The 144,179-nt window shown below is 41.9% G+C and overlaps 1 protein-coding gene and 1 non-coding gene across 2 annotated transcripts; both read right to left on the reverse strand.

Annotated features, from left to right (window-relative positions):
* Window positions 1–23,578: 23,578 nt before the first annotated feature.
* On the reverse strand, window positions 23,579–112,888 carry EP300 (E1A binding protein p300). Its single transcript, XM_066257129.1, has 31 exons — window positions 112,598–112,888; window positions 85,892–86,508; window positions 73,879–74,055; window positions 72,736–72,997; window positions 72,031–72,144; window positions 70,280–70,525; window positions 69,786–69,879; window positions 68,859–68,996; window positions 67,280–67,397; window positions 65,888–66,062; window positions 59,131–59,208; window positions 58,055–58,164; window positions 54,209–54,346; window positions 53,227–53,664; window positions 51,794–51,973; window positions 51,230–51,374; window positions 48,581–48,699; window positions 45,896–46,135; window positions 45,384–45,472; window positions 43,403–43,483; window positions 40,999–41,055; window positions 40,388–40,465; window positions 36,868–36,935; window positions 35,428–35,578; window positions 35,161–35,307; window positions 34,388–34,501; window positions 33,040–33,205; window positions 31,800–31,964; window positions 30,165–30,326; window positions 27,032–27,313; window positions 23,579–26,800 (listed from the first exon to the last, which is right to left on the reverse strand). Exons 1-31 carry the CDS (start codon window positions 112,689–112,691, stop codon window positions 24,614–24,616), a joined length of 7,230 nt encoding a protein of 2,409 aa, XP_066113226.1. The 5' UTR covers window positions 112,692–112,888; the 3' UTR covers window positions 23,579–24,613.
* LOC136321711 (U6 spliceosomal RNA) lies at window positions 35,745–35,847 on the reverse strand. The gene has a single exon (XR_010728837.1). It is a non-coding gene; the product is annotated as a U6 spliceosomal RNA (small nuclear RNA).
* Window positions 112,889–144,179: the final 31,291 nt, after the last annotated feature.

The following is a 144,179-nucleotide window of genomic DNA, read 5'->3' on the forward strand; positions in this document are numbered from 1 at the left end:
ATGAGATATAAATTATACCTCAATAAAATAGTTTAAAAAGTTAAAGAAAACCCCTTTTGGCCTGACCAGGCGGTGGCGCAGTGGATAGAGCATTGGACTGGGATGTGGAGGACCCAGGGTCGAGACCCCAAGGTCGCCAGCTTGAGCGCGAGCTCATCTGGTTTGAGCAAAAGCTCACCAGCTTGGACCCAAGGTCGCTGGCTCGAGCAAGGGGTCACTCGGTCTGCTGTAGCCCCACGATCAAGGCACATATGAGAAAGCAATCAATGAACAACTAAGGTGTCGCAATGAAAAACTGATGACTGATGCTTCTCATCTCTCTTTGTTCCTGTCTGTCTGTCCCTATCTATCCCTCTCTCTGTCTCTGTTAAAAAAAAAAAAAAAAAAAGGAAACCTCTTTTGGTTCTCCATCTCTTACCAAGTTAAGGCCCTGCGTGCTCAGCTCTCCACCCTCCAGCCTCTCCCACATGCCCAGCATATTCCCTGCATGAGAGCCATTCAAATCTGGTTACAACTCTTTGGATTACGGTGGGGTCATCTCAGTGCCTTTGCTGTCCTAGGCTTTTCCCCCAGCTTGTCTGCCTGGGGAGCACTTAGTTTCTTCCTTAAAGATTCAGCTTAAATCTGAGCAAATCTGGGAAAGGAGCGAACTTCTTTCTCTAGGGGCAGCTCTCCAACAACCATGGTGGTCCGTGTGAAATGATTTAGTTTTATTTTTCTAGAGCAAGGCATTCATGTAAATATGGTAAAAAAAAAAAAAACCCTGTAATTTTTGTTATTTAAATATTTGCTAACAACAACACAAAAAGTTTTCCTTGACTTTTGCAAGCAAAATCAGGTGACATTGCTGTTATTTTTAATTTAAACATCAGGTAGCCTCACCAAACCACGAGCCCTCTCACCGTGATCTGTTCATGTCTAGACCCCAAGATCTGATACATAGAATGATTATTGAATTAAGGCCTGTGTTGTTAAGATCACTCTTCAGAGCCACAGCAGGGACACATATGGATGGAGAGTGATTCATCTGTGGGTTCAAAAATGATTAAGATGAGATGCTAGTCCTCAAGGAGCTTGCTGTGTAGTGCAGGAGGCAAGTAGTGGTAGGTCCTAGTCCTGCTCTGTCTACCTCTTGTGATCTCTGGCAGGTTAACCTTATGTAAACTAGGGATGAGAGTAGTACCTATGTCGGTTATATTGAAAAAATCAGATGGGTTTTTATAGGCAAATTGCTTCAAGTAGGGCCAGGCACAGAGTGTGTGCTCAGGAAGTACTTGTTAGTATTAGAGTACCTAGTGAGAGTTAGGATACAGGATCCCGAGAAAGATTGCCAGGGAAGGTCTTACCTGAGCTAGGTTGTGAAGAATGAGAAGTTACTTATTTTTGTTTTACCCTGAAGCATGTTGAGTACAGTTTCAGATACATTGCAAAAAAGACTATTCACATTACTGTTGATGCAGAAAGATAAGAGGACAGACATGGTTAAATCATTTGTACTCACACAGGTGAAGGTGAAAGGGTCTTACCATGCTACAGATTTCATTTTTACAGTTTGCTCCAGCCTCAAATTCCTAAGAAATTCTGTTGAAAAATGTGGTACAAAATGGAAGCTTCTGAGCCGATTCAGCCTGCATTAAATGTTTTATTTGGCCTGTATTGGATTATAGACATTTTTAAAATTGATTTTAATTTATTGTGTTTATATAGGTTCTAGTGTCCTCCCGAATGCATCCCCCTTCCTTGTGTTCCCCTCAACATCTCCTTTGCCCCCCACCCCGCAACACCCTCCCACCTTCCCTCCAGGATTATCCCATCCTCTCATCCCCTTACCCTCTGTCCGCTTTCCCTCTGGTTCCTTTGATCCCGCCTCTGTCTCTGTTCTGTTCTGTTCCTCAGTTCATATTGTTCATTGGATTCCTCAAATGAGTGAGATCATATGATATTTTTCTTTTTCTGCCTGGCTTATTTCACTTAGCATGATAGTATCCTGGTCCATCCATGTTATCACAAAAGGTAAGATTTTCGCCTGACCAGGTGGTGGTGCAGTGGATGGAGCGTTGGACTGGGATGCAGAGGACCCAGGTTTGAGACCCCGAGGTTGCCAGCTTGAGCGTAGGCTCATCTGGTTTGAGCAAAAATCTCACTAGCTTGGATCCAAGGTTGCTGGTTCGAGCAAGGGGTTAGTCTGCTGAAGGCCCGCAGTCAAGGCACATATGAGAAAGCAATCAATGAACAACTAAGGTGTTGCAACGAAAAACTGATGATTGATGCTTCTCATCTCTCTCCATTCCTGTCTGTCCCTGTCTATTCCTCTCTCTGACTCTCTCTCTGTCTCAAAACAAAACAAAACAAAAAACAAACAAAAAAAAGGTAAGATTTCCTTCTTTTTCATGGCCCCATAGTATTCCATTGTGTATATGTACCATGACTTTTTTTTTTTCCTGTGGGAGAGACAGAGTCAGAGAGAGGGACAGATAGGGACAGACAGACAGGAAGGGAAAGAGATGAGAAACATCAATTCTTCGTTGCGGCTCCTTAGATGTTCATTGATTGAGTTCTCATATGTGCCTTGACCAGGGGGCTACAGCAGACCAAGTGACCCCTTGCTTGAGCCAGTGACCTTGGGCTCAAGCTGGTGAGCCTTGCTCAAACCAGATGAGCCTGCACTCAAGCTGGCGACCTCGGGGTCTCGAACCTGGGTCCTCCAGATCCCAGTTCGACGCTCTATCCACTGTGCCACTGCCTGGTCAGGCTGTACCATAGCTACCATAGCTTTTTTTTTTTTTTTTTTTTTTTTTGTATTTTTCTGAAGCTGGAAACGGGGAGGCAGTCAGACAGACTCCCGCATGCGCCCAACCAGGATCCACCCGGCACGCCCACCAGGGGGCGATGCTCTGCCCATCCCGGGCGTCGCTCTGTCGCGACCAGAGCCACTCTAGCGCCTGGGGCAGAGGCCAAGGAGCCATCCCCAGCACCCGGGCCATCTTTTGCTCCAGTGGAGCCTTGGCTGCGGGAGGGGAAGAGAGAGACAGAGAGGAAGGAGAGGGGGAGGGGTGGAGAAGCAGATGGGTGCCTCTCCTGTGTGCCCTGGCCGGGAATCGATCCCAGGACTTCTGTACCATAGCTTTTAATTCGCTTGTCTGCTGACGGACACTTGGGATGTTTCCAGATCTTGGCTACTGTAAACAATGCTACCAGAAACATGGGAGTACATTTCTTCTTTTGAATCAGTGATGTGGTGTTCTTGGGGTATATTCCTAAAAGTTGGATGGCTGGGTCAAAAGGCAGTTTGATTTTTAATTTTTTGAGGAATCTATACTTTTTTCCACAGTGGCTGCATTCCCACCAACAGTGCAGGAGGGTTCCCTTTTCTCCACATCCTCGCCAGCAATTATTCTGTGTTGTTTTGTTAATGAGCAACATTCTGACTGGTGTGAGGTGATATCTCATTGTGGTTTTAATTTACATTCCCCGAATGATTAGTGATGTTGAACATTTTTTCCTCTGCTTATTGGTCATCTATATGTCCTCTCTGGAGAAGTGTCTATTCATTTCTTTTGCCCATTTTTTGATTGGATTGTTTATATTCCTGGTGTTGAGTTTTACAAGTTCTTTATAAATTTTGGTTATTAACCCCTATCAGATGTATTGTCAAATATGTTCTCCGATTGTGTGGGTTGTATTTTGATTTTGTTCATATTGTCTTTAGCTGTGCAAAAGCTTTTTAGTTTGATATAGTCCCATTTGTTCATCCTGTCCTTTATTTCACTTGCCCGTGAAATTAAATCAGCAAATACATTGCTGCAAGAGATGTCGGAGAGCTTACTGCCTATGTTTTCTTCTAAGATGCTTATGGTTTCATGACTTACATTTAAGCCTTTTATCCATTTTGAGTTTATTTTTGTGAATGGTGTAAGTTGGTGGTCTAGTTTCATTTTTTTGCAAGTAGATGTCCAATTTTCCCAACACCATTTGTTAAAGAGACTGTCTTTATTCCATTGTATGCTCTTACCTCCTTTGTCAAATATCAATTGTCCATAAAGGTGTAGGTTTATTTCTGGGTGCTCTGTTCTGTTCCATTGATCTATGTGCCTGTTCTTATGCCAGTACCAAGCTGTTTTGAGTACAATGGCCTTGTATATAACTTGATATCAGGAAGTGTAACACCATCCACTTTATACTTCTTTTTCAAGATTGCTGAGGCTGTGTTCTTTTTTGGTTCCATATGAATTTTTGGAATATTTGTTCTATATCTTTGAAGTATGTCATTGGTATTTTAATAGGAATTGCATTGAATTTATAAATTGCTTTGGGTAATATAGCATTTTAATGATGTTTATTCTTCCTATCCATGAACACGGTATATGCTTCCACTTGTTTGTATCTTCCTTGATTTCTTTTATCAATGTTTTATAATTTTCCGAGTACAAGTCTTTAACCTCCTTGGTTAAATTTACTCCTAGGTACTTTATTTATTTTTGTTGCAATAATGAAGGGAATTGTTTTCTTAAGTTCTCTTTCAGACAGTTCATTATTGGTGTATAAAAATGCCTCTGATTTTTTGAGTATTAATTTTATATCCTGCCACCTTGCTGAATTCATTTATCAGTTCCAATAATTTTTTGACTGAAACTTTAGGGATTTCTATGTACAGTATCATATCATCAGCAAATAATGATAGTTTTACTTCTTCTTTTCCAATTTGGATGCCTGTTTCTTCTTCTTATCTGACTGTGTGGCTAGGACTTTCAGAACTATGTTGAATAAGAGTGATGAAAGGGGCACCCCTCCCTTGTTCCTGATCTTAAGGGGATTGCTTTTAATTTTTGCCCATTGAGTATGATGTTGGCTGTGGCTTTGTCATAGATGGCCTTTATCATGTTGAGGTATGTTTCCTGTATTTCCACTTTGCTGAGAGTTTTGATCATGAATGGGTGCTGGATTTTATCAAATGCTTTTTCTGCATCTATTGGAATTATCATGTGGTTTTTCTCCTTCCTTTTGTTTATGTCATGAATTACATTGATTTGCGAATATTGTACTAGACTTAACCTCCCCAGAATAATTCCCACTTGATCATAATGTATGATTTTTTTTCATGTATTGCTGGATCTGGTTTGCTAATATTTTGTTGAGAATTTTAGCATCTAAATTCATCAGGGATATTGGCCTATAGTTTTCTTTCTTTGTGTTGTCTTTGCCTGGTTTTGGAATAAAAATTATGCTCGCCTCATAAAAGGAGCTTGGAAGTCTTTTCTCCTGTTGAATTTTTTGAAATAGCTTGAGAAGGATAGGAGTTAGTTCTTCTTTGAATATTTGGTAGAATTTGCCTGTGAGGCCATCTGGCCCAGGGCTTTTGTTTGTTGGGAGTTTTTTGATAACTGTTTTGATCTCATTTGTTGTAATCAGTCTGTTTAGGTTTTCTGATTCTTCCAGATTGATTTTTGAAAGATTATATGTTTGAAGGAATTTGTCCATTTCACCTAGGTTGTCTAATTTTTTGGCATACAGTTCTTCATAGTATTTTCTTACAATCCTTTGTATTTCTGCTGTGTCTGCTGTTACTTCTCCATTCTAATTTCTAATTTTATTTATTTGAGTCTTCTCTCTTTTTTTCTTGATGAGTCTGATTAAAGGTTCATATTGATCTTGTTTACCTTTTCAAAGAACCAGCTCTTGGTTTCATTGATCCTCTGTATTTTTTTTTAGCCTCTATGTTATTTATTTCTGCTCTGATCTTTATTATTTCCTTACTTCTACTACATCTGGGCTTTACTTGCTGTTCTTTTTCTAGTTCTTTTAGATGCAGGGTTAAGTTGTTTATTTGAGCTTTTTCTAGCTTCTTAAGGTATGCCTGTAATGCTATCGACTTCTCTCTCAGGACGGCTTTTGCTGTGTCTCATAAATTTTGAGTTGTTGTATGCTCATTTTCATTTGTTTCAAGGAAATTATTTATTTTTTTTCTTGATCTCATTGTTAACCCATTTGTTATTTAACAACATGCTATTTAGTTTCCAAGTGTTTGAGTGTTTTTCAGTTTTTCTATTGTAGTTGATTTCTAGTTTCATGCCATTGTGATCACAGAAGATGCTTGATATGATTTCAATCTTCTTAAATTTGTTGAGACTCATTTTGTGCCCTAACATGTGGTCTATCCTAGAGAATGGACCATGAGCACTTGAAAAGAATGTATATTCTGCTGCTTTAGGGTGAAATGATCTGAAGCTATTTATTAAATCCAGTTGATCTAGTGTGTCCTTTAAATCTGCTGTTTCTTTGTTAGTTTTCTTTCTTGAAGATCTATCCAGTGATGCTAATTGGGTATTGAAATCTCCTACTATTATAGTATTGCTCTTGATCTTTCCCTTTATGTCCATCAAAGTCTGCTCTATATATTTAGGTGCTCCTATATTAGGTGCATAGATATTTATAATGGTTATCTCTTCCTGTTGAATTGCTCCTTTAATCATTATTATTGTTGTAAGTCGGGGTGCAGTGAGAGAGATCAGCAGATGAAATCATCGTGGACTAGCAAAGGACTACTACTCACTCAGGCAAATGGCCCCGAGTTTGCACTGTGTCCTATTTTTATTCAGAAGATTTCAAAAAGCTTGTTTACTGAGAAATTGGCACAACATCAAGCATAACTTTTACTGAAAGATACATGGAGGCCCTGCCGGTTGGCTCAGTGGTAGAGCGTCGGCCTGGTGTGCAGAAGTCCCGGGTTTGATTCCCGGCCAGGGCACACAGAAGAAGTGCCCATCTGCTTCTCCACCCCTCCCCCTCTCCTTCCTCTCTGTCTCTCTCTTCCCCTCCCATAGCCGAGGCTTCATTGGAGCAAAGATGGCCCGGGCGCTGGGGATGGCTCTGTGGCCTCTGCCCCAGGTGCTAGAGTGGCTCTGGTCGCAACAGAGCGACACCCTGGAGGGGCAGAGCATCACCCCTCGTGGGTGTGCCGGGTGGATCCCGGTTAGGCGCATGCGGGAGTCTGTCTGACTGTTTCTCCTGGTTTCCAGCTTTGGAAAAATACAAAAAAAAAAAAAAAAGATACATGGAGTACACCTGCATGATAGCTTAATAACAATAAAATATCAAAAGGCATTAATTGCTATTGCTTCTATGGTTCCCACAACATTCCTCTCTTTATCTCAAGGGATAACCTTGAAAGGAACAGAAATCTTATGAGACTGTTTTACTGAGAAAAAGCCCAGCAACTGCCTTCAGTCACATAGACCTGTTTCACTGACCCTCCTTCAAGTCAGAAAATAATTCTCTTGGCAAAACATTCTTTTCTTGTTGGCTGTGTTCCCATCCAAGGCCATGCAATGGGTTATTCCACTACACATTATATAGTGACCTTTTTTATCCCTTACTATAGCCTTTGTTTTAAAGTCTATTTTGTCAGATATAAGTACTGCTACCCCAGCTTTTTTTCATTTCCATTTGCATGAAATATTTTTTTCCATCCCTTTACTTTCATTCTATGCATATCTTTTGTTTTGAGGTAGGTCTCTTGTAGACAGCATATGTATAGGTCCTGTTGTCTTATCCATGCAGCTACCCTATGTCTTTTGATTGGAGCATTTAATCCATTTACATTTAAGGTTATTATTGATATGTAGTTGTTTATTGCCATTTTATTCTTTAAATTTACATTCCTCTTTTACTAGGTTTCCCCCCCCCTTGTTCTGTTTAAAACAGGCCCCTTGCCTGACCTGTGGTGGCGCAGTGGATAAAGCGTCGACCTGGAACACTGAGGTCACCAGTTCCAAACCCTGGCTTGCCTGGTCAAGGCACATATGGGAGTTGATGCTTCCTGCTCCTCCCCCCTTCTCTCTCTCTCTTCTCTAAAATGAATAAATAAAAATAAATAAATAAAACAGGCCCCTTAACATTTCTTGCAGCATTGGTTTGGTTGTAATGAATTCCTTGAGGGTTTTTTTTGTCTGGGAAGCTTTTTAGTTCTCCTTCAATTTTAAATGATAGCCTTGTTGGATAAAGAGGTCTTGGTTGTAAGCTCTTATTCTGCATACTTTGAATATTTCTTGCCATTCCCTTCTGGCCTCAAGTATTTCTGTTGAGAAGTCGGATGTCATCGTTATGGTGGTTCCTTTGTAGGTGATTGACTGCTTTTCTCTTGCAGCTTTTAGTATTCTTTCTTTCTTTTTTTTTTTTTTTTTTTTTTTTAATGAAGCTGGAAACGGGGAGAGACAGTCAGACAGACTCCCGCATGTGCCCGACCAGGATCCACCCGGCACGCCCACCAGGGGCGATGCTCTGCCCACCAGGGGGCGATGCTCTGCCCATCCTGGGCGTCGCCATGTTGCGACCAGAGCCACTCTAGCGCCTGGGGCAGAGGCCACAGAGCCATCCCCAGTGCCCGGGCCATCTTTGCTCCAATGGAGCCTTGGCTGCAGGAGGGGAAGAGAGAGACAGAGAGGAAAGCGCAGCGGAGGGGTGGAGAATCAAATGGGCGCTTCTCCTATGTGCCCTGGCCGGGAATCGAACCTGGGTCCTCCGCACGCTAGGCCGACGCTCTACCGCTGAGCCAACCCGGCCAGGGCTTAGTATTCTTTCTTTATCTCTTAGTTTTGGTATTTTAATTATGATGTGGCTTGGTGTAGGTATCTTTGGGTTCCTCTTTAGTGGGGTTCTCTGTGATTCTTGAACTTGTGTGACTTTTCCCTGCATCAATTTAGGGAAATTTTCGGCTATAATTTTTTCAAACAGGTTCTCTATTCTTTGTTCTTCTCTTCTTCAGGAACCCTTATTATGTGAATATTGTTTCTCTTCATGTTGTCACAGAGCTCTCTTAGAGTTTCCTCAGACTTTTTGATACTCTTTTCTTTTTGCTGTTCTGCTTCTGTGCTTTCGCTTATCTTGTCCTCTAAGTCACTGATTCGATCCTCTGCTTCATCCAGCCTGCTTTTAATTCCTTCTAGTGTAGTCTTCATTTCTGATATTGTGTTTGTCATTTCTGTCTGGTTCTTCTTTATGATTTCCATGTCCTTTTTGATGCTTACAATTTCTTTATTGAGGTATTCATTAAGTCCATCCATTGTAGCTTTGAGATCCTTAAGCATCCTAACAATCATTATTTTATACTCTGTATCCGGTAATTTGATTTCCTCCATTTCATCCAGGTCTTTTTCTGAGGATTTGTCTTGTTGAAGCATATGACTTATGTTTCTCTGTCTTTCCATTGTTTCTGTGTGTGGCTTGCAGGCTTGTTTCAATTGTGGTCTCCTTACCTAGTAGAGCCGCTTTGAAGTCTTGATTTATTTGTTTTCAGTTTACTTATCTCAGTGGTAGGCTTGTTTACTGATCTCAGCAGGGGGCTTATTTGAAACTGTATCCAGGAATGCAGTGGGTGTGACCTCTGAGAATCTGAAGGCAGGTTCTGCCAGCTCCTCAATGCCCTGTGGTGGTGCAGTGGATAAAGTGTTGACCTAGAATGCAGAGGTTGCAGTTCAAACCCCCAGGCCTGCCTGGTCAAGGGACATACAAGAAGCAATTACTTTTTGTTCTCCCCCACTGCCCCTTTCTCTTTCTCTCTCTCCTCTATGTTCCTCTCCACTTGCCACTCACACCACATCAACCTTCACAACCAGACCATGCACAGAGGAACCACAAGAAGAGCAATCTTTTCCTCAAGGTAAGTCTTGACAGGTGGGTAATTGTTTAACAGGTACACAAAGGGAATGGATACTTCAGCACAGGAAACAGCATAGCTAAAAGCATGGTAAATTGGAACAGTATATTTTTTAGGGAACAGAACATGTAGCACGGCTGTAGGGTAGGACGTGGGAAGGGGTTGGATATGCAGCAGGCAGGGTCCCAAGTATGAAGGGCCTGGGATATTATTCTAAGACATTTGGATTTTAATCTGTAGGCAGTGGGAGCCTTTTCAGTGTTTATGAGAAGGAAGTAAAGTGATTGATTTATGTTTTAGGTAAAGCTGAGGACAGATTGGAGCAGGTAGAATGGGGGTCAGGGAGGCCAGGAAAAGAACTCTTGAAGTTAATTCAATGGAATGAATGTGGAAGTATCTAGTAACTGATAAAAATGGTCACAGCTGCCTGACTAGGCAGTGGCGCAGTGGATAGAGCATTGGACTGGGATGCGGAGGACTCAGGTTCGAGACCCCCGAGGTTGCCAGCTTGAGCGTGGGCTCATCTGGCTTGAGCAAGGCTCACCAGCTTGGACCCAAGGTCGCTGGCTTAAGCAAGGGGTTACTCGGTCTGCTGAAGGCCCACGGTCAAGGCACATATGAGAAAGCAATCAATGAACAACTAAGGTGTCGCAACAAAAAACTGATGATTGATGCTTCTCATCTTTCTCCGTTCCTATCTGTCTGTCCCCATCTGTCCCTCTCTCTGACTCTCTCTCTGTCTCTGTAAAAAAAAACCACAAAAAAAACCAAAAAACAAACAAACAAAAAAAATGGTCACAGCTAACATTCATTGAGCTCTTTCTTTGTGGCCAGATTCTGTGTGAAGTGCTTTGCATTCATTATCTTATTTAACTTTCATAACTACCCTGTGACCTTAGTATTGTTATCCCCACTTTTACAGGGGAGGAGCTGTGACAAAGACTTGTATAAGATCACACAGTGATGGGGCCAGAATTCAAATCCACGTCTGTCTGAATCTAAAGCCCTTGGGCTACAAATCGCAATCTGAGTTGCAAACTTAAACATCTGTGACCGGTATTAAGCAGAATATCTAGATCTTTGTCCAGCAGAACTTGCATGTAAAATACAAGTCTAGTTGATGCTCTAAGTAAGACACATCCCAGAGCTGTCCTCTCACCTCCCCCTGCCACCCAGATGAAGTCACCATCGTTCTCACTTGGAGTCCTAACCAGTTTCCCTGCATCCTCTTTTTTTTTTCCTGACAGAGACAGAGAGAGACACATAGGGACAGACAGACAGGAAGAGAGAGCAAGGAGAAGCATCCATCTTTCAATGCAGCACCTTAGTTGTTCACTGATTGCTTTCTCATATGTGCTTTGACCAGGGGGCTACAGCAGACTGAGTGACCCCTTGCTCAAGCCAGTGACCTAGGGCTCAAACTGGTGAGCCTTGCTCAACCAGATGAGGCCATGCTCAAACTGGTGACCTTGGGGTTTTGAACCTGGGTCCTCCGCATCCCAGTTCAATGCTCTATCCACTGCGCCACTGCCTGGTCAGGCCTTGTGTTCTCTCTCGCCACCTTAACACCTGTTCATACAGTAGCCTGACTGATCTCTTCAAGTGTAAGTCAAATCATGCCATCCTCCTCCTTAATACTCTCCCTTACCTCCTAGCTCATTGTTCTTAAACTAAAATCTGATTCCCTACCCTGCTCTGTCAACCGCTAGCCTTGCTGACTTCCTTTGGCATCATAATCTCTGTCGCTCATTGAATCCCAGCCCTGCTGCCTTTTGTTGCTGGAATATGCCAGGATTGTTCTTGCCTGAGGAACTGTATATCTGTTTCCTTCTAGAATGTTATTTTTCCTAGATGTACTCAAGTCTGGCTCCTTGCAATTTAAGTCTTAGTTTACATGTCATCTTAGAAAGGCCTCTTTGAGTATCAAATATAAAGTAGTTCATGAAGTTTTCTATTACCCTTTTTAATTTTCTTCACTGAACTTATCAAGATATAATATTGCACAGTGTATAGAGTGTCAGCCTGGGACACTGAAGACCCAGGTTTGAAACCCTGAGGTCACTGGCTTGAGTGCCGGGGTTGCTGGCTTGAGTGCAGGATTGCTGGCTTGAGCAAGGGTCACTGGCTTAGCTGAAGCCCCCCACCCCAGTCAAGGCACATGTGAGAAAGCGATAATTGAACAACTAAGGTGCGACGAGTTGATGCTTTTCATTTCTCTCCATTCCTGTTTGTCTTTGTCTGTCTCTCTCCCACCCTCTTTCTAAAATATATATATATGTATATATATATTTAGAGCGTGTGTGTGTGTGTGTGTGTGTGTGTGTGTGTGTGTAGTATACATATCTTTGCTGGAGCTGAGGTTTTGACGGTATTGTGTGTAAATCAGTGTGGAACAGGAAATGATAGTGGTGATATCCAGTGTGATTCCAGGTTTGAGAAGGTGTGTGGTGCCCAAAGAACATTAAGTTGTTGGATATAAATACTGTTTTTTGGAGTTTATCTACCTAATGAACAGAACTGTTAGGTATTTCTACAGGCCTAGGGGCACCATGAAATCATTATTAAAACAGTAAGGCCATTATAAATAGAGAAAATTTGGAAAATTACGTATACTCCAAATAAGTCAGTGGATCCCAGAGATCAGAAACATCAGGGGAATTTTTTTTTTTTTTTCTGAAGCTGGAAACGGGGAGAGACAGTCAGACAGACTCCCGCATGCGCCCGACCAGGATCCACCCGGCACGCCCACCAGGGGCTACGCTCTGCCCACCAGGGGGCGATGCTCTGCCCCTCCGGGGCGTCGCTCTGCCGCGACCAGAGCCACTCTAGCGCCTGGGGCAGAGGCCAAGGAGCCATCCCCAGCGCCCGGGCCATCTTTGCTCCAATGGAGCCTTGGCTGCGGGAGGGGAAGAGAGAGACAGAGATGAAGGAGGGGGTGGGGGTGGAGAAGCAAATGGGCGCTTCTCCTATGTGCCCTGGCCGGGAATCGAACCCGGGTCCCCCGCACGCCAGGCCGACGCTCTACCGCTGAGCCAACTGGCCAGGGCCCAGGGGAATTTTTTAATATTTTATTTTTCCATTGATTTGAGGAGGGATTGAGAGAGAGAAGCATCAACTCATTGTTCTATTTAGTTGTGCATTCATTGGTTGCTTCTTGTATGTGCCCTGATTGGGATCCAATCTGCAACCTCAGCACCCTGGGACAATGCTCTAGCCACTGAACCACCCAGCAAGGGCCAGAAGTTTTATTTTGGGTGTTTTTTGAGAGAAGGCAGAGAGAGAGAGAGAGAGAGAGAGAGAAGAGAGGAGGGGAAGAGAGAGAGAGAGAGAGAGAGAGAGAGAGAGAGAGGAGAGAGAGAGAGGAGAGAGAGAGAGAGAGAGGAACATTGAGCTGTTCCTGTATGTGCCCTGACCGGGATCAAACAGAAGTTTTTAATTACACATGTTTTTCCAGGACTGACCCCAGACCTATGGAAGAAGTATTTGAGAGTAGAGCCCAGGAACATGGGTCAGTTTTCATATCCATTGGTCTAGTCTGACTCCTTCACTGAGAACTAAAAAGGGATATCTCTTGCCAGAGGTCATACAGCAAGTTGGGAGCTGAGACAAGAATTCAGATTAGAAGGGAATCCATCAAATTTTCCTCCTTTTCATCAGCATGTCTGAACCCACACCTGCAAATGTTGTCATGGCCATATGCTACTTAAGCATACATGGCCCTGACCTCAAGGAACAATAGTGATTACATGGACAAACCCCATATTGCATATATCAATTGCATTTTAAAAAGCTTATATCACTGTCTGACCAGGCGGTGGCACAGTGGATAGAGTGTCAGACTGGGATGCAGAGAACCCAGGTTCGAGACCCCAAGGTCGCCAGCTTGAGCACGGGCTTATCTGGTTTGAACAAAAGCTCACCAGCTTAGACCCACGGTCACTGGCTCCAGCAAGGGGTTACTCGGTCTGCTGAAGGCCCACGGTCAAGGCACATATGAGAAAGCAATCAATGAACAACTAAGGTGTTGCAACGCGCAATGAAAAACTAATGATTGATGCTTCTCATCTCTCTCCATTCCTGTCTGTCTATCTCACTCTCTGTCTCTGTAAAAAATAAAAATAAAAAATTAAAAAAACTTATACAAGATCTATATGAGGGAAACTACAAAACTTTGATGAAAGATATCAAAGCAGAATTCATTAAATAGAGAGATATTCCATGTTTATGAACAGAAGACTCAATATTGTCAAGGTATCTGTTCTTCCCAAATTGATCTGTAGATTTCAATTCGGTCCTTATCAGATTTTCACAATAAAACATCCATGTTAAATCTATAGTTCCTCTCTATTTCTCTCTCCCCACTCTAAAAATGAATACATTTTAAAAAATCTTTAAAATAGCCTGCCCTGGCTGGATAGGTCGGTTGGTTAGAGTGTTGGCCCGAAGCACAGAGGTTGCCGTTTCGATCCCTGGTCAGGGCACATACAGATCTCTGTTCCTGTCTCTCTGTCTCTCTCTCTCCATCCCTCGTCCCCTCTCCCTTCCTCTCTGGCTAAAATCAATAAATTAAAAAAGAAAGAAAGAAAGAAAGGCCTGACCTGTGGTGGAGCAGTAGATAAAGCATTGACCTGGAACACTGAGATCACTGGTTCGAAACCCTGGGCTTGCCTCATCAAGGCACATATGGAAGTTGATGTTTCCTGCTCCTCTCCCTCCTTCTCTATCTCCCTCTGCCAACTCTCTAAAAGTGAATAAATAAAAGATTTTAAACTCTACAATTTAATGGGTTTTGACAGATGTATACAGTTGTGTAACTACCACCAGAATCACTCCCATCAACCCCAAAATCTCCTTTGTGCACTAATCTCCTTCCTGTCACTATATAATAGTTTTCTAGACAATTTCCTATAGTATTTCATCTTTTGCATCTTGCTTCTTTCACTTAGCATAATGCTTTTGAGATTCATCCATGTCATGTTTATCAATAGTGTGTTCCTTTCGATGGCTGAGTAATAATGGACTGTATGGATATCCCAGAATGGTTATACCTTCACCAGTCCTGGCATCCATAGACCTCTGATGCCAGGGGAGTGATGCTCCTGGGGTGAGGACCCCTCCCTACACAGAGGGACATGTCTGCAGGCTGCCAGCAGCTCTGTGGCTTCTAGATAGCCTTGTCACTTTGTATCTAGTACAAAGGAGAAGCTAACAGGCATGGTGTGAGAGACATTGTCTCCTCTATTCCTTAGGATGCTCTGAGAGATGACCCTCCTGTCCCAGGTGAGGGCGTGGTAGCACAGGGGGATTTGTTTTGTTCTACCACTAATTCCCTATGGGGCCTTGGGCAAATTCTTTACTCTCCCACATCTTATCCTGTTTATTTTTTTTAAATTTATTCATTTTAGAGAGGAGAGAGAGAGAGGAGAGAGAGAGAAGAGGGGAAGGAGCTGGAAGCATCAATTCCCATATGTGCCTTGACCAGGCAAGCCCAGGGTTTCGAACCGGCAACCTCAGCATTTCCAGGTCGACGCTTTATCCACTGTGCCACCACAGGTCAGGCCTACTCTCCCACATCTTAATTTTCTCATGTGTAAAGCTGGAGTGATAATAGCACTTCCCTTGCTAGGACTTTGTGAACATTAAATATACGCCATGTAAAGGCGACGTATGTAAAGACCTTAGCATGCCTGGCAGGTAGCTAATTCTCAAGATCTTATGGTTGTAACTGTTATTATATGATTATTGACCAATAATCTATTGGGGTGGTGAAACCAGGATTTAAGCCAGTCAACAGGATTGAAACAAATAAGAAACAAGAAAAATACCAGTTAGTGACAAGGAGAGCATTACCACAGGGCTGTGTGCTAGAGAGAGACTGTGTGGCTATTTCAACCTGGATTGGAGAACCTCTTTGAGGAGGTGAGACGCTAGCCAAGAGCTGCGTGCCCAGAAGTAGCTCATCACGCAGTGGTCAGGGCTGACGCGGGGCCAGCTAGTGTGCACATGCCTTAAGGTAGAGTAGGCATTGTAGGCACAGGCCCAGAGGCAGGCCAGCATGGCACAGGGGCATGCTGGGTGAGCAGGAATGTGGTAGCGCATGCAGTGGGGACAGTGTATGACCAGGACCCATATGTGATTGTGAGAGCAAGAGCTGTGTAAGTTGAAGGGAAAGGAATCTTTGTGGGCTAGTGATCAGGACAGCTTTCTGGAAGAAGAGGCCCTTGAGCCACCACTGAGTGCTTCCTGCATGTCCTTGGCCTTGTCCTAAGCACCATAGATAGTTGCAATTTGAACTGGAAAAGAGACTTGTGAAGAAGCTGGGGAGTTACCTGGGAAAGGCCAGCTGGCCCCAGACAGATTTGCGCCAGGGAACACTCAGCACCTTAGCAAGTCAGCTCTAGTTTTTGGCATGGACCTGTCTGCAGACTCAGAAACCCAGCTCAGCACAATGGGGCCACTTCCTGTCTTTGGGGCCCCACAAATGACAAGGCAGGGTGCATGCAGCAGCTGATGGGACAAATACTAATTTATGAATTTACATGGAGAAATAACCCAGTCAGCACACTCTTTGGGAGGCAGATCAAGTGGGGTGCCAGATTATCATTAGGCCTTGTTGGGAGATCCGGTAGTTGTGCAGTGGGAGTTAGTTGGCAGTGAGTGTCATTTAGCTCTGAGGGTCTGAAGACTCATGGCATGTCTGGGCCAACCCTTTGCCAGGGCTAGGATGTGTGTTTGAGCTGGTACTGTCTTTTCTTGATGTAACAAAGTGGGTGTATCTGGCCACCATCTTTTTCTTTTCCTTTGTTGACCAGACCTTCTTCTGATTTGGTAGGAATATCAGTTGAGGGCCTGACTGGTGGTGGTGCAGTGGGTACAGCGTCATCCTGGGATGCTGAAGTCCCTGGGCAAAACTCCAAGGTCACTGGCTTGAGTGTGGGTTCAACTGCTTGAGCACGGGGTCACCAGCTTGAGCATGGGGTCATCAACATGATCCCATGGTCACTGGCTTGAGCCCAAAGGTCGCTGGTGGCACTGCTGTGCAACCCAAACTGAACTCTATCCACATTAAACAATAGCCCCCAGTCTCCTCATCACCAACTCCAGAAAACCAGCATTGTACTTTCTGTCTCTCTGAATTCGATTACTCTAGGTACCTCACATAAGTGGAATCACACACTGTTGATTCTTATGTGTCTGGTTTATTTCACTTAGCATAATGTTTTAAAGGTTCGTCTATGTCATAACATTTGTCAGAATTTCCTTCCTTTTCAAGGAATAATATTCATATGTATGTACCACATTTTGTTTTTCCATTCATCTGCTGATGGACATTTGGATATTTCTACCTTTTGACTATTATGAATAATGCTGCTATTAACATTGACATACAAATATCTGTTCAAGTCCCTGTTTTCAATTTTTAGTGTATATGCCTAGCAGTGGAATTGCTGAGTAATATGGTAATTCTGTGTTTAAATGTTGAGGACCCACTGTACTGTTCTCATCATGGCTGCCTCATTTTACATTTTCACTAGCAAAATGCGAGGGTTCTAATGTTTGCACATCCTCTCCAATACTCCAATTTATCTTTTTTATTCATTTTTAGAGAGAGAAAGAGAAAGAGGTGGGGAGGAGCAGGAAGTATCAACTCCCATATATACCTTGACCAGGCAAGCCCAGGGTTTCGAACTGGCGACCTCAGTGTTTCCAGGTCAATGCTTGATCCGCTGCACCACCACAGGCAGGTCAGGTCTCCAATTCTCATTTATCTTTACAGCCACTTAGGTAGGACAATATTAACTCCATTTCACAGGTGAGACAACTAAAAGTAGTCTCTTAGCACCTTTAAAGTTTATAGTATTGTTGACTATAATCACTATTCTGTGTGCTAGATCCCCAGGACTTATTTATCCAGTTTTCTTTTTTTAAATTTTTTTTTGACAGAGACAGAGTCAGAGAGAGGGGCTGATAGTGACAGACAGGAAGGGAGAGAGATGAGAAGCATCAATTTTTCCTTGCAGCACTTTAGTTTCTCATTGATTGCTTTCTCATATGTGCCTTGATTGGGGAGGGGGGTCACAGCAGACTGAGTGACCCCTTGCTCAAGTCAGCAACCATGGGGTCATATCTGTGATCCCACGCTCAAGCCAGAAATCCTGCGTTCAAGCTGGTGAGCCTGTGCTCAAGCCAGATGAGCCCGCGCTCAAGCTGGTGATCTCGGGGTCTCGAACCTGGGTCCTCCATGTCCCAGTCTGATGCCCTATCCACTGTGCCACCACCTGGTCAGGCAATATACCACAATTTTTATTCATTCATCTGTTGCTGAACACTTAGTTTGTTTCCCAAACCTCTTGATTTTATAGTTTACTCTGACTGTATGTAGTTTATCTCTTTGTCTTTCTTAGTTCTCCCTCTGTCTCCAAAGCTTATCATACACAGTGAGCCTTAGATGCTTCACCCATGGAAAATGACTGATGTCATGGTTAGGGTTATGAGTTGGGAGATGTTTATCTGCTACTTATTCTCACTTTTAGGTTAATTTCTGTATAGCAAGTATGAGGATGATAAACTTTCCCCTCAAAAATGTAAGGCTAGGTAAGATCATTGTATTGTTATTGAGCATTCATCTAGAAAGTGTACTGTCCAGTTTTTTCTCTAGATATCTTTATCAAAAGATTGAAGGTGAGCCTGGCCTGTGGCACAGTGGATAAAGCGTCGACCTGGAATGCTGAGGTTGCTGGTTTGAAACCCTGGGCTTGCCTGGTCAAGGCACATATGGGAGTTGATGCTTCCTACTCCTTTCCCCCTTTTCTCTCTTTCTATCACTCTCTCTATCTCTCTTCTCTAAATTGAATAAATAAATAAAAATAATTTTAAAAAAAGATTGAAGGTGATCTTAGAGGTCTCTTAGTAGAAACTCGCTATATTTTAGGACAAACCTGTCCCTCCTTGGGACAAAGTTTGCTCAAGCCTAGAACTATGAAAGTCTTCCTCTTCTTCTTTTTTTTTTTTAGATTTTATTTATTCATTTTATAGGAAAGAAAGAGGAAGGGGGAGGACCAGGCAGCATCAACTCTCATATTGCCTTGACCAGGGCAAGCCCAGGGTTTTGAGCTGGCAACCTCAGTGTTCCATTCCAGGTCGACGCTCTATCCACTGCGCCACCACAGGTCAGGTGAGTATTTCCTCTTAGTGGTCCTTCAGACCAACATTTTTGACTTCCCAGGCTTCCCATCTGTAGGCTGAACATTCCAGGACTTCAGCGGGGCTTTTGGGAGGCGGTCCCCAAACACAGCACTGTCCTGACTGGCCCTCTAGCTGTTGCCTCCTTTTAATTTAATTGTGATATAATTCACATACCATAAATTTTGCCCTTTTATTTCTTACAGCTCAGGATTTTTTAGTATATTCACAGAGTTGTGTAATCATCACCACTGTCTCATTCCAGAACATTCTCATCACTGAAAAAGAAACCTTATTGCCATTAACAGTTACTCCTCACTATCCCCTTCAGCCAGCCCCTGGCAACCACTAATCTTTCTGTCGCTGGATTTGTTCATTCTGAATGTTGTATATAAATAGAATAATACCATATGTAGCCTTTTGTGTCCGGCTTCTTTCACTGAGCATAATATTTTTTTTCAGAATTCACCCATGTTGTTGCGTAAGTATTTCATTCCTTTCAAGGGTTGAAGTGGCTGGCTATCCATTCATCATCTGTTGATGGACATTTCAGTTGTTTATTATTTCAACATTATGAAAAATGCTGAACATTTATGTACAAGTTTTTGAGTGAACATGATATCAGTTCTCTTGGGAATATATAACAAGGAATGAAATTGCTAGGTCATATAGTAACTCTATATATAATGTTTTTTTTAATGTGGACAAATATTTATTAGGATAAATTTTCTGCAGTGTGCAGATCATCCTTACAATTACAAATATTTAACTTTATAGAGGAACTGCTACAGTTTTCCAAAGTGGCTGCACCATTTTCTGTTCCCACCAGAAGTGGATGAGGGTTCCTGTTTACCACATCCTGACCTTTATAATTATAGCCATCCTAGTGGGTGTGAAGTGGTATTCCATTGTACTTTTGATTATTTGCACTTTTCTAATAACTACTGATTTTGATCATCTTTCCATATGCTTATTGTCCATTTGTATATCATCTTTGGAGAAGTATCCATTTAAACAAATCCTTTGTGGGCATTGGCTGAATAGCTCAGTTTATTAGAGTGTTATCCCGATTTCTAAGGCTGTGGGGTTTGATCCCTGGTGAGGGCACATAAACAATCAATCAATGAATGCATAAATAAATGAAACAATTAATTGATGTTTCTTTTTCTCTCTCAAATAAAAAAAATCTTTTGCCTATTTTTCATTGGGTTATCTTTTTATTGTTGAGTGTCAGTTTTTATATAGTCTGGACACACAGCCCCTTACCAGATACGATTTGCAAATATCCTATTCTGTGGGTTTCGAACCAGCAACCTCAGCATTCCAGGTCAATGCTTTATCCACTGCACCACCACAGGTCAGGCCTATTCCACTTTTTTTTTTTTTTTTTTTTTTTTAAAGGTTGGGGACCACTGCTTTAGTGAGGACCTAGCACAGAACTTGGTTTTCTTTTTTTTTTTTAATTTTATTTATTCATTTTTTAGAGATGAGAGAGAGAGACAGAGAGAGAGAGAGAGAGAGAGAGAGAAGGGGGGAGGAGCTGGAAGCATCAACTCCCATATGTGCCTTGACCAAGCAAGCCCAGGGTTTCGAACCGGCGACCTCAGCATTTCCAGGTCGACGCTTTATCCACTGCGCCACCACAGGTCAGGCCACTTTTTTTTTTTTTTTAAGTGAGAAGCAGGGAGGCAGAGAGACAGACTCCCACATGCGCCTGCCGCAAGCCCGGATCCACCTGGCAAGCCTACTAAGAGGGCAATGCTCTGCCCATCTGGGGCTGTTGCTCCGTTGCAACCACAGCCATTTTAGCACGTGAGGGGAGGCCATGGAGCCATCCTCAGCGCCAGGGCCAACTTGCTTCAGTGGAGCCTTGGCTGTGGGAGGGGAAGAGAGAGATAGAGAGAAGGGAGAGGTGGAAGGGTAGAGAAGCAGATGGGCACTTCTCCTGTGTGGCCTGGCTGAGAATTGAACCTGGGACTTCCACATGCCAGGCCAATGCTCTACCAGTGAGCCAACCAGCCAGGGCCTTGTTGGTTGATTTTTTTTTTTTTTTCATTTTTCTGAAGCTGGAAACAGGGAGAGACAGTCAGACAGACTCCCGCATGCGCCCGGCCGGGATCCACCCGGCACGCCCACCATGGGGCGACGCTCTGCTCACCAGGGGGCGATGCTCTGCCCATCCTGGGCGTCGCCATGTTGCGACCAGAGCCACTCTAGCGCCTGAGGCAGAGGCCACAGAGCCATCCCCAGCGCCCGGGCCATCTTTGCTCCAATGGAGCCTTGGCTGCGGGAGGGGAAGAGAGAGACAGAGAGGAAAGCACGGCGGAGGGGTGGAGAAGCAAATGGGCGCTTCTCCTGTGTGCCCTGGCCGGGAATCGAACCCGGGTCCTCCGCATGCTAGGCCGACGCTTCCTCCGCACGCTAGGCCGATGCTTGATTTTTTAAAAACTGATTTTAGAGAGAGAAAGGGAGGGAGAGATGGTGGGGAACAAGAGAGAAACATCGATTTGTTTTACTTATTTATATATTCATTGATTGACTCCTATATGTGCCCTGACTGGGGATCAAACCCACAACCTGTTGGGACAACACTCTAACCAACTCTGAGCAATTTCGCCAGGGTGGGGAGTAGTACTTTTTTTTTTTTTTTTTGTATTTTTCTTAAGTTGGAAACAGGGAGACAATCAGACTCCCGCATGCGCCCGACCGGGATCCACCCAGCATGCCCACCAGGGGGCGATGCTCTGCCCATCTGGGGTGTCGCTCTGCCACAATCAGAGTCACTTTAGTGCCTGAGGCAGAGGCCACAGAGCCATCCTCAGCGCCCGGGCAAACTGCTCCAATGGAGCCTTGTTGCAGGAGGGGAAAGGGGGAGAGAGAGAGAGAGAGAGAGAGAGAGAGAGAGAGAGAGGTGGAGATGCAGATGGGCACTTCTCCTGTGTGCCCTGACTAGGAATCGAACACAGTATATCCACACGTCAGGCCAATGCTCTACAACTGAGCCAACCAACCAGAGCCAATACTGGTTTTTTTTTTTTTTTGTATTTTTCTGAAGTGAGAAGCCGGGAAGCAGACAGACTCCCGCATGCACCCAACAGGGATCCTCCCGGTATGCCCACTAGGGGGTGATGCTGTGCCCATTTTGAGGCATTGCTGTTGCAACTGGAGCCATTCTAGTGCCTGAGGCGGAGGCCATAGAGCCATCCTCAGTACCTGGGCCAACTCTGTTCCAATGGAGACTTGGCTGCGGGAGGGGAAGAGAGATAAAAAGGAGAGGGAAGAAGGGTGGAGAAGCAAATGGGCACTTCTGTGTGCCCTGGCCAGTAATCAAACCCAGGACTTCCACATGCCAGGCTGATGATGCTCTACCACTGAGCCATCCAGCCAGGGCCAATACTGGTTATTTTTTTTTATTTATTTATTCATTTTTAGAGAGTAGAGAGACAGAGACAGAGAGGTGAGAAAGACAGAGAGAAGGAGCTGGAAGCATCAACTTCCATATATGCCTTGACCAGGCAAGCCCAGGGTTTCAAACCGGCGACCTCAGCATTTCCAGGTCGACGCTTTATCCACTGCTCCACCACAGGTCAGGCAATACTGGTTATTTTTGATGATACAATGTAAAGTAATAAAGGAGTCTGAATAAAGCTACTTAAAGAGGATTTTCTTTCTCAAGCCCTCAACAGACTATCCTATATTGTAAACCTCTATGACAAAAACAAGACCTGCCAAATGATGTCTAAGCAGCTTACTAACAGTATTTTTTCAAACTTGTTCTTAGCCAATATAATTAATATAAAGTTGGAGGAAGGACCATTATAGTAACCTCTCAACACCTGGTAGCGTACTTGACTGTTGTGAATTTTTTGTGACGGAGACAGAGGGACAAATAGGGACAGACAGGAAGAGAGAGATAAGCATGAATTCTTTGTTCTCATATGTGCATTGATGGGGGGGGGCAGGGCTGAAGCAGAGTGAATGACCCCTGGTTCAAGTCAGCAACCCTGGGCTTCAATCCGCCCATGGGGGGTCATGGGGTCATGTCTATGATCCCATGCTCAAGTGGGATGAGCCTGCACTAAGCTGGTGACCTTGGGGTTTTGAACTTGGGTTCGTGTCCCAGTCCGACACTCTATCCACTGCGCCACCGCCTGGTTAGGCTAGACTCTGTTTTGATTCATCTCTCTTAGCCTTCCAGGTCTTATTTCCACACATTTTCCTTTCCTACTACCTCCCCTTACCAACGTTGACTTCTTGGTTGGCAGTTAGCAAAAACAAAGCGTGACAGAATAAGGATGTATTGTGGTGTTAACTTTGTACTGCTTTCTCAAGATACCACTTAACATAGGAGATCATTTTCATCCTGTAAGATAAGGTTGACCATGGAAGGAGGACCATGGAAGATAAGGGGACCATGGAAGAAGGCCCTATATCAAGATATTACAGGTTAATTAGTAGCAATTCAAATTGATAAAATTGACTTTTGGCTGGTACTTGCAGTGTTTTTCCTTGAACACTGTACAAATTTACCAAGTCCACTTTAATATATAGGGAAGCTGTAAGGGAATGCTTTTGCTTTTTTCCTCTGAACCCTATACATCAGGCCTGCTGATAGGCCTGCAGATTTAAACTGACGCTAAGACAAGCTAAGACAAGGATGTGACGGCAAGAAGTGAAACAAAGTTATCTGTCTCACACAGTTTATTTAACAATAGGTAATAAGAAATCAAATTTAACAGTCTATACAGTGATCCAAAGTTCATATTTATAAGTAATCAATTTTAATTGCATGATTTACAACAGTTGAGGGTTTTTGCTTTCTATTTTCAAGTTTTACAGAAAGTGTGTGTGTGTGTTGGGGGGCAGGGTAAGGAGGAAGAAAGCAAGCAAAGAAGAAACCCCAGGGACATTTTGCATGTTAAAATCATCCCGCTGGAATCGTTTCTTACCCTCTTTTTAATTTTTTCTGTTAGATGTAAAAATAACGAAAAAAATTCTTCCAAGAAACAGAACCACAGTATATAATACATCAATTTGGCAGCTGCCCCTGTATATTTTGAAAAAAGTCATTTTTCTTTCTACATGTACAAATTATTTTAATACTTGAAGTTTTTACGCTCAGACTTATGGAATAGAAAATTTTCTGGAGCACAAAAGTTGACTTGAAGGGCAGGAGGAGAAAAGGGAAAATTTTTTTTTTTACATTTTTAAAAGAATGAACATTTTTGCACCCAGAGAAAAAAATTGGTATTTTAATATATATATATATATATATATATATATATATATAGTAATTTTAAAGTAACATTAACCCCTTTTGTCCTCTGGTTTTAGAAATGTTCTTTTTTAAGTCTTCCCTAAAGTGAGGAAAATAGGGAAAAATGTCAACCATCTGCACCAGTAAATAATAACTATTAATATTACATATTTTCATTAATTTAAAAAAAATAATAAAACCTATTGGAGGTGCAAGGCAGGAGCATGTGGTGGCTTCACAGACCTCAGCCCCCTCCCAGTGCACACGTGAACCACACACACAAGGGGAAAACAGGCCGGTGGTAACCAGCCATAACAAAAATATATTCTTTGTATTCTATCATCCCTCAGGTTCATCTTGCATGTTTGCTTTAAACCACAAACAGCTACTGCACAGTTCTTACATGTTCCAAGGAAAATTGTCTTTTAGGCTAAGAAAGATTCAAAAAAATTGTTTTCAGTACAAAACAGTCTTGTTAAGAGAAAATAATTTTTTTGCTCCCAAAATACTACAAGGTGTCTCTAGTGTATGTCTAGTGTACTCTGTGAGAGGTTTGCATTCAAGTCTGAGTTATCGGTGCTGAGTCCCAGGTCCGTGGCGCTTGCACCATGGAGGTTTGCCATGCCTGGATTGCTTGTGAGCTGAGAAAGCATCGAATTCTGGTCCGGGCTGGCAAAATGCCCTTGCTCCATGGGGTTGGCCTGGGCAGCTACCAGTCCTGGATGTGGAGAACTGGTCTGTGGGGAAACGTGGTGAGGAGAAGGCTGAGGTTGCATCCTTGGGGAAGGGCTGGAGTGGGGGGGCTGAGACTGTGGCCGTGGAGAAGGGACAGGCTGGGGAGAACGCACTTGATTGGAGAGAGAAGAAGGGATCTGCTGGCCTTGTAGGTGTGGAGACTGAGCCTGATTTGGGAGCATATGCTGTTGGGGGCTCATGGGGTTGGGCTGAGCAGGGGACCCCATCTGTTGCTGAAGGAGTCGTTGCTGATAGGCCTGCAGACTGGCTCCTGCTTCTGCTCCCAAGGCCTGGGGTACCTGGCCTATCTGTCCCATGTTCCCTTGTTGCATCTGTTGCATATGATGCTGCATCCGTTGCTGCTGCTGCTGCTGCGGGGGGTAGCCAACGCCTTGGGGTTGCTGAAACTGGTTGTGGTTGGCCATCCCTGGGCCAATTCCTGGCCCTGCTCCCTGTTGCTGCATCATCTGCTGTCGTCTCAAGATGTCTCGGTACTGTGAAGGCATGGTGTTGTGATTCATGTTCATCTGCTGAGCCTGGGGGCTCATCCCTCCCATGGGTGGTTGCAGTTGCTGCTGTGGCTGCTGCTGTGGCAGGCCAGCCCTCTGGACGCCCGCCTGCATGGGATTCATGTTCTGCATGGCTGGATTGGAGTGGACACCCTGCTGACCAGGCATGGCAGAGGGCTGCAGCCCTGGCTGGCCCTGGGGCATGCCAGGCTGCCCAGGGAGGGATTGTGGATTAGAGTTGGCATATTTGGCAGCCCGCTGCTTGATGAATGCAGCCAACAGCTGGGGGTTGGCATGAAGGATACTAAGCACCTGTTGCTGCTGTAGGGGAGAGCTGGGAGACCTGAGAGTCCGCAAAAGGTTTTGTAAGGCTTGTTGAGACACAGTGCCTGGCTTGAGAGGGCTCACACCGACCTGGCCCAATCCTGGTTGGGGAGCCATGTTCAAGGGCTGACCATGTTGGGCCACTGACATCATGGCTGGCCTTGGCATCCCGGACTGTAGTTGCTGGGGCTGAGGCAATCCTCCTTGGGCCCATGGTGGCTGTTGCTGCATCCCTGTGGGCCCCATCCCTGGCTCCAAATGCCCACTGGGACCTCTGGCCATGGGAGTTGGGTTCATTCCCATGGGAGCCATTGGGGTCATTTGGGGCATCTGGTGCTGGATTGGCCTTTGAAAAATTTGCACGTGGGCCATCTGGCGCTGCGTCTCAGCTGCCCTCTGAATCTGCATTGCCATTTCCACTGCTGCAGGTGGGGGTCCTGGAAGGGGGGGTGGCTGAGCAGTCTGAGGGGGCGTTGGAGGAGTCACCTGACCTGGTGCTTTACCCTGGGACACAGGGCCAGCTTGAGTCCTGGGCAAGTAGGGTGGCATGCTGTTGGGAGGCGTGGGCTGGGGCTGAGAAGGGGGCTGGGGCTGGGGTGTCTGTGGGGTGGTGGGCTGTTGGCTGGTCGGTGTGGTTGGAGTGGCAGGAGTTGGGGAGGGCAGGCCCTGTTGCTGCCCCACCACACCAGTTCGCTGCATGCTGGCCATCCTCCTGCGGAGCATCTGGGCCTGCTGTAGCCGGTGCTGCAGCTGCTGCTGCCGAAGCTTTTGCTTGATGTTTAGGCAGAACGGCACAGGGCATTTGTTCTCCTGGCAGTGCTTGGCATGGTAGCAGCAGAGGGCGATGAGCTGCTTGCAGATGGGGCAGCCTCCATTAGTTTTCCGTTTACAACCCTTCGTGTGCTGCACAACCCGTTTCATCTTCTGGCAGGAGGGCAGGGAACAATTGGCATTTCGGCACTGGCAGGCATGGACCAGAGACTGGATGCAGCGCTGGATGCTCAGGCGACGGGAGTCTCCTGGGCTCTGGGTGGCCGCAGCCTGCTGGTTGTTGCTCTCGTCATCTAAGCCGAGACCTAGTTTCTCCATTTTGTGGTCATGGTTTTTAGTGTTATAGCAGGTGATACACAAATCATAATCCTGGGGGGATAGAACACAGGTGCAGGTCAACTCTCCAAGACTGAGGTTATTCAAAAGCATTTTTACATATTCTGCTTAAAGCTCAAAAGCCCCTTTAGTTCTACCACTCAAATATGAGGCTAGGCCCTGTCTCTTCCTCCTAGTATATACCACCAGCACTCAAACCCAGAAAGCTTCTCAGGTGCTCCAAACTCTAGGCCTGGCCTGCCCTGCCCCCACCCCGGGGCCTACCTCACAGACGGTGCAGTGCCAACGAGTCTCCACATGGTGCTTGCACTCGTTGCAGGTGTAGACAAAGCGGTCTTGGCTCTGGGTGTGCAGCTCAACCAGCATGCACATGGTGGACCACTGGGCTCTTCGGAGGGATGAGAACTCCAGGTGTTTGTCCCTTGCAAGGGTGAGAAATGCATCCCGCCCGTCCATCAGATCACAGGGGATGAGGGGGTCAGGATCAACGATGGGAGGCAGGGAATTGGCGGCAGGGCCAGCGATGAGACGGATGACAAAGAAGACCTGCAAAACAGACAATCTCATTCTGACTCTGGATCTGGAGCACCACCTGGTGCTGGATCAGTAACAGCACTCAGTGAGTCACACTGGCCATCTGTGACGTTGATGAACACTGAGTTAGTGATAGCCCTTGCTCCTGTTTCATGTCTCTCGTCCCTTCTCTGAGACCATCTACAACAGGAGTCTCAAACTCACGGCCGTGCGGCCCGCCCACCAATTTTGAGCGGCCCGCAGACTAATCAAACTTTGTGGATTAATCTGCGGGCCGCACAAAATTGGTGGGCGGGCTGCATGTGGCCCGTGGGCCGCGAGTTTGAGACCCCTGAATTCTACAACGAACCTAAAATCCACATTTGTTCCTGTCTACCTCATTTAATAATTCCTTCAAAATAAGAATAGAACAGGTCAGGTATAGCAAATGTATAGTAGACTCTGCTTCAGAGATATCTAGTTTACGATGCAATCCATGGTTTAATCTGAAGCTAATCACAAGGGGAAAATAAGCAGATATTTCCAAATTGAGGGAAAATTCTACAAAACATACTGTGCTCTTCAATGAAATGTCCATGTCATGAAAGAAAATAAGACTGGGAACTAAGGCATGCACAGCAATTTCACACGACACACACTCCTTGACTGGAGCATATAAGGACAAGACATTTGATGGGAACACAGGGGTAAGTTTCCTGAGATGAGAAGCATCAATTATCAGTTTTTCGTTGTGATACCTTAGTTGTTTATTGATTGCTTTCTCGTATGTGCCTTGACTGTGGGCTTTCAGCAGACCGAGTGACCCCTTGCTCGAGCCAGTGACCTTGGGTCCAAGCTGGTGAGCTTTGCTCAATCCAGATGAGCCTGCGCTCAAGCTGGTAACCTTGAGGGGTCTCGAACCTGGGTCCTCCGCATCCCAGTGAGACGCTTTATCCACTGCGCCACCGCCTGGTCAGGCTCCTGGAAACTTACTTAATTTGGTTATAATTCCATGCTTAAACTCAAGCTTTCAGTTCTTTCTCCACATGATAGCCACTTCCTATAAGAACTTGCTTATGATGTCTGAACAAAATCAAACTGAAATTTAAAAATCTGACACGAGCCTGACCAGGTAGGTAGTGGCGCAGTGTATAGTGTTACCCTGGGATACAGAGGACCCAGATTTGAAACCCCAAGGTTGCTGGCTTCAGCGCAGGCTCATCCAGCTTGAGTGTGGGATCATACACATAATGCCATGGTCTCTATCTTGGGCCCAAAGGTCACTGGCTTGGCCAGAGCCCCCCAATCAAAGCACTTATGAGAAAGTAATCAATGAACTAAAGTGCCACAATGAAGAACTGATGCTTCTAAACTCTCTCCTTTCCTGCCTGTATGTCCCTCTATCTCGCTAAAAACAAAAACACCTGACAGGCCTGACCTGTGGTGGTGCAGTGGATAAAGCATCGACCTGGAAATGCTGAGGTCGCCGGGTCAAGGGCTTGCCTGGTCAAGGCACATATGAGAGTTGATGCTCCAGCTCCCCCCGCCCCCCCTAAAATGAAAACAAAAACAAAAACAAAAAAAATACACCTGACATAAATTGTCCTTTAAGACTTCTCATCTCAACAATGACACTGAAAAGAAAAAGAGCCCTACCACACCCTACAACAAGTTCATCCATCGCTTTCTCATATATGCCTTGATTGGGGGGGGGGGGGTTTGCTGCCACAGCAGAGTGAGTGACTCCTTGCTTAAACCAGTGACCTCAAGCTCAAGCTAGTGACCTTGGGGTTTCAAACCTGGGTCCTCTGGTCCTCTGCTCTATCCACTGCATCACAGCCTGGTCAGGCAGTAAGTAATTTAAATAATAAAATAATTCAAAGTTTTAACTTCTCTGAGAAGAGGTTACAAGTATATTTCAATTTTCTCCACTTCCCAATTCACTTTCAGAAAGGCCAATCAATAGTTAACACTTTTGTTGTTTTGTTTTGCCAAAGTTCCATTACAAACAAACGAATGGGTAATAGTTCTAAGAAACTTGGTTTAAAAAATTTTTTTAATATGTATTTTTTATTGATTGATTATTTGAGAAGAAGAGAAAGGGAGAGAGAGACAGATACAGATATTTCTGTATGTCCCTAACTGGGGATTGAACGTACAATCCAGACAATGCTCTAACCAACTGAGCTATCCTCCTGGGGCTAAGGAACTTGGTTTAAAACAAAACCACAATAATATCCAATAAGCCAATCTCCTGAACACTTAGTGGACAGAGGTCCACCCCACCCACAAAGTAAGCTATGCTTATACTTCCAAATTCCATAGTCAAGTGCTTCATGATTGGGATATGTTCTAAGAAATGCACCACTGGGCAATTTCATTGTGGGAAAGTCATGGTGTACTTACACAACCCCAGATGGACTATAACCTACTACTGTTACTGTTATGTGCTATACTTTATACTACTGGCAGCCCTGTAGGTTTGTTTACACCAGCATCACCACAAACACGAGCAATGTACTGAGCTAAGACACTGTAATGACTGTGACATTGCTAAGTGACAGGAATTTTTCAGCTTCATTATAATCTTATGGGACCACTATTGTAAATGCAGCCCATCACTGGCCAAAACATCACTAGGTGGCACACGAAAGTGTAAGACACAATCCAACCATCTAGATTTATAAAGCTGCAAATCAAACCTTTGTCATTTCCTTCCTGTTCTTACCACCCCTCTATCCATCTCTCTTGTTTTTTCTTATTCAAGTGATTTCTTCCTTCTGAATTTCCAATCCAGCACTCATGCTATGAATGCCAACCATGGTGAACAGTGTTTAAGAAGTCCTGTCCAGCCTTCCTCCCATCAGTGATGGCCCCATCTCACCTCCTTATGTTTCTCCATGGTGGCATACAGTTTCTGTGAGAGGTCATTAGATACATTGGGCATGCCTGGCTTTTTCTTGTTGCCCCTACTCAGGCTGCTCTTGTTTTTGCTGGTTTTCTTATTATTCTTCTTTTTAGCATTTTTGCTGTCTCCTTTTGTCACCTGTAGGACAGCACAAAGGAAACAAGAAAATGTTAACACTTTGTTAGGATGTGATATGAGTAATAAGAATGGTAAAAAGCCCTGGCCGGTTGGCTCAGCGGTAGAGCGTCGGCCTAGCGTGTGGAGGATCCGGGTTCGATTCCCGGCCAGGGCACACAGGAGAAGCACCCATTTGCTTCTCCACCCCTCCGCCGCGGCTTCCTCTCTGTCTCTCTCTTCCCCTCCCGCAGCCAAGGCTCCATTGGAGCAAAGATGGCCCGGGCGCTGGGGATGGCTCTGTGGCCTCTGCCTCAGGCGCTAGAGTGGCTCTGGTTGCAACATGGCAAAGCCCAGGATGGGCAGAGCGTCACCCCTGGTGGGCGTGCCGGGTGGATCCCAGTAGGGTGCATGCGGGACTCTGTCTGACTATCTCTCCCTGTTTCCAGCTTCAGAAAAATGCAAAAAAAAAAAAAAGAATGGTAAAAAATGCCTTTGAATCTAGAGCTCACATTATACCTCCCACCAGCTGCTCTTTACTCACCCTCTTTGTTTTTAAGCTATTATTTACTATAAACATTAGTTTTTCTCTCAATGAAGAATCCGCACTAAAATCCTTTATAAGACAATGGCAGCCTTAGCTTTTTGACCAGAAGAGCTGCACAGTTTAGAGGGCCCTCAGATCGAGCAGCCCTATTCCAGAATTGAGGACAGGGAATGAGGAGTGGCTGGCAATGCAGGGCACTGCAAAGCAGTGTGGGGTACTCGAAATGTTGAACCAAGGACTTGGATTCATTTTCTTCCACTCACATTCTATATTGCTCACAAAACTTAGGGGAAATTTCAAAATGAATATGAAGTAGTAAAATATCCCCTAATTTTTGTGAGCAGTGTAGAATTTTATGGGTCTACTCCAAAAACACTCTAGAAAAACATTCAATTGATTTTAAACAACAAAGCTGTAGAGTTCTTGAACAGACTAAGGGTGATTTTAGATGGTCAGATTAAATGAGGAAACTGTAGACATGCTATGGGAATAGAGACCAGGAAGTTCCTTACATGATCCTCCTAAAAGAACAGGCTCTGTACACAGGGGACTGGCCTGTTATTGTTTTGGTATGGCTTAAAAATGTTTTGTTAAAAAAAGATTGTGCCAGATGGTATGTGGCTTTAAGGCCCAAAATATCTGAAATCTGGATCTTTATAGAAACTAAAGTTTGCCTGCTCTAGGTAATTTTCTATCAGCTATTCAGATTTTTTGTTTCCACAATCAGTTTCCATATTGGAAATCCAAGACTCCATTTACAAAGGGGGTGTGATACTGAAAAGGTTTAAAACCACACCAATAGGACCTCAAGAACTCAGCCAGGATTTCCTGCCCATCTTAAAGAGCTCTTTCACACCTGAGAGCTTTCAGGCCAAGTTGAAAGTTTAAGCTCACTCCTAGATTACAGATGGGAACCGAGGTAGAAGCTGGAAAGGAAAAGAAGGGCTTACATCTGTGCTTTCATTGCTGGTGTTTTCCTCTCGCTTCCTCTCCTCTTCCTCCTGCTCCAGTTCCTTAATGCTCTCTTCCAGAACATTGGGCCAGAAATCACCTTCAAAGTAGGGCAATTCCTTTGCACTTGTTAATCGATCTTCAGTAGCTTGTTTAAAAATATCCTGTATTGAAAATATCCAGGTACAAATAGAAATTTCTATTTAAATAAATTTGTATTATATAGAAGTCACAGCTAATGAACATATGAAACAAACACCAAGGATTGAAAAGGTGGCAAAGATTTTGTATCTAAGAACCAAGGCAGGGAAGACATTTAGTGTCATAAACAGTAAAAATGCCATCTTAAGTCTGTATTTCTGGTTTTCTCTTTCCTCTACCCATGAAGGCAGGGAGACTACCTTATCTGCCTTTATACAACCAGGTGGTAAATTATCCTACCAGGACCAATGGCAGAAGCAGAGGCATCAGCATTCACACGTGTCCTTTATTCACTCTTGATGACAAAGGCAGCGTATGGTGTAATAGGAGGCAAGCCTGCCTTGCACCCATCCTGGGAGCTCAGCAACTCTCACTGAGAAGTATGTTCAGCACAATTCATACTATAAGGACTGGAAACTATGGCTACAGAGCAATCTGCTGTGCTGCTGGGCAAACACATAGCTGATGATTTCCTCCCCAAGTGGCAGAAAACAGGTAAGAAACTCAGTAGTTCAAGTTCTTATTATGAGAGACTCTATAATCAGGAACAGCTATTCAGAATATATTTTTTGCCCTGGCCAGTTAGTTCAGTCAGAGCATCAGTCTGAAACACCAAGATTGTGGGTCTGATCCCCAGTCAGAACACAGACAGGAAGTGACCAGTGAATGCACAACAAGTGAACAACAAATGAATGTTTCCCACCCAATCTGTTTCTCTAAAATGAATTTAAAAAATTTAAAAATACATTTTAATTAGTCACACCTTTAAAACAAATTTGTTGATCTAAGACTCTTTGAAAACATATTTTTGACAAAAATCTCACTATATAAAAGAGAATGTTAAACACTAAATTTAGCAAGTTTTAAACACTGTACCAGATACACTTCATCCTAATAATTTAGGCAAAATAAAAACACTTTATGAAATTAGAGTAATTTTATAAATGACATGGAAGAACAGAAGCTTTTCAGTGGCAGAATAAAGACCAGCAGGATTAGTAAATTTCCACTTCTCTCAGTCCCCCCAGTTCTCCTGACCTTGTAGTCATGGACAATTCGCTCGGACACAGACTTGTCAAGCATCTTTTTGTACCACTCCTGCAGTCGCTTGGGCTTGGGGATCTTCTGGTCAGGAGGATGGCAATGGAAGATATAGTCGTCTCCCTCACTTGGAGGACATGCCCAAATATGCCCTGTTGTATAACTATCAACACAAAGAGAAGTACCATTCAAGAGAAATGACAATCCATTCTGGGAAGACAGCCACTTTAGATTACAAGGAAGTCAGTAGAGAAAGCAATGATCTCGTCCTAAGATAACATGAAGTGTACAATCCAGCATTAGATCAAAATTATTAGGCTATGTATGGCCTGACCTGTGGTGGTACAGTCGATAAGGTGTCAACCTGGAATTGGAATGCTGAGGTCGCCGGTTCAAAACCCTAGCCTACCTAGTCAAGGCACATGTGGGAATTGATGCTTCCTGCTCCCCCTGCCATCTCCTCTTTAAAAATGAATAAAATTGGAAAAAAAAATTGTTAGGCCAGAACTAGGCATAACCCACAGCACAAACAATGGATCTCACATTGCCCAGTTCTTCTTAGAGGATTCCTGGAGACTAATCATTCTTGGAAGATCCAAAAAATCTCAAACTTGCATTCAATGACCAAATAAAAGCTACTGTGCAAAGGAAAATAGACTCCATTCCAACAAGAAAGTTGTTATAAACTATTAAGAAGAGTACCCTGCAATGTGAGGTGGTAAGTAGTCTCAAGCACTTATGTACCTCGGAGAAGGTAAGGAACCAGTCCGACAAATTTTTATTATCTCCACACCTTTGTTTTTGGTTTTGATACCAAGATGTACAAAGTTCAAATGCAAATGTTGATCAAGGTTCTGGCCCTAAATGAGTAAAAACCCTGAAATCAAACTGTATATAACGCCTGACCTGTGGTGGTGCAGTGGATAAAGTGTCGACCTGGAAATGCTGAGGTCGCCGGTTCGAAACCCTGGGCTTGCCTGGTTAAGGCACATATGGGAGTTGATGCTTCCAGCTCCTCCCCGCTTCTCTCTCTCTCTCTGTCTCTCTCTCCTCTCTGTCTCTCTCTCTCTCCCTCTCTCTCTCCTCTCTAAAAATGAATAAATAAAAAAACAAAAACAACAACAACAAAAAACTGTATATAACAGCTTAACTGAACAAAATAAAACGAATCTTAGATGGGTGTAACATCAAAGGATTTCCAACAAAATTGAGGTTCTAGTTCTTCTAGATGAGAAAAAAGGCAGATCATATATTTGCAAGTTTTAATGTATGTCTTCTCACAATGCCATAGTGAAATTAGTTTAAGCCAATGGTTTTTTAAAGTACTTGTTATCAATATGCTTACCCTAACTTCTTGACATATTCTAAATATCCAATTAGGATTTCATAATACACTGCAGTCCTCAAGCATTTCGGGCGGAAGAAATGAACACTGTCGAGGTATGAGATGTAGACTCTCCTGTACCAACCAGGGAGAAAGAAACCAAGTCAAGTCGTGAGTTCTCTTCAATGTAGCTAGAAATAAATTCTCTCTCTTTTATGCTTTTTGCTTACCTTGTCATTTATAATATTTATTACACAGTATTCTAGTTAGTTAAATGACTAGATTGTGAACCTTTATAATACTTATCACACAGTATTCTAGTTAGTTAAATGACTAGATTGGGAAGTTTAGTGAGCCTATGGCTCTATTATTGTCTCAGCACCCAGAACTGCCTGAAACATAGTGTATCAGTTAATATTTATGGATCCAAATGTATTCTGGTGGCAGCATTTATATTCTGGTCTTTACACTATTTTGGAAAAAAATTCTAAACCATATTCTACCTTGTATAACATTTATTCATATACATCTCAGCAAGGTACTTAACACAATCTAGATTTAAGCCTATTTTCCGAAAAGCAATGAGTTTGTTTCCCTTAAAGGTTATTATTCATAACCCTTATTTTATTATTATGACCACAGAAAAACAGTATTAAACAGTACTTTGTTTTTGGTTTTACTTCAATATTATACTTGAGAATTTGCATTTCCAAACCAAATTTGGTTATTTTGCTCTTTCATCTAACTGCAAACTCCTCCCATGCACATCAGAAGGCAGCCCTGGTAAACCCTACCTCTGGTTGGGTGGAGGGCAGTCTGAGCCATACTCCTGAACATGCATGCCAAAGAAGCACAAGTCAACACCATCAATCTCTTCAAAGGCAAAGAGGGCTTTGGTTCGATAGGGAAAGGATTCTGCCATCTCTCCACTATCCACAAACCTACACAATTCAGATGGGAGGGAAAAACCACAACATCTCATTCAGATTGGAATCATCAACATTAGTAATTGTGTATGAACAACTGTGCATCCACAAGATAACAGGAAAACTCTTACGTACCTCGCTTTCATGCCTGGTTTGACTTCCACAGTTTTGTCAGAAGCATGAACGACACGAACAGTGACTTCTCCTGACTCAGGGTGATTCTGTCGCCTCAGAAAGTCGTTCACACGATTCTCCAGAAAGGTGCCAAGCCTGGTAGATGGCAACCCTAGGAATGTAGAAGTTAAAGGTCAGTAGTAATCAAGGTGTAAATTTATTACTGTCAGTCTTAAGGTTCAACATCAAATCTCATTTCTGCTTTTTAAATACAAATAGGATAACTTGCTGGATTTTGCTAAAAGCAAGCAATGTAATCAGCACTTAAACAGCTCCCTCACCCCAAGGAAGACTTCATGCATTTGTGTATCATCGTTGAACAGGAGCCATGCTGGTCTTCTCTGTGTCATTCCAATTTTAGTATATGTACAGTTAAAGCAAGCATGGCAGTCAATACATTTTAAATGTTATTTTCTCCAACTTTTTTTAAAACAAATTTTAAAAAATCTTATTTATTGATTTTAGAGAGAGGCAGGAGGAGAGAGAGAGACAGGAGCACTAGTCTATTCCTATATGTGCCCTGACCGCGAATCTAACTAACAACCTCTGTGCTTTGGAGTGATGCTCTTACCAGCCGAGCTACCGGCCAGGGCTCTCCAACTTTTTTATTTTGAAAATTTTCTAATTTCAGAAGTTAAAAAAATAGGACATGCACTTTGCCTTGACTACAAAATAATATTTTAAAAGTTTGGGTATCACGAGAAACCTTGCAGGAATAAACACAACATGTAAGTCAGCAAAGAACTGCAAATGCACTTATGCCAAATACTCTAAGATAAATTAATACTAACTGTATAATATTAATAAAATTTTTGACTTGCCACTCCTCTCCCAACCGTCAATTGAAAAGATAACACATGCCCTGACTGGATAGCTTGCTTGGTTAGAGCATTGTCCCAAAACAGAAGGTGCTGGTTTGATCCTTAGGACACATACAAGAATAGATCAGTGTTCCTGTCTTTCTTCCCTCTTCCTCTCTTAATCAATAAAATAAACATTAAAGACAAAGAGAAATAACATACGTCTAAAAGCAGCTCCCACTAATAGTACAAACAAAATCGAGGTAATCACTCATGAGATAGCAATTCTGGACAAGTACAAATATTTCCACTCTTGGTTTCTATTAAGAAATGCCCCCAAATATGGAGAAATGCAGAAACAAGAAAAACAGATTCTGCGTTTTACAAATCCTGATCTTTAAAAATGTTTTTCTTAGAAAGTCTAACAAAATGTCAAACTAAAAAGTACATTGTAATTTGATTCCAAGTATATTACAGAATAGTGTAGTTTTGTTATATATTTTAAATAAGGTTGAAACAAAGCAATTCATTTTAGAGAGCTTATTCTTAGCAATGCTTTAGTGAAATTTTACAAAGATGTGCCTGTAATAATGAGACTTACTTTTAGCAGAAAACTTATTTTCTTTCCTAGTTCGTGCAGTTTTCTTTAAACAGCCATCACAGATAAACCTAAAATGTAAACCAAGACTTCGCTTACAAAACTTAGATATACATTTAAAGTAATAAATACTACACAATCTATCTTATGTATGTATAAAGTTCAAATTCAAAAGATGGCCTGAGAGAAATATTTCTAAATATATAACAAAGAGTTAATACAGCCTGACCAGGCGGTGGCACTGTGGACAGTGTAGACATGGCATGATGAGGATCCAGGTTTGAAACTCTGAGGTCACTGGCTTGAGCTTGGGCTCACTGGCCTGATCGTGGGATCTCAGACATGACCCCATGTCGCTGGCTTGAGCAAGAAGTCACTAGCTCAGCTGAAGCCCCCCAGTCAAGTCACATATGAGAAAGCAATCAATGAACAACTCAAGTAACACAATGTGTTGATGTTTCTCATCTCTCTCCTTTCCTATCTGTCCCCCTTTACTAAAAAAAATAGTTAATACAAACAACATAAGAGCTTATTGAGCCTGACCAGGAGGTGGCGCAGTGGATAGAGCATCGAACTGGGAAGCGGAGGATTCAGGATCGAAACCCCGAGGTCACTGGCTTGAGTGCGGGCTCATCTGGTTTGAGCAAGGCTCACCAGCTTGAGCCCAAGGTTGCTGGCTCGACTAAGGGGTCACTAGCTCTGCTGGAGCCCTCCGGTCAAGGCACATATAAGAAAGCAATCAATGAGCAACTAAGGTGCTGCAATGAAGAATTGATGCTTCTCATCTCTCTCCCTTCCTGTCTGTCTGTCTCTCTGTCTGTCACACACACACACAAAAAGGGCAGCTTATTGGTAGCATTTCCAAATGAATGAACGAACAAACGAATGTAATATAAAGGGGAAAAAGACTAATTCAAATACAGGCAAAAGATGCCTGACCAGGCGGTGGCTCAATGGATAGAGTGTCGGATTGGGATGCAGAGGACCCAGGTTCAAGACCCAGAGGTCGCCAGCTTGAGTGCGGGCTCATCTGGTTTGAGCAAAGTTCACCAGCTTGGACCCAAGGTCGCTGGCTCGAGCAAGGGGTTACTTGGTCTGCTGTGGCCCCCCAGTCAAGGCACATATGAGGGCAATCAATGAATAATTAAGGTGTTGCACAAAAAACTAATGATTGATGTTTCTCATCTCTTTCTGTTCCTGTCTGTCCCTATCTATCCCTCTCTCTCTGTCTCTGAAAAAAAAACAACAACCCCCAAACAAACAGGCAAAAGACATGAAGAAATGTGAAGGGCATAGAAATTGGCTTACATATGAAAAGAGGGCAAAGGAGTACAGATTAAGACAAGAATTTTGGTTTTTGGCCAGTCATACTGGCAAAAATCTATGTGCTACTGATAGGTTTGTAAATACACTCTGAAGGAGGACCAATAGATTTAATGTGTACATTCTTTTTGTTCCTGCAATTACATAAGAATGTGTGCATAAGTTGAATTTCCTACAAAAATGTGAGAAGTCATTAGCTAGCTGACTGGTCTGAGTAAAGTTGCAATAATCACTCCTAGTCTCTTAATTATTCTTAGGCACTCTGTAATTAAGAAGAGCACTAAAAATTCGTATCTAAAGACAGGCCATAGAAGCATCAACTACTACAATTTTCCTATGTTATTTTCTGGAAATTGGTGAGCTGCCTCTATCCTGTGACATTCAAACCAGCATCAATAATAATCTAAGAAAAGGGAAGAAGAAGCCCTGGCCGGTTGGCTCAGCGGTAGAGCGTCGGCCTGGCGTGCGGGGGACCCGGGTTCGATTCCCGGCCAGGGCACATAGGAGAAGCGCCCATTTGCTTCTCCACCCCTCCCTCCTTCCTCTCTGTCTCTCTCTTCCCCTCCCGCAGCCAAGGCTCCATTGGAGCAGGGATGGCCCAGGTGCTGGGGATGGCTCCTTGGCCTCTGCCCCAGGCGCTGGAGTGGCTCTGGTCGCAACAGAGCGACGGCCCGGAGGGGCAGAGCATCGCCCCCTGGTGGGCAGAGCGTCGCCCCTGGTGGGCGTGCCGGGTGGATCCCGGTCGGGCGCATGTGGGAGTCTGTCTGACTGTCTCTCCCCATTTCCAGCTTCAGAAAAATAGAAAAATAAATAAATAAATAAATAAAATAAATAAAAAAAAAAAGGGAAGAAGACAGTGTAAATAGAGATCCCATCCTAACGAGTCACTTGATGCATAGACAACCTCCGCCCCTGCCTTGGAACAGAGCAGCAATCAACCCCATTCTTGGAGGGTGAGAGGTAGTCCATAGCAATAGCAGGTAAGCGTCCCATTCTCTGCTATCAAAGTCACTGATGATGTGCAACATGGGCATATATGTGGAGAATATTCAGAAACAGAACATGGGGTTCAAGGTTCAAGAGCTAGTTAACTGAACTCTGTATCCAGTCACTTTATGTAATTCTGCCTTTCACTGGACAAGCTATGTAACTTATTACTACAGCCATTAAACTTATTGCCAAATCCCCCAAAAGGTGGTTAAATTAAATCCTAATCAGGGCTACCATTTGATAATATTATTCACAATACGATGTTTTCTCAAAGGGAGAAATCTGTATCTTCTAATTTCTCTACTGCAGTATAAGCAAATATTTAAAACGCAGCAAATTTAATTGCACCTTAACACCTCTCTAGTTTCCAGGTGCTAGAGACATCTTGTTAACTCTATTGACAAATCCTTCAAAACAATTTACTTTTTTTTTAAATTTTTTATTTATTTTATTTTATTTATTCATTTTTAGAGAGCAGAGAGACAGAGAGAGAGAAGGGGGGAGGAGCTGGAAGCATCAACTTCCATATGTGCCTTGACCAGGCAAGCCCAGGGTTTCGAACCGGCGACCTCAGCATTTCCAGGTCGATGCTTTATCCACTGCACCATCACAGGTCACTTTTTTTTTTTTTTTTTAACAGAGACAGAGAGAGTCAGAGAGAGGGATAGATAGGGACAGACAGACAGGAACAGAGAGAGATGAGAAGCATCAATCATTAGTTTTTCATTGTGACACCTTGTTTTTTCATATGTGCCTTGACCGGGGGCCTTCAGCAGACCGAGTAACCCTTTGCTCGAGCCAGCGACCTTGGGTCCAAGCTGGTGAGTTTTTGCTCAAACCAGATGAGCCTGCGCTCAAGCTGGAGATCTTGGGGTCTAGAACCTGGGTCCTTCTGCATCCCAGTCTGATGCTCTATCCACTGCATCAACACCTGGTCAGGCAAAACAATTTACTTTTGATGTAAAAACAAAACAAAGCAAAAAAACAAACAAACCACAAAATAATTTAAAATACAAAACAGTGGAATATTTGCATATGGATTAAAACAATGCATGCAAGTAAGAGAATGATCTTGATAAATCTGGATTTTATTTACCTTTCCCCAGTCCAAAAATCAATTTTTAGAGACATTAACTTTTAAGATATGATATAATCATTGCAAAGACAAGAACTCGCTGAAACTCATGATGAAAAAATACTGATGCCTCACCCAGGTGGCCAGATGATCTCATGATGAAGGACACAGATCTGATGCATCTTTCTCCCACACTCTGAACATTCAACAAACCTGGGAATAAAAAGCCAAAAAATCTAAAGACTTGAGATAATAGTTTTAAAATGTTTTTAATTTTTAAAAAGCTCTTTATAGGTAGAGCAAATTTCAAAAGAGATTAAGTTCAGTTATTAAATGTGACAATTTAAAATGTGACTGTAGAAAGGCAGTAAAAAGTGAAAGATCATTCCGGCTTAAACCTCCAAGTAAGTCTGACATCATCCTAGCCATTCTAGTAATGCCTAAAATAATGGTACATCTCAGCGCTCTGAAAGGCCTCACCACAAGCAAGGGACTATGAACTTGTCTGAAAATGCACTGGAAAACAGGGATAGAATACATGACCCTGAGAAGAGGTAGATGGGTGCTTCACTTGGGCTGATTTAGTGAAGTGTAAACAAATGCTGTGATGTAGATTTCCACATTTCTATCATTTATGTTGTATAGATGTCAGCCCACAAAAACAGAATCATCTCCTTGGCCACTCAAACCAAGAAAATGAAAGGAAGAAGGAAAATCAAAGTGTCTATTCAAGGAAAACTACTTACAGTTCAGGATCCAGTGTGTCATTTTTTCTCTTGGAAAACTGTTCTTTATTTATCGTACTAAGGAGAGAAGGGGGACACAATGAGAAAAGGCAATACAGAAAAATAAGCACTCTGACCTCTGTTCTAACACAAGGAACAAATCTCATACTGAAAGGGGATTATTTAAAATTTCTGAGAATATATCAAAGATACATCAAACAGGTACATTCTTGGCTCCTACAAAATGCACATTTACATAAAGAAATGCCAGTGTTTTGGAAAGGATTTTAGAGTACAATAAATCTATTTCTCTTGTTATAGGAAACGGAGAAACCAGTATGAACTAGAAATATTAGTTCATTTTATTTTTAATTCTTGCCTGCTACTCTTAATGTTAGCTAGTTATGCCCTTTAGTAGTTTAATGTTCCTAGATTGAACTATGAAAGATGGTGTGCATAGAGGCAGCTAAACCACTACTTAAAAATAATACTCATTTCTTCAGAAAAGTCAAATACTCATTAATAGAAAATTTCAGTATTAAGAATATATATACTGCTCACAAAAACTAGGGGATATTTCTTTTTTTTTTTTTTTTTAATTTTTTATTTATTTATTCACTTTAGAGGAGAGAGAGAAAAAGAGAGAGAGAGAGAGAAGGGGGGAGGAGCAGGAAGCATCAACTCCCATATGTGCCGTGACCAGGCAAGCCCAGGGTTTCGAACCGGCGACCTCAGCATTTCCAGGTCGACACTTTATCCACTGCACCACCACAGGTCAGGCAAAAAACTAGGGGATATTTCAAAATAGACTTTCAAGATCAGCGAATATACAGATACTCCAGTACTTTCAGTCTTTTGTATGGTGCATTTTCACCAATGAAATAAAAGTTGATTTTGCATCTTATTTGCATAACTGAATAACTTTCTTTGACTTGTTTGTTTTTATAATGTTCTTGTTTAATTAAGGAAAAATCAAATGTTTCCCTTTTTTTTAGTGACCTTATATTTATTTTATTATTTATATATATTTTAAGGCTTTATAAACCCCACATTCTTTTTTTTTAAAATAATTTTATTTTTTTAATGGGGCAAATGTTTCCTTTTTTATCGCTTCATATTTATTTTGAAATATCCTCTAACTTTTGTGAGCAGTGTATTTCAATTTTAAAGGAAAGAAGTCTGTACTTTATAGTATTCATTTAAAATTTTTCACATGGCCTGACCGGGAGGTGGCGCAGTGGGTAGAGCGTCGAACTGGAATGCCGAAGACCCAGGTTCGAGACCCCGAGCTCACCAGCTTGAGTGAGGGCTCATCTGGTTTGAGCAAAAGCTCACCAGCTTGAGCCCAAGGTTGCTGGCTTGAGCAAGGGGTTACTCGGTCTGCTGAAGGCCCGTGGTCAAGGCACGTATGAGAAGTCAATCAATGAACAATTAAGGCGTTGCAATGCACAATGTAAAACTAATGATTGATGCTTTCATCTCTCTGTTCCTGTCTGTCTGTCCCTGACTATCCCTCTCTCTGATTCTCTGTCTATATATATATATATATATATATATATATATAAAAAAAATTTCACATGGCCTCCAATCTGGACAAATTAACCTGTTTTTTTCAGAAGTTCTATTTTACTAGTAACATAAAAATTCCATACTTTTTAGCATGTTCTGAACTGCTTGTTTAGTATAAGCTAAATCAGAAAAGAAGAACCTCTTGAAGAATATTAGAAAGTTTTTTTTTAAAACAGTCCAAATTTGAAATTCAAAGTCTCAGTGTCTAAATAAATCTCAAGAGATTAGACACATGATGAGACAGTTCAGGATATATCTGAAAATTTTCCTTGGCATTTTACCATAAAAATAAAGGTTTGTAAGATTGCAAATGCCAATGAAGTCTGTAGGTCATTCTAAGAAACTCCTAAAGCTCTAGTGCTCAATGATATTCACAACTAAAGTGATTTCTATATTATTAACCTATATGAGAAGGCTGTAAGGTTTTGTTCAATTCCCCTCAAACTCAGAACAGTTAATAATGTAGTTTCTCTGCATTATAACCTTTCAAATTTAGGAGAGAAGCTGTTTCCTTATAAAAAAGCAAATCTGAAATGACCGTCCAGTGTTCATGTATTCCCTTTATCAGTGCTAACAGAACTGATAGAAATGTTCTTTGATGAAAATGTTCTCTACTTGTGCCAACCAACAGAGCAGCCATTAGCCACAAATGTCCACTGAGCACTTAATATGTGCCTAGTGCAAGTGAGAAAAATTTAAATTTCATTTACTTTTAGTTTGTATTTGAGTAGACATCTGTGGCTAATGGCTACTGTTATTAGACAGTAACCTAAGATCACTAAAAAGCCTGAGTATAACCACCTAACAACAAACTGAGAAATTAGATGGCATTTTCCAAAATAATGTAGCTACTTACGTTTGAGGCTGGGAAGGGTCATCCCCCAAAGAAACGCTCTCCCCTTGGATTTCATTGAAACACTTCTCACAGAAATGATACCTGTCGGCAAGAAGGCCATACTGGGGTGAACTGTTCCGTTCACACAACACAGCCCAAGCCAAGCAACGAAGCCACCAATCACAGCAGGCCAAGGAGGGGGACGGGAGCAGAGAGCAGGTCATCAACGGCGACAAGGACATTCAATGATGCAGATTTATGGGCCCCACAGTATGGGTTTTGTTTTTTTGTTTTTGTTTTTGATTTTTTTTGCAATCAAAGCCAAGTGCAGACAACGACAAGCATGAGGGAGAAAAAAAAACACAAAACAAACGAAGAAATGAGGGATTGCAGGACAACAAAAAACAGAAAAGCAGAGACAACACAAAGCAGAAAGCCAAGGCAAAGCACAGATTAGCATTAAATATCTCAAATGGGATCACAAGTAGCAAATGATTACAGCAAATAAAAGTTTCACTTACACAGACCTACACCCTTTCATTTTAGAATTATTGCTAATTGATGCAAATACTCAGAAGAAGAAACAAGATAAATATACTGGGAGAGAGGAATTGCCACCCTGTCCCCTAAACACAGCAATCATATACTTCTCCCCACTTCTAAAAAAGAAAAAAAAAAACCCCTGTGGATACAGGAGCAGGGAACAAATTATCCAAAAACATTTATGGACTGGAGAAAAAATTCTCTGATCCCAAGGAAGCCACTTAAAAAAATAACTTGTTTTTCAAGGAAAAGTCTGCATAAGCAGTTAGATACCAATTGTAACCATCAATTGACATAGTTATTAAAAAGGCAAAAGGATGTAATGAGTGCAGGTACCACATCACATGTTTCTTGCTACAAAGATTACAAACACTGTAGACGCTAAAAATCCAAAAGTGGTATGAATGTTAAGACTATAGCATAAGAAGTTTCATGCAAGTTGTTACTTGCTTTTTTGAACATAAGGTACTTAAAATAACTTGAGACCCACCTTTTTCCAGGTTTTACTATGTAAAACATTGGATTCTAATGACTACAAGGCACTGAGAGTGCACCTAACTTTTTGTAAATAAAACAAAAAGTTTAAGTGACTCTTTGAAAGCTAGAAATGCATCTGTAGCACACAAGTTCAGCAAAACCCACTACTATGGGCATGGTTTAATTAACGTAAAGAGTATTAACTGCCTAGCCTCACAATTACTATCTCAGAGCCCGAAGTAAATACTCCATTACTGAAAATAGACAAACCATGGCCATGACAGCTTATGTACTGAGACACTGTTTAGGCAAGGAGAACGGGCAGGAGTGCCGCATTTATTAAAATACCATCCCCTGTCATGCACGTCTTTGTCAGGAACAGTCTGGCCCAGAGCTGTTTTTAGAGGTGTTCTTTTTTATTTTCTTAATAGAGGCAAAGCAAACACTCTGGATTCCTCTGTTTCCATATACTTCAAGAACATCTACTTTGGGATAGGCCACACTCAAAAAGAAAACATTTCCAAAAAGATAAAGATGGCTAACAGACATATGGTTAAATTTTCTGGGTAGTTTTGGGAAGGGGGATAGTCAGCAGCTACTTCATGGACAAAAAGAAAGACTAAATAGTTTGAAAATCGTCTCAGGTTTGCTTGAGGCTGTGGTGAGCTATGACAGGACAGTGTATCGAGAAGTGGGCCTGGGATGTTAATCCCACTTATGCCACCAATTTACAAAGTTGCTTAACTTCCTAAGGCCTTGGGTTCTTGCCCTTTTTATTTTTATAAACCAGGGCCCAGACATATGATACAAGACTACTTTCTGCTACAAAATTGTATAATTCTACAAAGACCAGAACTTGTGCCGTACAGCTGTTTTCGAGCAAGTTATACACAAAACATGACAGAATGTGTGCTGGCCCATCTGCATGCACTCCCTAGACAAGCAGACACATGGACCATGTGCCACACATGGTCGAACTTACCTGTTCTGGTAACTGTAGTACGTGGCATCACGAGGGATTGTGCACAACTGTTTGCCATAGCAACAGAGTGTCTGTGGAGAGAATTCCAACTGCAAAAGAAACCATTCATTAAATAGTACACAAGCCTGAAGGACAAGCTAGAATATTTACACTGGCAAATCAAAAACAAATTGAAGTCTTAGTTCTCATTTGTGTTAACCATAATGTGCTTTCTGTTTCCAAGATAGTTTGCAGAACAAAAACCACTCTAGTTTACTAATAATTATTTCACCACTGCGAGTAGATTCAGACAGTCATATCCTCCCTTCCCACCACTTAACAAAGAACTCAACAGGGCAAGAGGAGTTTTATATGAATTGGTATGCACAGGTAAACCAGTACATAACAGGTAGTATGTAACCACAGCAGATTGTGATCATGTCCCCAGTCCAGATGAGCTTATAATATGAAGATTCAGGACTCTAATTAGTCAAGTTTTCAACACAATTTTTATCTGTGAAAAAATTCCTTACCTTTCTGCCACAACAATATCCAAGGCTTTGCATGACTGGGTCAATCTCTTGTTCAAAGACCTCAGACAGCTTAGAGCAGTATTTGTATACCCGTGATGTTTTCCGATTATATAACCAGGCATTGTTGAACATAAGCCAAATGTCATCCACATACTGCCAGGGCTCCTGATACTGTCCAGTGTCTAATTTCCTCTTGATGGTAGAAAGATCCATGGGACTCTTCACAATATCAAAGTAATCCTAGAACAAGTGACACCAAACTATATTACCAGAAAGTCTCAGTACATTTAAGGTAGATGGCATATCTTCCTGTTATCATCATTCATTTTCCAGGCAACATTAAGTCTTTCATCTGTCTATATTGCCAAAGAGTTAACACTTCTTTATTCTTTTATTTTTATTTTTTTTAAGAAAGGCAGACTGCCACATGTAGCACCTCATTTGGATGTGTCTGGAGTCTTAGAAGCTTGACTACCCTACGTTTTCCTACAAATGGAGCTTGAGACTTGGTTGGAGGTTCTAGCAGGGGAGCACAGCTACTCGTATACCCTTGACCGAAGAACGGTCCTCTCCCCTAGCGGGGAAGGTCGTCCTCTTCGACCGAGCGTGCAGCTTCGGGAGGGACGCACATGAAGCAGTGAGGGAGGAAGGGGACACCCGCCTAGCCAGCCAGATCAGCTGAATCAACCCTGGCGATCAATGGGGTGACAGATGTCGCAGCCAGACTGCCCTCACATCCGAGTTAACACTTCTTTAAATCATTAGTCTATACCCAGACCAAGGAGCTCAATTATTAGAGTGTTATCCTGATACATCAAGTTTGCACGGTTTGATCCCTAGTCAGGGCACATACAAGAATCAACCAATGAATGCATAAATAAGTGGAACAAAATTGATGTTTCTTTCTCTCTAAAACCAATAAATAAAAAAACCTTAAAATCATTAGTGTACAGAGATGAAGCAGCTTAGAGGGCAAAGAGGATAACAGAGTTATCACAGACTCTCCATATGTCAAGCTGATGGTCTACTGATGCAATGCCAGGTGCTTTACCACATAGTATAGTGATACAAGTTCAAAAAACTTAAACATTTTAGTACTAGAAGGAACCCAGAGATGAAGAAACCAAGTCCAGAGAACAGGGTGTTGGGCGGTTCCTAATAGGTTTCTGCCATTCAAAGCACTTAAAATCCTTAAATGAACCTGCTACCAGCCTGGTGTGTAAAAGCACCTTTAAAAGCAGATGAAACTAATTTGGGTCTTCCTTTTCTATCATGAACTACTGCTACTCCAGTGATAAAAAAAACCACACATGACCCAGGAATCCCACTCCTAGGTATATATATCCAAGAGAAAACCATATACCACACAAAAATTTGTATAAGAATATTCATAGGCTCTGGCCGGTTGGCTCAGCGGTAGAGCGTCAGCCTAGCGTGCGGAGGACCCAGGTTCGATTCCCGGCCAGGGCACACAGGAGAAGTGCCCATTTGCTTCTCCACCCCTCCGCCGCGCTTTCCTCTCTGTCTCTCTCTTCCCCTCCCGCAGCCAAGGCTCCATTGGAGCAAAGATGGCCCGGGCGCTGGGGATGGCTCTGTGGCCTCTGCCTCAGGCGCTGGAGTGGCTCTGGCCGCAACATGGCGACGCCCAGGATGGGCAGAGCATCGCCCCCTGGTGGGCAGAGCGTCGCCCCTGGTGGGCGTGCCGGGTGGATCCTGGTCGGGCGCATGCGGGAGTCTATCTGACTGTCTCTCCCTGTTTCCAGCTTCAGAAAAATGAAAAAAAAAAAAAAAAAAAAGAATATTCATAGTAGCATTAGTGTTAACAGCCAAAAATGTCAACAACCCAAATGTCTATCGACAAATGAAAGGGTCAAGAAAATGTGGTACAACCATACAAAGGAATATTGCTCGGACACAAAAAAGAATTGTAATGCTGATCCATGTTACACCCCCTCTCCCCTTTTAGTAAGACAGAGATGAGAAGGGAGAGAGATGAGAAACATCAACTCATAGCTGTGGCTAGCACCTTAGTTGTTCACTGACTGCTTCTCATATGTGCCTTGACCGGGGCTCCATCTGAGCCAGTGATCCCTTGCTCAAGCCAGCAACCTTTGGACTCAAACCAGTGACCATGGGATGATGTCTATGATTTTACACTCAAACTGGCAACCCATGCTCAAGTGGGTAAGCCTGTGCTCAAGCTAGCAACCTCAGAGTCTTGAACCTGGGTCAGTCCTCGGTGTCCCAGGTCAACACTCTATCCACTGTGACACCACCTGGGCAGGCCAAAATGGATGAACCTTTAAAACATTATACTTAGTGAAAGAAGCTAGACACATAGAACCATGTATTGTATGACTCCCTTTAATGAAATGCCCAGAATAGACAAATCCAGACACAAAAAGCAGACTAATGGTTGGTTAGGAAGTAGTGGAAGGGGGAGGGGTTTGTGAGGAAAAAGGGGAGTTAACTACTTATAGGTACGGGGTTTCTTTTGTGGGCTGATAAAAAATCAATCAAAAAACTGATTCTAGTGATGATTACACAATTCTGTGAATACACACACAAAAAACACTGAATTGTATGTACACTTTAAATAAATGACTTATACAATATGTGAATTGTATCTGAATAAAGCCATTAACACGTTAAAAAACAAAATCAGAAGTACCATCACATACTTACAGGGATTCCTAGAAGCTGAGGGTCCACAGGTTGACGAAAGGGAAGAGATTCTGGATCCTGTCGATAAAGTGCCTCCAATGTTGGCATCAGTGCCTGACGTAATTCTTCTGGTTTAAAAACTTAAGAGTACATTTGAAATTAGTTATCAAGCAAGCAAAAGAAAAAGTTACAGCTATGACAATATCTCAAGAATCACAAAATTCAAAATTGCCTACATTATCCCCATGGAAGCATAGCTTAGGGGTGAACTTCCTGTTTCTAATTCCTGGTCTGACCTGTTTCGCTTTAGGTAGCACCTTCAAAACACCATGTCTAGTCATCTTCATGGCTCAGCTAATTTTTCAGACAGTTAAGATCGTCTTGACCAAGTAGAAAAAGAATCACAAACCTTCCAAAAATTTATGAAGAGACTCGTCAAAATAATACTCCAGCCCTGGTCGGTTGGCTCAGCGGTAGAGCGTCGGCCTGGCGTGCGGGAGACCCGGGTTCGATTCCCGGCCAGGGCACACAGGAGAAGCGCCCATCTGCTTCTCTACCCCCCCCCCCCTCCTTCCTCTCTGTCTCTCTCTTCCCCTCCTGCAGCTGAGGCTCCATTGGAGCAAAAATGGCCTGGGCGCTGGAGATGGCTCCTTGGCCTCTGCCCCAGGCGCAAGAGTGGCTCTGGTCGCGGCAGAGAGACACCCCGGAGGGGCAGAGCATCGCCTCCTGGTGGGCAGAGCGTCGCCCCTGGTAGGCGTGCCGGGAGGATCCCGGTCGGGCGCATGCGGGAGTCTGACTGTCTCTCCCCGTTTCCAGCTTCAGAAAAATACAAAAAAAGAAAAAAGAAAAAAAAAATACTCCAAAAGATTTTTTTAAGAGGTTTTAAAGAGGGTGCTACTAAGCAAGAATAGATGGAACTCATTCGTGATACCAGTATTTAACATACCAGAAATTGGACCTGGCACTGTCTATCACTGAAGGTATCAGAAGCAATGAAAGAAGAGTCCCTCATTATGTTTTAGAGCTTAGGAGGAAGACATAGTTACAGTGTTAATGACAAATGTTAGGTTTAAGTCTAAGAAAACAGAACTCAATTGTTACTGCCAGAACAATGGACTCAGTTGGCCAAATTATGTTCAAATGTTTCCAGTCCCAAAGGAAAGCTTTGTGGGTGTGTCCCAAATGAAATCAACTTAAGGTATCATTCAAGAAGCTACTCATAAAGGGTCCAGTTTTGAGCTTTAAAAACACTCTTGAGCAGAGGCCTTGTTATTTATACTATTTACAAATTAATTTTATCTGCAGGAGGGTGTATTTATTAGCACTTCAGGTACTTTTTACCTCATTGTTGGGGCTGACATGAAACACACACACACGCTTCTTCATCTCATTCTTGGCTATATTAAAAATAAACACAATCGGCCCTGGCCGGTTGGCTCAGCAGTAGAGCGTCGGCCTGGCGTGTAGGAGTCCCGGGTTTGATTCCTGGCCAGGGCACACAAAGAAGCGCCCATCTGCTTCTCCACCCCTCCCCTTCTCCTTCCTCTCTCTCTCTCTCTTCCCCTCCCGCAGCCAAAGCTACATTGGAGCAAAGATGGCCCGGGTGCTGAGGATGGCTCTGTGGCCTCTTCCTCAGGTGCTAGAATGGCTCTGGTCGCAACAGAGCGATGCCCCAGAGGGGCAGAGAATCGACCCCTGGTGGGCATGCCAGGTGGATCCTGGTCAGGCACATGCGGGAGTCTGTCTGCCTCCCGTTTCCAACTTCGGAAAAATGAAAAAAACAAACCACAATTTAATCAAATTTGTGAGATTGACTTTAAAAAGTGAGAATCCTAATATAATCGTAAAGATTGGGTTTGTTGCAGCCTATATTAAAATAAAACTGCAATATATTACCATCTTACCACCTTATTTTTAAGTGAAAATAAGTTAACATCAACATTTAAAAGTATGTTGTATTAATGGAACACTTTTATATACACCCTCTTCAGGAGCAAGGGGATGCTCCCTTGAGATAGTTCTACTTAAGCCACTGAAGGGGTCATGACAGCCCCAGTAAGTTCTAGTCCTACTTAGCTAATTTCTGTGAGAATTATTTAACACTGTATTAAGGAGTGTTGCTAACTTGACTTGATTCATCAATATTCAACAGAGTGGTTCAGAGTAGAGACTCTGTATTAGCCAACTTGGGTTTATTTATCAGCTAAGTAAGTTAGGGCAAGTTACTTAAACTTACAGAACCTCACTTTTCCTGGCTATATAATGGGATGATTAGCCTCATACTGTACTTTTCTTGACGTTATGAGACAATGCAGGTGTGGCATTGCACCAGGTGCACAATAAGAATATTATTGTTTCTATTATTTTCTTCATTTCAAGGATGTTAATTTCTCCCCTTTGAAAAAGACAATTTTGACAGTGTGTTAATCACCCAACACTGAAGAAATGATGGGTATGACTAACTGACCAGTGATTCCAGGAAGCAAATACTCCTTAAAAAAATAAATTCTTTTCCAACATTAGTTAATAAAGAAACCAGGCCAAGGGCTCTAAGCTTAATGAAATCACAATGAAGTCAATTTATGAGACCCAAGAAGCCTAATGCCTGATCCCAGTCCTGTTCTTTGGTTATCTCCCTTCCTCCAACAACACAGAGCCTGAGAGACTTACTCTTTTTCTTTGACTGTCCTGAGGCTGGAGATGACTGGGTAACTGAAGTACTTGGCTGGTCTTCCTCCTCTTTTGTTTCAGCTTTTAATTCAGTGCCTCTCTCTTCTGTTTCTGTAGTTTCCACTTTACAGTCTTCTGCTTTAGTCTAAAGGCAAGGAAGATATTTTAGTATTCCAGACATGCAACAAGAAGCAGTAAGAGATCACTGTCTTTTCTTTTTTTCCGCCAATCTTACTGATTTGAGAGAGAGAGAAGCATCAACTCATTCCACTTGTTCCATTTAGTCGTGCACTCATTGATTGTTTCTTATACGTGCCCTGGCTGGGGATTGAACCCAAGACCTCAGTGAGCCTGGAATGACGCTTTATCTACTGAGCCACCTGGCCAGGGCAAGATCACTGTCCTACCCCATCTCCCCACCTTGTGGAGGTATCTGAAGACCTTTTTCTCATATGGAAATCAATGAAATGAGACCTAATTATCAGAATACTTTCCTGGAATATGTTTCACTGGGTTCCTAAGACTGAGTTCCTAACCAAGTAATCATAATTACCCTACTCTCACCTCTGGAATATCCTCTGGCTGAGTATCTGCTGGTTCTGGCTGATCCACTTCCATTTTAGCTTCCATTTTCACTTCCTGTGAAGGCTGCTTCTCAGGAATGGCCTGAGAATTCACTTCTGTGCTACTAGTAGATGGAGGGTTTGATACCTGCCCCTCAATGCTTACAGCTGGCTGGGAAAGCTGGGCAGAGAGAGGGGGAAAAACACAAAAAGTATGCCAATTATACAACCAGAATTTAAGCTACACAACAGGATGGCATGGTCGCTCACCTATTTCTAGGCTGGTACCACTATATCCATTAACTGTGCTTTCACTTACTGCCTCTTTCATCCCCTTGTAGTAAATAAGAGCCATCCACTGGCTCTTTGGTGACTACCATTCTGTGGCAGTGTGCAAGCAATGGAGGTTTCAGAGATGACTATCTCTAGAGGAGCTCTCATTTACGAAGAAATGGAAAAAAAAGAAAGATGACTTTTCTTTTTAAGTTCTCATTAGGAAAAGTTTCAAATAATACAGAAAAACAGACTATAATGAACCTATTACGTGGCTGTTTGGAACGATGACATTCTAATGGTGGCCATTCTCATCTTTTTCCTATGTCTTCCAATAAAAAGCCTCAACATGAAAGGTTAGTACTTTCAGAAACTACTACCCTAAAGAAAATAGTAAAACTAAGTTTCCTTTCTGTACTCCATACTTTCTTGTCCATCAGAAGCCAGGATGAACCAACTGCTAAAGAACATTGTGCTATAAAGTAGCTGTGGCTAATAGGATCTCTCGGCTCACCAATAGGACAGGGAATGAAAACAGTAGTATCAGTGATCAAGTAGAAGGTTTTAAACCTTCACACAGAGTTCTATTAGTAAGGACGCAACTAATAGACATGAATTTAGATTTCCATTATAGATATAAAACAGCCTCTCACAAGGAAGCTAACCTGTTCCAGGTCCATTCTTTTCTCATCTTAGATCATAATTTTCTAATAGCTACAACCACATTCATAAATCCATGACTTTATTGTTGTTCATTTTACAGCTCACATGATTTACAAAAGATTCTTTAAAATTTATGTGGGTATACAAAGTGTACTATAGACTCTCTCCCCTTGTGATCCCACCCTCCTTACATGCCTTAAAGCCTCAGAATGCAACATGAAACATAGCATGGTCAACACCAGACCTAAACAAAATCTTTGAATTCCATCTACACTAAGTACTACAGCAGGAAAAAGAAAGAAAAGAATTGGAGGGAAAGGGAGAAGAAAAGAGAAAAGAAAGGAAAAGAAAGTCTTGAAGTACAAACAAAGTCTAGTCTAGCTGAGGAGACGACAGTAAGAGATAAAACAGAGATAACAGAAACAACACAGCACAGAAGTATTTCAAACACCACAGTTCACTTGAAACGATTCTGCCAAAACCCAAGTCCCTGCTTACTGGAGTGGTAGGCTGTGGAGGCAGCAGCGGGGCCGTCGGGGTGGGAACAGACGCTGACGTGCTCTGCTGTGAGAGAGGCTGCTGCTGCGGTGGGTCAGCTGAGGCAGCAGCAGGAAGGGAAGGCTGCACTTGGGGAGGAAGTTGTGTTGGTGGTGGTGTTGGTGTCTGCCTTGGAGGTGGGTGCAGGGCCTGCGACGGTGGTCCAGGTGGCATGGCTGGAGGTGTAGGAACAGGGGCTGGAATGGCTGTTGCTGATGGCTGCTGAGCCCCTATGCTTGGGGGAGTGTGGTGAGGGGTCGGGGTACGACTAGGTACAGGAGAGGGTGAATTCTGATGTAGAGCTGGTTGAGGGAGAGGGGGACAGTGAATGTGGCTCCCTTGAGACCCTGGAGGCATTATAGGAGAGTTCACAGGGCAGGAAGAACTGGACATTTGTGCCTGTTAAAATGAAAAAGATAGTGAGATGGCAATAAAAAAGAAGAGTATTAAAGATATATTTACCTAAGGAGGCTATATACATTTAAGGACATAAACTGATTAAAAAGAAAATGGCATTAAATGCCTCCATTTAAAAATCCTGTTATTGGGGGCATATCTTTGGATCATATAGTACAGTTAAGTAGACTTCAAAAATTCAGCAGAATTGCCTCAGTCACTGCAGGGACAGGGAACACAATGTTTTCTGGCCTTAGGCTCTCTTCAGCTAGCTTCTTCATTCTGCATGGCCACTGTCATTAAGATTTAGTTTTAGAGGGTTCACTAGTAACCATCAATTTAATTTCTTTCCTAGTTTGCAACAATTGGCATAGCTATGCCATAGAGTAATCTTTTTCATTGTTCAGGATACAACATGATTATAACTGTTCTAATTAAATAACTTGAAAAAAATGATCTACTCTCATCCACTATTTGCTGCCACCCTTCCCTATACAAAACTTACAGTAGACTCATAAAAACAAGAAAATCCATTTGTGAGACATACTTGAGACACTGGTGCTTGACTGCCGGACGGAGCCAAAGGCATATTCGTTACATTCATTCCCTGTGTTGAGAACGGAGTGTGGGGGAGGAACTGGCTTTGGCTGGAAGGCTGCTGCATTCGAGGCCCATAGCCCATAGCCTGCACACAAAAAAACACAGCACCAAATTGCGCTATTACAGTTATTCCCCTAGAGTAGCTGGAATCACCAACTGCTCTGGTCCTGCTGTGGGGAGGGTGGGACTGGGTAGCACAACAGCTGACTCTCATGCTAAAATAATGGAGGGAAGCCTCAGTTTATCTAAATCTATTCTAGAGAAATTACAAGAGGTTGCAAATTCTCTGACACACAAATACACCTATCACTGAGTAGAGGTAACTGTTTCTTTGCATACACTGTGAAGTGAGGAGAGTCAATCAGAATTTCAGATCTTTGTTCATGCTGGTGTTACAAATTGTGTCCAAACAAATTTTGTAACTTTCAGGGTCACAAGAAATGTTACATGTGACCATTCATGTGACCATGAAATCTAAATCGTTTCATTTCTTAAATTATCCCAAACAAACATAAGCCTTTAAGAAAGAATTATAAATAGTGCTATAGTGTTCTTGGGGTATATTCCTAAAAGTGGGATAGCTGGGTCAAAAGGCAGTTTGATTTTTAATTTTTTGAGGAATCTCCATACTGTTTTCCACAGTGGCTGCACCAGTCTGCATTCCCAACAGCAGTGCAGGAGGATTCCCTTTTCTCCACATCCTCGCGAGCACTTATTCTGTGTTGTTTTGTTGATGAGCAACATTCTGACTGGTGTGAGGTGATATCTCATTGTGGTTTTAATTTGCATTTCTCTAATGATTAGTGATGTTGAGCATTTTTTCATATGTCTATTGGCCACCTGTATGTCCTCTTTGGAGAAGTGTCTATTCATTTCTTTTGCCCATTTTTTTTTTTTTTAATTTTTTTACAGGGACAGAGAGAGAGTCAGAGAAAGGGATAGATAGGGACAGACAGACAGGAACAGAGAGAGATGAGAAGCATCAATCATTAGTTTTTCCTTGCGACACCATACTTGTTCAATGATTACTTTCTCATATGTGCCATGATCATGGGCCTTCAGTAGACTGAGTAACCCCCGCTCGAGTCACTGACCTTGGGTCCATGCCAGTGAGCTTTTTGCTAAAGCCAGATGAGCCCGTGCTCAAGCTGGCAACCCTGGGGTCTCAAGCCTGGGTCCTTCCACATCCCAGTTCAATGCTCAATCCACTGCGCCACCGACTGGTCAGGCTCCTTTGCCCATTTTTTGATTGGATTGTTTGTCTTCCTGGTGTTGAGTTTTACAAGTTCTTTATAAATCTTGGTTATTAACCCCTAACGGATGTATTGTCAAATATGTTCTCCCATTGTGTAGTGTGTCTTTTTATTCTGTTCTTATTGTCTTTAGCTGTGCAAAAGCTTTTTAGTTTGATATAGTCCCATTTGTTTATCCTGTCTTTTATTTCACTTGCCCGTGGAGATAAATCAGCAAATATATTGCTGCAAGAGATGTCAGAGAGCTTACTGCCTATGTTTTCTTCTGAGAGGCTAATGGTTTTATGGCTTACATTTAAGTCTTTTATCCATTTTGAGTTTATTTTTGTGAATGGTCTAAGTTAGTGGTTTCAAAAGGAGAAATGTACCCCCATGTTTATGGCAGCATTGTTCACAATAGCGAAGATCTGGAAACAGTCCAAGTGTCCGTCAGTGGACAAGTGGATTAAAAAAGCTTTGGTACAGCCTGACCAGGCCGTGGCACAGTGGATAGAGCGTCGGACTGGGATGCGGAGGACCCAGGTTCAAGAGCCCAAGCTCATCTGGTTTGAGCAAAAGCTCACCGGCTTGGACCCAAGGTCGCTGGCTTGAGCAAGGGGTTACTCGGTCTGCTGTAGCCCCACAGTCAAGGCACATATGAGAAAGCAATCAATGAGCAACTAAGGTGTAACAACGAAGGGCTGATGATTAATGCTTCTCATCTCTCTCCGTTCCTGTCTGTCTGCCCCTCTCTGTCTGGGGGGAAAAAAAAAAAGCTTTGGTACATATATACTATAGAATACTACTCAGCCATAAGAAATGATGACATCGGATCATTTGCAACAACATGGAAGGACCTTGATAACATTATACTGAGCAAAATAGTAAATCAGAAAACACTAAGAAATATATGATTCCATACATAGGTGAGACATAAAAATGAGACTCAGAGCCCTGGCCAGTAGGCTCAGCGGTGGAGCATCGGCCTGGTGTGCAGGAGTCCCAGGTTCGATTCCCGGCCAGGGCACACAGGAGAAGCACTCATCTGTTTCTGCACCCCTCCCCCACTCCTTCCTCTCTGTCTCTCTCTTCCCCTCCTGCAGCCAAGGCTCCACTGGAGCAAAGCTGGCCCAGGTGCTGAGGATGGCTCTGTGGCCTCTGCCTCAGGCACTAGAATGGCTCTGGTCGCAACAGAGCAATGCCCCGGATGGGCAGAGAATCGCCCCCTGGTGGGCAGGCCAGGAGAATCCCGGTCAGGTGCATGCGGGGGTCTGTCTGACTGCCTCCCCGTTTCCAACTTCAGAAAAATACAAAGAAAGAAAAAGAAAAATGAGACTCAGAGACATGGACAAGAGTGTGGTGGTTGGGGGTGGAGAGGGAGGGGCACAAAGAAAACTAGTTGGAAGGTGACGGAAGACAACTGGACTTTGGGTGATGGGCATGCAGCATAATCAAATGTCAAAATAACCTAGAGATGTTTTCTCTGAACATATGTACCCTGATTTATCAATGTCACCCATTAAAATTAATAATAAAAAAATTAAAAAAAAGAATTATAAAGTACCAAAGGCCAAAAACTCCACAGTCTAAGAAAAGTATGTGTATTACAGATTAAAATAAAAACCAATAGACCCCTGAATAAATATGGAAGACATTATACTAGAAAACTCCAAAAAGGCTCAAGAATTAGAGGTCCTAGCTAACTCAAAGACAGGGAAAGGGTGGGGGCCAACCAAAGGTTGGTAACAGGTTTAGAGCTTCCAAAAAGATGCTTAGAGTCCCTTTTCTCCAGTCGCTAGGACCAGGCAAATGCCCCTCCATTGCAGAAGACAGTTTCCTTTCTGGGGAAGACAGCTATTATAGAAAAGAGATGATTATGTCAAACTGTGCAAGCTACTAAAAACTGAAACTCTAGGGAAAGGACTGGCTGCTCTGATAAACTTTCCAATACTATGACTGTAACAGTAGTTGGAAACAAATCTTTCACGTAGTATTTGTTTTCTATAAATTATAATCAAGACAGTTCTTAACTTTACTGGATCAAAATTATATATAACTTTAGAAACCTGTTTTTTTCATTTAAAGCTTTCAGGACATCATAAGTTCTGAAACTATCACTTACAGATGTACCACCATGATTTGACCTAACAAATCTCCTAATATGCATTCAGTACACATGTGCCTTTCCTCAACACAGAATGTATAACGTAACATCTGTCATATGAATTTTTGTCAAAGTATATACCTTTTTAGTATCTTAGTGATTATATCTGTAGGATAAATCCCTAAAAGCAATTTATAGATAAAGAGAGACAGGTGAAAATTACAGATTTTAGTGTTCATTGTCTATTTATTCTCATCTCTAAAACACATAATCATTTAATCATGTCTATATTAGGGCCAACAGATTTACAGAAAGAATCAAAGTTAAGGCTAATCATTTATAGTCAGCTGATTAAGCAAGTTTGAGATTTCTTGTTTATAAAGTAGAAACAAAGATAAAGGATTTAAAAAATGTCAGGTAAAGGCCAAAAGAGATTACCCAAAGAGGTCAAACTTACTGGGTTGAGCGTTCCAGGCTGAGCTAACTGTCCGTGGTGCTGAAGAGGAGAAGTTTGCCGGGGGCCAATAGGGGGCTGAGGCATATTCATCTGGCCAAACTGATTCAAACCTATGATAAAAGTATGAAATATTAGATCTGAACACCTTCATGAAATCAATGAATAAAAGATTTCTTACTTCTGATTCTATATCATTTTATAAGGACAAATAAAGGAAACTTTTTTTTTTTTTTTGTATTTTTCTGAAGCTGGAAACGGGGAGAGACAGTCAGACAGACTCCCGCATGCGCCCGACCGGGATCCACCCGGCACGCCCACCAGGGGGCGATGCTCTGCCCATCCCCAGTGCCCGGGCCATCTTTGCTCCAATGGAGCCTTGGCTGCGGGAGGGGAAGAGAGAGACAGAGAAGAAGGAGGGGGTGGGGGAGGGAGAAGCAAATGGGCACTTCTCCTATGTGCCCTGGCCGGGAATCGAACCCGGGTCCCCCGCACGCCAGGCCGACGCTCTACCGCTGAGCCAACCGGCCAGGGCCTAAAGGAAACTTTTTAACTGAATAAATCTACTGCACATCAGCCACAGTAGGGCATTGTGAATTAATATAAATCTTGGCCCGCTGTTTTTAAATGGATGCTGATCATTTAATGTCTTTTGAGCTTTAACTTGCTAGCCAACCTGCTCGTCTCACCCTCCCCATTCTCCTTGGGCTCTAGCTCCAAAATGGTTCCAGATTTCTCATGCAGGTAATTATGATACCGGCAAGAATTAAGGTGGCAAGTACAATCTTGCAGTAAACCAGGGACTCTGCTTAAAAATTAGGCCAGGTTAAGGCCTGAGTGGTGGTGGAGCAGTAGATAGTGTTGACCCAGTGCGCTGAGGTCCCCAGTTCAAAGCCCTGAGGTCACTGGCTTGATCCTTCCCTCCCTCGTCAAGGCACGTATCAATGAACAACTAAAATGAAGCAGCTGTGAGTTGATGCTTCTCATTTCTCTACTTTCTCTATCTCTAAAATAAATTTAAAAACAAAGAAAAGAATATAAAGGCCACAGAAAATACATGGATTTCTTCCATAACTTACCAGGTTGTGGAGTTATCCGAGGCATCATCTGGTTGGTCACGCTGCCACGAATCATAGATGGATCAGGTAGAGGGCCATCTAGAGTGGAATAGAAAAATGGTCAGAAAAGCATTTTTCAGCCAGGTTCCCTTTCCTTTAAACAGAAAACCCACAAAATAATTTTAGTAATATCTTAAAGAATTCAGTATGAATCACAAAACAAAACTATAAATCAGACAGGAACCTAAAGAAAACACTAGTTCTAAAATATATAAAAAAATGCCTACAAATGGTTTTAGTACATTCCTTTATGAGCTATGGTGCTTTCAGTATTGACAGGAAAATAATGTAAAATCTTAAAAATTATATATATTGCTCACAAAAATTAGGGGATATTTCAAAATGAATATGAAGTGATAAAATATCCCCTAATTTTTGTGAGCAGTGTAGCATTTAATATACTATTATTTGACTAAACCAGATCCTTTGGATTATATGCAGCAGACTATCTCTACAGACAAGGGCCAGATTTTGTCCAGTAACCAAATTTGTGTACATGTACCCCAGTTACATGTGTTTTTATGTGCTACGAACATTTACTTTAAATACTATACATATTCTACTACACTACACATTATGAACCTCTTAAATACAAAAACAGAAATAGAGATTAAAATATGAATACATAAAGGTCTAATGTTTTTTTGGACTACATGCACACCCTCTAGTGCAGTACTAGCCAACCTTTTTCACATCATGGTGCACATAGAAAATAATATTTCTACGGCACCCTGGGAAAAGACAGAAATCTTGCAGTGACCAGCCTCTACTCCACACAGCCCCCATTCAAAGCACTGTGACTCAGGCCTTCTTCAGTGCACTGTGCTCTAGTGACAAGACCAGCACTTCAGACAATTCTCAAATTCTGCTGCCACTTTTGTTCATTTAATAAAAATGATCCCACAACAACGTGGCTTACTAAAATTCAAGATACTAAGTACACTTAGTAATATAATCTCTGCAACTGTGCAAGACTTACAAAAGTACATGTCTAGCCTATGTTCACTATATAAAAATTTAGAGAACACAGCAAAGAGGTAAACCTCTATTAATAGTTTTAATTTTCCACCTTTGTATTCACATACACTGTATACAAAACAAAGTTTTTACCTAATATACAAGGAAGTTTTTCTCCTTTCAATAATATGGATAGATACTATAAGCTAAGTGCCAGTAGGGGCCAAGCAGTTACTATCAATAAGTGGAAAAGACCAAGTGCCTGAGACAACAGGGAATAGTAGTGAAGTAGAAAAAGCACAACCCTTCTAAACAGGAAGCCACTGCTCTAGCTATAGACAACAGTGCCCCTTGTGTGAAACAGTGCCCCTGAAACAGGCCAAATCTGCTGGATCCTTCCATTTTTAAAGAACGCCAGAAATTCTGATTTTAAAATGCAAATTCTGATTTTTTAACAAGTGAGACTAATCAAAGGAAAAAGATAGAGACATAATCCTTCTGCCTACATTTGGCCCAAGCACTTTGTCTACAACTACAATGTACTTGATGTTTTTTTACGAACTGCATGGCATCAGCTGTCATAAATCTACTGTTGGCTTATTAGGTAACTCTTAATTTTCCATTTATCATAAAAACATCTGATGAACACTTGAAAGAACATTTTGATGATAGGTTTTAAGATAAATATTTAGAAATAAATAATAGATGTCTACAAATAAAAACATTAATTGAAATGTACACCATTCACATTTAAACAAATATTCTCTTTTGTGCACGTGAGAGAGACAGAAAAGGAGATGAGAAGCATCAGCATGTAGTAAAACAAATACTCTCAATGCAAATTACACACATGGATCTGACAATCAAAAACTTTGTAAGACACAATACAGTCGTGGCACCTGTTTGGTTGCTCCATTACAGGCCCACTAGTGGGCGGGAGGGACCAGGTTGAACAGCACTGCAAAAGTGGACAGTTTTTATAAAAAGGTTCGCCATCACGGGTCTAGGCCTATACACAGATGATAGCCACACTTTCATTATATAAGTGTATTATACTTTGCAAAAATAAACAAATTTTACACTAAACTGTTTCTTGTATCTAAGTTCATTTTTTTTTTTTGGAAAATATTCCACGTGAGATTGGATGGTATTCATCTTTCTCTGCCTAATTTAGCATAATTCCCTCTAAAGGTTCATCCATGTTGTTGCAAATAGCAAAATATCCTTTTTTTCTAGGCTACTATTTCATTATGTATATAGAGACAGACATACCACATTTTTAAAATATTTTATTTATCCATTTTTAGAGAGAGAGAAAGAAGGAGGGAGGAGCAGGAAGCATCAACTCCCATATGTGCCTTGACCAGGCAAGTCACCACAGGTCTGGCTACACCCCATTTTCTATACACATAAATCCACCAATGAACATATCTTGGCTATTATAAATAATGCCGCGATGAACATGAGAGTGCATATATTTGTCTATCCTATTAAACTCGTTTTCCCTGATGGTACACTTCAAGCTTTTCACTTAGCCACATTTATCATTATAGCTTGGTTTAATTTTCTGGATGCTTCCTCAACTCACTCTTCATTAAGAGAGTGATGAACTGGGTTTGGTTAGCTGATTCAGCCTTTTCTTTTAAGAAAGTTTTCTTGAAACTTTAAAACTTTTTATCAGTTTTGCTTATTTAACATCTTAATGGTTTAAAGACTGTGAAGACAGAACATGTGGATTTGATTCTAGGTTCTGCCACTCACTAATACTGACCACAAACTTAGGTAACCTCTCTGTACCTCAGTTCCTCATCTGTAAAATGTAGATTCTGCACCTACATTATTAGCTTACTGTATCTTTCAAATCTGATTTTTACATCTATAATCTCCCTATCCCTTTCCCTCCTCATTTTATTTTGAACCATTTAGAATAAAGCTATTTAAGCTCTACCTACTGTTTTGTTATTGATCATATGGCATTTTACCCCTGTGGCTTTTCCAGTTTCTGCTATCCTTTTATGTTTTCATTTCTTCTGTGTAAGTTTTTTCTTCTGAAAATGTCTTTAGTTTTTCAGAACAATTCTTCAAATTCTTTTCTATTAAACTGATTGCAGTTTTAATTTAATTGCTCAAGGACCCCAGGCTAGATTTCTTTCTAATTGTTATTTGTCTCTGTAGCAGGGCAAGCCTCCTTAGGTTGTGCTGTTGGCTCAAAAAGAGTTAGGTGGATCACTTTAGAGCTGTCATTCTGTCAGCCATAGCTTAAACATGATTTTTATTTAAAAAAATTTTCCCCATTGATTTGACAGAAGGAGGAAAGAAGAGGGGGAGGAGAGAAGCATTAGATTGTTGTTTTACTTAGTTGTATATTCACTGATTGCTTCTCATATGTGCCCTGTCTGGGGGTTGAACCCGCGACTTCTGCACACTGGATCAACGCGCTATCCACTGAGTCACCTGGCCAGGACTCACTTTTAAAAGTCCACAGCTCCCACTGACTAGTTAGAATCTGTTCAGTCTTCCAACTGCTTGGGTGTAAAGAGAATGCTCTGGGATGCCAACTTTACAATATTATAGTGTATAGCTGTATGATTAGTTTACCAATATAATACTGGGGCACTTTTAGGATGTTTCTGGTGTTTCCATTAAGTTATGCTACTTGTGACAATTTCTGTGCAATTCTACCATTATTGCTTGGAATTAAATTCCTAGAAATGAAGCAACTGGATTTAAAGGAATGAATAACCATTTAAATTCTTACAGCATATAATTTTTTGTCACGTTGTCAGTAACACCTATTTAAACGTTTAGAGACCCAAAAGAGTCTAGACTGATTTTATACTTAATTCTTTCATTTTATTTTCCCACTTTACAAATATTTCATCTATTTTCCCCCATTTAGGTTATATATTAAGGAAATTAGTGCCTTTCAATATTGAAAATATTTTCCTTGGTATGTCCATTAATTATGTTATTTTTGTTTTTTTGTTTTTTTGGTATTTTTCTGAAAGGAGAAGCAGAGAGGCAGAGAAACAGACTCCCACATGCTCCTAACAAGGATCCACTCAGAATACCCACTAGGAGGTGATACTCCATTGCAAACCGGAACATTTGATGTGGAGGCCACGGAGGCATCCTCAGAGCCTGGGCCAACTTTGCTCCAGTGGAGCCTTGGCTGCGGGAGGGGAAGAAAGAGAGAAAGAAAGGAGAAGGGGAAGGGTGGAGAAGCAAATGGGCGCTTCTCCTGTGTGCCCTGGCCGAAAATCAATCCCGGGATTTCCACATGCTGGGCTGATGCTCTACCACTGAGCAAACCGGCCAGGGCCTACTGTATCTTTTGTTGTCATTTTTTTTCTTCAAAGCTTCCAGGTAGGCCCGACCAGGTGATGGTGCAGTGGATAGAGTGTTGGCATGGGACACTGAGGTCCCAGGTTCAAAACCCAGAGGTGACCTGCTTGAGTGTGGGATCATAGACATGACCCCATGGTCACTGGCTCAAGCCCAAAGGTTGTTGGCTTGAGCAAGGGGTCATTGGCTCGGCTGCAGCCTCCTGGGTCAAGGCACATATGAGAAAGCAATCTATGAAAAACTAAGGTGCCACAATGAAGAACTGATATTTCTCATCTCTCTCTCCTTCCCTTACTGTCTCTATCTGTCCCTCTCTCTCGCAAAAAATAAAAAAAGCTTCCAGGTAGTATCTAGTTTAGAGACCTTTCTCATTTCTTTTTATATTTTCTTCAGTATTCTGTATTATACTTTCAGTTTTTGGTTTAAAGTTTAAAATTTTTGACACTTATACCATTAATTTCTGTATATGGAGTAAGGGAGGAATCTCCTACAAAATGTCAGATTTAGTATAAGCTAAAGGTCAACATATACTTAGGGCTATTCAGTTCTACTAACGTGTTCCTGCCTGCATTGTACCATACTTTAAAAAATATATATATTTTAGAATTTATTCATTTTAGAAAGAGAGAGAGAGAGAGAGAGAGAGAGAGAGAAAGGGGGGAGGAACAGAAAGCATCAACTCCCATATGTGCCTTGACCAGACAAGTGCAAGGTGTTTTTTGTTTTTTTTTTGTTTTTTTTTTAAGTGTAAGGTTTTGAAACAGTGACCTCAGTGTTCCAGGTCGATGCTTTATCCACTGCGCCATCACAGGTCAGGCCTGTACCATACTGTTTTTACTCTAACATAGGACTACAATTTTTTTTTGGGGGGGGGGGTATTTTTCTGAAGCTAGAAACTGGGGAGAGACAGTCAGACAGACTCCCGCATGCACCCGACCGGGATCCACCCGGCACGCCCACCAGGAGCGACGCTCTGCCCACCAGGGAGCGATGCTCTGCCCCTCCGGGGCGTCGCTCTGTTGCGACCAGAGCCACTCTAGCGCCTGGGGCAGAGGCCAAGGAGCCATCCCCTGTGCCCGGGCCATCTCTGCTCCAATGGAGCCTCACTGCGGAAGGGGAAGAGAGAGACAGAGAGGAAGGAGAGGGGGAGGGGTGGAGAAGCAGATGGGCGCTTCTCCTGTGTGCCCTGGCCGGGAATCGAACCCGGGACTTCTGCATGCCAGGCCGACGCTCTACCACTGAGCCAACCGGCCAGGGCAGGACTACAATTTAATATCTGATAAGAACTTGAAGTTGGCTCAAATTTTTAAATAAGTAAATTCTATCACAATCAAGTATCTCAAATTTGTCTACTAGTCTCTGTGCTTTAGTTTTGCCCCTAGTTCAAACCATTAGCCTTAAAGCAGTCTCCTCAGCTCTGGTCAACTTTGTTTCTGAACATTTGTTCTCCTACCTAATTAAAAAAATACCTGTATTTTCCTTTACCAGTGGGCCTCTATGTATACTATTCCTCAGCCAGAAATGCTGTTGCTCTACTCAATTCTTTTCATAGCATGGCCCAATGAGGAAATGTATCTAGCACGTGGCAATGAACAAATGAGGCTGCTAAAAGCCAGAGGCAACCAACAGTTTTCCACTCCAGTATTTCAAGGCCTGAGGGGGACAAATTTCTAAGCCCACTTATAATCCACTGATGGCATATAAGAGTTGGTACTTGCTGGCTCAGCTGACGCTACCTACAGGTCATCAACTTACACTGATTCAAGAAATACAGCCTTTTCCTTATCATAGCCTTTCTTTACATCATTTAAATGGCTTATATTCTGTCTATTATGTATCTAAAACCACATTTCACTGCTAGAAACCTACTAATGGGTCATTGAATAAATAAGGCAATGAATAATAATCCTGGCTATCTGGTTAATTCATTAGTCTGAGATGTCTGCTATAACTAGAACACATAAACTGTCAAAATGAATTTTAAATGATGCTTCTAAGGAACAGTTCTTAGCCTTTGAACATACTTTGTCAATGTAAGTAATATGATATTGTGTTTTGGATGTATGCAAGTTAGTGGAGTCTTTGAACCTACTCAGACTACATCCATTGGCTGCCTAACAAATGCAAGTCAGTGAAAAACTGAGGGCTATCATTTCCTAAGTGTCACTGTGAGAGAAGAGTATCTTTGGCTCTAAAATGATGCCAGATTATCAAGACATGTTAAGTACCATGCCCAGAAACTTTAAATATACAGTTCAGCTACTACTTTTACTAGAGATTTATTTATTTACTTATTTTGCAAAGGCAAAAAAAAGTCATCTGAAAACTCTAGAACAGTTGCATAAATTAATGACTTTGGTGAGGAATCATTTATTACCAAATTTTCTCCAAATCAAGTATAACAAAAAACACTTACTAGAAGCCATTCCTGATTGTGGCTGCCCCATGTTAGGCCCTGGGTTCATGGAGACTGGCACCATGCCTGCAGCATTTGGGAGCATGTTTTGTTTTTGTAGTCTAGTCCTTCGTTTTTCTTCAAGTTCTTTCTGGATTTTATAGATCTTCTCAGCTAGCAGGTGGTAGTATTCCGCCTTTTTGAATTTTGAAAATAAAATTGAGATGAGAAAAAAAGAACTACCATTAGGTAACAGAAAAACTGAACTAAGAACAGCTTTTAGCCTCGTTTAAAGAGGTAGGCAGAAACTAAAAAGGGGAAGAACCTAATCAACATTCTCAAATTATTCCAAACATGAGGTCATTTCAGAATGATCATGTGAAAAGCAGCTTTATTATTGATCTACATAGTAAAGTGTAACCTCTGACAGTCGATTTTCCAAAATATCATGTGCAATTTATAGCCCATGCAAAAGTTACGCTATGTTTTTTTTTGTTTTTGTATTTTTCTGAAGCTGGGAACGGGGAGAGACAGTCAGACAGACTCCCGCATGCGCCCGACTGGGATCCACATGGCACGCCCACCAGGGGGCGTCGCTCTGTTGCGACCAGAGCCTCTCTAGTGCCTGGGGCAGAGGCCAAGGAGCCATCCCCAGCGCCCGGGCCATCTTTGCTCCAATGGAGCCTCAGCTGCGGGAGGGGAAGAGAGAGACAGAAAGGAGAGGGGGAGGGGTGGAGAAGCAGATGGGCGCTTCTCCTGTGTGCCCTGGCCGGGAATCGAACCCGGGACTTTTGCACGCCAGGCTGACATTCTACCACTGAGCCAACCGGCCAGGGCCACGCTACGTTTTTAAAAAGTGTCAATGTAGGCCCTGGCCGGGTAGCTCAGCTGGTTCGAGTGTCATCCTGCTATGCCAGGGTTGCAGGTTCTATTCCCAGTCCCCGCACAAAGAAGCGCCCAATGAATGCACAACTAAAGGAACAACAAATTAATGTTTCTCTCTCTATTATCAATAGATAAATTTTTTAAAAAGTGCTAATTTAGGGAAGAAAGTTGAATTGATGTATAGAAACACCAATACTACTTGAAATGAAAATAATAAGCAGCTGATTCATCATATTCCAATGAAAAGAGCACAGAGCTGGAAACAGCTCAACCACTTTCTAAGTTGACAGAAGGACAACCCAGATAAAGTGCCATGTGAGTGCACTGTATTATTAAGAGGAAAAATTTTAAATTCCTGATGATATACTCTAAGAAAATTACTTAAATTGCTGTTATCTTGACTATGCAGTGAGAATAAGATAGGATAGCTAAAGGGTATCTTTCAAAGTACATGTTACAAAGAGGAATAAACTAAGCAACTAGAACAGGTCCATTTCTGACTATATATAGAAAAAAACAGGTGCTCACTCGATTATTTGCAGATTCATACATGTCCCCTTCCACTTTCCGGGCATATGCAACTAGGTTTTCCATCCGTCTGTCTTTTAAAGCAGCAGGATCCGGAGTAGGAAATATGGCTTGAACACTAAGAATAGAGAATCCCACCACTGTTACAACATGTCAGCTTTTTGATCTCCCCATAGAAATGTACAGTGCTTTAAACTTTTTCTGATTAGTGTTTTCTCATTTTGTACAATGTACACATTTTAAAATGGTGTGGAATGTGCTCAAATATAAAATACTGACCAAAAATGAAACTGTCTCTTTGTGACAAATAAAAGGTTTTCCCAACCTGAACATAAGAAATGATTCCATAAACATACTCTCTGGCCCCTCCCTGTATCTCTAATTTGGAGCAAAAAATTATATTATGCAATTTGCATAAAGGAAGTGAGGAAACCTGACCTTTGTTACAGTATCAATTATCAACAGCCTTCAGATCATTCACTCGCCTACATTTATTCAGCCTAGTAAAATAAAACTGAATCATCACTATGAAATCTTAAAAGATCAAAAACAAAGGAAAGGGGTCAGAAATACATTATGGTTCTGCTAAATATATTTTATTCTCTACTATTTCCTACAAAATGCTTGGCACTGGTGTTCCTAAAGATTGACAAATGCTGATTTCTAGCCATTAATTTATAATTTGGTTATCTAATGTACAGTTGTATAGTACTTGAAGGAACCAGGAGAAGAAATAAATGGAAGTTTAGAAGAATACTTGAGTTGGTGGGGAAAAAATGCCAAAGGCATATACTAGCTTCTAACATCAACTCAGATGATCGACTCCAAATAATTACTTCTGTTCATTTAATAACAAATATAGATGGGATGAATTAAACCCTTCTATTAAGTGGAGATTAAAAAAAAAAAAAAAAAGACTGCTTTCTCCAAGAATAAAAATGCTGTGTGCTGTCTGAAATCTAAGTTCTGTCATCAGTGAGGCCCAAGCTCTTTATTTCTGATATTGGGCACATCATGTTTTTCCACTCTATTTGCCTTTTTCCTCTTTATTCTGACAAGCACTAAATAAAACAGTGTTTATGACTCCAAGTGCCTAGGTATATATCAACTTCTTGACAAATAATGCAAACTCTTTTACACAATTATTGGTGTGTGTGCTCTTGGAGGCTCACACACCATCCTACCTGATTGAGCTTATCACCTAATAAAAGCTTTACTAGGGACAACAGATAACTGTTGCCACTGCCATATTCTAATGAGTTGAGACCTACTTTTTCTTTTAAATTATGAACTTTGTAAAGGTAGTAACACTAAAATGAATAGTTTAATATATTTAATTACTGTCATTATCCAGAATAGTTCACACACTTAAAGCTGAGGAGATTTTTAACAAATGATGGTGAAAAAATTGAGAACCACAGACTAGGAAGCAAGAAAGCCACAGGAACAGAAGTATATTAGCAGCAACAGCCAAGCTACAGAAGAATCAATAGTATTCTTCATCTGGTTAAGTGCCTGGCAGATTGAAAGATTGTTGACAGGGTTAACTCCTATGAATAAGATATGCCTACAATCTTACAGTTTGTGAACAAGATGATTTCGAAGATCCTGAGTAATATCTTCATGCCACTGTTTCCGAATTCCAGTACTGGATGGTTGAGCTGCTGTTGGCATAGGACCCAGGGAGGCCACACTGGCATTTTCATTCATTATTGGGCTTTAAAAAGGAGTGGTGAAACAGTTTTAATGAAGAGGGAAGCAGCAAGATGATCTCATTTAAACAGAGTTGAAAGTGGTAACTGCAATGGGTCCCATAAACTGTGACAAGTCTAGCTACTACATAAAGAAGTCTGGGGGGAAAGAGTATACATGTGTTAATGCTTCTGTGAGGCAAAGTGTTAACCTACAACATTTTATTATGGGGAGGGGAGGAAGATGATTTCGGTTTAGAAAGCTAAGTCTTGTGTTATAAAACTATGCTACCACTTTAAAAGCTTATCCCAGGGAAATCATTGGGCAAAGGACTAACTCTTAACAATGGGATAAAAGCAGTGTTTTTCAACTGCAGGTCTGCGGACTGGTCCCCCAGAAACTTCGCGCAGTTCTGTGAAAGAGTTAACCACCTTTATGGTGAAGATTACAGAACCAATGATCTTAGTTGAATTTGCTTATGCTCAGGATGATTTCAGCTTTAGCAGTCACCTAAATAATTCTATTTTCACTGGTCCCCAAGTGTAAAAAGGTAAAAAAAAACCACCGAGATAGAGTAAACTCATTTTTAAAGTAGCTGCGTACTAGCAACTGCCGAATGTATACCAGATGGTGTAGGTTACCTCAAATAACTGATATGATTTCAAATAGGTTATAATAAGCCTGTAAGTATGGACAAAAATATATTTGTTTTTATTCATCAAGGATATATTATATCAAAGAAACTAAAAAACTGTAAAAAATTCTAACAAATGTTTAGAAAACGACACAGAGCAGAAACCAAAATAAAACTTACTTTTGAGAATTTATGGCTGAATGCAACATCGAGTCAGAAAGAAGATTAGGTGTTTGAACTCCTACACCTCCATTTACTCCCATAGGACTAGCATCTAGGTCAAAACAAAAAACAAGGTAGCTTATTTTAAATGCCACTACTGTCACCACCAACAAAATATAAATTAAAAAAGAAAAAACATGGAAAGCTATAAAAGTACTAGAAGAAAATATCACAAGAAATGTTTACCCTTTTAAGACTCCAAACTCTGAAGCCATAAAGACATTGGAAATTTGAGCAATAATAACCATAAACAAAGTCAAGAAACAAGTGACAAATCAGGGGCAAAACTACTAGCAGCATATATATAATAATAACTATTAGCAGTATAACCAGCAACACATATACAAAGGCTAATAATACATGAAGTACCATAAGGAGTTAATCCTACATATTACATGGCATTTAAAGACATAACAAATATTCCATCTGTCACTAGGAGGACACAAACTTACTCATGTTGCTCATGGATCGCATGCCTTGGGGAGACTGTCCGGACTGCTGATTCTGCTGGTTCTTTGCTTGTACCTGGGGCTGTGTCGGCATCTGATTTACTTGATAGGGTAGTCCAAGGGCTGCGTAGGCTCTTTCTATAGAGCTGGGGTCAATCTGACTAACAGTGCTTAGGCTGGGTGTAGACTGTTGACCCACCCCTAGAGAGCTAGTATTTCCAAGTCCAACTGGTGTTCCAGTCAGAATTGCTAGAGAAGGCAAAAGAAAATGGTATTACAGTATTAAAAGGTGCTGTCTCTTTCTCTCTCTCTCTCTCACACACACACACACACACATACAAGACTGACATTTCAATGAATTTGAAAAACCAAAAATTTATTGTTTTGTGAAACATCTTACTACATGCATCTTTTCCCCCATTATTTCCTTGAAAAATATTTCCAGATGCAAACTGGCATGAAAAGGCTTTCACCCCCAAATACCCAAAAGCCTTCCTGCAGCTGTATCAATGTTCCCAGCAACAGTATATATGAATGCCTCAGAAACATACAAATGCCAACACTAGGGAGCAATGTTTCTGCCAATGTGATGGGAGAGATGATACTTCATTTCTTCTTTGAACAGTGAACTTTTTGGTATTTACTCCCTCTAGTGAATTTTCTGTCTCCTAGTCTAAATTTTCTACTGGGTTTTCCATGATTTCTTCATTACTTTATAAAGTTTAATTCCCTTTACACATGCTGCATATATATTTCCAAAATTGTCATTCAATGTTTTGATTTTAGAGCAGAGGTATGGTAGCTGCACTTAAGTCTCTACTTTTGACTTCCCTTTTCTCTAAGAAAAGCATCTCATCATCTCAGGCAAAATTAATTTCCTTTTTTATTCTTTAAGTAATTTATTTCAAAGTATCTACATATTTAGAACACCAGTATAGAGGAGTAACTGCTCAATGTTAAAGCAATGATCTTTTAAGTTTTCATAAATTTTAAAATGGAGCATAAATTCATCTATCATTTTTATAAAGAATGACTGAGTTACTGGATTTTATTTTAGGAAATAAGCAGTTCAATTCTAACCTCATTAATATGAAATTAATGAAAAGTGAAAACTAGGTAGCCATAGGAACTTCACATAATCAAATACTCTAAATCAGGGGTAGTCAACCTTTTTATACCTACCGCCCACTTTTGTATCTCTGTTAGTAGTAAAATTTTCTAACTGCCCACCGGTTCCACAGTAACGATTTATAAAGTAGGGAAGTAACTTTACTTTATAAAGTTTATAAAGCAGAGTTACAGTAAGTTAAAGCATATAATAATAATAACTTACCAAATACTTTACGTCAGATTTTTACTAAGTTTGGCAGAATAAATCTTTATAAAACAACTTACTATAGTTAAATCTATCTTTTTATTTATACTTTGGTTGCTCCGCTACCGCCCACCATGAAAGCTGGAACGCCCACTAGTGGGCGGTAGGGACCAGGTTGACTACCACTGCTCTAAATCCTACAAACTGCCCTGGGGGCAGGGGAGGGTGTCTAAGAATGCGTTCAGTATAAAAGATTCAAAAGATTTAATCACTGCCCTATCCAGACAGCTCTGCTGGTTAGAGAGCATCATCCCAATATGTAGAAGTTACCAGCTGGATCCCCAGTCGCATCCCCTGGTCAGGGCATACAGAAATAGATTGATGTTTTTCTCTCTCTAAAAATCAATACAAGAAAGTTTAAAAAGATTTAATCACTTACACTGTTGATTCCTCTTATCGCCAGCATTTTTAAGGGGGAGACACACAGGACAATCATGCCTTGTACAGTTCTTCCAGTGTGAAATGATTTGTCGAGAAGATGCACAGTGTGCCACTAAAAGAAGAAAAATTTTTACATCAGTATCAGCTAATTCTGATCACTTGCAAGTGCCACAGATGTTATTCATTCACTTCGTGATCATAACAACCCTAATGGGTAGCTATTAGCACTCACATTTTATAGTTGAGAAAATAGGCAAAAAGTGGGTAATTTGCACCAAGTCAAAGTGTACCCAAATTGGGATTCAAACTCAGGAAGTCTGGCTCCAGGGCCCATATTTTTCACCACCAACCAGTGCAATCTACTGTATTCTAAAAAACAGATTTACAGTGACTCCACAAATACACAAACTGTATTAAATGGGGTAACACTGTTTTAGTTTTGGGCTTCATGATAGTTAGCGAACCCTCAATAATTTTTAAAGTATGCTATACTGGGGACATATTAAGAATCATCACAAAAAGGAAGTCTTTTAAAACTTTCTTCTCCTACCACATCCATACTCATGTACAAATTGGTATTTATTTTAGAATATTGTACAGAGAATAAAGGGGTCTCAAAGCAGAGTTGATCATATTTTCTCTCTTTTCTCTGATGTAAATATTAATTAATTGCTGAGCACGCAAACCCTTTGAGCTCACTCACCTTGGCAAGACTTGCCTGACTGGCAGTGCGTCATGTGGTTTAGGACATTCTTCATTGTGCGACAGTGGGGAAGGTTGCACTGCCTCACCTCCCCATTTGCCTGCTCCCGGCGCTGGCACTTGTGAGCATGCAAAAGGAGCACAAGCTGCTGCTGGATGAGTTTGCGCTTCTCTGGATCAGCCGTGTGGGCTCCAGAACCCATCCCTGGGGCTACTGGAGTCACAAGGCCTGGCTGCTGGACCTGAGGGGCCTGCTGTTGGCCCTAAAAGAGAAAACAAATTAAGTATATAAGAGATATACTTAATTTTAGGTGTCATAATGTGCTGTCTCTTTAATAAATATGAACCTGGATATTTTCAATTAAAACATCTAAGGACAGTCTACTACTATAAGCCAGACTCCATTTCTTGACATAGGAGATTCCAAAATAAATAAATGATGGCCCTACCATTGAGAAGTTCAATTTAATAAGAAAACAAAGTACTTATATTACCAAATGTATAATCAAAGAACGTATAATATAGAGCAAGCAATAGAAAGAAGAGAACATGGTAAACTCGAGTAGGACAGGGAAAAGCAAGGAATATGTATTAAAGAGCACGTCCAAGTAAGGTTGTGAAGAACAAAGTAGCTTCTTGTGAAGCAGGATCTTTTAGGTGAGTGAATAATTAACTTTTAGGAACTCTGGAAGAAATTTCATTTTTCCAATAAAGAAGTAAACATTTCTGGGGACAAAGATGCCATGTTTTATTAATCTTTTTATCTCTACTGCCTCAATTTCTAGAGTATCAAATATAGGCATTCAATAACTATATGACACAATGCAAAAGACTAAGACAAGGAAAAATGTTCCACTTTTTTATTCTATAGACATGCTCATAAGCAGAAACTGCATACTATAGCAGACACCCAAAACTTTCATTTTAGTGACGCCAATCACACCTATTTGAACCACCACCCGTACTGATCAATGCCACAAGTGACAAAATATCATGTGAACTGGAAGGAGGGCATAAACCTCCTCAAACACATGGGCCACCCATTACAAGGCAGTGTGTATAGTAGAAGAGATGCAAGTTTAACATAATTTTTTTGTTAAAATGCCAGGCTAAAGATAATTTTGTAGATAAGATTACTACCCACCATGTTAGGCATTCCTCCACCAGGAACTGCCTTTTTGTCCATTGCAAATGGAGATAAACTATTTGGTAGCACAGACTTCGTCTGAATCTGGAGGCCAAGGCCACTGGCTCCAATCTGCTGTCCAGAATTCTGAGTGTATGGTGAACCATAAGGATTAGGGTTGTTCATCATTCCCATCTAAAAATAAGAAACAGAAAACAATTAAATCTTAATCCCACATTAACATTACTATTCCCTTTTCTTTTCCACTTCCTAAATTACAAAGAAAATTTTAAAGATAATTCTCTGCATATATGAACAGACTGTAAAGTATGCTCATGAAAGTGCAGTTTTAAGATTAAGATTTAAGCCTGACCAGGAGGTGGCACATTGGCTAGAGCGTCGGACTGGGATGCGTCGGACCCAGGTTCGAGACCCTGAGGTCGCCAGCTTGAGTGTGGGCTCATCTGGTTTGAGCAAAAAAAAAAAAGCTCACCAGCTTGAGCAAGCGGTTACTCAGTCTACTGAAGGCCCACGGTCAAGGCACATATGAGAAAGCAATCAATGAACAACTAAGGTGTCGCAACGAAAAACTGATGATTGATGCTTCTCATCTCTCTCCATTCCTGTCTCTCTGTCCCTACCTATCCTTCTCTCTGACTCTGTCTCTATAAAAAAAAGAGAAAAAAAAATTTAAGGGCCTCAGGTATAGTAAATTTACAGAATTTTCTATAAACATTTGAGATGAATGTGCTTTAGGAAAACTTATAAGCATCTTCATTTAGCTATACCTGTTAAGCAAGGTTATTATTCATCTCCAGTTTTAATGCATTAAATGCAGCTTTATTTATTGATTTTGGAGGGGGCGTGGGAAGTGTCATTTGTAGTTATTTCATTCAGTTGTTCACTGACTGCTTGTCGTATGTGACTTGACCAGGAAACCCAGGGTTTCGAACCAGCAACCTCAGAATTCCAGGCTGACACTTTATGTACTGCATCACCACAGATCAGTCAAATGCACTTTCATTTAAAGCACAAGTATAGGGCTCAATGAATTCAACTCAGTAACTCATCTAATCCCTACGTATGTTAGTTTTAATTATGTCAAAGTATTTGAATGCTTATTCCAGGCATTTTGGTCTATATAAAAGGTAGAAAACTGGTAGATAGGGGCATATGTCCTTATTTTACTTAGGAACATGATGGCACAGCAATTTTTAAATTTTTTGTATCTGAATCCTTTATACAGAGCACATAAACTCAGAGCCCACACCATTTCTTGCTTTCTTAAACCTTGCTTCTATATTCATTAAATCACCTGGTTGGCTCTTGGAAGTAATTTCATTTTCTTTACAACTGCTATGTACTTTAAAAGGAAGCCCTCACCCTCAGCACTCCCCCCCCCGTATTTATATAAGTCCATCTGGAGCCATCATACTATATAATGATTAATATAAATGGTATTAATTATTCAAAAACCATTTTGCTGGTAACAATGATGCAAGCAACTTACAATTCTATTCTTCCACGTAAGATCCCACTGTAAATCAATTAATGCCTAAGGACACTACAGTTATTGCCCAATTAAAAGGAATTATACCATATTTTTATCCTCAGTCAGATCCAATTCTTTGAATGTCCTTTAAATTCTACCTCTACACTCTTACCCTCCAAATCCTTTCCATATATTCATGCCCACTACCACTGTCTTAATTCTGGTCTCCCTTCACAGCCAATGTAGACTGTGTCCAATAGCTTTTCTTGTCTTTATGAGGAGAAAACATGGTATACCAGAGCCTTCATGGTGTGCATAAGGCCTGACTACTTCTCCATGGTATCCCTATTCTCCATATCCATTAACTTGCAAATCTGAGGGCATAATACTTAATTTATGAGGAGAAAACATGGTATACCAGAGCCTTCATGGTGTGCATAAGGCCTGACTACTTCTCCATGGTATCCCTATTCTCCATATCCATTAACTTGCAAATCTGAGGGCATAATACTTCTTAAATCTCAAGTAGGCTCTGTCTGGCTTTCTCAGTGGATAAAGCATTGGCCCAGCTTGTGGATGTCTCGGGTTCAATTCCCAGTCAGGGCACACATGAGAAGCACCATTTGCTTCTCTTCCTCTCTCGCAGCCAGTGGCTCAACTGGTTTGAATGTCAGCCCCAGGCGTTGGGGATAGCTCAGTAGATTTGAGCACCATCCCCAGACTGGGGAGGGGGGGTTGTCAAGTGGATCTCAATTGGGGTGCATGCAGGAGTCTATCTCCCCTCCTCTCACTTAAAAACAAATAAAAACAAAAAACCCCTCAAGTATTGGCCTTCAGCTTTTCCTTTTCCCTAAAACTAGGCAGTGGTGTATCTTTCTCTCCCATTTGACTCCTGAGCTATAAAGGAAATAAAATAGTCAAGTTCACAAAGAAGCAGTCCAATTTTCATTTTTTTGTTGCTTACTCAGTTTGTATAACTGTAACTAAGAAGCAGCTACAAATTCTATTCATCCTTTAAGATACATTTCAAGCCCTGGCTGGGTTGCTCAGTGAACAGAGTATTCCTGCCTGCTGAGGTTATGGGTAAAATTCCCCATCAGGGCATGTATGAGAAGCAATTATTGAGTGTACAACTAAATCAGGGCTCGGGAACCTTTTTGCCAAGAGAGCCATGAACGCCACATATTTTAAAATGTAATTCCGTGAGAGCCATACAATGACCCATGTGCCTTACGCATTATCCAATAAAAATTTGGTGTTGTCCCGGAGGACAGCTGTGATTGGTTCCAGCCACCTGCAACCATGAACATGAGCGGTAGGAAATGAATGGATTATAATACACGAGAATATTTTATATTTTTAACATTTTTTTTATTAAAGATTTGTCTGCGAGCCAGTGCAGCCATCAAAAGAGCCACATCTGACTCGTGAGCCATAGGTTCCCGACCCCTGAACTAAATGGAACGAGTTAATGTTTCTCTGTCTCTTTCTCTCCCTTTCCCACAAGCCATCCCCCTTCTTCTTTCTTTTCCCCCTCTTCTCTGTCAAATCAATGGGGGAAAAAGATACATTTCAAAAGTTAGCCCCTGTGTGAATTATCTATTGTCCTAAACAGTAAAAGTGCTTTCTTTCTACCCTGATATACAAGTTCATGCCTTTATTTATAATACAATATAGGTGATAAAATAATGTGTTAAAATGCATACCTCTATTCTCAGACCACACACAGAAGGGAAAGAACCATAGTTAATTTATCTTTGTAGAACCATCACCCTAAACCTGATTGACAAGAGCTCATTAACTCAGGAAAACAGAAATTATAAAAGTCATAAAACAAATTGCATGAACCTCTGTAAATAAAGTTCAGGTCTTTAAATCATATGCAGTATCTATGCTATGCAAAATTATATGAATAAGACATCTTGGATCAGTTCAAAGGTTTGCCTATCAGGGATAGGCAAGATAATAAAGAAAAAAAATTTAAGTACATTTACATTTTCCAGATGAGATTAAAGACTAGGAATTAAGTAACTTGCCTAGTGTTCTAAAATGACAAAAGAGAACAAGACTGAGGGAAGTGGCATGTTCGGGTAGAAGCAAGAAAGAATGGGGCAGCCTAAATAGAAAGCATCCAGAGTAAAAAACTTACAGATTTAATCTCCAATAGTTTCATAAGTACATCTGGCCAGTAAGATTGTAGAGACAATCAAAAGTAGAAACAGGCTTTAATCAATTAAGTACAGATTTCTTTTGGTTGAGCCAAATGTGACTGCAAGTTCTGCTGCGACATATGCTTTTAAAGTTCTAATATTCATACTCTCATATAGTTCCAATATATGCATACTTACACTTGGGGGAGGTATATTTCACTTAATTTTGTTTCTTACTAGCATGGAAATTCGTAAGATATAAAATAAAAGCCATTCTATCACAGAACCTGCATGACAGGCCATAAAAGACCAAGAGACAGTAAGTTATACTTTTAAGTTTACTATTTACATAAATAAAATGCTGCAATTTGTAAGCTGCCTAACCATAATGTCGTTATTCACATACTACATCTCAGCAGAATCTGGTCCTTCACATTTGTTTACATAGTCACTGCCCTGCCTGCCTATCCCAACCAAGTTTCAATCACTTCCTGACATTCCTTTGTCCATCAATCACAATGCATTACCCAGAAACTCCAAGTTCACTCTAGTAGACTGCAAGTTGGCAGTATTCATTCCTGACACTTCTGGTCACTCAGACCAACAGACTCAGGCTTTAGTTTTATGGTCTCCCTCAAAGTTCTGCTGCCAGTGTTAGAAAATACCCCCCCCCCCAGCCTCACCAAATATAACAGGAAGAGAATATACTGTATTTAATTTCTGCTATACTGAAATTATTTCATCTTGTTCCCCTTCTCCATAGCTAATGTTAACCAGATGTCCAATTACTGACCACCTACCTGAACCACAACAATACAGATAACTACCTAAACTGAAAAAGCAAAGGACCAGAAAGCCATAAACAGTTCTAGGCAGCTAAAACAAAAAGAACCTGCAGGGGATTACTTACTTTCCTTCCTTCCCTCCCTCTTTCTTTTTTAGAGGTTTTATTTACTGATTTTTAGGGAGAAAGAGAGAGAGAGAAGAGGCGGGGCAAGAAGTATCAACTCATAGCTGCTTCACTTTAGTTGTTCATTGTGCTTCTCATATATATGTGCCTAGACTGGGCAAGCCTGGGGTTTTGAACTGGCAACCTCAACATCCCAGGTCGATGCTCTATCCACTGTGCCATCACTGGTCAGGCTATTTTTTTTGTTTCTTTTAAAAAAATATTTGATTCTACAGATTGTTTCTAAGTTTTCAATATATAAAAAGCACAAACTTGGAGAAAAAAGAAACAATACACAATAGCAACAATCATTGACAAATAAAATAGTGCCCAAAATATAAATATAATAATTTTCAAACACTTAACACAGGAACGAAAATCTATTAAGAAGATTTGTAGGTACTACAGTAACACATATGTGTGACTTCAAGATTCACCTAACAGGCCTGACCTGTGGTGGCGCAGTGGATAAAGTGTCGACCTGGAAATGCTGAGGTCGCTGGTTTGAAACCCTGGGCTTGCCTGGTCAAGGCACATATGGGAGTTGATGCTTCCAGCTCCTCCCCCCTTCTCTCTCTCTGTCTCTTTCTCCTCTCTCTCCCTCTCTGTCTCTCTCTCCTCTTTAAAAATGAATAAAAATAAAAAAAAGATTCACCTAACAATAAAAACAAAACTAAATTATAGTATAAGGTCTACTGGATAGTTCTGTCCGTTTCTATCACAAGTTTCAACACATAAGCACATGTTTATTTGGCGCATGTGTGCCTCTCTATTTTTATCACTTAATGTATACATACTGACGTAGCAAATTAACTAAAAGTTGATTCACGTTAGACTTATGTGTGAAGTGATAGTGTACTCATGGCTACTGATAAAGTTCATTTATGCCACTGTAATTTTTATGAATTTCAACAAGGAAGAAATGCTACAGAAGCATGTCTGTCGCATCCACCATATTCCCCGGGCTTAGCACCCTCCGACTATCACTTGTTTTTTGTCCTTACAAAATTTTTTGAAGGGCAAAAAATTAAAAAATGAAGAAGATATCAAACAAGCACTGGTTCAATTTTTCGCATCAAAAGATAAAACATTTTTTAAAAATGGGATATACAAATTGCCCTCATGCTGGCAAGAAATCATTAATAATAATGGCAATTATATTACTTAATAAAGTTTATTGACGGTAAGAAAAATTTGTATTTTGTTTTATTCCAAAAACGGACAGAACTTTCCAGGAGCCTTATATATTCAGACATGTCCTAGGGACCTACTAGATTCAGTAAATGCCCATGTTATGTATCTGTACCCAACTTAAACACCAGGCACTATTTTAAGCACTGTGGGTATGCTTAAATAAGGAAGACTAGGGATCTCTCAGAACTTATACCAAATACTAAACATTATTTTTCAGACTCATTTCCATTATCTCCATTCCAGTGCCTTAGTTTAGGCGGCCTTATCACCTCATTAGGAACTGATCCTCTTTTTTTTAAAAAAAAAAATTTTATTTATTCATTTTTAGAGAGGGAAGAGAGAGAAAAGGAGAAGAGAAAGAGAAGGGGGGGGGAAGCAGGAAGCATCAACTCCCATATGTGCCTGGACCAGGCAAGCCCAGGATTTAAAACCAGTGACCTCAGCATTCCAGGTAGATGCTTTATCCACTGCACCATGACAAGTCAGGCAGGAACTGATCCTCTTAAAAATTGATACTGTACACCTAAAAACACATCCATCTCAATTGTAAAGTGGGGCCTAAGATTCTCCTGTTTAAACCTAGAAGAGTATGGCATTTAAGACCTGTCTTTCTCTCTTTCAATATGGATTCTTCCTCCCTGCCTTACACTTCATTCCTTCCTAACTGGTCCTTCTTACCTGTTTCACTCATTGCCTATCCAAGGAAATCCAAGTTCTAAAAGAGATGCAACAGATCAATCATTGCTTTTGCTTTAAAACTTTAAAAAACTGAAGTGCAAAGCAACTACGAGTTGCTGCTTCTTATCTCTCTCCTCCCTTCCGGTCTCTCTTAAAAAAAAAAAAGTTAATTTTAAAAGAGCTCCAAAATTGGCAACATTAGCTCTTACCTCCTCAAGAATTATTTTTTAAAAAGAGAAAAGGATAAAGGGAATTATTCCTAAGGACAATACTCATTTGAAAGTTGTTCAGAGTTCTTTTTTCCCCCACATCAATTTCATCACCCGCAAAAACCTAAAATTTGGATATGAATCTATCCATATGCCAGATAACACACAACCCTCTTCATAGCCTGTGAGGAAACTAGTCAGAGGAAAGGGGGTTAAGAGTTTTCTTTATTCCCCCCAGATCTAGGACTACAGAGTAAGAACTGAAAAGTAATACATGAAGATGTTTCAAGGTTGTGTCTGTGAAAGGTCCAGGAATCACTAAGGCAGGAGTATAGAAAGCAGGCATGGCTCCTGATCTTATAGGTCTCAGTCTGGCAAAGATTAGACATAGGGTACAATACAAGTACGTCAGGATGTGACTGCTATTGTAGCAAACAAAATAACTTTGTGTTTCAATATGAGTCATAATAAAATGACATACTACAATGATAAATGTAGATAGACTTTTAATTCAGAAAGACTAGAGTTAGAGCCCTGGCCGGTTGGCTCAGCGGTAGAGCGTCGGCCTAGCGTGCGGAGGACCAGGGTTCGATACCCGGCCAGGGCACATAGGAGAAGCGCCCATTTGCTTCTCCACCCCTCCGCCGCGCCTTCCTCTCTGTCTCTCTCTTCCCCTCCCTCAGCCAAGGCTCCATTGGAGCAAAGATGGCCCGGGCGCTGGGGATGGCTCTGTGGCCTCTGCCTCAGTCCCTAGAGTGGCTCTGGTCACAACATGGCGATGCCCAGGATGGGCAGAGCATCGCCCCCTGGTGGGCAGAGCGTCGCCCCATGGTGGGCGTGCTGGGTGGATCCCGGTCGGGCGCATGCGGGAGTCTGACTGTCTCTCCCTGTTTCCAGCTTCAGAAAAATGCAAAAAAAAAAAAAAAGAAAAAAAGAAAGACTAGAGTTCTCTACAACAGTGATTTTCACTCTTTTTTTTTTTTTTTTGATTTTCACTCTTTTTACACTTGGGGACTAATAATAGAATTATTTCAGGAACTGCTAAAGCAAAAATCATAAGCTTAAGAAAATTCGACTAGAATCATTGGGTCTATAATCTTCACATAACTCTTTTGCAAACCTGCAAGAAATTTCTGGTGGATGCTTCTGTGAACCAGCAATTCAAAAAACACTGCTCTGCCTGACCTGTGGTGGCAGAGTGGATAAAGCATTGACCTGGAATTTTGAGGTTACTGGTTTGAAACCCCAGGTTTGCTCAGCCAAGGCGCAAACAAAATGCAACTATTACGAGCTGACGTTTTCCACGTCTTCCCTCTCTCTAAAAAAATATAAACAAAATCTTTAAAAAAGAAAAGAAAAACACTGCTCTACAACATTTTCCCAAATGACTTTGTTTCCTCTCCTGTATAATGGGATAAAACTTACAATTCATCGAGCTGATGTATTAACAGCTTTAACATATATTAAATACCTATTAATATTCAGAAAGGTCTTAGCATTTGAGTCTAACATTAATTTAGGTATTTGTCTGATACTATTATTTAATATTTTAGATCCTGTCACTTTAATCATAAGCTATTTCACAAAACAGGTTTATTTTGTATTTATTTCCATGAAAAACAAAAACTAAAAACTCCAGAATATTAACAAATACTTATTGAATAAAAAGTCCTTAGTTCTGCCTGACCAGACAGTGGTACAGTGGGTAGAGTGACGGCCTGGGAAACAGAGGATACAGGTTCAAAACCCCAAGATCGTTTGCTTGAGCAAGGGGTCACTGACTCAGCTGGAGGCCCCCCCCCTTAAAGGCACGTAAGAGAAAGCAATCAATGAACAACTAAGGCACTACAATGAAGAATTCATGCTTCTCAACTCTCTCCTTTCCTGTCTGTCCGTATCTTCCCTCCTTCTGTCACTAAAAGAAATCCTTAGTTCTAAAGAACATTAACCTTCCTTCAAAATTATGTAAAATTAACACACTAGGAACCCTCATATCCTCCAGTCAACACTGCTTATGCGGTACACTAACTTATCCTCACCCATTATAGCTGAGAGCCATACCTCAAAAAGACTGAAGCTTAAAGCTACATGATGTACTTTTGATTTTTCTTCTACCCCATAAAAATATCTTATCATCATCACAAAATGGAAACTACAATAATACTAAGCACTTGCTGCTACTACTACTACTACATGAATAAGTGCTCACTCTATGCCACTCAGAGGGCGTATTTTATCAAGTCATTTAGTTCAACAATTCTGAGGTAGGTCACACCTACTCTTTTTTTCTGTATTTTTCCGAAGTGAAAAGTGGGGGAGAGGCAGACAGACTCCCGCATGCACCCAACTGGGATCCACCCAGCATGCCCACCAGGGGGCGTTGCTCCATTGTAACCGGAGCCATTCGGCAGAGTCCATGGAGCCATCCTCAGTGCCCAGGCCAACTTTGCTCCAATGGAGCCTTGGTTGCAGGAGGGGAAGAGTGAAAGAGAGAGGAAGGAGAGGGGGAAGGGTGGAGAAGCAGATGGGCACTTCTCCTGTGTGCCCTGACCGGGAATCAAACCTGGGACTTCCATTCACCAGGCTGATGCTCTACTGCTGAGCCAGCTGGCCAGGGCCCACACCTACTCTTACAATTTGCATTCTACAGACTGAAAATCAGAGATACAGCAACCACGTGACTAAGTTTATTTTTAATTCAGGCAGTGTAGCATCATTAATTATGATTTTATTAGTTGAACTCATTTCTTCTTTAAAACATAAAGGACAGCTATTAAAAAAAGAATGTTCAAATTTTAAAAATTTCTTTTGTCACCAGAATATTTTAGGAGGCAAATATAGTATCTTGTGAAGTTTTTAACCAAGAGAATAAAATGACTTAACCAAGAAGCTTTGCAAAATGCAGTGGAGGAGGAAGAAGATTGTGGTATAGCCCAGATCCTACCCAGGTAGTATGGTTCAAAATCTGTATGCTCATTAAAACAAGGAAATATTTTAATAACAAAGTTTCTATATTTAAATTCCCCCTACCCATGAAAATAAAGCTCTACAAAGACATGGAATTTTGTATGTTTTGTTCACAGTATACATCCAGTCCCTCAAACAATACTGATTCAAGAAACCTGGGATTTAGATTGTAAATAAAACAATGCCCTACTCCCAACTTATGTGCATTCTCCCAATGAACCTTGCCCTTACTTTATTTTTTTCACAGCACTTAACTGGAATAATATAAATTTGTATATCTCATGTGAACACTATAAAATAAGTTCCATGAAGTAGGTCTATTCCCTGCTTTATTCTATCTTCTGCACCAAAGTTAGGACTCGATATCTGAGCAATCAGTGAAGAGTTACTGTCATCCTTCTTGTTCCCACTGGAATATGAACATCAGGAGGGCAGGGACTCTTCACAACTAAGGTCGTAGGACCTAAAAAGGTATCTAATAAATATTTACCTCTTGTTTCTGGTTTCACTTCAAATATTCTAGGTAAAACACATCAACCCCAGAAAGGGAGAATACAGTGTAGGTAGGGATGCCAAACAATTATTTCTCAAGTGTAATGTCCACATTCTTTATCATATAGTAAAAAAACTTTAAGGGCTTTCATACATCTACATGTGACCCTAGTCCCTGCACTCCTGATTCATGCCCGTTATCTTAATTTTATCTTTGAACTCTTACCATCATCCTTCTCAAGTACACAGGAGTCCTAATGCCTGCTCAAATTATTCTTCTCACAAAGAAAACTTGCTCTTGACGCCTTGTGAAAATTTTACCCATCTCCAACAATACCTTTCAAGCAAAGCCATCTCATTCAACAAATATTTACTAACTACATGCCAGGTAGTGACAAATATAGTGTAAGGCAGTTTTAAGAAAAAGGAATAAAATATACAGAAAAAATATGGCAGAATAAACAAAAAAAAAATATGTTTACAATATCTTATTATATAAGAGAGCACACATTTTAAAGGCTTTTAAAAACATACTTAGCATCTTATTCTTTTTTATGAAAGAGAGGGACAGACAGGATGGAAGGGAGAGAAATGAGAAGCATCAATTCTTTGTTGTGGCATCTTAGTTGTTTTCTAATTGCTTCTCCTATGTGCCTTGACTGGGAGACTACAGCAGAGCGAGTGACCCCTTGCTCAAGGCAACAACCCAGCATTCAAGCTGGTGAGCCCGCATTCAAGCCAGATGAACCCATGCCCAAGCCGGTGACCTTAGGGGTCTCAAACCTGGGTCCTCTGCATCCCAGTCTGATGCTCTATCCACTGTACAGATACCTGGTCAGGCACTTAGAATTTTCTAATTAGTAAAACTAAGAAAGTAGGCCTTGGAACATCTGAAATGTTAGCTGAAATTTCATAATAAATTAATACACCTTAATTTCCATCTACTAATAAGGAAAACTATCCTCTTTAAAAATCTTATAATAAATATCTATTAAAAACCAGGGATATGGCCCTGGTCGGTTGGCTCAGCGGTAGAGCGTCGGCCTGGCGTGCGGGGGACCCAGGTTCGATTCCCGGCCAGGGCGCATAGGAGAGGCGCCCATTTGCTTCTCCACCCCCCCTCTCCTTCCTCTCTGTCTCTCTCTTCCCCTCCCGCAGCCAAGGCTCCATTGGAGCAGGGATGGCCCGGGTGCTGGGGATGGCTCCTTGGCCTCTGCCCCAGGCGCTGGAGTGGCTCTGGTTGCGGCAGAGCGGCGCCCCAGAGGGGCAGAGTATCGCCCCCTGGTGGGCAGCGTCGCCCCTGGTGGGCGTGCCAGGTGGATCCCGGTCGGGCGCATGCGGGAATCTGTCTGACTGTCTCTCCCCGTTTCCAGCTTCAGAAAAATACAAAAAACAAAAAACCAGGGATATTCAGCCCTGGCTGGTTGGGTCAGCAGTAGAGCATCAGCCTGTGGCGTGTGGAAGTCTCGGGTTTGGTTCCCAGCCAGGGCACACAGGAGAAGCACTCATCTGCTTCTCCACCCTTCCCTCTCCACTTCTATCTCTCTCTTTCCCTCCAGCAGCCAAGGCTCCACTGGAGTAAAGTTGGCCCCGGCAATTGAGGACGGCTCCATGGCCTCCACCTCAGGCTCTAGAATGGCTCTGGCTGCAAACTGAGTAATGCCCCAAAATGGTCAGAGCATCGCTCCTGGTGGGCATGCTGGGCAGATCCCGGTAGGCTGTATGCAGGAGTCTGTCTGTCTGCCCACCCTCAACCACCGGTTCTCACTTTGGAAAAATACATTAAAAAAATAAATAAGAGAACAAGAAAAATAAATGAGTATCTGACCTCAGCCCTCCCTCCACCATTGGAACACTCAGAAACATACTGACAGGACACACAAACCGAAGTTGCACTCACCTTCAGAGGCTGAGGGCCTCGCAATCCTGCCTGTCCTCCCATCTGGGGAGAGCCTTGCTGCAGAGGCTCCGTCATTAAGTTGCCAGCACTTCCCATGCCTGGGTTTGGGTACTGCATATTAGGTCGCCCCCGGCCTGCTCCAAGTGAACCATTCATGACTTGATTAGGCATCATTCCCTGTCCATTGCCTGCAGTCAATATTCCAGGGTTCATGCCAGCATTCATCCCTGTGTTCATTCCCATGGCAGGTTGATTTACTGGACTGTTCATCATACCTGTTGCAGATGGTGTGGGACCCTGATTTGGCCCACTAGTGCCCATTCCCATGTTGGGAATTGGGCTTTTGACCATGCTATTTATCAAACCTAATCCAGGACTGTTTTGTTGGGCCTGGCTGGCCATGCCTTGGCCCGGGCCGCCAACCCCCATATTGAGGTTAGGGGAACTACCAGACCGGAGCAATTCGGACAGTTGTTTATGTTTAGAGGCTGCATCTTGTACTATGCCAAGACTTGTCTGAAGCTGACTAATATCACCACCATTGGTTAGTCCCAATTCTGTAGAGTTGATTAATTCATCTGGTAAGTCATGCTCCAAGTCAAATAGAGAACCAAAATCTAAAAGCAAGAGGAAAAGATAATGGTTAAAGTTTGACAAAAATCACAATTAAAAACTGCTTTATATTTTGTTCGTGATAAGCATTATTACATTTCTATACTTTACTCTATGAAATACTATCTCTTTGTATTGCAGTTTTTCATGTTATACTAAAAATTTTGGGGTATCTACATACTTAAAAATAAAAAAATGTTTATATTAACAAGTTAAAACAATTAATGAACTATACCTAAAATAAGACTGTGGAAAAAGGATTAAATCTTAATACAGCACCCATTGTGAGTTGCCAGAAATGTATATTGATGATAGTCATAAAAAAAGATGTTTAATTGCAGAATATTCCAGAATTCCTCAGAAGAGGTTAAGATAATTCATCAATATACAAACTAATTCAGAACAAAAGATTTAAACTATCATAATAAAGACAATTAATACAAAAGACCCATCATTTGTAGAACATTCAGTGTGAGCCCCATGAAGCAAGGGGCTATCTACAATTCTTAGTCATGTTCTTTTCATACTATCTGCCATAAAGTAGATCTGCTGATTGAATTTACTTTCACCTGACCTCAGCCTACAGACTAGTTTTGCTTAACCAAAATCTAGCTGAAATAAGATACAAAACCATGCCTCTAGCTCCTTGAATAACACACAAATGAACTCCACTCTACCCTACCCTGACTATCCCCACCAAAACGAAGATGAAATTATAGATTACCTAAAGGTTTATCAATCTTGTGACTATTTAACATTTTGAGCTAGAGAATTCTTAGTTCCTGCTAGGAAAGGGAGGAATGTCCTAAGCATTATTAAGGTGCTCCACAGATCCCCACTCTTTCCTCTCCATGCCATCAGTATCCATACCCCATATGTGACCAAAAATATCTTCAGTATCACCAACTGTCTCTTGGAAGGGCAAAATTGTCCCTGGTTGATCTGCTGAGTCTTAAAATCTCACTATGTATATATATTTAGGTTATTTCCATTTTCTTCCCTTTTAATTCTCCAAGTAGTTTTTACATTAAAAAGACATTAATAGGTATTTAATTATTAAATATACTTGAATCTATAAATGATTATCCTATTAAAAATACTTCATCCCTTGAAGACAAGATACCACTTTAAATGATCTATTTGGTCCAATTAATCTTGGTTTTAAAGTACAATTCTTCCTGTATGTGCCCTTCCTGTTCGTAAGCATTCATCACAGCACTGAAATTAACAGTGTGCCTGTCTCTCTTTATCTCCCCTCCCAAGTGCCATCTCCTACCCAACCCACCCCCGCCCACTCACCCATGCACAAAGACTGTAGCACTTTGGAAAGCCTGTCTTATCACTTACAGATCAATTCCCTGCCTAAAGGCCAACACAGTTAAGCATTCTGGTCATATTTTAATCAAACAGAACTGTATCCCAGGATCTCAAGACGATTTAGAGCCTATACTTCTACAGAATTACTCTTTCCTTTTGAAAAATTGTATGTGCCCATCCATCATAAAAATAAAATGTCTTATAAGTAGTTTTGAAATATAAAGTCTCAAAATTTAGCTAACATCACTACTAAAGAAAAACTTTAATATACAGATATATTTCCTTAATCATTTATATTTACATAACTCACAAACTGGGATCATATACACTTTATGAGCAATTTTGTATTCTATTTCCCCCCTGAAATATACACAGAAATTTATTTTTACTGTTGCACAAAAGTTAAAGGCTTGAGTTAGAAAATAAAGCCGGCTTGGCCTGTGGTGGTACAGTGGATAGATCAATGCCTTGCAATGTTGAGGACGCCAGTTTGAAACCCTGTGCTTGCCTGGTCTAGGAACATACAACAAGCAACCAATAAACAACTAAAGCAAAGCAACTATGAGTTGATCGTGTCCCCTCCTGCCATCTTCTGTAAAATCAATAATATATTTTTTTTTAGCAAGAGAGACAGGAAGGAGAGAGATGAGAAGTATCATAGTTGCAGCATCTTAGTTGTTCACTGATTGCTTTCTCAAGCATGCCTTGACAAGAGGGCTCCAGCTGAGCCAGTGTCCCCTTGCTCAAGCCAGCGACCAAGGGGTCATGTCCATGATCTCACACTCAAGCCAACAACCCCATTCTCTAGCTGGTGAGCCTGCACTCAAGTGGAGACCACAGGGTTTCCAACCTGGGTCCTCAGCGTCCCAGGCCAATGCCTTATTCACTGTGCCACCACCTGGTCGGGCAATAAAATATTATTAAAGTAAGTAAGTAAGTAAATAAATAAATAAAAAGTAATGACTTAAAAAAAAGTAATGGCTTAAGTATGCAAGTTATTATGTTGAAAAACAATAGGAAGATGATTAAAGATAAAAGCAATTAATTATCAACAAGAGAAACACAGATACAACTGAGAGAGTATGAAACAAACTAGAAGTTGTTTCTTTGAAGAGTTATAAAAACAAACTTCAAAGAAAAAAAACCCAAAACAACAACAACAAAAAAAACAAACTTCTGGAAGAAGTTTAAAAATAAATAAATAAAATGAGAAAGTGATATTACTATCATCCAACTTCATGCAAAAAATGAAGAGACAAAAATAGACAAATTCCTAATAAAATACTTACCAAACCTTAATAAAAAGGAAATGATAAAGGATAAATGTCCCCATTTCTCCAACAAATCAATGGCAAAAAAAAGAGAATGGAAGGAGTTGTGATCAAATAAAAGATATACTCTGTTTGGATTCTGATTCAAACTAATTGTAAAAAAGGGGTGGAGGGAGACACAAAAAAATACTGGTAACTTGGGAGTTAATAAGCACATGGGAGTTCTTTATTCTATTCTTTTAAATTCTAATTCCCCACTTTAAAAAGCTTAAAAGGAGGAGATACAGAACTCCTAAATAAATCTATTACTATTAAAGAAAATAAATCAATGGTCAATCTTTCATTAAAAAAACACCAGATCTAAATGTTTTTATAGGCACGTCTTACTGAACTTTCAAGTAAAAGACAATTTACCTTACACAAACACTTGTAGAAAATAGAATACTCTAAAGTCACATGACCAGTACCAATCATGACCATAAAAAGCAAGAATCTTTAAAAACAAACAAACAAACAAAAAAAACAACCAATCGGTTAGTACCTTAAAAATGTATTATCATGATAAAGTTAGGTCTAAGGCAGTGCTTTTCAACCACCACCACCCAATGATTATAAACTCTATAATCTTAATGCAACATCAGGTGATTAACTTTCATGAACTGACAAAATTTCTGGAGGACCAGCATTTGAAAAATACTGAAGAATCTAAGGGGGAAGAATTAACATTAGAACCTTAGACCATTTATAAATGTCATTCACCATATTAACAAAGAAAAAAGAAAATTTAAGGTTCACCACAATGGCTGTAAGAAAAGCACTGGATAAAATTCAGCACCAAATAACATTTTAAAAAAATTAGTAATCAAGAAAGTGATGGAATTTCTTTAAATTATTAAAAAGATTTCTTCCAAAACCTAAAAACTGACAGCAAATATGCATAATGGACCAACATTAGGAAGTAATAATGTAAGAAAAATTATAATAAGACTAAAAAGGAAGAAACATACTTATTGTGTAGAGATGACAGAACTGTTAACACAAAAAATCCAAAGCAAAGAAATGGAAACTGCAAGGTTAGCAGTGACTAAATATACCACAAATACAAACAAATTAAATGTATTTCTGTACATTAGCAATAAATGCTCAGAAAAAGCTTTTTTACATTTTTTTAAGTGAAAGGAAGGGAGATAGATTCCGGCATGCATCCTGACTGGGATCCACCCAGCAACCCCCATCTGGGACCAGTACCAACACTCAGACCAATCAAGTTATCCTCAGTGCCCAGGGTAGAGCCACTGGCTGGGAAAGGGAAGAAAATGAGGAAGAGAAGCAGATGGTTGCTTCTCATGTGCGCCCTGACCAGGGATCGAACTCAGGATGTCTGTACCCAACACTCTATCCACTAAACCAACAGACCAGAGCTGAGAAAGGTGTTTTATACAATTTGATAGCATGGGGGAAACCTAAAAAACAATCTGACAATATATTATAAAATATATGTAGTGTCTGGCCTGTGGTGGCACAGTGGAAGGAGCATCAAACTGTACTGCTGAGGTCGCCAGTTCAAAACCCCGGACTTGCCTGGTCAAGGCACATATGGGAGTTGATGCTTCCTGCTCCTCTCCCTTCTCTCTCTAAAAAAAGAAAATGAATAAATAAAATCTAAAACAAAAAAAACAACAACATGTAAATTGTAAAGACCACCTAAATAAATAATAACCCCAAACATCTGGTACAAATCCTTGACATTATATAAAGATATCTATTCTGCCCCAATAGACTCAGTACAACGCTCATCAAAATCCTAAGTTTTTTGTTTTTGAGAAGGTAGACAAAGGAAGAGACATAAAGACAGGAAGGGATAGAGATGAGAAGTATCATCTCATAGTTGTGGCACTTTTGTTGACTGCTTCTCATACATGCCATGACTCATGGGGGGTGTCACTCCAACTGGGCCAGTGACCCTTTGCTCATGCTGGGGACTTCAGGAGTTTGAAAACTGTAATATAGAAGTCTTACTTTAGGCCCTAGAGTCCTGAGACTTTAACCTATACTATAACCTAATGTACTTGTGGTTTCTATTTTATGCTTATGCAAAATATTTAAGCCCTGGCCAGATAGCTCAGTTGGTTAGAGCATCGTCCTGACATGTAAACATTGCCAACTGGATCCCTGGTCAGGACACATATAGAAACAGATTGATGTTTCTGCCCTTCTCCCTTTGAAATCAATAAAAAATAAATTAAAAAAACTGAACATCACATTACAAAGTTAGGGTCCATTTTCAAGCAAATAGGAGGGTTTACATTGGTGGTCCTTGAAAATAAAGATTTTAAGGCTGGGCCCTGGCTGACTGGCTCAGTGGTAGAGTATCGGCCCGGTGTGTGGAAGTCCCAGGTTCAATTCCCAGCCAGGGCAAACAGGAGAAGCACTCATCTGCTTCTCTACTCTTCCCCCTCTCCTTTCTCTTTCTCTCTCTCTTCCCCTACTGCAGCCAAGGCTGCATTGGAGCATAGTTGGCCTGGGCGCTGAGGATAGCCCATGGCCTCTGCCTCAGGCGCTAGAATGGCTCTGGTTGCAACGAAGCAATGTCCCAGATGGGCCGAGCATTGCCCCCTGGTCAGCTTGCTGGGTGGATCCTGGTCGGGCAAATGCCATGCGGGAGGGAGTCTGTCTCTCTGCCTTTTCACTTCAGAAAAGAAAAGTTTTTTTTAAGATTGTTCTTTTTTTTTTTACCGGCAGTCCTGTACATTCAACAGACTTATTTGTAGTTACTACTCAGGTTTCAACATGAAAACCAGTTGCGCCTGACCAGGCAGTGGCACAGTGGATAGAGCACTGGACTGGGATTCAGAGGACCCAGGTTCGAGACTCCGAGGTCGCCAGCTTGAGTGCGGGCTCATCTGGTTTGAGGAAAAGCCCACCAGCTTGAACCCAAGGTCGCTGGCTCCAGCAAGGGGTTCCTCGGTCTGCTGAAGGCCCATGGTCAAGGCATATATGAGAAAGCAATCAATGAACAATTAAGGTGTTGCAACGCGCAATGAAAAACTAATGATTGATGCTTCTCATCTCTCTCCGTTCCTGTCTGTCTGTCCCTGTCTATCCCTCTCTCTGACTCAATCTGTCTCTGTAAAAAAAAAAAAAAAAAATAAATATTAAAAAACAAACAAAAAACCAGTTGCAATACTGTTTACCAGGATGGCTCACTTTGTTATAACCTCAACTAAGAACTTCAAATGTATATTCTATCTTTCGTTACAGCTAAGTAATATTTGTGTACATCTTACTTCTTTACCAAATTTTAAGTATCTGAAAGATAAGGGTTTCATTTAATATTTTGTATTTCCCCGAGCACCTAGGACATACCCACAGAAAGATTAGATGTTTCTAGCAATTCTACAACTGTGTAGGATAATTATTTATATCTGATTGGATATTACAACTTTACAAAAGCTCTCTTACCCCAACATTAAACCTTTTATTTATGCCCGGCCTGTGGTGATGCAGTAGATAAAGTGTGGACCTAGAATGCTGAGGTCGCCAGTTCGAAACCCTGAGCTTTCCTGGTCAAGTCACATATGACAAATGATTAACGAACAACTCAAGTGAAGCAACTCTGAGTTTATACTCCTCAGTACCTCCTTCTGTAAAATCAATAAATAAAATCTTAAAAAAAAAAAAAAAAGAAACACTGCCTGACCAGGTGGTGGCACAGTGGATAGAGTGTCGGACTGGAATGCATAAGACCCAGGTTCGAGACCCCGAGGTCACCAGCTTGAGCGCAGGCTCATCTGGTTTGAGCAAAAGCTCACCAGCTTGAGCCCAAGGTCCCTGGCTCGAGCAAGGGGTTACTCGATCTGCTGAAGGCCCGTGGTCAAGGCATATATGAGAAAGCAATCAATGAATTAAGGTGTTGCAACCCGCAATGAAAAACTAATGATTGATGCTTCTCATCTCTCCGTTCTGTCCGTCTGTCCCTGTCTATCCCTCTTTCTGACTCTCTCTCTGTAAAAAACAAAACAAAACACTTATTTTTAAAGACTATATATATATATATATATATATTTTTTTTTTTGCATTTTTCTGAATCTGGAAACAGGGAGAGACAGTCAGACAGACTCCCGCATGCGCCCGACCGGGATTCACCCGGCACGCCCACCAGGGGGCAATGCTCTGCCCATCCTGGGCGTCGCCATGTTGCGACCAGAGCCACTCTAGCGCCTGGGGCAGAGGCCACAGAGCCATCCCCAGCGCCCTGGCCATCTTTGCTCCAATGGAGCCTTGGCTGTGGGAGGGGAAGAGAGAGACAGAGAGGAAAGCGCAGCGGAGGGGTGGAGAAGCAAATGTGCGCTTCTCCTGTGTGCCCTGGCCGGGAATCGAACCCAGGTCCTCCGCACGCTAGGCCGACGCTCTACCCCTGACCCTACCGGCCAGGGTCAAAGACTATATTGATTAAATCTGGAAGACTATGTAAAATTTCATATATATATACTTTAGCCACTCAAACAGACCCTATTATTTCATCTCATATCACTATCAGTATTCCTAATCTATTTTGTTGTGACTCAAAATTGTGGACATTTATGATTCTTAAATACCATCAACCATTACAAGTATCTAACTTGGCACTATTCAAGAAATCTAAATATAGGTATTGATCGATGTATGACCTATGCAACTTACGACCATTCGACTTTATGACCATAATTGCTAGCCATGACTGCTCCACGTTTGAAAGCACAAGCATTGCCCAGCTGGATGTACGACAGTGCTGACCAATGAAATGTTTCGTACATGTTTATATATTTTGATATGTTTTACAATTGGGAAAATGTTTCCTATGGTATTTTTTACATCTGTATTTTGTATTTTTGTATGCATCTGTATTTTGTAATTTTGTATTGCAATATTAAACCAGTTTTGCAAATATTAAACCAGTTGTACTGGTAATGCAGTATTTTACTTAAACCTGACAAATGTAAAAAAAAGAAACAAAATGGTGTAGAGATGATACAAATGGCATATAATGAACAAAGAAAATGATAAAATATGACTTAAAAATTTTTATAACATCATTTCACAGTACTGTACATATAGCCTACTCAACTTAACGACCAAATCGTGTTACGACCGGTCTGTCGGAACCAATCGTGGTCCTAAGTCAAGCACTAGCTGTACCCAAGTCTTCAAACTAAGCTCATTTAGCCACCACTTTCCAACTGTGAGCTCAAATTACCTTTTCTATCAAAAGGTAGTAAAATTTATCTTCCCTCCCTCCATCCCTCCCCTCCCCTCCCTCATGGAATTGTGAGAGGCCCTGGCAGTCTAGCTCAGCGGTAGAGTGTTGGCCCAGCATCTGGAAGTCCTGGGTTTGATTCCCAGCCAGGACAAACAAGAGAAGTGCCCATCAGCTTATCCACCCTTTCCCCTTTACTTTCTCTCTATGTTTCTCTTCTACTCCCACAGCCAAGGCTCCACTGGAGCAAAGCTGGCCTGGGTGCTGAGGATGGCTCCATGGCTTCTGCCTCAGGCACTAGAATGCCTCTGGTTGCAGCAGAGCATCCCCCCTGGTGGGCATGCTGGGTGGATCCCGGTCTGTCGGCGCATGCTGGAGTCTGTCTCTCTGCCTCCCTGCTTCTCACTTCAGAAAAACAAAACAAAACACCAATGAGATTGCCCTTAAAGATTCTAAACTATAGTTTGTAAAACATATAAATGTGTAATATAATGTGTACCTCTATATAAATCCGTAAATTTATTAACCTTCTTTTTTAAAAGTTATGTACCAGGTGGGGCATAGCCATCACTTCAGTAGTGTTTACTTAGAAACACAAAAAATAAAAAGCAGAACAGTTTTGGCTAAAGAGCAACTGGGAGAATAAAAATTATTCCAACTCAGGTTTTGTTTTTGGGTTTTTTTTGGTAGAGACTGAGAGAGTCAGTCAGAGAGAGGGATAGATAGGGACAGACAGGAAGGGAGAGAGAGAAGCATCAACTTTTCGTTGCGGCACTTTATAGTTGTTTACTGATTGCTTTCTCATATGTGCCTTGACTGTGGGGCTACAGCAGACCAAGTGACCCCTTGCTCAAGCCAGCGTCCTTGGGCCCAAAGCTGGTGAGCTCTGCTCAAACCAGATGAACCTGCGCTCAAGCTGGCAACCTCGGGGTCTTGAACCTGGGTCATCCACATCCCAGTTTTTTTTTGTTTTTTTTTACAGAGGCAGAGATAGACAGTGACAGACAGACAGGAACGGAGAGAGATGAGAAGCATCAATCATCAGTTTCTCATTGCACATTGCGACTTCTTAGTTGTTCATTGATTGCTTTCTCACATGTGCCTTGACCGTGGGCCTTCAGCAGACCGAGTAACCCCTTGCTGGAGCCAGCGACCTTGGGTCCAAGCTGGTGAGCTGTTTGCTCAAGCCAGATGAGCCCGCGCTCAAGCTGGCGACCTTGGGGTCTCAAACCTGGGTCCTTCCACATCCCAGTCCGACGCTCTATCCACTGCGCCACCACCTGGTCAGGCCACATCCCAGTTTAATGCTCTATCCACTGCGCCACTGCCTGGTCAGGCCCAACTCAGTTCTCTTAGAAACAGTGCCCCTCCCAGGGAGGACCCAAGTGTGAAATCGACCCATTCTCTCATTTTATAGCTGTACTAACTGATGCTAACATCGGCTTTCCTAAGATTATACAATTTTGTTTTTGAACATGGACCCCATTTAACTCAAACTGTAAATAATCAATTCTATACTGGTAGGACTTAGAGTACTAAAGCTCAAACACCTATTATGTGGAGTTCATTTTACCTATCAAATTTCAAATCTTTTCTCATTAGATCTTTCTACAAAGGCTTCCCAGAAAAATCCTAGTAGCAAGTTCATGAGCCACATATTGTAAAAGGCTACTAAGAGGTTATGTCTTTAGCCAAAGTTTGTCATAAACAGTAAATGTAACCCAGTGATCTAAAACAGAAAAGCAAGCCCCAAATTAAAAACAGTATGTATGGCCTGACCAGGTGGTAGCGCATTGTATAGAGTGTTGACCTGTGACACAGAAGACCCAAGTTTGAAACCCTAAGGTTGCTGGGTTAAACGCAGGCTCACTAGCTTGAATGCAGGGTCCCTGGCTTGAGCCCAAAGGTTGCTGGCTTGAACAGGGGGTCTCTGGCTCAGCTGGAGTCCCCTGGTCAATGCACATATGAGAAAGCAATCAATGAACAACTAAGGTGCTGCAACAAAGAATTGATGTTTCTCACTTCTCCCCCTTCCTGACTGTCTCTATCTGTCAGATATAGATATCTCAAGCTAAACAAACAAACAAAAAAAACAGTATGTATGAAGATGTAAGGGAAAAATAGTTAAAATTTAAAATGGCATATATTAAACAAAACCTATTAAAACAGGATTTTAGTATTGGCCAGCCCTAATTTCATGTCTCTTACTTAAGCTCCTCAGGTTCTTCCTTTTCCTTCAAGAAAAGGGGGGGGGGGTCAAATAAATCATTTTTTTAGCCTTTCATCCAAACTTGTTCTTCACAGGAATAGTTATGATCACCTGAATAAAATTAGATGTTCAACAAATAAAAGAAGCAATCAAAAGGGTTCTGTAATATAATAATTTGGGTTTTTTCATCCTAGAGACAATTCAGCTACTGAAGAATTTTAAGCAGAAATAAAATATGAACAAATTTGCATTTATTAGAGCCTACTCAGGCAAAGACAATGAAAAATAAATTGAACAGACAAGTCTAGAGTAAGTGAGACTGGTTAGGAGGCTGCTGTCGGAAAATGACAAAAGTTAACACGTAACTCTGGAACAGAAGTACTACAGAAGCAGAGGTATCAAAGAGGCAGGCCATCTAGGCCTTGGCTGGTTAGTGCGTTGTCACAGAAACACCAAGGTTGTGGGTTCCATCCCCAGTCAGGGCACATACAGGAAGCACCCAATGAATACAACTAAATGGAAAAACAAATTAATACTTTTCTCTTTTCCTCTCTAAAATCAATCAAAAAGAAAAATTAAAAAGAGGCCAATCTAAAGAACTCTTTTTTCTAACTATAGGTTGGGGGTTAAGAAAAATAGATAGAAACAAGGATGGCTCTTTAAGTTTCTGGCTTGCGACAACCTAGGAGTACAGGGGTACTGTGGTACTGCTGTCCAGATGGGCAACAGGGATATACATGGGTGATATGAGAGAGAAATGTGGACCTTAATTCACCATCAGATATTAAGGGGACCATTGGAATTGCCAGTATTTAAAGGACAATAAAATTAGTAAAATAATGCTAAAACCCAAGATTTACCAGCCTATTCACCAGGAATACTGTCCTGGAAACCAGGTTCCAAGAAGGAAATGTGAGTGGTGTCCATGCTCCAGAGAGACTTTACTGAATGTAAATAGGATATATTTAGTAATATAGATAAGAGCAGTTCAGTGGAGTTAGCCAGACTGCAATGGATAGGGAAATAGTAGGTAAAAGACACCAAGTGGTTTTTCTAGATATTAAGGTGAGTTCTTAGATATGTAATTTGCTTACTCTTCCACTTTCTCCTTGATTATATATTTATAAATCTAAGATTTATTCTATTACTTTTAACTATCCCATGGCAAATAGCACAAAACTATCACATACAACTGATGAAATGAACAAACATACTATCTCCAGTAAGATATTTTCTGCTTACTTTCTAAATATCAACCAATATTTGGCAGGCTGCTCCTACCAAAGTTCCCCTCAGAAGTTCCCGTCCATTCAATGATGCTCAAATACAAAATGACCTGAAGGTAAAATGTTTCTTTTTTTTTTTTTGTATTTTTCCGAAGTGAGAAGCTTGGGGGGGGGGGGGGGGTGCGGCAGGCAGACAAACTCCTGCATGGGCCCAACTGGGATTCACCCAGCATGCCCACTAGGGGGCAATGCTCAGCCCATCTGGGGCATTGCTCTGCTGCAACCGGAGCCATTCTAGCACCTGAGGCGGAGGCCATGGAGCCATCCTCAGTGTCAGGCCAATTTTGCTTCAGTGGAGCCTTGGCTGCAGGAAGGGAAGGGAGAGAAGAGAGAGAAAGTAGAGGGGGAAGGGTGGATAAGCTGATGGGCACTTCTCCTGTGTGCCCTGGCCAGGAATCAAACTGGGACTTGCATACGCCAGGCCGACGCTCTACCACTGAGCCGACCAGCCAGGGACCAGGTAAAATGTTTCTTCATCTGAGTGTCCAGTCAGTTCAGAAACAGTGATGTAAACAAAATGTGAAAGGGTAGAGTTAAATATTTGAAAAATTTAGCACAACACAGGGTCTATTTATTGGACTGTGTATATCAGAAGTGCGACAATTTAAACAAAAACAAATTCGGATTGAGCATGTGGGAAACTATATAATAGCATTGAGTCAAAACACTCTTTCATTATTACATACTCATTATGTAGATCGCCCTTGGTATTTTCTATATTGCTGTGATCCTCATAGCAGATTTAGCCAGATAATCTCTTGTAAAATAAATACTCAGCTCACTGAGCCTTTCTATAAATCAAAAGACCAAGACAAGTCCATAATACATGAAAAACTAGATAAATATTGCCCCCCATGAGATATGTAAGTAAAGTATAACCTTCAAAATTAGGATTAACAATATAATTCCAAACACTGCATCATCTGTGAGCATAAATATAAAAAAATTTTAGTTACTAACTAGGATGCAAGACAACTTAAAATTGAGATAATTTTGGTTCAAAATCTAATTCTATTGCACAATAGTATCTCTTCCAGTTATATACTATTTGTTGAATAAACAGGTAAATTTTTTTTTGTACTTCAGGTAAACTGAAATCTAATAAAAACTCAGTTCCACTCTTAAACTGTGTACATTAAGCAAAATATCCATACAAATTATTCTAAAACAAATCAATTCTCAAGTATCTGCTGAGAAGACAATCCATCCATGAATTCTCCTCCTTTCAATTAGTTTTCACTGGTATTAAAATGCTTTTTAAACAATGAACATTCCAGCTTTCAGAATCTTTCATGTATCCCAGTGGTGAGACCAGAGAATGGAGTAGGAACTGGACAGGACAAGAGTGTGAAGGAAATAGAATGTGAAATGAATTACCAGTTTAACAACTGAAAAAAATTCAAAGCAGGAGAAAAGTGAGTGGTAAGACTGGCAGGGATCAAAGCACTCAGAACCTGCAGAACCTATAGTTCCAGATGAGGAGTTTATGATTTTTAAAAATAAGGATGAAGGTGAAAGTCAAATCTACCTAACTTAATTCCACTAACAGTTTGACTAGATGCTGAAACTACCAATCTCACAAAGATCTCTTGGTCTTATTGGTTTGGGGCATTCTAACATTAAATCAGCTATTTTGGGTGTTTAAAAAGCATCACATTTTAAAACATCACAGTTTTTAAAATGAGACAATTTTGCAAACTTCACAAATGTATCAGGTAAAACAACTCTCCAAATCTTCATTCAGTACTTTATTATTTATTTATTTATTAAGGAATGGTAGGGAGGCAGGCAGACAGGTTCCCGCATGCGCCCCAACCGGGATCCACCTGGCAAGCCCCCTACCAGACAATACTCTGCCCATCTGGGGCTGCTGCTCTGTTGCTTGGCAACTGAGCTGTTTTAGCACCTGAGTAGAGGTCATGGAGCCATCCTTAGTGCCTGGAGCCAACTTGCTCAAACCTGAGCCATGGCTGCAGGAGGAGAAGGGGAAGAGGAAGAGAGTGAAAGAGGGGGAAAGGAGAGGAATGGGTGGAGAAGCAGATGGTCACTTCTCCGGTGTGCCCTGACTGGGAATTGAACCTGGGACTTCCACTCACCTGGCTGATGCTCTAACACTGAGCCAACCGGCCAGGGCTTAAATATTTTTCTTATTTATTCATTTCAAAGAGAGAGGAAGAGGGAGGGAAGAAAAAGAAACATCAACCTGTTCCAGATCTGTGCCCTAAGGATTGAACAGACAACCTTTACTATCAGGATGATGCTAACCAAACAAGCTATCCAGCCACAGCAAGTACTTTATTTAAAAACAGTATTTTAATAATCTGTGGCCGAAGCAGAATTAATCTAATCATAAACAGCCTACCTAACAAGGTAAAGAAGATGTGCAAGCACTTAAAACTACTTAATTTAAAGAAACACAAAAATCAAACGAAATATCTATAATGGTTAAGACTCGTATGGCCTGACCAGGCGGTGGTGCAGTGGATAGAGCATCAGACTGGGATGCGGAGGACCCAGGTTTGAGACCCTGAGGTTGCCAGCTTGAGCGCAGCAGGCTCATCTGGTTTGACCTTGGACCCAAGGTCGCTGGCTCGAGCAAGGGGTTCCTCGGTCTGCTGAAGGCTCACGGTCAAGGCACATATGAGAAAGCAATCAATGTTTTTGCAACAAAAAACTAATGATTGATGCTTCTCATCTCTCTCCATTCCTGTCTGTCCCTATCTAACTCTCTCTCTGTCTCTGTTTAAAAAAAAACAAAACTTGTAATGTTTTCCAGAACAACTGGAAATTACCTGTGAATCAAACAAATTTGGATCAGATGATAATCAATGATGTTATACAGAATTGCCCTGGCAAGGTAGCTCAGTTGGTTAGAGCAGTGGTCCCCAACCTTTTTTGGGCCACGGACCGGTTTAATGTCAGAAAATATTTTCCCGGACCGGCCTTTAGGGTGGGAGGATAAATGTATCATGTGACCAAGACAAATGTCAAGAGTGAGTCTTACACGGATGTAACAGAGGAAATCTGGTCATTTTAAAAAAATGAAACATCGGCCTGACCTGTGGTGGCTCAGTGGATAAAGCGTTGACCTGGAAATGCTGAGGGTGCTGGTTCAAAACCCTGGGCTTACCTGGTCAAGGCACATATGGGAGTTGATGCTTCCAGCTCCTCCCCCCTTCTCTCTCTCTGTCTCTCTCTCCCCCTCTCTCTCTCCTCTCTAAAAATGAATTAAAAAAAAAATGAAACATCGTTCACACTTAAATATAAATAAAACGGAAATAATGTATTATTCTTTCTCTGCGGTGCCGGTCCATGGCCCCAAGGTTGGGGACCAATGGGTTAGAGCATTGCCCTGATACACCAAGAATGCTAGTTGGTCCCTACCCCTTAAATTTAAAAAAAGTTATACAGTATCACATAACTATGCATGTTGGCAGCTGTTGACTTCTGAAATCCAATAGTTGCTTGACCTGTGGTGGCACAGTGGATAAAGCATTTACCTGGAACGCTGAGGTCGCAGGTTCAAAACCCTGGGCTTTCCTGGTTAAGACATATGGGAGTTGGTGCTTCCTGCTCCTCCCCCCTTCCCTCTCCTCTCTAAAACAAATAAAAAAAAATTAAAAAAAAGAAATCCAATAGTCAAAGGGCAAATGTCCAGCAAATTTCAAAATATTCTTCTCATAACATTGTCCTGCAACCATGACATCAAAAGGTTTATCTACACTTTGGGAAGTGATCTTGAGGTATGACTTGAGATTGACAAACAGACTACCGCATGTGTTCTGACCTGGATCCACCTGGCAACCCCTGTCTGAGGCCAATGCTCTGCCCATCTGGGCCCATGGTCGCAACTGAGCTATTTTTAGCACCTGAGGCAGGGGCTCCATGAAGCTAACCTGAGGACCTGGGGCTGATGTGCTTGAACCAATCAAACCACGGCTGTGGGAGGGGAAGAAAAAGAGAAAGAGAGAGAAAGAGAGAGAGAGAAAGGGGAGGGTTAGAGAAGCAGATGGTCACTTCTCCTGTGTACCCTGCCTGGGAATCAAACCTGGGACATCCACAGACCAGGCCAATGCTCCACCATTGAGACAATCAACCAGGACTTTTTTTTTTTTTTTTTTAATTTATTGATTTGAGATAGAGAGCAAAGGAGGGAGAGAAAGAGAGCAAAACATTGATTTGTTGTCCCTCTTATTTATGCATTCATTGGTTTATTCTTGTATACGCCCTGACCAGGTATCAAAATGGAACCCTGGTGTATTAGGACAATGCTCTAACCAGCTAAGCTATCTGGCCAGGGTTTAAGGTTAACTCTTTTTTTTTTTTTTTTTTCTTAATCTCAATACATTTACGGTAGGTTAGGTCTCAAAATTTAAAGAGATGGAGTGCTATAACTGACCAAGACTGTGACCGGAGGCCTGCTTTTAAAAGTTTTATACCAGGGGTCCCCAAACTTTTTACACAGGGGCCAGTTCACTGTCCCTCAGACCATTGGAGGGCCGGACTATAAAAAAAACTATGAACAAATCCCTATGCACATTGCACATATCTTATTTTAAAGTAAAAAAATAAAACGGGAACAAATGCAATATTTAAAAGTCACTGCTAGCCGTAACAAGTGATATGACGCACTTCTGGAGCTGTGATGCCTGTGTCCCACGTCACCGGTAGTGCTGTACGTGAGTGACGCCACGCTTTGTGGCACCGCCACATACAGTGCTCCTCTCACTGACCACCAATGAAAGAGGTGCCCCTTCTGGAAGTGCGGCGGGGGCGGATAAATGGCCTTAGGGGGCCGCATGCACGAGGCGTAGTTTGGGGATCCCTGTTTTACACTATCAGCTGTACCCTTTGTCACTTTGTATAGAAAATTCTTGGTGCAAAACTAACTAAAAGATGAGGACATTATTATGTATTAAAACCTTACCTTAAGAATCAGCTTGGGCCTGACCAGGCGGTGGCGCAGTGGATAGAGCATCGAACTGGGATGCCGAGGGCCCAGGTTCGAGACCCCAAGGTGCCAGCTTGAACGTGGGCTCATCTGGTTTGAGCAAAAGCTCACCAACTTGGACCCAAGGTTGCTGGCTTGAGCAAGGGGTTACTCGGCCTGCTGAAGGCCCACGGTCAAGGCACATATGAGAAAGCAATCAATGAACGAAAACTAATGATTGATGCTTCTCATCTCTCCATTCCTGTCTGTCTGTCTCTGTCTATCCCTCTCTCTCTCTGTTCTCTATTTAAAAAAAAAAAAAAAAAAAAAGAATCAGCTTGGCCCTGGCCAGTTGGCTCAGTGGTAGAGCATTGGCCCAGCATGTGGATGTCCTGGGTTTGATTCCCCATTAGGGCACACAGGAGAAGTGCCCATTTGCTTCTTCACCCATCCTCCTCCCAGTTCTCTCACTCTCTTCCTTTCCTGTAGCCACGGCTGGATTGGAGTGAGCTGGCCCATGGAACTGAGGCTCCAAGGCCTTGCCTCAGGCCCCAGGAAGAGCTCAGTTGCTGAGCAACCGAGCAATGCCCAGATGGGCAAAGCACCGCCTCCTGATGGGTTCACTGGGTGAATCACCATAGAGGCATCTATATATTATACATTTATGACAACTGCTAAACAAAACTTGGATCTTAAAAAAATAAACAATTCACTTTGGTAATTACTAAAAACTTACAAGACAAATACATGCATTTCAAGAGATAAATGATATATATCCTTGGTCTTCCTGTCAATAGGTTCTCTACCTGCTAGTGATCCTGCAGTGTCACCAGAATTAGTTGTTCCTCTTTTCTTGACCATGTCACTCTCCTGCTCATAAATTTTTACCTAATGGTAAGATAAACATCAAATTCCTTAGCATATTCCTGTCTTTTCATAATAGGACCCCAATATCCTTTGCCATCTGTCTCCCCTGAAAACACGCCACCATGTAGTCTGTGTTTCAGTCACATCAGATCCAAACTATAAGAGAAAGTTTATTTAGAAAGTCACAGAGGTAGTAGAAGTGAGTCAGCTGTGCTGTATAGGCTCAGGAAACAAGTTACAGAGGCAGAAGGGCCCTTGGAAATTAGAAGAGCTCAGACATGCTCCCATGAGTGTGCCAGAACCACTTATATTTGTTTCACTTGAATACCCAACTTGTCCTACTTCTATGAAAAGGTAAGTTACCTTCAAGTTCTCCTACCCCCATTCAAATATACATTTCCTTTATGAATTTTTCCCCCAATACTGCACACTCACCCTGAAGAATTAATTACTATTCTCTGCCTTAATTTAGAACATTAAAAATTTACCAGAGTATAACTTCAGGGAAAATTGTGTGTGCAGGTATACCAACCAACCCCATCAGATCCTAAAGAATTTGAAAACAGAAACTGTACCTTGATTCATTTTAATTCCAAGTGTCTGTAACTTGGTGGACAGTCAGTGTTTGTTGACTGATGCCTAGCCTGTGGTGGTACAGTGGGTAAATTGTTGATCTGGAATACTGAGGTCGCTGGTTCGAAAGCCTGGGCTTGCCTGGTCAAGGCACACATAGGAAGCAACTACTACAAGTTGTGCTTCCCGCTTCTCTCCCCACTCTAAATATCAATAAATAATATCTAAAAAGAATATATATATTTATTTGTTGACTGAAATGAGGCATGTTGACTGTGCAAGGCACAGCAAATGAAAAGAGCTGACTGCCTGACCAGCCAGTGGCGCAATGGATAGAGTCGGCCTGGGATGCTGAGGACCCAGGTTTGAAACGCCAGGGTTACCAGCTTAAGCAAGGTGTTACTGGCTAGGCTATAGCCTCCCCAGCCCCGGTCAAGGCACATATGAGAAAGCAATCAAAGAACAATTAAGTTGCCACAACTATGAGTTGATGCTTCTCATCTCTCTCCCTTCCTGTCTCTCTCTAGAAAAAAGAAAAAGAATGACTACTCAATTCAGGAGAATCACACAACTTCACAATGTCCAAAATTTAACTCATCACAACCCTTCCCCCCATATCGATGCACAAATACTTCTTTTCCTAAGTTTGCTACCTTAGTAAATGGCATCCCCACCAACCTAGCTGCCCTAACTTGTAACTTGTGAATTATCCTTGATTCTTCCATCGCAATATCCTAACATCCAATCATCAATCGCCAAGTTCTTCCCTCAAATCTTTTCAAGTTCTTTCCATCTTCTAATGCAGGCTACCCTCATCACAGCTAGAATTGTAAAACAGCCATTTCACTGATCTCTCAGCTTCCTATTTTTCCCTCTTTCTTTCTAAATAATTCCTCCCTTAGCCAATCATCTAAGGCAGTGGTTTTTGACCTTTTTTACACTCAGGCACCGGTAAAAACTGAATTATTTCGGGAACCACTAAGAGAGAAATCACCCTGAGCATAAGCGAATTTGACTAATATCACTGGCTCTATAATCTTTATACAACATCAGGGTAGTTAACACTTTCACAGACCTGCATGAAATTTCTGGTGGACCAGCTCTTGAAAAACACTGATCTAAAGTACAATTATGCCCCATCCATTTTAAAGACCTAAAAATGGATAATTGAAACTACAGTAAGCATTAGAAGCCCTGCATGACTGGCCCCTTATTCATCTCTATGGTCATATTTCTTGCTATCTCCCCGGGCCAGAAAGAACTTACAGGTTCCCTGAACAGGCTATATTCCCTTGTTCCCAGTCTGGGTCATTCTTTTTCTTTTCTTTTAAGTGAGAGGGGCAGGGACAGACAGACAGGAAGGGAGAGAGATGAGAAGCATCAACTCATAGTTGCGGCACCTTGGTTGTTCATCAGTTGCTTTCTCACATGTGCCTTGGGGGAAGGGGGTTCCAGCTGAGCCAGTGACCCCTTACTCAAGCCAGCAACCTTGGGGTTTCAAACCTGGGTCTTCAGTGTCCCAAGCCTACACTCCATCCACTGTGCCACCACCTGGTCAGGCCAGCCAGGATCATTCTTACTAACTAACCCTTTATCTATCCTTCAGATCCCGATATCAGACATCAATTCCTCAAAGACAGCCATTGGAGTAATAGTGATTATAGGATAGGTCCCCTTTTTTCTCCCAAATACAACGCTGGTCCCATCAGACTTGAATGTTGCTCTCCGCCCCTTACCTATAAATTCCAGGAAGGGTCTATATCTGTCTGGATTATTCAAAGTATTCCCTGTATTGAAGATAAAATACCTACCACAGAGAAAATATTGCCAACACAACTGCTACCTTGTCAACTCTTCTAAGCCAATATTTTTCAGACTGTAGGACACAAGCCAATGGAGGGGGGCATGAACTCAATATAGTAGGTTATAACCAATTTTTTTAAAAATGAAATGCAATAGAAAGTATCAAAGGCAATGATTCAAAAGGAGAAATGCACCCCCATGTTTATTGCAGCATTGTTTACAATAGCCAAGATCTGGAAACAGCCCAAGTGTCCGTCAGTGGACGAGTGGATTAAAAGCTGTGGTACAGCCTGACCAGGTGGTGGCGCAGTGGATAGAGCATCGGACTGGGATGTGGAAGGACCCAGGTTCGAGACCCGAGGTCGCCAGCTTGAACGCGGGCTCATCTGGCTTGAGCAAAAAAAAAAAGCTCACCAGCTTGGACCCAAGGTCGCTGGCTCCAGCAAGGGGTTACTCGGTCTGCTGAAGGCCCGCGGTCAAGGCACATATGAGAAAGCAATCAATGAACAACTAAGAAGTCGCAACGCGCAACGAAAAACTAATGATTGATGCTTCTCATCTCTCTCCATTCCTGTCTGTCTGTCCCTGTCTATCTCTGCCTCTGTAAAAAAAAAAAAAAAAAAAAGCTGTGGTACAGATACACAATGGAATACTATGGGGCTACGAAAAAGAAGGAAATATTACTTTTTGCAACAACATGGATGGACTTGTAAAACTATTATGTTAAGTGAAATAAGCCAGGCAGAGAAAGAAAAATATCATATGACCTCACTCATTTGAGGAATCCAACGAAAAATATGAACTGAGGAACGGAGTAGAGACAGAGGCAGGATCAAAGGATCCACAGGGAAAGCGGACAGAGGAGAAGGGGATGACAGGATGGGATGAGAGCAGAAAAGCAAATCCTGGAGAGAAGGGGGGAGGGAGTTATTCTCTGAACTTCATGAATTGGCTTTTTCCAGTGTCTACATATTCATTAAAAAATATACCTCTGATTTTTTCTGTATCTTTAGTAGTAAAGTTAAAAAGTTAACACTGAGCATACATTATGCTACAGCAAGCACTAGCTTACGTATTTAATAAAGAGAATTCTCATTTATTCCATACTGCAATCCTGTAATGTTCAGTTAATAAAGCCAGGCCTGGGATCTGAACTCTTAATAATAGTCTGACTCCAAAACCTAATCTCTTAACATTTACTTTTTTTCAGTAGTCTTAATTTTTTTTTTCTTTTTTTTCTTAACTAAATGATTCTTAATTGCCTTTTGGGGCATTTATAAAAAAAAGATCTACATCTAAAAACAAATGAGATCTAAATTGTTTAGAAGAGGCCTAACCCTCCAATTAATATTGATTCTCTTAAACCATTTTTGAGAACTGAGCAATAAAGAACTCCCATTAAAATTTCAGAATAAAACTACCATCCATTACATGAAAAAACATCACCTGCAAAATTCAGTGTTGTAAAAATTTTACACTTGGTATAATTTGTTTTAAACTTGCTCATTAATTTCTCCAATGTATGCCACACTAAAAAAATTCAACTTCAATAATTCTAAAAGGAGGAAACCTTAACATCTCAGTAAAACACACAAAAGCAGAAGCAGAATAACTCCTGAAATGTCTTTGTATCAAGAAGTATTTTACACTTCACTATATCTCCAACAGTTGCTATTCTCCGCCCTTTTCCTATTTACTACTTAATGCCCCTACAAATATTACTGTGCACTAATTTTCAACTTATTATTTTAATCACACCCCCTTGCCCTTTTAATAGAAGACTAAGGAGAAGGTATAAACTCAAAGTAAGACAAAATAATACCAAGAGGCGACCAAAGCAAAGCCCTTCCTCAACACCCATCATCCATTCACTGGCGATGCCAATACATTTCTTACCTCTGCAACAACATGCACTCCTACTGGGAAAGGGCACCCACATTGTAACATACACAAGAGTTACACTTAACAAAGACACTTTACCTCCCAGACAAGCACAGATAGCCTTCCTGAAGCCCTATGAAAGAACTTATAAAGCCTTGAGAATAAGCAATTACCAGAGTTCAAGACATTTGATAAAATGTCATTCAGCTTAACTTTAACAGTAATACCTCACTGGGTCAAAGAGCCACAACTGAAACACTCCAGAAGCAAAACTCTAATGTAAACAGTCATGAGTAAAAATTAAAACTAAAACATAGTATCACAGCTTTAAGGGCTGAAAAAAGAAATGGCCTCCACCAAAAACACTCTGGTTAGAATGATAAACCACTAATACACAATGGTGTTTTGAGAAAGTAAAATTGACATTTAAAAAATCCTTGCCACTTTCTCTACGGTATACATTAATCTATTGGTTAAAATGTAGATGGCTCAGTGGATGGAGTGTAGGCCCAGTGTATGGATGTCCTGGGTTCGTCCCCAGTCAGGGCACACAAGAGACCAACTGCTTCTCTCTCCCTACCTCTCCACCCTTCTCTTCCTCTTCCCTTCCCTCAGCCAGTGGTTCCACCGGTTCTAGCATGGCCCCAGGCACTAAAAATAGACCCCTTGATTCAAGCGTCTGCCAGACAGGGGTTGCGGGGCAGATCCTCATTTGGGCACATGCAATAGTTTGTCTCACTTATCTTCCCTCCTCTCAAAAAAAAAAAAAAAAATATATATATATATATGCATATGCAGGTATATTTAATAATCTAGCTGCCCTATACCTTTAAAATGAAAAAGTCATAAAACCCAAGACAATCTTGGGTTACATGAGTACATAGTAGGGCCACAAAACTGTACCAAAGAGCAGAAGGATCTTTACCTACTTAATATGCCAGATCCTAGTGCTGTTGTTGTCACCCCTTTCCACAGTCTGTTCTTTCAGTACATACAGCATTAACTGTCTTACTGAGCAGTGAGAGAACATGTCCAGGGTGCACTGAAGGCAACATATCATCCTCATCATTCTGATAACGCAGGTTATTGGAAACAGGGTCAAGAAATTCTTCCATGACTTACCTATTAACTTTTCTGTCAATAATTTTACAGATTTCTTTTTTTACAAATGGTTTTTTTGGAGGGAGGATAAGTCATTTGATTTATCCAACAGTTTTGGGGGAAGATTTTATTCATTGATTTTTTTTGGGGGGGGGAGAATTAGAGAGAAGAAAGAAGGGAGGAGTGGGGAGCATTAGCTCATAATACAGTGCGTCCGTAAAGTCATGGTGTACTTTTGACCGGTCACAGGAAAGCAACAAAAGACGATAGAAATGTGAAATCTGCACCAAATAAAAGGAAAACTCTCCCAGTTTCATACCTATTCAGTTTGATATGGGCTCACGCAGATCTTTTAGGGCTCCTTAGGTAGCTATCCTGTATAGACAGACTCGTCACTGACTGATGGCCTACCAGAACGGGTTTCTTCACCAAACTGCCCGTTTCCTTCAACTGCTTATCCCACTGAGTAATGTTATTCCTAAGTGGTGGCGTACTTTGTTATAAGCGCGCCGATATTCACGTTGCACTTTGGTCAGGGATTCAAATTTAGCGAGCCACAGAACACACTGAACTTTCCTCTGTACCATCCACATCTCGACTGGCATGGCCATGGGCTACTCCGCTGTATACATGGTGTTACGTCATCATCTGCGCCTGCGCACATGCTGCCACATCATCCTACAGAAACTAGGAGGGTTTTCCTTTTATTTGGTGCAGATTTCACAATTCTATCGTCTTTTGTTGCTTTCCTGTGACCGGTCAAAAGTGCACCATGACTTTACAGACACACTGTAGTTTCTTCTCATACATGCCTTCACCAGGCAAGCCCTGCGTTTCGAACCAACGACCTCAGTACTCCAAGTCGACACTTTATCCACAGTGCCACCACAACAGGTCAAACAGTTCTGACCTAACCATAGTAGGTTAAAACTTTCAATGACTCAAATACAAATACTGAAACAGGAATATAAAGATGCAAAAGCTAAAAAATAAGTCTTTTCCTCCCCATTCCAACACATGAAACTTGAACTTAATTCAAGTTATTTGAACCAACCTGGAAATCTTTTAGAACAATCCTTAAGAAAGTCATTTTATTCTACACCAGTAGCTAACCTTTGAAATTCAGAAGTTGGGATATAAACACCAATTTGTTTTTAATGCTTTTGTGTGTCAACCCAATTGGATTCTAGCTTTCTTTCCTATATAACTGGCACATGCAAAAACTCTTGGTAAGTACACTAAAACTACTAAAATTGCAAGCCTCTATTTAAAAAAAAAGTATCTTGGGTCTAGAATTTTGGCATCATTTTGACCAGTTTTAGATAAAACTCATAATCAAGTACCAAGAACAACTTACTTTCACATTTATAAAATATCTAGATGACAACTCAGAAGTCAAAATGTAGAAGTTACAAGTTTGAAATTCAAAGTTTTAAAAGTGAAGTGTCTGTAAAAAGTTGCCTGCAAACTTATACTACACATTACTGGATGCCAAGAGAAAAAAAAAAAATCACAATGTAATGGTGCCCAACTTGAAGTAAGTTCACAAGGGGACAGTATTTTCTTTACACCTCCCTCCCCACCACCAAAAAAACAAAAACCCCAGACCCATTAGGATTAAAAACTGGACAAAAAATTCTTGGAAAAGAATTTTAATTGGGGGGCAGGAATCAACCTTCACTAGAAAACTTAGAGAAAGCTAACTAAAATAACTTTTAGTACTAAGATTGAGTTAATTAATCTCAATGTTGAGGATTTTTTACTATAAAAACCTACTCGATACACTTAGGACTCATAACTATTCAAAGATACAACAAATAGCAAACAGTTTCTGTGTAATAGATGTAACTCTACACCAAAAGTTATCAAATACACAGCTGAAGTATGGAGAATGCAGTAGTGCACCTGAACAGAGGTGTTTAAACCAGAGCAGAGCCTTCCTTTCAGGCTTTGCACTACTCTAAGACTAAGCTGCTCAAATAAGGAGTCATCTAAATAATGCATACAAATAAGTTTTCTCTAAAATATCCCAAGTCACTGGCTAACTCAAATGTAAAATCTACTACCATATTACACAAAACTAAAGAAACAACCCTTTTAACCTGTAGATTAAAACGTGTCTAATGGTGATCTATTAAGAATTTCTGAATGACCCTTTAATAAGTGCAAAGGAATACAATTCTCATTATGTGCAAGAATTCTGAGCTTAAAGAGAGGTTTTTAAAACGTCCCTCAAGACAACAGATCAAAGTTCATGTATTGCGAATGTTACAAGCCTGAATTATACTAGGAACTCTGCAAAAATCCTCAATTTTAGCCAGGTTATCTTTCTGATAAAAAACAAAGAAACCAAAACATTTGCTGTATCTTTACATTTTCACTCTTTAAAAACATGCTTAGAAGTTCTCTACAAATTCAAAAGGTACATTTAACTCCATTAAGCACTCTCACTGGCAGATGGAGGGATGACGTTGAGCCTGTTCTTGGGGAGTTAAAGAGATGCTCTGTAGTAAGGGGGAACATCTTGTGGACTTGTCAGATGGCCAACCATTCTTCCTCTTCATTATCCCTGGCACCTCAAACAACTACAACAGCAAAAGAGAAGGTCGGTAGCCACCAGGATAGCACCAAACCAACCGAAAAGAAGGGATAGAAGTCTGCCTGAAGATCTTGAGAAATGGTTAGTCCACAACTTAGTGAAGTAAAGAATTTGTAGAGCTTTTTAAATGGAAACCTCCAAATACGTTTAAAGTATAAAAAGGGCAAAAACAGACAAATACAAAACCTAATGCACGTTTCAAACATGTTCGATCAGTTCATGTTTGCAGTTCATGATTTGGACTCTTTCAATTTCCTATCTTGATTTCCAACTCCACAAAATCAGTTATCTCTTTTCTTCGCCCACCCCAAAGAGAAAGTGACTACAAACTGCACAGAAAATGCCCCTGCTCTCTCCCTATCTGAAAACCCAGAGTTTCAGACATTTTGGTCTCAAATCAAAGAAACAGAAGATGTAAAATGAACTGCGCTCCATATTGATTCTTAAAGCAAATAGGGGGGGGGAGCTAGGAATGGTAGGTAAAATAATTCAAACCAAATTTCAGGTTTGACGTTAAACCTCACGTCAAATCTGAAATCCTGGACCACATACACACAAATAAATACTATCTTTTTTACACCTTTTTTGTGCAAAGAAAATCCTGAAAAGAGTGGAAAGTAGAGGAAACGGTAAGAAAAACCAAGGAGAAAGAATTTGCAATTCTTCATCAACCAACTAAAATATTAAAATTAAATCGCATATAAATCCCTTACACACAAATGCACTGGCATTTCCAAAATTAAACTGTATGGGAGCAACAAGGCCATTTCTGTAACACCCCTGAAGAGCTTTAATTCCAGAACACATATCGATATGACATAATGTTGCAACAAATATATTGGGAAGCAAAGAAAATGGTTGGGCTACTGGACGTCTTCGACCAGCTCATTCAAACACCTTAAAAATTAATCGAGAGAGAACTAAAAAAAAAAAGAGAAAGGAAGAAAAGATGTAAGAATAAAGGTGCACGGGGCAAAAAAGATTAAAGGGGATGTGGAAGGCGAGGGCTCCCGAAACTAACCTGTGCCATCGCTGGCGGACGCCGAGAGGGCCGGAGATGAGAGTTTAGGCCGCTTGGCTGAAGGCGGCCCCGGTTCCACCACATTCTCGGCCATTTTTAATTCTTTCGGAGATACAAGCGAGGAAAACGAGAATCCCCGGCAAATCTCTTCTTTAGATGGGGTCCCCGCCCCACTCCCTGGGGTGGGCTTGGGGGGCTCCGCCGGCCCCCGAGGCGGATAGGAGAAGTTCCTTTTTCTCTCCGCCCGGTCGCGGTGACTGTAGAGGGATGCGGACTCGATAGAAAGGTAGGGGCAAGTGCGAGGGGCCGGGCCTGCGTCCAGGCCCGGAGGAGGGCACAGAAACAAATCCGCCGAGCGAGTCTGCTACGGCGAATTCTCGAGAACTCGCGGCTCTAAAGGCGCAGTCACCGGCCCGCCACGGCCGGTCCCTGCCGAGCCGAGGACTCTCGGAGCTCCGCCGCCGCCATCAGCCTCTTCCTCCTCGGCGCTGTCCTCCTCCTTCTCATCGCCACAAGGAGGCGGGGGCGAAAAAGGGGGAGAGGAGGAGGCGACGAGACACACTCACCTCCTCCCGGTGCCCCCTCCCGGACCTGCGCCCCCACCCTCCGAACCCTCCTCCTGCCGCCGCACCGGCCCCCAATGGCCGCAGAGAGCTCGCCCGAGCCGAGAGCCAGGCTGGCGCCGCCGACTCACATCGTGCGGCGGGGGCGCGGCGAGGACGCCGGGCACGGAACTCGACAGCTCAGAGGGCCGAGATGTACAGCGCCGCCCGCCCGTGCCTACGCCGAGCCCACCGAGGAGGCCCAGCTACGGCAGCGGCGCAAGCAGCCTTCCCTCGCGCTGCGATCTCCTCCTTTGCCCTCCTCTCCCGCGGAAAATACGGCCGCCGCTCCGGCCCCCAACCCTGGCGGCCAGGTGCCGGGAGCGCCCGCCCCCGGGGCTCCACTCGGGGCCGCTCTCGGCGGCGGGCGAAGGCGCCGCGGGGCGCGGGGTTATGTAATGGTCCCCCCCTAGGCGTCGACGCCGGCCCGGCTCCCGAGGCGCAGTGGGGGTGTGTGCGGGCGAGAGGGGGCTAGGGGTCGCTTCGGCCCGTGAGCCCCGGGCCCCCTGCTACTGTCTCGGCCCCTGCCTCCTCTCTCCGGCCCGGCTCCCCTCCGCACTCTGGCTCCCGCAGTTGGTACTGAGCCCGGAGTCCCGCTTGCCCACTCCTGCCCGCTCCCTCTCGCCCACTCTCCCCCCCCAGCCTAGCACACAAACAAGATGGCGGCTGTTGTTTCTTCCCTCTGCCGAATCCTTCTTACGGGCTTGCGGTAGCAGCGGCGGCCGGAAATGAGCCAAGGGGGGGGGTGAAAAAAAGGGGAGGGGTTGGGCCTCTGGTGGGAGGTGGTGAGGGGGCGGGGCCTGGGTCCGAGCCGCTCACACAATGGGGGAAGAGGACCGGGGGGCGGGGCCACCTCCAATCACGGGATCCGCCCATGGCCCCAACGCGGTTGGCGCTTCCGCAAACTCCCCCGGAGTCAGCCGGTGGCTCTCTTTTAAAGGGGAGGATTTGAAGGAGGGTCGGGGAAGGGCTCTGGATCTATTTTCAGTCGGTGTATACTTACGCAGGAAGGTACATGGGTTGGGTTTCTGTGTGAAGGACCAGTGGCACCCGGGGGTGACGGGAGTCCGGGAGCCACGCCGGAGAAGGCGCCAAGCCACGGCGCAGGTGGCCGGAAAGGAGCGCTGTTGACATTGCCCAGTAGCTGAGGCCCTTGGTCTGCCGGTCTTTAGAAATCCCCGGTCTGGGTATCCCGCAGCCCGGTATTACGATCCAGAGACCTAACGCGTCCTCTCCCCTCCACTGCTTTCCCAAAGGGAGACTGGTTTACCTCCAAAAATCACATTAATTGCGAGTCGTTTACTTTTTCTCTGCATTTTACAATTTTTTGACAATGAGCATGTATTAGAAAAACAAAAGTCACAGCAGTGGGATGACGTTTTAGGATCAGACCTAAATTCATTTCTTGCCGGCCAGGTGTCCACAAGGCACTACCACGTATCACTGTCACCAAAGGGGCCTTGAATTGTTTTTCTGAACTCATCTAGAACCTGAGGACATTTGAAGACATTTCTTTTCACCCACCTCCAATAGACCAGCTTAATAAAAGACCATGTTTATGTAGTGCCTTAAATATAATGTAATTATGAGAAAAAATGAAAACGTAATGTGCTAAAGGTAATGCAAAAATGGAAGGGCAAAATGTAGTAATGGAGGAAAATGCTTGAAGTATGCTGTGTGAGACAAGTTTTGCAGCGTGCTTTGACATTCCTACATATTACAGGATTCTGTGGTGTTTTGGCCTTGGGTAAATTGGTACTTGAGGAAGTGGCAAAGTTGTTAGTGCTCCCCAAGGAAACCCCCAAACCAGAATCTGTGAAGAGTTAAGAGCTTTTTTACATGTTTAAAATATTCTCATTTGTTTTACTTTGGTTTTTGTTATTATTTGCTTTTTAAATGAATGATAATAAATAAGAAGCTAGGAGTGAAAATCTTAGGCAACTTAGGTTGCCAACAAGGATGAATTCCGTCGTATGATGTCCTGGCCTTATTCATCCAAACTTCAGTAGAAAAGCAGGCAAATTGTAAAGGACAGTATTCACTTGTAAAACATTGTTATAGGATTGATCCGGTATGTAGAGCTAAGGTCAAAATTGACCTTTAGTTATTTTTAATAGTTTATATTCACATTCACAATAAATAGGACAAAGGAAAGTAATGTGGACAACACCTGGAAGCATGGTGGGTAACTTCCTTGTGGGAGGTTGCTCATCTGATATTTTGAAGAGTTTCTGACCTTTGGAAAAATATTTGTGTAGTTTTGCAGAGGATCCAGCTTGAATCTAAGCAGCATTTGAACATACACGGCCACCCTAGCCAAAAATACTGTTGGACTAGGTACAACTGTCATGAGGAAATTATGCAAAGAGGAATCAGGAGCCTGGACCTGTCGTCTAGAAGGAAATTCTTCCTGGATGTGCTTTTCTGGCTTTTTACCCAGGACCCTGAAGTCAACCATGTTGGAAGTGGCTGGAGAAAATAGGATCATACTAATGCAATCAAATGAGACTTCAGATGGTTTCAAGAAAGCAGAATTGAATCATCAGCCTGGATTATATATAATCTAATCAAATGAAAATGTAATCAGTTCTGGAATGCTATGTGTAGATTAAAAGTGCATTCATGAAGAAGGAATTGTCTACTAGTATTTGGGGGGGGGTGGAAGAGGGTGAGAGAAGAACACACAAGAGATAGCAGAGACTCTGATAAGAGGTGGGACCCTGAAGTCAGACAGGTTTGGGTTTAAATTCTGGTTCTGTTACTTAGCAGCTGTATGACTTAGACAGGCTTCTCATCAGTAAAAGGAATTTCCTGAGTAGACCTACTTTATTGTTGCAAAGATTAAACATGATAGGTAATGAACAATGCTTATTGCAATGCCTGGCACACTGTAAGCACTCAGTACACCTTAGCTGTTTTCAGTCATCTGTTCTTAAAAGGAAAGGAATTTATCTGACTCAAACAGTTGTTAAGAGAATGAAAATGTGATTACTGCATGTAAGGTGTTTAACAGCACCCAGAGCCTGGTAAATGTCCCTGGGCTACCGCATTGGCTTCTCCAGAGTTAGAAGGAGATGTCTCACAGGATCATCCATCTCCCTTTAAGACATTCTCTGTTCACCTTAAAACTTTTTTTTTTTTTTTTTTTTTGCATTTTTCTGAAGCTGGAAACAGGGAGAGATAGTCAGACAGACTCCCGCATGCGCCCAACCGGGATCCACCCGGCACGCCCACCATGGGGCGACGCTCTGCCCACCAGGGGGCGATGCTCTGCCCATCCTGGGCGTCGCCATGTTGCGACCAGAGCCACTCTAGCGCCTGAGGCAGAGGCCACAGAGCCATCCCCAGCGCCCGGGCCATCTTTGCTCCAATGGAGCCTTGGCTGCGGGATGGGAAGAGAGAGACAGAGAGGAAAGCGCGGCGGAGGGGTGGAGAAGCAAAATGGGCGCTTCTCCTATGTGCCCTGGCCGGGAATCGAACCCGGGTCCTCCGCACGCTAGGCCGACGCTCTACCGCTGAGCCAACCGGCCAGGGCTAAAACTTTCTAATGACTAATCCAGCTGTCCAGGTGCCCTGACTGCCAAAAAGGAGACCCCTAGATAGTGAGCACAAGACTAGGAGGAGAAAGGTATTACCTAAGCATAAATTCATCAGTTGCATCTGGTCAGGATGCTAACCATATGGTCCACAGGCACTGTAGCCTTAGTTCATACATACTCCTTTCCCCAGAATCTACACCTTTTTGTGTGTGTTCCTTATTCCTATGCATGATCCCACTGTCCCCGGCTTGTCCAGTTAGAAACCTGAATGCTATCCATGAATCCACATAGTCTTCCCTATTCCTTCTACACACTCAATCATCAAATGCTATGGATTCTACTTCCTGAATTACCTCCCAAGTCAAATAATGTTGAACTATATGAAAGTATTATCTATTAACAATAATTAAAGAGGCCTCTTATTAGTGTACCCTCAAGTTTTTGCAAAGTACTTGTCATCAAGGGGAGAATGGTTCAGGAACTTGGGTTGCTACTGCAAATATAAGTGTGCTCAGGGTTGTGAAAGTGGCTGAACATTTATTACAAGGAATTATCAGTTTAGATACTGTTCTAAAACATTGCCAGCATTTGCAAGAATACATTTTTATTTGTATCACAAATTGAATAAAATATGTTCTTGAAATAAATTTTAATAGCCAATATTCATAAGGACATAGAGAATTGGTGCTTTTCATACACTGTTAGTGGTAATAAGGCATGGCACAAACTTTTGGGTTCATATCACTTTTTTTTTTTAATTTTACTGATTTGAGAGAGACAAGGACATCAATCTGTTACTGTACATGCCCTGACTGGGGATAGAACTGGCCAGGGCTGGGATATAAATTTTTTTGTTCAGCTTCTTTATACTGTATATGCATAGTCATCTCAGTTATTAAATTGTTGAGATATTGCAGTACTTGTGTTCAAGTAACCCTTATTTTGCTTAATAACAGCCTCAAAGAATAGTGATGCTGATAATTTGAATATGCCAAACAGTCATTATAATTTGCACATAGTATATACAGGATTTGGTACTATCCGTGGTTTCAGGCACCCACTGAGCTTCCTGGAATGTGCATCATAGATAAGGGGGAACTATTGTATATGAAAATGTTCCCCACAGCATTGCAGGAGTCCCTTTCCCACCCCGAAAAAGAAGAAACAAACCAACAACCTATCTCTAGATGAATGGTTAAAAAAAACACTATAGATATGATTCCACTTATATGAGGTACTAAGAATAATCAAATGTACATAAACAGGAAATAGAATGGTGGTTGCCAGGGGCTGTGAAGAATGGGGATTATTGTTTAATGGGGACAGAGTTTCAGTTTGGTACAATGAAAAACTTCTGGAGATGAATGGTGGTGATGGTTGTACAACAATGTAAATTTACTGAATGCCACTAAACTGTTATGATGATAAATTTTATATGATGTGTAATTTACCACAATTTATTTTAACATATTAATGGTTAAAATGGTAACTCTTATGTTATAGACATTTTACCACAGTATAAAAAACAAAACAAACAATGAATATCCCTTAGCCTTACGATGATGGGATATTATACAGTCATTTAAAAATTAATAGGTACAGCCTGGCCTGTGGTGGTGCAGTGGATAAAGCATTGACCTGAAACACTGCGGTCGCTGGTTCAAGACCCTGGGCTTGCCTGGTCAAGGCACATATGGAAGTTGATGCTTCCTGCTCCTCCCCCCTTCGGTTTCTCTCTCTCCTCTCTAAAATGAATAAATAAAATCTTTAATAAAAATGAATAGGTACAAAACAAAAATGAAAATAAAAATGAGTAGGTACACATGTACTACCATAGAAGGATATCCATATATTGCTAAAAACAAAAAGAAAAGTATAGAACAGCAGGTATAGAATGACTCTATTTTTATAAATGTAATAAATAATAATAATGAGTTAAAAGGTGAGAGAAAAGGTGCCAAACTCAACAGTGTTGGGCTAAGAGAAGTGTTACAGGTAGCTTTCATTCTATTGACTACATAATATATTTTTCTGGTGTGTGAAATCAGAACTCAAAGCATTAATAAAAAACAAAACTAACCTTCAATTGTTCTTTGCTGTTAGGATAAAATTTCACGTGCAAGAGATGGACCTTGTCTACCTATCTCATTCCCTCATCTTCCCTCCTTATAGACAAGGGGAATTATTTCTGTTCTGCTGGTGCCATGCTTTCTCTGTCCTTGGAACATTCACACATACACTTCTTCAGTCTGCAGCACTCACCACTGCCACCACTTTGACCCACTTAATCCCAGCACCCTTCAGGTCTCAATTTATACATCACCTTTTATGTGAATCCCTTGCTGATCTCCCCCACCCCACCCCTGCCTCCAATTCTGGTTATGCAGTCCTTCTAGGCCATCCCATGGCTATCATCCTGTACTTCTGAATCGCCCCATATTTCAGACTGTGTTATAGTCCTTATCTGCCTGGTTCTGTAACAGCAGGAAGGGTGACCATGCTGTCCATCTCTCTACCACCCTCACTCAGTGCCTCACTCAGGATCTAATGCATAGTAAGAGCTCAACTAAAACTTCTTCAACAAATGAATGGATAGCATTGATTTGTGAACCTGATCTGGGTGGATGGATCTATTCTACTGCAGTAACAAGGACTTTCTCGTCCTGAAAAGCCAATCTTACTTGCCAGCCAATCTTCCTCTCTCCTGGAATCTTGACTATCTTAACTCAGAGACTTTATAATTACAACAGAAAGGGAATAAGTGTTTGTATTCATTAGTGATCTGGGAAACTGGGTCTCTAACGCAAGTGAAATGACCTTCAGGATCCCAAGCTAAGATAAAGGGAAAGCTTGAACTCAGGTCTTCCAGGCCTCTTACCACTGAACTCTTAGGGCAGGAAGCAGGTCTTATGCTTCCTCATGTCTCTGGTCCAAGTACAGAAACTGCCACAGAAGTAATAGCCAATGAGTGTTTTTTTAATAAATGAAGCAAGGGAGAAAGGAAAGAAGGAAGGAAGGAAGGAAGGAAGGAAGGAAGGAAGGAAGGAAGGAAGGAAGGAAGGAAGGCTTATACATAAACACACATTCACAAACATGCGCATACTCACAGTATCTTTTCTATAAAATTAGAACAAAGAGTGCCAAAGCTACCAAAGCAACCATAGAATGTGTAACTTTCAATAGTGTTAAGCATGGTATCCTACCATTAGAACTGAAGCAGAGTAGCAAGGAACTTATATTCCTTATACCTTGAACCAACCTTTACTGAGCATCTTCTCTGCACCCAGCACTTTACTGGATACTATGAATTTCAAGCTGGACAAGATACTATTCCTGTCCTCTAGGCACATCATCTAGTTGGAGAGAAACTAATAGAAATAGTTACCAGACAGAGTGATGGAGGTTCTCTCATAACAAACAAAAATGAATAATTTGTGAGTGAAAGCACTTGTCACTTTAGCTCCTGGATACTGCTCACCAAGCCTGGAGTATATGCTAATGAGAGTGCCCAGGTGGGGAAGGTTATAGAAAAGGGGGCCTAGCCTGGCACAGAGAACCATGTGTGCCATGCTAGGAAGTTTGGCCTGAGACCTAGGTCTTGCTTTTTGTTTGAAATATGTGGTCATTTGATCTAAAATTCGGCACATCTCTACAGTAATTCAGTTGAATATTAAAATATGTTAGCAGCATTATAAATAAAAGCTGATGGACTTCAAAATAAGAAAACCATGACCTCAAATTTAGTCTTTTGTATTCTAAAAGGGTTCTTCAAAAGATGGCAAAAGAGGCAGATATGCAAATAAGCTAATCAATGCCTTGTACCCCTAAGCCGATGGTAACTATTGCCACAATGTGTGAGCCTATCAGACTGTGACTGTACCTAAAGGATCTCAAAATAGCTCTGCTTTGCTCTCTGCGGCAGGCAAGCCTCTGCTCTATTCGGCAGTAGCTCATTCTTTACTATTGTTGCTATGTGACAAACTATTGGCTCTCCAGTGTTCATCCAAGCCTGCCAGAGGAGGGAGAATAGAGAGCTTTAAGAGAACCATCTTTCCTAGAATATAATGTAACAAACATATCCTGAGCATTTCCTAGGTACCGCCCATGGTACCTAACCCCTGAAGATACAGACATCCAGTTCAGTTCAATGGACATTTATTGAATGGCTCTTTTTTTTTTCCCCTGTATTTTCTGAAACCAGAAACGGGGAGAGACAGTCAGACAGACTCCCGCATGCGACCGACGGGGATCCACCCGGCATGCCCACCAGGGGGCTACGCTCTGCCCACCAGAGGGCGATGCTCTGCCCCTCCGGGCGTCGCTCTGCCACGACCAGAGCCACTCTAGCGCCTGGGGCAGAGGCAGAGGAGCCATCCCCAGCGCCCGGGCCATCTTTGCTCCAGTGGAGCCTCGCTGAGGGAGGGGAATAGAGAGACAGAGAGGAAGGAGAGGGGGAGGGGTGGAGAAGCAGATGGGCACTTCTCCTGTGTGCTCTGGCCGGGAATCGAACCCGGGACTTCTGCAGCCAGGCCGACGCTCTACCACTGAGCCAACCGGCCAGGGCCTATTGAATGGCTCTTATATGGGAAGCACTATGCTGGGCTCCAGGGATGTAAAAATAAATAAAATTCACATGCTTTCTGCTCTTAGTTGCTCACTGTCTAGTAGGAAAGATAGTATTGTAAACAGGAAACCATAATATAACACGCAAGATGTAATGATAGAGGCTTGTGTATATGGTCACTTAGGGGGTGCTTCAGATGAGTTCGGTTTTGGACGTGATGATGTGCTTGTGGAACACACATATGAAGATCTCCCAGGGAGGCTGGACATACAGGTTCATAGGGAAATCAGACCTAGTTCTTGCCCTGGAGGGTCTTGCTACTGATTGAGAGATAGAAATGTAAATACAGTAGATCAACTACAATCAGTGGTGAGATTCAAATAATTTAACAACTGGTTCTCTGCCCTAATGACCATTTTAAGTATAAAAAAAGATATACCGAAAAGTAATTTATTATTTCATGCATTTAATAGTTAAATAAGAACAATAAAAGAGGTACACAAAACTAGATTACGTTATAAGAAAGAGTTTTAAAATATTAGTGGAAAAATATTCAATAATACCTGACAAAAAACAATAAAACTGTTATTTAAGATATTTGTATACTGCTTCTTGATTGGCATCCTCACTTGCAATTTTTTTCACCTATGGACACAATAAACATTACTACAGGTGCTTAGAGTACGCTGTTGCACAGATGGATGTTAAAAAAGAGTAAGGCGCCCTGGCCGATTGGCTCAGTGGTAGAGTGTTGGCCTGGCGTGCAGAAGTCCTGGGTTCGATTCCCGGCCAGGGCACACAAGAGAAGCACCCATCTGCTTCTCCACCCCTCCCCCCTCTCCTTCCTCTCTGTCTCTTCCCCTCCCGCAGCCAAGGCTCCATTGGAGCAAAGATGGCCCGGGGGCTAGTGATGGCTCCATGGCCTGTGCCTCAGGTGCTAGAGTGGCTCTGGTCACAACAGAGCAACGCTGCGATGGGCAGAGCATCGCCTCCTGGTGGGCGTGCCAAGTGGATCCCGGTCGGGCGCATGCGGGAGTCTGTCTGACTGCCTCCCCGTTTCCAGCTTCAGAAAAATGCAAGAAAAAAAAAAAGTAAGGAGCCTGACCAGGCGGTGGTGCAGTGGATAGAGCATCGGACTGGGATGTGGAGGACCCAGGTTCAAGACCCCAAGGTCGCCAGCTTGAGCGCGGGCTTATCTGGTTTGAGCAGAGCTCACAGCTTGGACCCAAGGTCACTGGCTCGGGCAAGAGGTCACTCGGTCTGCTGTAGCCCCCCAGTCAAGGCACATATGAGAAAGCAATCAATGAACAACTAAGGTGTCGCAATGAAAAACTGATGACTGATGCTTCTCATCTCTCTCTGTTCCTGTCTATCCCTCTCTCTGACTCGTAAAAAAAACAACAACAACAACAAAAAAAAAAACGAGTAAGGAATGTAAATTTGTGATTTCAACATTGGGCAGCTGCCCAGGCACCCACTTTAGAGAGAACCCTGATTACAAGTGCTATTTTAACAACTGATCACTGAACTCAACAAAAAATTAGGTATCAGTTCTACAGAACCAGTGCAAACCGGCTTAATCCCATCACTTACTACAATACCCTGTGTTGAATGCTATCCTGGAAACTCACAAAAACCTGATGGCACAACTACCTTGGCCTAGAAGTGTTGATGTTCTAGGAGACATCCTAGGAGCTAAGTCTTGACTGATTCAGACTGGTTATCCTGGTGAAAAAAGAAGGACAGGCCTACACGAAATAAGTAAATAACTCCTTGGCTCTGCAGTTCAGGCACAAGTAAAGGGAGAGTGCCCAAAGCTGGCACAGCAAACATCATGAAGCTCAGAACCTGGAAAATGGGCACCTGTGATGCGGCTTAATGGAGCTGAATATAAGGCATCACCCAGTAACCTAAGGTGTTTTGGGGTGTTGAGGTCATTAGAGACATACAAAGCAGGAAACCCATGACTCCACATTCTGCCAACCTGACGCACATCTCATTCCCCAGGACTTCAGTTGCATCTCCCTGAGAACAGGTGGCATACCTGCTATGTCCTCCTACCTGCAGCCTCATTGCAGGTTTATTCTTTGCACTACTTCTTTGACTCATTTTGGCATAAATCAAAGTCAGAGCAATTTCAGATCAATATTCTCACCCATCCTTGAACTTCAATTAGATTCTGTTCTTTGACCTAGCTCAGCTTTCCAGGTAAGAGAAACAGACTCTACAAAGGCTTGATGAAGTCACTGTTGCTGCAACTAAAAGTGTGTAGGACATTCATGAAATCTTTTATTAAATTATCAAAATGTATTGAATTGGCACTTTGTGTGGCAAACAAAGCGTTAATTTATTTAATCCACTGAGCTTTCGTAAATGGATAAGGAAAAAAGCAAGCAAGTAAACCTCCCCAAACAACAATCACTGTGGCTGACACACCCTAAGGTGACTCTCAATAATATCCACCTCCTGGTGTCCTTAACTGTGTTATCCCTTCCTCTTAAGTATGGGTAGAATCTTCTAACCAGTGAAATATGGCAAAGGTGATGGGATGTTACTCTGATATCATGCCATGTTAAGAAAGATGGCATCAAGCCTTAGCAGGTTGCATCAAAAGATTCTCCTTGTTGCCTGACCTGTGGTGGCGCAGTGGATAAAGCGTCTACCTGGAAATGCTGAGATCGCCAGTTCAAAACCCTGGGCTTGCCTGGTCAAGGCACATATGGGAATTGATGCTTCCAGCTCCTCCCCCCTTCTCTCTCTCTGTCTCTCTCTCCTCTCTCTCCCTCTCTGTTTCTCCTCTCTAATAATGAATAAATAAATTAATTAATTAAAAAAAAAGAAAAAGATTCTCCTTGTTGATTGGACAAAGTCAGCAGCCACATTGAGAAAGCCTCTACATTGTGGTCTATTCGAACTGCAGTTCAGTAGACAAAAGCAACAAAAAGCCAGGGGGGAGGCCCTCAGTCATACAGCTACAAGGAAATGAGTTCTGCCAACTCTCTGAATAAACTTGGAAGCAGATTCTTCCCCATTTGAGCCTCCAGATGAAAATGTAGCCCCATTTGCACTCTAACTACAACCCTGGGAGGCCCTGAGCTCAGGACTCAGATAATCTATAGAGACTCCTGACCCACATAAACTATGAGATAATAAATGTATGGATCATCTGAAGCCACTGGATTTGTGGTAACTTATTATGTACAAGAGAAAACTAATACACAGCCCTGGTCAGGTCAGTTAGAACATCGTCCCAATATACAAAGGTTTGATCCCTGGTCAAGGCACATACAAGAATAAACCAATGAATGCATAAATAAGTGGAACAATGAATTGATATTCTCTCTCTTCCTTCCTTTTTCTCCAAAATCAATAATAATAATAATAATAAATAATACAACATATGAGGAAAGGAAATACAAATGGGACTTATTTTTTAAAAAATGTAAATATATTTTTCAGTAGTTAATATATTAACTTTAAGGGGTATATTTTTCCTCCTACCCTGGTCCCCCAGTCACGCAATGCCCCACCCCAGTGAAAACCTTTGTTACTAACTTCCTGCATATGCTTCCAGATCTAATCAGTGCATATATGAGCAAACAAACTTATATTTCTTTAGATTTTCCTTAAAATATGTATATGATATTATATATATGCTGATCTGAACCTATATATTAATATATTTTTTGCCTGACCTGTGGTGGCGCAGTGGATAAAGTGTTGACCTGGAAATGCTGAGGTCGCCGGTTCGAAACCCTGGGCTTGCCTGGTCAAGGCACATATGGGAGTTGATGCTTCCAGCTCCTCCCCCCTTCTCTCTCTCTGTCTCTCCTCTCCCTCTCTCTCTCTCTTTCCCCCCTCTCCTCTCTAAAAATGAATAAATAAATAAAAAAAATTAAAAAAAAATAAAAAAATATATATTTTTATTGTGAAATACATCACACATACAAAGGAGTGTATGAAAGATATGTGTACAATTTAAAGACAAAACCAACACTTGTGTAACTATCATGCAGGTCATGCAATAAAACAGAGCCAGAATCCTAGCAGCTCTGCCCCTTCGTAGGTTTGCTTTTACATTTGCTTCCCTGAAGACATGGCCACCACCACACTGACTTCAGCCATTATTATCCACTTGCCTTTTTGGTATAGTTTTTCCACTGATACCTGCATCCACAGACGTTGTACAGTAGTGTAGTTTCACCCATTTTTGACCTTTATATAAAGGGAATCTCACTCTTCTTTTGTAATATGCTTACTTAGCTCACCATTTTTATGCAAACCAGCCATGTTGATGCATGAAGTTGTGATTTGCTCATTGTCTTGCTGGCTACTTTTCCACTGTGTTCATAAACCACAACTTTTTTTCCACTCTACTATAAATGAACATTTAAGGTTTTTTATTTTATTTTTATGTATTTTTCTGAAGTGAGAAGTGGGGTGGCAGAGAGACAGACTCCCGCATGCACCCAACCAGGATCCACCCAGCAAGCCCACTAGGGGCAATGCTCTGCCCATCTGGGGCATTGCTCCGTTGCAACTGGAGCCATTCTAGCACCTGAGGTAGAGGTTATGGAGCCGTCCTCAGTGCCTGGGCCAACTTAGCTCCAATGGAGCCTTGGCTGTGGGAGGAGAAGAGAGAGATAGAGAGGAAGAAGAGGGGTGGAGAAGCAGATGGATGCTTCTTCCGTGTGCCCTGGCTGGGAATCGAACCCGGGACTTCCACAAGCTGGGCTGATGCTCTACCACTGAGCCAGCCGGCCAAGGCCAAGATTTTTTATATTTGTTCTATTAGAAACAGTTCTGCTCTGAACATTCATTTACATAACTCCTGGTACACATGAGCAAGGCTTTCTCAATCAATCTAGATACTAGGAATGGAATTTGGGGGTAAAGGACATTTATATCTTCAGTTTTTCTGAGCAGTTTACCAATTTACACTCTGCCTACCGGCAGTGTATGAGAGTTCCTATTGCTCCACCTCATCACCTACATTTGGTATTGTCAGACATCTTAATTTTAACCACTCTGGAGGGTATGCAGTACTTAGTGTGATTTTAATATGTATTTCTCTTAATGTCCATTTGGATTTCTTCTCTTATGAAGTACTAGTTCAAGTGTTAGTTCAATTTTTCATTGGTTTGTCTTTGTCTTATTAAAATAATTTGTCATTTTTCCAGCTTTGCTAGTGGATCTTAGGTATGATAAGATGCTCACCTTTATAATTATAAAAGAGATGACAAAACTATGATGGTCTTCTTTATTCTTTTTTTTTTTTTTTTTTGTATTTTTCTGAAGCTGGAAATGGGGAGAGACAGTCAGACAGACTCCCGCATGCGCCCGACCGGGATCCACCCGGCACGCCACCAGGGGCGACGCTCTGCCCACCAGGGGGGGATGCTCTGCTCCTCCGGGGGGTCGCTCTGCCGCGACCAGAGCCACTCTAGCGCCTGGGGCAGAGGCCAAGGAGCCATCCCCAGCGCCCGGGCCATCCTTGCTCCAATGGAGTCTTGGCTGCGGGAGGGGAAGAGAGAGACAGAGAGGAAGGAGGGGGTGGGGGTGGAGAAGCAAATGGACCCTTCTCCTATGTGCCCTGGCCGGGAATCGAACCCGGGTCCCCCGCACGCCAGGCCGACGCTCTACTGCTGAGCCAGCCGGCCAGGGCCGGTCTTCTTTATTCTTTTTGTCACTATCAGATTGGCCAAAGATTATGAAGCTTGATAATACTGTGTTGGCAAGCATGTGAAGAATGCATAGTAGTACACTGCAGACTGGGTGTGTATGTTGGTGAACATCTACAGAGATTAGTTTGGCATATCTAACACACTGTGAAATGCAGGTATGGTTTGATTCAGTCATTTCATTTCTAAGATTTTATCCTTTGGATACATTCACTTATGTGTGAAGTAACATGTTCAGGAATACTCAGGGTAACATTGTTTATAACAGAAAATGTTGGAACCAGTGGTTCCAACCACTGGTTGGATACCAGTGGTTGAAGCCTATTTAAATAATTGATAGTACATATTTACAAAGGAAAACTAATACAGATTAAAAAAAACATTTTATATAGACTGAAAAGGAATATCCTCCAAGATACTTTGTTAAGTAAGAAAATGGTCCAGTGTAGAATACTGTGTATAAGGTGCTACCACAACCACAGTATATGTGCCTATATACTTGTATTTGTATAAAATATCTTAGAAGGATACTTCGAAGGTGGTTGGGGAATCAGGGTAGAGAGATACTTATTTTTACATATGTCCCTTTGCACCTTTTGGATTTTCTTCTAGATGAATGATTTACCCATTAAAAATAAATTAAATAATTTTAAAATGGGCTTTGGCAGGGTAGCTCAAATGGTTAGAATGTTGTCCCCATACACCAAGGTTGCAGGTTTGATCCCCTTTCAGGGCACATACAAGAATCAACCAATGAATGCAGAAGTAAGTGGAATAACAAATTGATAAAATGTATTGAGCTCCTATTATGGGCCAGGCCCTTGTTAAATATATACTAGAGATGCATATGGTGGTGAACAATACAGGGGCTGTCTCATGGAGCTCCCAGGCTAGCAATGGAAAATAATCACTGGGAACATCATTTGGTGACATGTGGCAAATGCTATAATAGGGGACACTGAGGTACTTTGGAGGAAGCTGATGGAAAGTAGGATCTCTAACAGAGCCCTAGAGGTGGACAGGTAGCCTGACGTTTACATGGGGAGAGAAAGAAGAGGGAGCCAGCCTGTGGCAGTGGCTTACAGAGACCAGAGGCCACAGCAAAGGAAACAGCATTTGTTGAAGGAGAGCAGACTTCTGTCCTTTTGAGGAACTGAAAGAAGTTCAGCTCAGCCGGAAGCTGACACAGGCTGAGTTGGTTTCCAGAAAAAGCCACACTAGAAATATGGGGGAAAAAAGATTGAAAAGGGGCAAGAGTGGAGTCAAGAAGACTGGTTAGAAAGCTCCTGCAGTCATCAGACCATTGAGGACAAAAGGCTGGATCACGAAGATAAAAGTGGGGATGGAAAGGATAAAACAGATTTAAGAGATAATGAGAATATAGAATTTACAGACTTTGTTGTATGATAGGTTGAAGGAGAGAGAGAAGATCATTATAATAATAAAGGCTAATATTTGGTCAGGGTTTACTAAGTGGTAGCACCTGCCCAGAACTTGGCTTGATCTATCATTCTGCCCTCTCTCACTGACCTGGAGGGGTCGGTACTGCCACGATGAGAGTCTACATATTTAGTCCAAGAGGGTTTAGGAACTTGCTTGAGGTCGCATAGGTATTTGTGAAAGAGGCAGCATTGGAAGCCATTTATCTGGCTGCCAAGTTTATGCTCGTAGCCCATCTCTTAGCGGTGACTCCAGATGTCAGGTTTGGGGAACTGAGTGGGTGATAATGCTTTTTATTGAGAAAAAACACAAGAGAGAAAGAAGGTTTAAGGAGGAAAATGATCATCTGCTCTTTAAATTTCAGCTCCCTACAAGACACTCAAATAGGTAAGTATAATAGGCAATTTTATTATAAAACTAGAGAAAATTCTAGGCCAGAAATTTGGGCATAATCAGCATAAAGTGCTTGTGGTCTAAAGCAGTGAATGCAAGTCGACTCTGGCTAACTAAGTTAGAGCACAGAGGAACCAGTACAGTGTTTTATAAGCAGCAAAGTCATGTGACCAAATCTTGATAACTCCAGCAGCAGTATGGGAGATTGGCTGATGTGGGGAAATAGATGGTAAAAAATCCAACACATGTACTTACGCTTTTGCTTAGCATCTTCCAAGTACCACCAAATACTATGTACCGGGGACCACCAACCAGACCCTGTCCTTGACCTTGTGGAACTTCAGGGCCAAGAAGGAGTGAGATTATTGAACCTTGTGCTTTGAAAGGGGTAGGTGCACACAGGATGGTGTGAGAGAACAGAGGAAGGAGAAGTGATCTAAATCCACCTTGGTTCCCTGGCTGGGCACCTCAGTTGGTGAGAGCATCATCCTGATACACCAAGGTTGCGGGTTTGAGCCCCAGTTAGAGCACATACAAGAGTCAACCAATGAATGCAAATTTAACTGGAACAAAAAAAATCCATGTCTCTCTCTCTCTCTCTCCCTTTCTCTCTTTAATCAAGAAATAAAACTAAAAATAAATAAATAAATAAATAAATCCACCTTGGGCAGGGGTTTCCCTAATAGAAGATGTGGCTGGAGGTAAGTCTAATGAAGTAAGTGACACCTAGACAAGTAATGGGCAGAGAGCCAGCAGAGTGGATTTATGCTGCCTTGCCCTCTACAGAAAGTCTGCTGACTCCTGTCCTATAGGAGGCAGGGGAAGGGACTGGGAGCATAGTTATTCAAAGATGCTGGTGAGGCTGGAAAGGGAATAACTGGCTCAAGAGAGTGACAGTGGGCCCAAGCTCAGGATGAAAGTAGCATGATTGAAGTTAAGTGGGAAGGAGAAAGGCTCAAAAGGAAGGAATGAGGAGGCTGAAGATTTCTGAAAGGCAGAGGGCATGGTGGAGTGGGACAGCTAGAGGGGATGTTGAAGACTGAGATTTCTGAGGTGCTGTGATCTCATGATTGTACTGAGAGCTCGTGGAGTCCCCACTAGCCCCTTCAGCTCTCAGGCCCCTTTGCTTTCCGATGCCTGGTCCTGACTGGGGGCCAGCTGCTGGGCAAGGAATGGCATAAGGAGAAAGGAATCATGATGAAGAACCAGCGGGGAGAGGCTGCGGGGTACAACCCGAGGCATAGGAGGTGCTGGAGCCAGGGAGCCTCTGCTCCTGTGGTGGCTGGGACACAGCCAGGTTGGCCAGATGCCAGCGAAAACAAGCTGCTGGAGGAAGTGGGCTCTGAGTGGGGACTCTGAGGGTCTTTGTTCACCATGGCAGGGGGAGCAAAAGGCCCAAGGAGAAAAGGTGAGGAGGAGGTGTGAAAGGTGAGGGCACTCAACATAGTCTAGGGCTGAACAAAACAAAAGAAGACAGAGACTGGGTTGGATTGCCATACTTACTCCAATATACAACTGCCCTATTTGGAGTATTAAAATAATCAATGACTAGCTCTAAGAATTAGGAATAGAAAAATTTAAACAAAATACAAATTTATTTCTTTCTCCAGTAGAAGGCCAGGGGTAGGTGGCCTGGGGCTGGTTCGGGACTTAAACTGGTATCAGGGACTCAACTTCCTTCTGTCCCCTCACTTTGCCTTCTGCATCTTTCCCTGAGTTAACTCTGCTCCAAGATCTAGCACCCACCATATGTCCATTCCGGTCAGCAATAGGAGAAGAAGGCATGTCTCTCCCTGTAAAGCTTCCCCCAGCAGCTGCACCTGCCATTACACATCTCATAGGCCAGAACTTAGTTACATGGCTACACCTTACTGCCTGGGAAATCTGGAATTTGTTTTGGGTGGCCATGTGCACAACTAAATTTTACAGACCAAGTGAAGAACATATGTTAGGGAAATAAATGATTTTCTCCCTGCCACATTGCACCTATACATCTATGTATATGAAAGATGACATCCCAATTTGTATAGCATAGTCACAGTTTACACTTTTATCCCACATAATTATTAACAGCATCTCTTTTCACTCAAAAGCTAAATAAGGGCCTGACCAGGAGGTGGCGCAGTGGATAGAGCGTCGGACTGGGATGCGGAAGGACCCAGGTTCGAGACCCCGAGGTCGCCAGCTTGAGTGTAGACTCATCTGGTTTGAGCAAAGCTCACCAGCTTGGACCCAAGGTCGCTGGCTCAAGCAAGGGGTTACTCGGTCTGCTGAAGGCCCACGGTCAAGGTAAATATGAGAAAGTGCAATGAAAAACTAATGATTGCCTGACCTGTGGTGGCGCAGTGGATTAAGCGTCGACCTGGAAATGCTGAGGTTGCTGGTTCGAAACCCTGGGCTTGCCTGGTCAAGGCACATATGGGAGTTGATGCTCCCAGTTCCTCCCCCATTCTCTCTCTCTCCTTGCTCTCTCTCTATCTCTCTCTCTCCTCTCTAAAAAAAAATGAATAAATAAATAAAAAAAATTAAAAAAAAAGAAAAAGAAAAACTAATGATTGATGCTTCTCATCTCTCTCCATTCCTGTCTGTCTGTCCCTGTCTATCCCTCTCTCTGACTCACTCTCTGTCTCTGTAAAAAATAAATAAATAAATAAATAAATAAAATAAAATAAAATTTTTAAAAAGCTAAATAAGGCCTGACCTGTGGTGGCGCAGTGGATAAAGCGTCAACCTGGAAACTCTGAGATTGCCGATTCAAAACCCTGGGCTTGCCTGGTCAAGGCACATATGGGAGTTGATGCTTCCTGCTCCTCCCCACTTCTCTCTCTCTCTCTCTCTCTCCCCCCTCTCTATAATGAATAAATAAAATCTTAAAAAAAAAAAAGCTAAAAAAGGAAAAAAAGTTTGGTGGTTCCTCAGTTAAACAGAATTACCATATGATCCAGCAATTCTATTTCTACATATATACACAAAGGAATTGAAAGCAGAGGCTCAAATATATGCACACACATCTTTTTTTTTTTTTACAATTTTTATTTATTTATTTATTTTATTTATTCATTTTTAGAGAGGAGAGAGAGAGAGAGGGAGAGAGAGAGAGACAGAGGGGAGAGAGAGAGAGAGAAGGGGGGAGGAGATGGAAGCATCAACTCCATATGTGCCTTGACCAGGCAAGTCCAGGGTTTCGAACCGGCGACCTCAGCATTTCCAGGTCGACACTTTATCCACTGCGCCACCACAGGTCAGGCCATGCACACACATCTTTATAGCAGCATCATTCATAACAGCCAAAAGGTGGAAAAAAAACCAAGTGACTATTAACACATCAATGAATAAACAAAATGTGGATAAAAAAATGTGGATACAATGAAATATTATTCAGCCATAAAAAGGAATGAAACACTAATTCATGCTACAACATGATAAGCCTTAAAAACATTATGTTTTTTTTTTTGTTTGTTTGTTTGTTTCTGTATTTTCCTGAAGCCGGAAACGGGGAGAGACAGTCAGACAGACTCCTGCATGCGCCCGACCGGGATCCACCCGGCACGCCCACCAGGAGGCAACGCTCTGCCCACCAGGGGGCTATGCTCTGCCCCTCCGGGGCCTCGCTCTGTTGCAACCAGAGCCACTCTAGCGCCTGGAGCAGAGGCGGAGGAGCCATCCCCAGTGCCCGGGCCATCTTTGCTCCAGTGGAGCCTCAGCTGCGGGAGGGGAAGAGAGAGACAGAGAGGAAGGAGAGGGGGAGGGGTGGAGAAGCAGATGGGCGCTTCTCCTGTGTGCCCTGGCCGGGAATCAAACCCGGGACTTCTGCACACCAGGCCGACACTCTACCACTGAGCCAACCAGCCAGGGCCAAAAACATTATGTTTAGTGAAAAAAGCCAGACACAAAAGGGCAAATGCTCTATGATTCTACTTATATGAAGTACCTAGAGTGAATAAAGTCATAGAGACAGGAAGTGGTTATGAGGAGCTGGGAGAAGGGGAAAAGGGGGAGTTATTGCTTAATAGGTACAGAGTTTCTATTTGGGATGGTAAAAAATTCTGGAAATGGATAGGGTGATGGCAGCACAACAATGTGAATGTACCCAATGCCATTAAATACTTAAAAATTGTGAAAATGGCAAATTTTGTTAAGTATATTTTACTGCAAAAAAATAAAATTAATAAAGTGAAAAAAAAGTTTGAGGTATTTACCCAAAAGGAAAGAAAGCATATATGTCCATACAAATACTGACTGTTTGGGGCCCTGGCCAGTTGGTTCAGTGGTGGAGCATCGGCCAGGCATGTGGATGTCCTGCCTTTGATTCCAGATCAGGGCACACAGGAGAAGTGCCCATCTGCTTCTCCACTCCTCCCCCTCTTGCTTCTCTCTCTCACTTTCTCTCTCTCTCTCTCTTTCTCTCTCTCTGACTCTCTCTCCTCCTCTCCTCCTGAAGCCAAGGCTCAATTGGAACGAGTTGGCCCCAGGTGTTGCCGGCTCCAGGTGCTAAAATGGCTCCAGTTGCAATGGAGCAAGGACCTCAGATGAGCAGAACATTGCCCCCTAGTGCGCTTGCCACTGGATACAGGTCAGGAGCATGTGGGAGTCTGTCTCTGCCTCCCCTCTTCACACTAAAAAATTTTAAAATAAAAAATATATATACTGACTGTTTGGTTTCTTACTCCCCAGCGCATATCACCAGTGTGGTTCAAATAAACTCATAAGATTTTCAAAAAACAAACAAAAAAATAGTGACTGTTCAGAGAAGCTTTATATGTAATAGCCAAAAACTGGAAACAACCCAAATGTACATTAACAAGAGAATGGATAAACAGACAGTAGTATAGTCATATAACAGAATACTATCCAGTCATAAAAAAGAATAAACTTCTAAAACATACAACAACATAAATGATTCTCAAAATAATTATGTTGTATGAAAGAAGCCAGACAAAAGAATAATACTTGTGGCCTGACCTGTGGTGGCGCAGTGGATAAAGCGTCGACCTGGAAATGCTGAGGTCGCTGGTTCGAAACCCTGGGCTTGCCTGGTCAAGGCACATATGGGAGTTGATGCTTCCTGCTCCTCCCCCTTCTCTCTCTCTGTCTCTCTCTTCTCTCCCTCTCTCTCTCCTTTCTAAAATGAATAAATAAATAAAAAATTTAAAAAAAGGAGCATCATTTAAAAAAAAAAAAGAATAATACTTGTATTCATATATAAATGTATATAACATTCTAGAACAGGGGTCGGGAACCTATGGCTCGCGAGCCAGATGTGGCTCCTCTGATGGCTGCATCTGGCTTGCAGACAAATCTTTAATAAAAATAATAATAACGTTAAAAATATAAAACATTCAAACCTTCTCATGTATTACAATCCATTCATTTCCTACTGCTCATGTTCATGGTTGCTAGCGGCTAGAGCCAATCACAGCTGTCCTCCGGAACAACATCAAATTTTTATTGGATAATGCATAATGTACACGGGTCGTTGTATGGCTTTCACTAAATTACATTTTAAAATATGTGGCATTCATGGCTCTCTCAGCCAAAAAGTTTCCCAACCCCTGTTCTAGAAAATGGAGACTGCCTGATCATTGGTGATGCAGCGAATAGAGCACTGCCTGGGACACTGAGGTCCCACATTCAAAACCCCAAGGTTGCTGGCTTGAAGCCAGGGTTGCTGACTTGAGCAAGGGTTCACTGGCATGGCTGGAGCCCCCCATCAAGGCACATATGAGAAGCAATAAATGAACAACTAAAGTGATGCAACCATGAGTTGATGCTTCTCATCTTTCTTCCTTCCTGTCTGTCTGTATCTGTCTCTCTTGCTAAAAAAAAAAAAAAAAATAATAATAATAGGTAGATTGCCTGGTGAGGGGGCAGGTATAGGTAGGGATAGGAGAGAAAGATTACCAAGGGATATAAGGAAGCTTTGGAAGGGGTGCTAGATATATTCATTATCTTGATTGTGGTGACAATTTCATGGGTATATACATATGTCAAAACTTTTCAATTTGTAGACTTCAAATACATTGCTCACAATAATGAGGGGATATTTTATCGCTTCATATTAATTTTGAAATATTTCCTCATTTTTGTGAGCAGAATATGTGTTGTTTTTGTATGTCAACTATACCTAAATAATGCTATTAAAATTACATGCATGCAGCCTGACCAGGCGGTGGCGCAGTGGATAGAGCATCAGACTGGGATGCAGAGGACACAGGTTCAAAACTCCGAAGTCACTCCGAGGTCACCGGCTTGAGCACAGGCTCACCAGGTTGGGTGGGGTCACTGGCTTGAGTGTGAGATCATAGACATGACCCCATGGTCGCTGGCTTGAAACCCAAGGTCACTGGCTTGAGTAGGGGAGCACTCGCTCTGCTGTAGCCCCCCTGTAGCCCCACAGTCAAGGCACATATGAGAAAGCAATCAATGAACAACTAAGGTGCTGCAATGAAGAATTGATGCTTCTCATCTCTCTCCCTTCCTGTCTGTCTGTCCCAATCTGTCCCTCTCTCTGACTCTGTCCAGAAAAAAAAAAAAATTACATGCATGCATACTTACATTAACATGTGAATAAATAATAATAATAATAAATGTCTTTTCAAAAAGTATCTTAGTTTAGATGACAAATTAAGTGATCTAAGAAGGACATATAAAACACGCTCACCGCCTGACCAGGCAGTGGCACAGTGGATAGAGCGTCGGACTGGGATGCAGAGGACCCAGGTTTGAGACCCCGAGGTTGCCAGCTTGAGCGCGGGCTCATCTGGTTTGAGCAAAAAGCCCACCAGCTTGAACCCAAGGTCGCTGGCTCCAGCAAGGGGTTACTCGGTCTGCTGAAGGCCCGCAGTCAAGGCACATATGAGAATGCAATTAATGAACAACTAAAATGTTGCAACACGCAATGAAAAACTAATGATTGATGCTTCTCATCTCCCTCCATTCCTGTCTGTCTATCTCTGTCTATCCCTCTCTCTGACTCACTCTCTGTCTCTGTAAAAAATAAAAAAACCGCCTGACCTGTGGTGGTGCAGTGGATAAAGTGTCGACCTGGAAATGCTGAGGTTGCTGGTTCGAAACCCTGGGCTTGCCTGGTCAAGGCACATATGGGAGTTGATGCTTCCAGCTCCTCCCCACCTTCTCTCTCTCTCTCTCTCCTCTCTCTCTCCCTCTCTGTCTCTCTCTCTTCCTTTCTCTCTCCTCTCTAAAATGAATTAAAAAAATTAACACATTCACCTGCTCCCCAGTGGAGAAACCCTCAAATCCCACTGTGTCCAGCTCAAGTCTATAAGCATTGGACCCAGATAAACACTAAACCTATAGACTAAATGACAAACTATCTTTAAATACATACTAGCAGAGTAGGAACAGATAGTCACAATAAAAAGACCATTTCGAAAATGAGAGGATATGGAACACACAGCAGATGCTGGTCCACGGCAATCAGTAACATCATCTGAGCAGTAACAGAGTGGATTCTCTTCCCTAGCTGTAGAACCAGTTTCTGAGTGCACCTGCCTCTAGCTCTGCCCTCTGGCAGGTTCTTCCTTTTCCATTTATACCATGGGCATAGGAAAGGAAGGCATAGGGGAGGTGGCCTATTGGGGTTGCACAGTTTTCAGAACCTGCTTCCTGCTGGTGAAGGTTTTTGAGCATGGGAATGGCTTCAATAGTTGAGTCATCAGAGATATTTTGCAGGCCAAACTGATGGTTTCTATGGTAATATACCAGTAATTCTTTCAAATGCTTAACAGGCTTCCAGACTATTTCTTTCATGTGCAAATGACCACAGTCAAAGATCTCACTTAGATATAACTTTTTAGCCTGGATACTTTCATCTGCTACAAATGAGCCTCTGCTGAGACTAATAGCAGTCACCTTCAGGCCCTCTGAAACAGGGGTGGGAAAGCAACATCCTTAATCCCATTTTTGCCTTTAGGTTCATGGCTTCTGGGGAAAGTTAGTCTAATCTCTTGCTACCCTTCAGAAGACACATATAATTGGCTAAATTTGAAATACTGAAGCAGATGGCTTCTTTCAGTCCCTAAAGTCTCCATATTATTTGGATTGTGGACCACCAGCGGAGTATAGTATATTCTTTCCATTTCTGCTGAGGACTGGAGCACATTAGTCTGTGCCCTATTCTGTTCAAACTCATGAAAGCAGCAAACAGTATCCAACACACACAAAGACTGAGTTTTCCCTGCCAGTTCTCCAGCATTCCTGCCTTCTTTAGAACTTGCCTTCCAAAGACTACTGCCACCTGTGACTCTTCAGTGTGTTGCAAAATCAAGTGGGCCATAGTTACCTTTTTTAAATAATGTAGAGTAGAATAGAAAATATCAGATGCATATAGTCCAGGGCAGCAATAGAAAGTTTGTTCCACCAAATCTTTGCTCAGGCTGTTTCTTGTTCTGTGGTCCACTCTCCACTGCTTCAGGCACCATGACAGTATATGCAGTCCAGGCAGAAGTTTGAGTAAAGATAAAGCAATAGGCAAAGGGTATATATAGCAACTACCTCTTCTTTTCTATTCCCAGAAACCACCACATAACACTTCTAGTTATATCTCAATAGCAAGAGCCTAGACCCATGGCCACATCTGGTGCAAGGAGAGTGAAATATGTTATTTTTATTCTGGGTAACTGTGCTCATCTAAAAGTTCTATTACAATGCAAAAAATGGAGAGAAGATGTAACTTGTAAGGCAACTAATACGGTATGCATGGGTAGACTTTTAAAAAAATCTTATAGGCGGTGGCGCAATGGATAGAGCATCAGACTGGGATGCGTAGGACCCAGGTTTGAGACCCTGAGGTCACCAGCTTGAGCACGAGCTCATCTGGTTTGAGCAAAGCTCAACAGCTTGAGCCCAAGGTTGCTGGGTTGAGCAACGTGTCACCTACTCTGCTGTAGCCCCCCCCCCTCAAGGCGCATATGAGAAATCAATCAATGAACAACTAAGAAGCCGCAATGAAGAATTGATGTTTCTGATCTCTCTCCCTTCCTGTCTGTCTGTCCCTCTCTCTCTGACTCTGTCTCTGCCACAGAAAATAAAACAAAAAAAAATAATAATAAAATAAAAAATAAAAAAATCTTAAATTGAAGGCATCATGGGTAATCAAATATTTCTTTCTATAACCTCAGAGCTCTTCTCACCTAGGCAGTAGACATTGCATTCTTGGTCTTGGAATGGGCCGTTGACCCATTCCCACTTGTGGTCTCTGCAAACTCCCACCTCTTCAACCATCTCAGGGGTCCCCAAACTACGGGCCGTGGGCCGCATGCGGCCCCCTGAGGCCATTTATCCGGCCCCCGCCGCACTTCCAGAAGGGGCACCTCTTTCATTGGTGGTCAGTGAGAGGAGCATAGTTCCCATTGAAATACTGGTCAGTTTGTTGATTTAAATTTACTTGTTCTTTATTTTAAATATTGTATTTGTTCCCGTTCTGTTTTTTTACTTTAAAATAAGGTATGTGCAGTGTGCATAGGGATTTGTTCATAGTTTTTTTTATAGTCCGGCCCTCCACGGTCTGAGGGACAGTGAACTGGCCCCCTGTGTAAAAAGTTTGGGGACCCCTGAATTGTTTAAATTTAAATGTGGAGTCAAGAATCCCAGGTTCAAATCTAGATTATATCACTTATGAGCTGTGCAACTTTGGTTGGCAAATTGTCTTAGCTTAGTATCAGTTTCCTTGGCTGTAAAATGATGGATACCAATAGTACCTACAACAGAGTATTTTTATGAGGATAATATATGAATTTGCATGTAAAGAATCAGAGTATTAGACACATTATAAGCTCTTAATAAGTGATAATTCTAATTTATTATTCAATAGTTCCTTGCTGCCCAAAGGCTGAACTTCTCAGCACATGAAAGTCTTCTAGAATGTATCTGTGGTGTCCCTAGTCAGTCCCATTCCCCATCACATGTTACTTTGTTTATTTATTTTCTAATAACATTATTTTCCAATTAAAAAGTAACACAACCCAACAATTACACTTCTAAGAATCTATCTTAAAGAGAGACTCCCATGAGTGCACAAAGATGCACCTAGCATGCTGGCATTGTTTGTATTAATAACAAACTGGAAAACAATAATCTAAAAGGTATGGATTAAAAAAAAAGGTTATTATGACCTGTGGTGGCACAGTGGATAAAGCATCAACCTGGAAACGCTGAGGTTGCCAGTTCAAAACCCTGGGCTTGCCTGGTCAAGGCACATATGGGAGTTGATGCTTCCTGCTCCTCCCCCCCTTCTCTCTTTCTCTCTCTCTTCCCTCTCTATAATGAATAAATAAAATCTTAAAAAAAAAAGGTTATGGAAAAGACAGACTCTGACTCTGGAATCCTATTTAAAAGACCCAAATTGACTTCCTTTTATACCACTTTGCCCTTGTCTCTGTCTTTCTGAGGGGTCTCAAACATTCCACTCTTCCCAAATGCCCACCTACTCTTGAAGGGATAATCAATTGCAGTAATTTATACAATGGAATATAAACCAGCAAATAGATGGAATGAACTACAACTACATTCAACAACTCAGACAAATTTCACAAACAGGATTAACTTCTCAAGAGAACACCACCCCATAATCCAATCATATGGATTTCCCCACCTTACTTCCCTCCTTAATTCCAATGTATCAAAGAAACTACAACTGTCATTCTCTGGAGCTTTTGAGATCTTGCTTTTCTGCTATGGTCAGTTCGGCTCTGAAAATACTTATAAAACTAAAACAAACATTCTAGCCTGACCTGTGATGGCTCAGTGAATAAAGTGTCACCCTGGAATACTGAAATCACTGGTTCAAAACCCTGGGTTCACCCAATCAAGGCACATTAAAGGAGCAAATACTATGAATTGATGCTTCCTGCTCCCGCTCCCATTCTTTCTTTCTCTTCTCTAAAATCAATAAATAAAATCTAAGATAAAATAAAATAAAACTATTCTACTCTTGCTCCTACTGTGGAAGCTCTGCACGAGCCCTTTCCTCAGCTTGGCACATTCTTTCCCTGACAGTTTTTGTTTTGATATGGCCTTCCCTCATCTGCTCTCCTGATCTAAAGGCGCTCCTCAAACAATCTCTAGCACATCACTCTGTTTTATTTCTTATTGTAGCCCTTCCATTCACTGATTGATTTACTGATTAACTGTCTATCTGTCTGTCTCTCCCAACTGGAACATAAATGTCAGAAGAGTAGTGCCCTTCTCTGTTTTACCATTTTGTCCCTAAGCTATGAAAATCAACCCTGCTGCATAGTGGAGACTCAATAAATATTCATTGAATAAATAACATTAGCTATACTTATTAAGTCTTTTCTATTTTCTGGCATTGTTCTAATATATATATATATATATATATATATATATATATATTCCCCTACAAGAACTTTATGAGGAGGTATATTTATTATTATTATTATTATTATTATATAATTTTATAGATGAGGTCTAGAAATTGTCATTTTCCTAAGACCAAGCAACTAATAAATAGCAGAGCTGAATGTCAACCTTGGGAATTTGAGTTCCAAAGCTTATTACCTTAACCCTATGAAACATTGCCTTGTAAATGTCATGGGCCAAAACATATAGAATGTAGCCAAAACAGTGCTCAGAGTGAGATTTATAATTTCAAATGCCTATTTTAGACAAGAAGAAAGATCTCAAATCAATAACTTAAACTTCCACCCTAAGAATCTGAGAAAAGCCTGACCAGGCGGTGGCGCAGTAGATAGAGCGTCGGACTGGGATGCAGAAGAATCCAGGTTTGAGACCCCAAAGTCACCAGCTTGAGCACGGGCTCATCTGGTTTGAACAAAAGGCTCACCGGCTTGGACCCAAGGTCGCTGGCTCCAGCAAGGGGTTGCTCAGTCTGCTGAAGGCCCTCAGTCAAGGCACATATGAGAAAGCAATCAATGAACAACTAAGAAGTCGCAACTTGCAACAAGAAACTAATGATTGATGCTTCTCATCTCTCTCCGTTCCTGTCTGTCTGTCTGTCCCTGTCTATCTCTGCCTCTGTAAAAAAAAAAAAAAAAAAAGAATCTGAGAAAAGAGCAAATTAAACTGGTGGCAAGAAGAAGGAAGAAAATAATAAAGAACATAGCAGAAATAAGTGAACCAAAATATATAAAAACAATAGTGAAAATCAACAAAAACAAAAGTCGGTTTTTTTTTTTTTTTTTAATATTTTATTTATTGATTTTTTTTTTTTTTTTTTAGAGAGAGAGGAGTGAGAGAGAGAGACAGAGAGAGAGAGAAGGGGGAGGAGCAGGAAGCATCAACTCCCATATGTGCCTTGACCAGGCAAGCCCAAGGTTTCGAACCGGCGACCTCAGTGTTCCAGGTCGACGCTTTATCCCACTGCGCCACCACAGGTCAGGCCAAAAGTCGGTTTTTTAAGACCAACAAAAATGATGAACTTTTACTTAGAAAAAAGGAGAGAAGATTCAAATTACTAAAATCAGAAATTAAAGAGGCGTTATAACTATCAAACTCACAGAAATAAAAAAGATGATAAGAGGATACTGGTCAAGAGGTACAAGCCTTCAGTAATAAGATAAGTAAGTTCTAAGATCTAATGTACAAAATTATGACAACAATTAATAATACTGTGTTGTGTATTTGAAATTTTCTGAGAGTAGATATTCAAATATCCTCACCACACATATGCAAAAAAGGTTATTATGTAAGGGGATGGATGTGTTAAATACCCTGATTGTGTTAATTTTGTGACATATATCTATGTCAAATTATCACTTTAAATATATATAATTTTATTTATTATTTATTCCTCAATAAGCCTGGGGGAAAAGAAGAATACTTAGAATAACTGTACTCCTTTCTATCCCTCTCTCTGACTCACTCTCTGTCTCTGTAAAAAATAAATAAATAAAATTTAAAAATGTTTAAAATGGATCATAAACCTAAATGTAAGAGCTAAAACTATAAAAAACTCTCAGAAGAAAACATAGGAATAGCCTGGCCGAATAGCTCAGTTAATTAGAGCCTCATCTGGCTGCACTGAGGTTGCAGGTTTGATTTCTCATCAGCGCACATGTAAGAATCAACCAATAAGGCCCTGGCAGGTTGGCTCAGTGGTAGAGTGTCAGCCTGGCATGTGGAAGTCCTGTGTTTGATTCCCTGTCAAGGCACACAGGATCAGTGACCATCTGCTTCTCTATCCCTCCCCCTTCTCTCTTTCTCTCTTTCCTCCTCCCGCAGCCATGGCTTGAATGGTTCGAGCAAACTTGGCCCTAGGTGCTGAGGATGGCTCCATGAACTCATCTCAGGTGCTGAAATAGTTTGGTTGCCAAGCAAAGAGCAGTGGGCCCCAGATGGGCAGAGCATTGCCTTTAGGGAGCTTGCCCTGTGGATCCTGGTCTGGGCACATGCGAGAGTCTATCTCTGTGCCTCCCTTCCTTCCCACCTCTCACTTAATAAAAAAGAAGAAGAAGAAGAAGAATGAACCAATAAATGTATAAGTAAGTGGAACAACAAATTGATGTTTCTCTCTGCTTCCTCCTTTGTCTCTCTCTAAAGTCAAGTAAATAAATAAATAAACCAGAAATAAATCTTCATAACTTGGGCTAGGAAATAGTTTCGTAACATATAACAGCTAAAGCACAAACAATAAAGAAAAGTAGATAAATTGGGTCTCATCAAAAATGTAAAACTTGTGTTTCAAAGGACATTAACAAAAAGATGAAGTGATATCCTACATTTATATTTGCAAATTATGAATCAAGAATGTATAAAGAATATTTACAACTCAATAATAAAAGGATAAATAACCCTCTTTTAAATGAGCCAAGGATTCAAGTAGCTATAGCTCTAAAGAAGATGTCCAAGTCAACAATAAGCATGTGCAATCTTCACACACTGATGGCAGGAATGTAAAATGGTACAGTGCTGTGGAAGTTTGGGGGTTCCTCAAAAAAGTTTAACATTGAGTTGCCATATGACCCAGCTATTCCAATCTTAAGTGTATATCCAAGAGAAATGAAAATATTGGTCCATACAAAAACTTATGTGTGAGGCCCTGGCCGGTTGGCTCAGCGGTAGAGCGTCGTCGGCCTGGCGTGCGGGGGACCCGGGTTCGATTCCGGGCTAGGGCATATAGGAGAAGCGCCCATTTGCTTCTCCACACCCCTTCTTCCTCTCTGTCTCTCTATTCCCCTCCCGCAGCCAAGGCTCCATTGGAGCAAAGATGGCCCGGGCACTGGGGATGGCTCCTTGGCCGCTGCCCCAGGCGCTAGAGTGGCTCTGGTCGCGGCAGAGCAACGCCCCGGAGGGGCAGAGCATCGCCCCTGGTGGGCAGAGCGTCGCCCCTGGTGGGCGTGCCGGGTGGATCCTGGTCGGGCACATGCGGGAGTCTGTCTGACTGTCTCTCCCCGTTTCCAGCTTCAGAAAAATACAAAAAACAAACAAAAAAAACTTATGTGTGAATATTCATAGCAAAATTATTCATAATAGCTAAAGAGTGGAAACAGTGTGAATATCACATCGGTGAGCTCTCACTGGAAAGGCTCACCAAGGGCTAAGAGGATTCAGGATCAAGTGTTGAGACTCATCCTCATTGGAGGGAGGAAAGGAAGGGAATTCAGGCAAGAAGGCTGAATAGGAGCAACCACTAGGGTAAGAAAAACCTGGGTAATGTGGACTAGTTGAGGAGGCCAAGAGAGGAATATTTTTGGAAGGAGAATGGGTCAAGTGTGTCAAAGGCAGCAAAATGGGCAGGAAGGTACAGGTAGGAAGCAGGGCCCAACCCAGACTGTTCTACATCTTTGGCAAAAAGTCAACGATGGGCCCCCCTGAAGCCTCCCTGAAGCAGTAATGGGTATAATTAGGTGGAAGGAATAGAAAAAGCACAGAGTTTGGTATCCAGCACACCAGGGATAATCTCAGCTCTGTCCCTGGTTGCCTAAGTGACCTTGGGAAAGACACTGAGCCTGCTTCCTCAGCTTCTCAATGGGGCCAGTGGAACCAACAAGTACCACTGGCCTGGTAAGGTGGATGAGGAGACTGAATACTGCAGCCCATGCAAACAGCCTGACTCGCTGTGTGCACTCTAGTCGTTAAAAGCGCTGGCTCCAGACACAGGCAGCTAGCTGTGTGACCTTAGTCAGTTTCCTTAACCTCTTTGCACCTTAGTTTTCAAGAGGTTCAGGAGAATATTAGTAAAATCAACTTCACTGGTTTATTGCAAGAGTTAGATGAGAAAACGCTAGTGAAGCATTTGGCACTGGGCTTGGGAACAGTAGAGTCCCATGAAGATAGAGTCCCCTTCAGCTCTTAGCCTTGCCCTGAAGCATGCACTTGCTGAGTGACATCAGGTGGTAGCAGGAGCAATGGGAGCAGCTCAGA

This window comes from Saccopteryx bilineata, chromosome 1 (assembly GCF_036850765.1).
Source record: "Saccopteryx bilineata isolate mSacBil1 chromosome 1, mSacBil1_pri_phased_curated, whole genome shotgun sequence".
Classification (NCBI taxonomy): Eukaryota; Metazoa; Chordata; class Mammalia; order Chiroptera; family Emballonuridae; genus Saccopteryx; species Saccopteryx bilineata.

What these genes read in the sequence shown, in the direction of transcription:
- EP300 (XM_066257129.1), bottom strand. Translation starts at nt 112,691, where the DNA reads ATGGCCGAGAATGTGGTGGAACCGGGGCCGCCTTCAGCCAAGCGGCCT. An exon ending in AGGACAGTCAAAGAAAAAGA is followed by an intron (nt 48,700 to 51,229) that starts GTAAGTCTCTCA and finishes TGTACTCTTAAG; the next exon opens with TTTTTAAACCAGAAGAATTA. An exon ending in AAATAAGTTTTCTGCTAAAA is followed by an intron (nt 35,579 to 36,867) that starts GTAAGTCTCATT and finishes CTACATTCCTAG; the next exon opens with GGTTGCCATCTACCAGGCTT.